Source organism: Astatotilapia calliptera, chromosome 7 (assembly GCF_900246225.1).
Source record: "Astatotilapia calliptera chromosome 7, fAstCal1.2, whole genome shotgun sequence".
Classification (NCBI taxonomy): Eukaryota; Metazoa; Chordata; class Actinopteri; order Cichliformes; family Cichlidae; genus Astatotilapia; species Astatotilapia calliptera.
This window is the reverse complement of record NC_039308.1, coordinates 24,970,049-25,114,227: the sequence shown is the minus strand read 5'-3', so window position 1 is coordinate 25,114,227 and position 144,179 is coordinate 24,970,049. Positions and strand designations below refer to the sequence as shown.

At 39.6% G+C, this 144,179-nt stretch overlaps 2 protein-coding genes and 1 long non-coding RNA gene across 4 annotated transcripts; 1 reads left to right on the top strand and 2 right to left on the bottom strand.

The window, feature by feature from the left end:
- Window positions 1–25,709: 25,709 nt before the first annotated feature.
- LOC113025849 (uncharacterized) lies at window positions 25,710–73,569 on the bottom strand. The gene is made up of 2 exons (XR_003272837.1): window positions 73,232–73,569; window positions 25,710–26,707 (listed from the first exon to the last, which is right to left on the bottom strand). It is a non-coding gene; the product is annotated as an uncharacterized LOC113025849 (long non-coding RNA).
- Window positions 73,570–74,475: 906 nt separating this feature from the next.
- sfswap (splicing factor SWAP) lies at window positions 74,476–125,741 on the top strand. 2 transcript variants are annotated; one of them, XM_026174044.1, is made up of 19 exons: window positions 74,476–74,862; window positions 76,341–76,504; window positions 85,123–85,254; window positions 87,736–87,812; window positions 90,673–90,898; window positions 91,085–91,185; window positions 92,008–92,146; window positions 95,203–95,455; window positions 95,765–95,917; window positions 96,090–96,183; window positions 101,213–101,279; window positions 102,097–102,200; window positions 102,325–102,454; window positions 105,407–105,603; window positions 110,891–111,306; window positions 112,181–112,312; window positions 113,307–113,447; window positions 115,139–115,211; window positions 125,056–125,741. In XM_026174044.1, the coding sequence occupies exons 1-19, from the start codon at window positions 74,669–74,671 to the stop codon at window positions 125,119–125,121; spliced, it is 2,859 nt and encodes a 952-aa protein (XP_026029829.1). In that variant the 5' UTR covers window positions 74,476–74,668; the 3' UTR covers window positions 125,122–125,741. The 2 variants fall into 2 exon arrangements, with proteins under 2 accessions (XP_026029829.1, XP_026029830.1); XM_026174045.1 differs by having other exon boundaries at window positions 74,477–74,862; window positions 95,206–95,455.
- A 330-nt stretch (window positions 125,742–126,071) lies between these two features.
- LOC113027322 (zinc finger BED domain-containing protein 1-like) lies at window positions 126,072–128,691 on the bottom strand. The gene is made up of 3 exons (XM_026176940.1): window positions 127,341–128,691; window positions 126,912–127,164; window positions 126,072–126,740 (listed from the first exon to the last, which is right to left on the bottom strand). Exons 1-3 carry the CDS (start codon window positions 128,456–128,458, stop codon window positions 126,324–126,326), a joined length of 1,788 nt encoding a protein of 595 aa, XP_026032725.1. The 5' UTR covers window positions 128,459–128,691; the 3' UTR covers window positions 126,072–126,323.
- Window positions 128,692–144,179: the final 15,488 nt, after the last annotated feature.

Sequence of the window (144,179 nt, the reverse complement as noted above, 5' to 3'; positions counted from 1 at the left end):
CTCCTTCCCCCTACCGCTGCCGACGGACTAGCAGCGAACTGTGGGCCGCAGCTCATTGCAGCTAATGGCTCTCCCATCAAAACGTTTGGGGAAAGGTTGGTGACTGTTTGTTTTCATGGCCGGGATTTCCAGTGGAACTTTGTTGTTGTCTGTACCTATTTTGGGAGCTGATTTCCTGTGTGCTAATGGACTGCTTGTCGATGTGGCTAACAGACGTTTAATCGATGCTGTTTCGTTTTCTTCGCTACCCTGTTTTACCCGGGCCGCCGAGCCCCTGATTCGAGCTAATGTAGTGACCTCCGGGGATGCTTTTCAGCGCTTGCTTTTACAGTTTCCATCGCTGTCTGTCCCTAATTTCTCTAACACGGTAACGAAGCATGGGGTTGAGCATTATATTCCCACGGTCGGGCCCCCGGTGTTCGCACGCGCGCGCCGCCTCGACCCCGCGAAACTGTCCGTCGCTCGGGAAGAGTTTGCAGCCATGGAGCGCCTTGGCATTGTACAGCGTTCGAACAGTGCATGGGCCTCTCCGCTTCACATGGTGCCCAAATCGGACGGTCGGTGGCGGCCATGCGGAGATTTCCGCCGTTTAAATAATGCCACGGACAATGACCGTTACCCCATCCCCCACATTCAGGATTTTTCTGCCAATCTCGCGGGAACATCGATTTTTTCTAAAATTGACTTGGTGCGGGGGTATCACCAGGTTCCCGTGCGCGCCGAAGACGTTCCTAAAACCGCTGTCATTACCCCCTTCGGTTTGTTCGAGTTTTTGCGCATGCGGTTTGGGCTGAAAGGTGCTGCCCAGACCTTTCAGCGGCTGATGGACTCCGTTTTGCGTGGGCTGCCGTTCGTTTTTGTTTATCTGGACGATATATTGGTGGCCAGCTGCTCAGCAAGCCAGCACGAGTCCCATCTGCGCCAGGTTTTCCAGCGTTTGGCAGCGCACGGCCTGATCATCAACCCTTCCAAGTGCCAGTTTGGGTTGCCTGTTCTGGATTTCCTCGGGCACCGCATTTCCGCTGAAGGTGTGGTTCCGTTGCCCGACAGGGTCCAGGCCGTTTCGGTTTTTCCGCGTCCCACGTCAGTTAAAGCGCTGCAGGAGTTCTTGGGGATGATAAATTTTTACAACCGCTTTCTCCCCAGAGCTGCCCACCTGCTACAGCCACTCTATGCTGCCTTAAAGGGTAAAACAGCCAAAGATCCGGTTGACTGGCTGCCAGAACGCGTCCGTGCGTTTTCCGCAGCTAAGTCTGCGCTGGCTGACGCCGCCCTGCTGGCCCACCCGCTTCCGTCGGCAGAGATCGCGTTGACCACCGACGCCTCTGACGTGGCAGTGGGTGGGGTGTTGGAACAGCGGGTTTCAGGTCTCTGGCAACCGCTCGCCTTTTTCAGTCGTACGCTCAGGGATGCTGAACGCAGGTACAGTGTTTTTGACAGGGAGTTGCTGGCCCTGCACCTCGCGACACGACATTTTCGTTTTTTCCTCGAGGGTCGCAACTTTACTGCGTACGTTGACCACAAACCTTTGACGTTTGCGATGTCCAAGGTCTCTGACCCATGGAGCGCACGCCAGCAACGCCAGTTGGCGGCCGTTTCAGAGTTTACTACAGACATTCAGCATGTGGCTGGTAAGTCCAATCACGTCGCTGACTGTCTCTCACGTGTGTTGGTTTCTCCGGTGTATGTTGGCATCGACTACGCTGCCATGGCCGCCGAGCAACGTGCTGACCCGGACGTCCTTGCCCTTCAGTCAACGAAAACGGGCCTCGTGCTGGAGGACACCCCGGTGTGGGACGGCGGTCCGCACCTTCTTTGCGACATTTCCACCGGCCGCCCCCGCCCGGTGGTTCCCCGTTCGTGGCGTCGTCGTGTTTTTGACTCGGTGCATGCCCTCTCTCATCCCGGCGTACGGGCCTCGGTCAAGCTGGTCAGCGCCAGGTTTGTTTGGCCGGGCCTTCGCAAGACGGTGAAAGAATGGGCGGCGGTTTGTATCCCATGCCAACGCTCGAAAATCCACCGGCACACACAGGCACCCCTCGAACCTTTCCGTGTCCCAGGTAGGCGTTTCGATCACGTTCATGTGGACTTGGTTGGTCCCTTGCCGCAGTCACAGGGTTTCACGCACCTTTTGACTGTGGTGGACCGCACAACCAGGTGGCCGGAGGCGGTACCCCTGGCGTCCACGACAGCGGCAACGGTGGCCAGGGCATTTTTGTCAACGTGGGTTTCACGTTTCGGCCCCCCTGCTGACATTACCTCGGACAGGGGCCCCCAGTTTGTTTCCGAGCTTTGGTCTGCTATGGCTGACGGCCTGGGAGTCAAGGTCCACCGCACCACAGCATACCACCCGCAAGCTAATGGGATGTGCGAACGGTTTCACCGGTCACTTAAGGCCGCGCTCCGGGCTTCCTTAACGAGTGGCGACTGGGTCGACCGTCTTCCGTGGGTTTTGCTGGGATTGCGTAGCGCGGTTAAAGAAGACCTCGGGGTTTCCCCGGCTGAACTGGTCCTCGGCCAGCCTCTCCGGGTCCCTGGGGAATTCTTACCTGAGAGCCCTCCCCCATGTTTCGATACCTCTTTGTTGCCTTTTCGCCCCCCAAGAGACTCATTTCCTGTTCCTGGTCCTGTGCACCACTGCCTGCCTGACACTTTTGTTCCGAGTTCGTTGGACTCTGCTCGTTTTGTTTTCGTCAGGCACGATGCCCATAGGACTCCGCTGCGTCCACCATATGACGGGCCATACAGGGTTCTTAAACCAGGCAACAAACATTTCATTTTGGACTTTGGCGGTCGGGAGGAAGTTGTCTCTGTTGACAGGCTTAAGCCTGCATATGTTATGCAAGAGGATCAGGTGGTCCCGGCCCAGGCCCCTCGCCGCGGCCGCCCACCTGCCACCGAGCTGATGGATTCTGTTTTTCCCCCCAGGAGCGACCCAAAATCAACGGAGTCGTCTGCAGCTTTTTCTGACCGCCAGTGCCAGCCTCGCTCCCGGGCTGGGTTGCCCTCTGTCGTTTCCCCACCCCCCCAGTTCAGCCGTTCCGGCCGTTTGCTTAAGCCCCGGATCCTGGACTAGTTCTGCTGGGTGTTCGGGGGGGGCATGTGTGGTGGACCACTAGAGGGCTCCACTCACACCCAGTGTAAAGGAAGTGTGTTCCGTGTTTTGTGGCGCGATATGCTCAGTTGTTGTTGAGAGACGAATAAAGAAGGAGTGAGGACTGAGAGCTCTGTGTCGTTAATGCTTACCTCCACAACACCACACTTCCAAATCTCATCCATTCCCTCTGTTGTTGAATATATACATTTTGATTATAGCAGTCTGTTAAAGGTCAGTCTGCGAGCTCAGTGTCAGTCCATCATACTGTATGTAGCCAGTAACAGGCTTAAAAGCTTTGCATGATGAACTCCGTCGACACTATCTTAGAGTGCTTTTCATTTAAACGCAGTGACATCTTTTTAAGCACTTGGGACCTTTATTAATCATGAGTGATTTTAAAGAATATGGCAGTCAGAACTCTGAATTTAAAATCCCAATTACTGAATGGCATTAACAATTACTGTCTTTCTTTACAAATGCTACGGTACTATGCCACTGAAAGCTCATTCAAACAAATGTATTTTGATGTTAACTGGGCTCATTTCTTGATGGAAGATGTTACATTTTCTAAATAAATATTTATGCAGATGTTATAGTCGACTCTATTTAATTAATATGTTTTAAATTTCATTCATTTAATGTATGATCTTCTTTATTATTACTTATATGAGCCAAAGTTTTAGACACAACATGTCAATGTGGAGAAACCAGTGTGATTTTCACTTTGGCATAGCTTATTTTTAGACATGCATTTAAATAAAAAAAATAAAAAAATAAGATTATAATACCCATTTCGGGAGCCATATGTTTGGTACCCCATCATGCTTAACCACTGCAATATGCTTTATGTCACTTTCTATTCATGCATATCTCCATGTAATCTATCTTGTAGAGGGAAGAATTGATCACCAAAGTTGCACGCAGTGAAGTTTAACTCTGAACATCCTGCTGCTCTGACAGCAGCATCGTGCTCTTTTCAAAGGCCAATATTAAACCATTACTGAACATATTGTAGCAGAACTAGATGGTGCCAGTCACCAGTGATGCACAAGCAGAACTTATAGAAATCTCATTTTTCAAAATTGTTCATCATATTCATCAGTCTAATCAGCTAAGACATAGTACAGGTATCTCTGCTTTGCTTTACTTAAAACAGCTGCAGCGGTTCCTCATGAAGTCTGCTTGGTGTTTTACACTTTACTTGGCCAAGAAAAAAGATGATCAGTAATGAAACCATGGTATTGATTAAAAAAAACTGTTCTGTGCATGGGTTCATTTGCACCCTTCTTTGTTTATTTTACAGCACAAACTCTCACCTTGGCTTTGTTGCTGTTTTGCACGTGTTAACAGTATATCAGCTCCTGATCTGCGTGATGTCCACAGAGGATCTAATAAACCCTGATTTCCCACTGATTCTAGTGTCAGGACGACCTTACTGGTCAGTAGCTTCGCTCCCCTTGAAGCTAGTTGCATTTGTTTCCCCAGTCAGAATTGCCATGCTGTGCCCACAGAGCACAGTGTGAGTTGTTTTTTTTAGTGCACAATTTGTGAAATAATAATAATACACCTGCAGTTCAAAAGTTTAATTTTTCAGTGAACAGATTTTTGATCTGTTCACAATAACAGCGAGGCGTCTTGAAAGGAGAATCAATCACAGGGACAAGCCGAACAGCAGCAATGGCTTGGCCTTTTTGGCAGATGTAGCCTGGTAGGTGTCCATAATTTCTAATCCAAAAGTGGAAGAATTTACTCGAATCGGTCAGCTGGCCACAGTGTCACCATCACCCATGGAGGGTTTTAGAGCCAACTATGCTTTGGCTCTAAATTATGTTTTGCCAAATACAAAGAGGTTTTGATCTTTATATGCATAAAAAAGCTGAACTGCATTCACTGAATTTGTTATTATATCTGTTAGGTAACAGAGAAATTGAACACTATCAAACATCACCTATCCTGTGAGGCATTTCTACAATACACAATAAATATGGAAATAATGTTTTAAGTTATTCATACTAAAAAAAAAAAGTTTAACACCAAATGCCTCCAAAAATATAATTTTGTCATCAAATATTATACCGTATTTCCCGGACTACAAAGCGCACCTGAATATTAGCCGCACAAGCTAAAATCAGGGGAAAATCCTGTTTTGTACATACATTAGCCGCACCTGACTAAAAGCCGCAGGTGTTTCAATGTTGACTTATCATATGTAAGAGAATATGCACAAAGCGAATTGTCAGGAAAGAGATGGCTGTTTGGAGACATCACTTTTATTAATATTTTGAAAAACAAGTTATGGGTACATATTTGCATAACTTTTTAGGTATATGTACAAGTAGCGGTAATTACAAGTAGGAAACATGTACTGTGCTTCATAAATGAGTAACAAATGTAGTACATAGCAATAACCTGCAGCACACCAGAAAAATAGATTCGGCCTACCTTTTAGGCTCAGGTGCAACGACACGGCTTTAACAAGAAGAAAAGTCAGTCATTCACCATCTTTCTCTTCTTCCTGCGCACTAAAACCACCAAAGTCCTCTTCTCCAGTGTCGGATACGAACAGGCTCAGGGTGGCTTCGTCATCCACTCTCCGCTTCTTTCCTTCGTTGTCACTTTCAAAACCAAACAAATCCTCGTTGTCAGTGTCAGAGTCGAACACCCTCAGAAGGGCCGTGGCAGCGTCCTCCTCTCCATCATGCAGCAGTCCAGCCCTTTGAAATCCGTTGGTGATCGTGGATGTTTTCACACTTTTCCACGCTGTCAGATTCCACTGGTGGAGTTGAGCATAACTTGCTTTTCGCAAGTTTACCGCCGCTCGTCATCCACGCCTCCAACTGAACACATAGCGCTACTTTGAAGTTTGTTTTTCGCGCTACTTCGTACGGCACTACGTTGCCTGACGGATGGACATGTGACCAACATACCACTCTTGAACCCCGATACTGTGTGTCTGATCACATGCCCTTCCGCCAGGCAACGTAGTGCCAAATATGAACTTATACCCAGGTAATATTTGATTTCTGTCCCTTCACAAAGATCCAGAATTCATAAATCCAGACTGACTTTGACCTGTAACATCATCAGTTTCTAGAAGCTTGTTTGTTTACCCTTTTCTTTCCCTTCTTGATGTACTTAAAGGCTTTTCATTTGTTGAGTTATTGAAGCTGACCGCTCACTGCTCAGACTATTGGATATCAATAAAAGTCACAGTCAGCAGAACGCTGAACTATGGCTTTTACTGTCTGTAACACTACACTTCACTGTGACATACACCTTTTTCTGATTCATAGAGATGTTAGTTTCTGGTGAATAATAATAGTGAAATAAATGTTAAATTCTTTAGGTATGGAACAAAAACCTGACCTAATTATATAATATCACATAAAATGGCAATTTTAAATAAGGCTGGTAGTGTTGGTGTTTATAACTTGACAATATATACAAACTTAACTTCACGTTTTCTGGGTTTTAACCCACAATGAGAACATCAGCTTACACAATACGCGTGTTTCGTTCTATGTTGGATTCAGTCCAGCTGTAGATGTCTGCCAAACATGTAGAAAATGCTTTTATGTGGTGCTGTTGCTTTGGCATAATGTTCAATCATAAACTCGCATCTGTCAGCTTCACTCTTGACAAGGCCCTCAATGGTATTTTGCATCTTCTTTTGCTGTGATCTACAACTAAAATGTCTCACGGAGCACCCCAGTCATTAGTAACTTCAGAGTTCTGTAGCTGAAATCAATAATGCATCATGTTTTGCTTTACCAACTCCTCCACAGCTCATTACAAAAAGACTTTAAGGGAAACCAGTTCAAGGGCGTACTGCGGTACCAGAGAAATGGAGTGATGAAAAGGGTAAAAACAAAGATGGAGAATAAAAAAAACACACATAAAGAGTTGTAATCTGAGTAGCTAGCCTGAGGAGACTAGTCTGATGGGAAAAAGCACAGCTTAGGTGGAGAATTACACAGGTTTCCCATCTTTATTTGTCCTGCCTGTCACTAAAACCAAATCCATTCTAGTAATCACTAAAACCTACAAAGCAGTTCCTTTATGTCTCCGACTAGCATTTTCTTCACTATCAGCACAACATTAAAGGACAGGTGTATTTTACAAGAGGACTTTGTGCTTCTGCCATAATTCCACAAACTGCAATTCACTAATATTTCACATGAGTGCAGGAAATTCGTTAAAACAATCAAAATCTGTCCAGCTTTATATTTCTTTTCCTAATACAATCATCCTTTTGTGCTCCAAACTTTGTTTATCATAGATGTTTTTAATTAATTACGGGTGTGTAGAACTAGCATTAAAAATAAGCAAATCTACTTTTTCTAACCCTAAACTTCTGGAAATGGGATAATAAATTCTGACAAAGCTACCATCACACCAAGCAGCAAATGTAGCTGAGCAGCAAGAGCTCCTGGATGTGTAACACCTCAGTCACACAGGCCTACACAGCAGTAGTCAGCTCTCTGTCAATCTCTGTTTGCTGTTTGCTATATTCCTCTATTGGTGTCGAGAGGTTGTTGGAGGCTGCTTGCAGCAGCTAAGTCAAACAGAGTGCATATGGTGCTGCCCCAAAGAACTCCTTGGGATTGTTTTGATCACTGGCAGTTTGCCACTGATGCCAACTTATCTCCAAACACTCTGCAACCACATACTGAGTGATAGTGAAACTGTGAAATATGAGTTTCACACCAGAGATAAAGACTACTGGCCTTAAAGTAAAAGTCGCATGTCACCACTTTGTTGGCGGCAACAGGGGTAACCATGAAGGTGAAGTTTATTTTGAAGGGGGGCATTCTCTTTTTTTTTCTTTTTTAATTATCCTGATAAATGGATTAGTATGAATAGTGACTATGGGAAAATACTTACATTCAGCTTACATGGAAAAAACTACATGAGCTCATAAGTCCTGGGGTTTTATTTCAAGAAGGGAAGAGAATAAATCTTTCACCCAACTGATCAGCAACTTGTCTGTAAGAAGAGTAAGGCCTTCATGACAAGAAAAACACCCCACTCTGTCCTGCTGTGGCAGTAGTGTTAGCCTTAAAAATAGATACGTTACTCTTAGGTAGCATTACATAAGGTATGAAAAACTTGCACTGAAGCAATACATTAGTAAAAGAGTAGACTTGATGTCATTGTCATCGCTATTCACTACAGAAACAGTAATCTATTCTATTCCTGGAAATCATGACAAGAAATGTCACTTGTTTATTAAAGTTCTTTCTTTCTTGTTCATAAAAGACACAGAGAAAATAAAGAGCATGAAGATGCCTGCAGGGTAGATCAGAGGAGCGAATGATGTGGAGGTGAATAAGAAAAGGAACAACTGTTGATGGTTAAGATAACAATGAAACAAGAGAAGTAAAGACAAAAAAAACAGAGCAATGTAAAAACGGTACATTATTGTTGAATACAATATTGTTGAATACAAAAACCAGTGTGTTGGTATATTTTGAATTGGAATGAAAAGAAAGGTGAGGTTGGGGAGATGGAGTGCTCCATGGCTCCAAGGTTTATGGGGAAATGTGTTATCTTTGTATTTATATGTGTTCAGAGTGCATTTAGTGAAAATCGAAATGTAGGACAACAAAGTTCAGTAAATGTTTTTCTCTAGAATATTGATTAGTGACTCACAATGTAAATCAATCAAATCCCTTTAGATTGGATTTATTTATAGAGCACTTTAAAAACAACACAATTGACGGAAGTGTGTTCCGGTTAAAGACAGTAATTATACAAGAACCATGTATTAAACAAAAAGGAAAGACACAAAAATAAATACAATAAATAACAGTAAAAAAAATAGCAGTAAAACATATAGACAATGAAATACGTAATAAAATAAAAAAAAGATTAAAAGTGACCAAAAACTAAATCCCAGGATTTTATACCACCAGTGCACCATCAGTGTTTCCTAACAAAAAAGAAAGTAAAGGGTAGGAAACTGATTGCTTCTCATGGCCTTGTGTGTCATGGAAATCACAGAGATGAAGAACTGTTCACTTTTGTTGCTAACTTTTGCGTTTCATGAATTATTAAATGTGGAGCAGCAGTCAGTCAGGAATCAGGAATAAGAAATCAGTGCTCAGGGTGGGGGGGGCAGCGGGAACCTCAAAAAAATAAATTGGAGTTCTGCTCGTAATGAAATGCTTGCTTAGAGACAGAATGAATGATGGGAGGTAGAAGTAGCTGAACAAAATTAAGAGTGTGGTGCAGTGTGAAGAAGGTGATGCATTGGATCCACTTTTCCATCACTCTCTTCTCCATCTTCTTCTGCTTGGGTGTAACATGCATGAAATTAACATATAGTCGTCTGTCGGGCAAAGGTCCAACACCAAATAGTGTGTTTAACAGCCAAAGATCCTCTTTGAAGATCACCCTTAGGGAAATGAAGAAGAAAAACGACTTCTTTATTCAATCTAAATCAAAGAAAAAGCCCAGACAGGAATATCTTTTTATTGCTGGTACTTATTCCTAAATTTAAACAAACCCTGACTCTTTCTTTCACATTAACATCTTTGTTGACATAATGAACTGTTAGATGTGCCTTGATAGTTCTGGGCTCACCTCTTTTTGCCTTCAGAACTGCCTTAATTCTTTGATTCAACAAGCTGCTGCAAACACTCCTCAGATATTTTGGACCATTTCGGACACAGCTGCAGATTTGTCGGCTGTGATTGGTTGATCATATATTTGCATTAATGCATTAATAAGCAAAGTTAACTACTATTTATTGATGACAAGGAATAAACCTGTATTCTATTTGGTGGTAAAGTAGCCCGGGAAATTAGTTGCCACACAGTGCACAATAACAGGGGCTTTTGCAGCGATTTAATTGCATGCAAAGAAGATACAAAAAGTAAAAAGCACAAAAACATACAATGAAAAATATGCACTAAAAATACAGCAGAGGCTCTGACTACACACAGAAACAAAGGAACAAATTAACTCAACCCAAAACCACCAAATCATAATAAAATGCCTGCAGCCACTTACAAAGCACGGCAGTTTCTCTAGCTTCACGTTTGCACACTCTGATGATTGCACACTCTGCATCCTCTAACACATATGAGGATATGTGGATCTATAGCCCACCTCCTGATTATACTATCACTAACACCAACAGCAAGTACTTTACAAAGCAGTTACACATCACTGTCCTCCATGTATCTCCAGTTTGGTGCATACCAAACATGACCCCAACATACAACAAACATGGCCACATCTGACAGAAGAAGAAAAAACATTCAAAAGAAACTGCCAAGGAACATGTTTACTGGCCTTTACTCTTAACCTCCCAAGACAAAACTTATTTAGTCCAGATTCAAAACTCCCTTAAGTTATAGGTTAAAACCTATAACACAAATATCGTGTCAGATCAGTTTTATTTTACTGTAACATTTGTTTTAACTTATTTATTCATTTTTTTTAATTAATTTAATTTACTTTTGAAAATGCTTTACAGGTGTATTTGAGTAATATACCTTAAGTAAACCTTGATTTTTAAATTATGAAATAGCTGCACTCTTTTGTTATTTGTATAGATAGTGTGTATTGTTTGGCAGGCTTAGCAGGTTTGTTATGTCTGTTTTGTTTATTGGGATGAAGCAGCTGTGGTATGCACTCTCAAAAAATGATTTTTGTTTTTTTTTTTAAATATGATTCTGAAAGTTGTTAAAAAAAAAACCTTAGTCAACAACACTTTTTGAGGAGCAGAAGGCCGACTACACACACCATATATTAAATTTTCTCTGCAATAACTGAAGGCTATGTGGAACCAATCTTACAGAGAAAGTTGCCCAAAGGCAGCTAATTTAAATCGACAGAATACATGTAAATACGTGTAAACGCTCTGATGCCACAACAGTCTGTGTTTGCTGTCCTAATCTCTAGAACAGTGATTTTTTTTTTCTAATCTAGAGATTTATCTACATTAAAAAGTTCGCCCGAGACAGTAATATCTGTCCACAGTGACGGTGAACATCTGGTGTCATTCGTACTCCAACTGTGACTTTCATTCATTACCAACTGTAGATGTTTCTGCCTGTATTGAGCCAGCTTGGTTTTAGAACTATGCTTTTTGTAATTACATTTGGTTAGAATACTGTAAAAACCTGTAGCAGTGTTTTAAAATAATGTTTTATATTTTTTAATATACCTTTAGTTGCATTAGTCTTTCTCTTATGTATTTTTATTACATTTATAAACTTTATTTGTTTAAATGGTCTGTTTCAGTGTGTTTACAGAATGCTGACTTAACATGTGGCACATTAATTTCGTTTTTTTTTTAATTTATGTCTATATTTTTGATTGTGAAATTACCATATTTGGTTTATTGTTGGCTTCAATTCTGATGTGCCCATCATCAGGTGGGCCAAAAATTAATTTCATCGAATTAAAACTGATCAAATGTTTAATTTGTGATTCATTTTCAGTAATATTTTTAAGTCTTGTTACAAATATTAAAACACAATATAATGGAAATATATGATGTTCAGAAACTACAGTACATATTTAAATTAAAATTACCTTTTGGATTATGATATTTTGGAATTTGTTAGATTTTCTGGTCCACTGTAATTTTTTATTTTATTTTTTTACACAGTGTTGTCAATGTGCAAACAATAAACAACCATATTGTTCACTAAATCATACACATTCATACATCAAGTGAATCATTTATTATGCTGTATGTAATACTTTCTTTTGAATATTTTTAAAGTAATTAATTTATCAAAAGTGGAGACTTGACAGAGAAAATGTTTTTTTCTGTCTAGAATTAAGATGTTGGTTCTGATTCGTATCATTCACAGCGTAATTTATCAAAACATTTAAAGGAGCTCTTTAATAATTTCAAATAATTTGATTTTATTTTTATTCTGACTGTTCTGCAGTGTATGCCACTAAAGGTTTTCAACTTCAATATTCAATTTGTTCAAATCTGATGAGTGATTTAAGTATTCCTGTTTTTGGTGGTGAATATTACAGATACTCAAATTTCACTTGTACCTTTAGGTCTGACTGTAATCATATAATCAATAACTGTAATATCACTAATATGAATGTCACACTCTAGTTACTGTAAAGCCAGAGAACCAAATATCTGCTTCATATCTGTTTTGCAGCTCATATTGTTATTTTTTCTTTTGCTATATATAATATGACCTGACTCTAGTCTGGAAGGTGGTACAGGCTGGATGATGAAGAAAGGCTGAGCCTGATCACGAATCAGTTTCCAAGCTTCCCCTTAAAGGTACAGACAGCAGCAAAACTGATCCTATTTCATTCTCATTTCTGGACTGCATTGCTTCACAGCTGACAAGCGCCTGAGACCACAAGCCAGTCAGACATTTTTTTCACCTCCAGGGGAGTGTTCTTATGAACTTTAAATAACCTTTAAACTGCTGTTTGATTGGAGGTCATGGGCCTCTGGGCAGGTACTCTCTAATTGGCTCATTTTCTCTCTTCCTCATTGTGACATTTTAGGTCGTCTCATGTCTGTCACACTGTCCCAATGCTCCCTGTAGCTGTCACTACCAAAGTACAGAGCAAAGCCCCCACTGAGAAAAAGGCATTTAGAGATTATAGTTAAGTCTTGTGTGTATTTATTTTTATTTTATTTTTGCAAATGATTAAATTATTTAAATTGCACTGGATTAGTTTCCTTGCCAGAAAAAGAGAAAAATCATTCTAATCACTTTTCCCCCACCCTCAGGTATCCCTGAGCAAGAATGGTAGATCAAAATAAAATTGGCAGATTCAACAGAGAAGGTTATATCACCTAACAGAAAAGTAGAAGCCTATACATAAGTGAAAATGGGTTTTGTCCTTGGATAAAAAAAAAAACAAAACAAGAATCCATCCATATCTGTCTGATAAATTCGGACTGTGATGGAAAGGAAGGATGATATGTTGAATGCAAACACTTACTGTGGGGATTTCTATAAGTTCTGCATTGCTATAGTGTTATTATTATCGCTAGTGAAATGAGAAGATGTATTCATTTTTTCTTACATTACCAGTTCTAGGAACTGAAAGCCACCCACCCTACAAAGCATGTGTTACAGACTACCATTTGTCAGTGGCCATGTGCCATCTCTTGTTGTCCAATTGTGTACCTGGCAGGCAGCAACAGGACTTGCTGTGCCAAGAGGAGGCGTTTGGCTTGAAGCATCCTTAACTGAGAGCAATAATGTGGCACATATGGTGATAGAAAGTATGGGCAGCACTAATGGCTGAAGAAGCCATCATACTTTGGTCTGGATGTATCACTTGGCTCTGATCAAACCAGATCTCTGTGCGTCCGTTTGTCAAAACCACAATCAGAGAGCAGAACAAAGCTAATTGGTTGGCCCAAAGCAATCTACCAAGGCAGAGTGAATGTGGAGGAAGCTTTTTCCCTCTTCAATCCTCTCCTATTGCAAAAGACTGTCACACATCGCAACCCGTATCTCATGCTCTTCTCTCCATTTCTCACTTTATATTTTTCTGTCATTGCTTTAAGTTTCATATATATTTCAGTTTGAGGGAAAATAACAGTACTGAGGCACAGGCTGTGCAAAGTTCTGACCAATTATCTGCTGGAACCAACACTACGTTTTGGTATATCGCCTCCCCAATTAGTGGCCAAGAACAAAGCAAAATGCAAAAGAAAAACAGGGTTCCAATAAGTAGTAATGAGTAGTGGCTGGCCGAGAGAAGCATATTTAAGATCATTAAAGCTCTTCTGTGTTTAATAGTTAGTAGTTAATTTGAATTATTTTAATTGCTTATGGCATTTATATTGGCACAGAAGAAGAGTGGTCATCTGATTTTTTCACTTGTACTGCTATTGCTTTTTTAAACGTGAAGCTAATATGTGGATAATAGGAACATCTTTTCAGACAAAGAGCTACATGTGGATTTTGATCCCCCAGCAAACCGTCCATTAAGAGTGCTTTTTGTAAAGCAGCACAGAAATGATTTTTCGGTGGTTGAAGTCACAGGGATCAGCTATTATGTAAGAACCTAACTGTTCATCTGATAAACAGAATGGTCAGCCCCTTCAGTTTTCTTGTTGCCACGTTGCTCCTCAAGTACTTTTTGATTAGTTTTGGTTTGGGGAAAGATTGTTTTGCTTTTATAAAGGTGTGACAGGTGTTTCCCAGCTTCAGACTGCAGCAAGAACTCTCAGGGGAAATTCTTATGCTGTAAATTTCCAGATCTGGCGTCTGGTTTATAAGCAAAAGTTCAGATCTTGTTGTTGAGCTCACCGGTAACCTTGTCAGACTTGATGAAATTCCTTTTAATTGATGGAACTGAAAACTCAAAACAAAGCAAAAACAATGGTAGAGACAGTTGTAGTCTCCTTCAGCCTTTAGATGCCACAAATAATTATGTGAACAAACTTTGCAAATTTTGAACTTTCAAAGCTAGAAAAAGTATTACATGTTCTGCTGGCAATTTTGAAAGTTGCATGGAAATAATAAAGAGAAGTAAAAAAAGGATTCAAATTATTGTTGATATACATCGAAGACAACTGCTAAGGATTACCGTTTAGTTCTTGCTGGTTTAATTGCCATGAAAGATCTGGCAATGTTACAATATGTGTATGTGTGTGATTTACAATTTAACTTATGTTTTGTTTCCAATTTTCTTCTGTATGTTTACTGCATATAAATATAATGGGAGGTTGTCCCAGGGATATACTGACAAACATCCACCTACTGTATGCTTCAATATGACCTGTTTTTAATAATTTAAAGTTGAAAGATATCCAAGTACTGGAATTTTCCAGCACAACCATCTCTGGGGTTTACAGAAAATGGTTCTCTGGGTAAAAATGTCTTATTAATGCCAGAGAGCAGAGTGCTTCAAGCTGACAAGGCAACAAAAGGTACACAGAAAAGCATCTCTGAACACCAAACACCTCAATCTTTGAAGCAGATGGGCTTCAGCATATCTGAGGAATATTTATTATATTAATATTAATCTGTGTCGTCAAAAACAATGCAAAGGGGGCCCAAGTCCATACTTGCAAAGTGTGCATAATGAAGTGACCTTTCAGTGTATTCATACAGAATATTTTAAACTAAACACAATTTTCACACTTTAACGAAATAAAAAATCACTTTAACAAAATATATTACATATACAGAATTACATATTTTTCCTCCTTATTTCCCCCTGTCTACACTAATGATCACAGAATTAAAAAAATCACTAACAATATGAGATGGATGAGCAGAAGATCAATGTTACTTGGGCCGAGCAAATATTTTAAACATGCAATCATGAAAAGTGTATGTCTTTGCCTTCTAACTACAGTTAGTGTGCATAACATAACCAGTCAAATGTGAAGTTACTGAATCTGGAAACACTTTGTGAACCTTTTGACTAAATGTCAGAAAATGGTGTTGGTGATCTCGTGTAAAACTGTAAAATTCAAGCGCAGACTCTCTTAAAATGTAACAGTAAATTTATTTACAGTGAATATAGTGCAACAACAGTTCAACACAAAGTACTTCACAGTGATGATAGCGGTTCTCAAGTGCTCATGAATCTCGCTCTTCCTCAACACTCCCATGGAAAGATTTTCTCCACAGGAACCCACACACAGAAGACACGGGTACATTTTCCACACAGTGGAAACTAAGCAAGCCAGTAAGCACCAAAGCCGTGTGCTTAACGACCACACAACAGTTTCACTAACTGTTAGCCATTCACTGATACACACACACACACACACACACACACACACACACACACACACATTAATGGGAACAGAGGAGAGGCAAGGAGAGGCAAAAAAAAGACAGAAATGGCAAAACAGCAAGAGAGGACAGGAGGACCATGACAAAGACAACTTAGGTTGTTGCAAAAGTGGTTGCTCACATGTTATCTGTGGAAAAATCACAGGAAGCTGAGAAAAGAGTAAATAATTGGTTTCCTTTGCACCCATTGCAAAGTCCCGTTAGAGTGAAACTGAAGATGAAATATCATCACTTTCTGTAGAGGACGTGTGAGAGCTTTATTTTATCCCTGGCATAATTCCTGTAGGATCAGGGGAGATCTGTCGTACTAAAATCTGACAGTAAAAGAGTCTTTCTCAGTCATATTTCTGTAGCATTAAAGACCTCTGTGCACCTCCCTTTCATACACTCTTGTCTGTCATCTCCACTTGCCTCTGGTGCTTTTATTTTCATTTTATGTCCTCTCTCTCCCTCGTGAATTTACTGGATCACACAGCCGATATCCTCCCAGCAGCCCCCTTATCAGGACATTTTCAATAGTGTGGCTGAAAATAGAAAGCAATGGCTGGCAGGTTGCTTCTCCGTTGTCACCTTTGGGTTACAGATAAAGAGACTCTTGCAGCAGCAGCTCATATGGTCATCACCATGAAAGTACAAGACTTTGAGAACTTACTCATGTTATTTCTGACTAAAGATAACTGTTCATTCTGATTTGGGTGAACATTTCACTGAGTGATCAACGCTCATACAAGATAAACCAGCTAAGAGCTTTCTGTGATGAGCAAGAGCACACATTGCCTTTTCAAATTTCTTGCATAATCACCTTTCTTCTGTTTGCGGGACTCTTGAAATGTCTTCTAATCAGTCAATGTGCTGTGAATTGTAATGAGGCTAATAAAACAGTTTTGTGCTTAATTAAAATGTACAATTTCCATACTTATAATCACTGCATGCCTATCCTCTAATACTGCGATAACACCAAAGCAGGTTGCTTAACTATTTCCTAAATAGCTCTACTAACCCTTATCTTATAGCTTCACTGGGCAATGCATCGGCAAGAATGGGCACTTCAAAATAGATCCCGGAGAACCGTCTGAGCAAAAAACGAAACCGTAAAGACTTCTGCGCTGTCTGAGAGGGACTCATGTTCAATGTTCCCTTTCTAAGAAATAATCTAATACCTCACAACTTTCACTCTACCATCTGAGCAGTTGTTCTCTAAAGTGCTGTCATTACTTTGGGACTTTTCGGATTCTGTGCAGATCCATTTTGAACCCTCACTCTAAATTAATTCACCAATTTGAAGAACAGAATGAGGGCAAATATGATCCAAAAAATTCCATTAATTCTGGGGGGTATGCACCACTGAATTTTAAGCACTGCGTTGAAGCAGCGTTTTAATAGCTATATCCTCACATACTTATTCTGTCTGCGCCTCGCTTTTAATAGAATTCTTTCGAACGTGTTGACATAATAATTCCATACATTGGCAAACGTAGAGAAAATGAAACATATTCACCACGGTACATGGGAGCAGAAGACCAGATAAGTGAATGTTAAGTCATGCAGTGCTTCTCCCATTTGAGCAGTTGAAATTGCTGAGCTGACATAATTAAGAAATTCAAAGTGAAACACTCTCTGTGGAGTGGGAAGTTCATTTCCACGTCTTCAGTTTTATGCAGTGGCAATATTAACACACCCTAGCCAGTCTGTGAGTGTCAGTACAGCGAATATTTATTGGTTGAGGAAAAAAATTATTAAAGAGCAGGTAAAGATTTTGTTCGTGCTCTCAAAGTGCCGGTCTTCTATTCCATTTTCTGTTTTGTGCAGTAAAAATGACTGAAGAGTGTTTATCTTTTTTCCCCTAGTGTCTTCAATTATACAAATGATGCAATCCTAAGCACATGGTTTGTAACCTAAATACGAATAGTATTACAAAAGAAATCTTCTTGCTTTATGTAACTGCCTAATTTAAAAGGTTTTTTTTTAACATTTCATTTTGTGTAATATTTTGGCAAAACTTCAGAAGGACTTAGGGATGAACCTAATTCATTTAGTTGTTAATGGAGAGCAAATAAAATGAGAAGGAAGGAGTTATAACGCACAGCATTTTTGTTTCCTGACTGAAGGTTTATTGTCAGTATTCAATAGCTTTAATGAAGTCATGTTTTCCCATCTGGAAGTGTTCTCAAAACCAACATTTAATCCAAAACAATGGGCTCTGCCTACACATAATTATTGTAACAGGTAAACGCACTGACCTAAAGATTTTTTTTTTCAAATACTTTGAGGCATAAAGAGAGAAAAATGTGAGAAATGATCATTTTATTTAGTTAATACTGACAAACTGAAAGTTTGAAGCCATTCATGGGTTGGACATCACGATCGACGGCATATTTAAGAAGAAAAAACAGAGGGGGTGGGAGAGGAAGGATACATAAAAAGAAAGGATATGTGTTCCAGGCCAGGAGACAACAGCCTGCCAAACTCCACTCGCTCTCTTCTTTTCTCGGGGGGGGTCAATTCAAAGCTTTCCCTTTAGGTTACAGACTATTTTTCTATTTATTTATTTATTTTTTGGTTCAGCTGTTACTGTCCACCTGCCACATCTAAAGAGACGTGCCCTGGAGTGTATGTTGACACTGTTCCCAGGTGTCTTGGCTGAGCAGCGAGCTTACTGCTGAGTGGAGCACCGTTTCACTCGCTATGCAAATTCATTTGCAGCTCACAGGTTATGGGGAGCTGGTTTTTCTAATCTGTCACCAACGGATCAGCACAGACTCAAATTATATTCTTTTATTCCACAAACAAATCATTCATAATCGATACCTATATCACTGCATTACAAAATATGTGCACATTTATTGCATGTCTTAAAAAATGAATTATCGTAGAATCAAGATCACAGATCAGATTCAAATTTTGATGTGACCACTTTCATGTTATATTCATGCATCTTTATTGGTATTGGTCCTGTGTACAGGCAGACGAGCTTTCCTGCGGCTCATCCCATCTCTGTCGGTGTCACACAGACTGACACATACAGGCATTTGAGGAATAGTCTTTAGAGGATATATCAGTGATATTTAAGTGCCTCAGTGCCAGATAATCTTAGCAGGGTTTTACTATTCTGAGACAGTCGGTCACTTGTTCACATTGTTTTGGCGTAATGCTCCACACTCTGATCACTGAATGAATAATTCAGCATCCTTGTATTATATTCATTTTAAGTACACAGACTGAAAAAGATCAGATGCATATTATAGCGATGCAGTCACATCTTTTGGATGGGTGTTGTAACCTTCTTGGATTAGTTTAAATTATTTAGAGAAGGCACTGGAATAAATATATTTCACACTAAATGATTTGTGCGTGTGTCTATCTATTGTTTTTAGTTAATTTTACACAAGCATCATCAATAACTTGGCTATTGTCTCCTCTGTTTAGTCAAAGTGAAAAGTTGTGGATTACAGAGGGGTATGTACTGCATTGTTTTATTGTTTTTTTTAGCTGGCCATGTCAACTTCCTGACATGTCTGGCATTGCACCAACACAGTGCATAATTAACAAAGAGATATGACACTGTCATTAATCACTGCATCTGCAGAACATCAAGAAAGTTAATAAGCATAAATTAAACATGAGAATATTTATAACTGCTGTGATTCTCACAGGAAAGAAGTGAAACTAGAACTAATAATAATTTTAGCATGTTGGTAAAATTTGAAGATTAGTGCTAAAACACAGCAGGTGGGATGCTGAAACTGGAAGACAAGGAGAAAACACATGTTATATATATTTAATGAATATTGTAGTGTAGTGATTGCTACAGCACCTATTAAACCCTTAAATAATTAATATTGACAGCCACATTGATGCAAATGCAAAGCAATGGATTTTGTATAGTGAGAAATCATCCGACTGATCCTCTGAGCATTGTCTTCCTGCATGAGGGATGAGCAGAGCTTGTTTAAATTCTATCTCCACTTACAATGATAAGTTGTTTTGATCTCAATCATCCATCTATTTTGTATTTTCAGACTAATCACAAAGATGCTGCACGTGCAGCTACTTGAGTCTCTGCCTTTTTGTTTAAAGCATAATCTCTGAGAAAATTAAAGAAAAATATAGCACGACTAATTTATTCACCAGTTTAATAATCATGTATATAATGGTTTAGGATGTAATAACTGCACCCTTGACACAAGTCCGAGATCCAAAACTTTAATTCTGTCACTTTGACTGACCATCCATGTATGACCTCCTTGTATGACAAACAGTTCAGATGTGCAGCAGGCAAAAAAACTAAAAAGCAGCATCAGGAAACACAAAACTGGGAATACTAGAGGAGCAAGAAATAGTGAAAGGCTGATTAATTTGAATAACATGTCAATCTGCCAAGTGACATTGGGCAAGAGGGGAGTATATGAGAGTGAATAACTGATTGGAGACAGGTGGTGCGGAAAATTAAAGGGAAACTAAACCAGAAGTAAAACTACCTGACATGCAAGAATGATTTTGTAATAAAACAGGATGTGACTAAACAGAAACCCCAAACCATGACATGTTAGCAACTTTGTCATTTTCTTTTCCATTTTTGTGTTTTTCCTCTGAGTCTAAGGGACATGTTTAAACATTTAAAAAGTTAAAAATGGTTCTTTTTTTTTCTTGTAAGTTTAAAAATGTGACCCAATTCAGCTCAGTGCACGCGGGTCAGGGCTTCTCCACTCTATTGTACACTAAGAGTGTAAATATACCATTATTGAGCCACTTTACTGATTTTATGACTGATGTAAAGAGGTGCTATGAATACACAAGCACTTTTCTTTAACACTACTCCATAGTTGGCAAAAATGTATTAAGGCTTTAATTATAACCAGGCAGGAGCCTTAACGTTGTCCATGTTTGTTATAAAAAACAAAAATAAATAAAACTCATTATAAATCATGCTGCAGAAACTTAATTGTTTTCAAGCTTAGTGTACCTTCAGGCATTCAGCTGATTTACACACATAGTGGTATCCACCTGAGGTATATCTCTAACTGTATATATAAAGAGACAGCTACAGTGTGGGCACATTACTTACTAGCTGCTAAAGTGAAGCATATGAAGTTAAACCATTGTAATATTAATTATCCTCATGATTGTTTGTTATGATGTGGGTTAAAAGTGCTAGTGGTGGTCCCAGTATTATATTTTAATGTGATTTGTTTGGCTTAGACTCTCTCGAGGAACTAAAAACAATTTCTCTGGAGAAACTCATTGCTTAGTTCTGCCTGTGAGCGTTCAAATACTTAGCTTTGACTGACTTCTGACAATGCAGTGGAAAATTAATTCACACTAAAAATAACTTTCGAAAATCCCCAAATATCAGCTTACTCCCCCTGCCTGCTTCCGTGTTGCTACTTACTCATACAGCACTTGTCTTGAAGCAGACTCTCATGTGGATCGACAGTTTAAAATATTGACATGAGGAATTTGCAGACTGTTTTTTCCCCATCTTTTCTACAGTCAAATCAGCTACAGTTACGGTTAATGCTCTTTTCAGATGTGCTGGGATGCTTTGCAAAGCTTTTGGCTGGGGATTAATGTGTTTCATGAGGTTTCAGTGGCTGACATTTTCTATGATTATCATGGGGTTGTCTTACAGGTCTTTCAGTCTTATTGCTCATCTGAAAGTGTTTATTTGCTGCAGTAGACCTTGTTCTGTGTACTTGTAAACTCAACGCCTCCTTCCTACTCCACGGCGGCCTCTTCCTTTTCCTCTTTCATCTTCATCACATCCTCCTCCCTCTTCCTCTCGAGGTGTCATTGATGATTTTCACAGCCCCTCCTCTTGTGTGACTCCTGCAGTCTCTGCTGCTGTCTACCAAAGTGAATTATTGAAAGATTTGGAAGGCTGGTTAGCATGGGAGTCAGGATTTGGGCTTGCTTAAAAACCCAGAGTACATAATTCATCAAAATTAACATCAGTTATAACTCTGCATCACTATAAACACTCATAAATTGTTTACACTTCTACTCACACACACATAGAGCCACACTTTGTCTCTTTTTCAATTCAGGAACAAATATGATATGATTTGAGGGAATTTCTTTTTAGAAAAAAAGGAAATATTTGATTTTTTTAAGTTATAGTCTGGCACTGACTTTATGAGAAAACTTTCCAGTGAAATGTCAGATAAGCAATGGACGTCTGGCAGCCTCATCAGTGTTTACCCACGAAAACTTGACGATTCCTGTATATTTTTATCATATATAGAGGGAAAAACTTCATATTTGATATTTGCTCAGCTCCGTGTGAGCTGTGAAGGTGAGAATCCACTCTAATTTGCATTGGGCATCGCTGCTATGTTATGGTTGAAGTATTATTTCTGGATCATAACTTTCTTTGCTGTTGGCCAGATATGTGAAGTTGATATAACGTTCAGCTCTGTCAATCTCCCCTCCTTCCTCACACTATTAAGATTTTTATTAGTCATGCGGATGATGTAAAGCCGGTCTGCCTGTCATGATGATATAACCTCTTCAGAGTCAATTTCCCAACATACACATCCCTCCATACACCTAAGAAAACAGAAACTTTCCCCTACTGCTGAAATATTCGTTTGTAAGACAGCACGTCGATCATCACAGGTGGTAACAAAATATAGAAGAAATATTTGATGTAAAGTTGTGTTTTTGATTTATATTTCCATTTAAATCTATGCTGTAAGATATGCCTTTTAAAATCTGCTCCTGCAAAACATTAATTTTGAAGCAGATGGTTCTTAAAAATTGGGGATAGCGGAAACCGTTATTCACTTTTACCCATGCTGTTGAAAGTCATCCGTTAGTCGGTGCACCGTTTGGGTACAGGCTGAAATATATCTGGATGGATTTAATGGATTGCTATGATTTTTGGTACACAGTCACTTCCCCATTAAAAATGAGCAACAATAACTTTGGTGAGCTTTTAATTTATAGTCTTACACCATCAGATCAAAATTCAGTGCTCAACCAAGTGGACTGGCATGTGCACGAGATGTGTTTGTTGTTTAGTTTAGTATCAAATACCAAAAGGTGAGCAAGTCAAAAACCTCAAATTTGATAGTGAAAATAGTAAAACGACTGCATTGCACATTTCTGTACGTTTATTAAACCTCTGTTAACATGCTTACAGCACTACTGTGACTACAAAGTGCATTGCGAAAAATGAAAAACATAAAAACGCAAACCAAAGCAAGACTTTTGCTTTCGAGTGTAATCGCAGCATTCTTTACAAAACTCTAGACTCTTCTTCCCCATCACCTGTGGGCTGCCTGCAGATAAATTAATTAAAGCCCATGTGATTATATAAATAAATAAAACACAAAGCAGGGTCAACAATTTAGCCACTAATACCCACATGACAAGGAAAATCAAAGCAGGAGGTTTGGTTGCGTTCCACCCTGGGCGAATTGCTAAATTGTCACTTCTGAGAATAAGCAAATCAAAATTAGAGACAATGAAATTAAGAAATAGTAATCATAGAACAAAAGTCTCCAGCAGATTACGTGATAACAGGCGGTGATGGAGTGAGTCCCCCTTACAGTGCTGACTGCTAACTTCAAATGATGAATGATTTCTTCCTAAATCCACATCAAAACCAACGAAGCAACAGAACTTTAAAATCAGCTTAACAATTTTTACACCCAGCTTGTTGCCACGTACCAGACGGTGTGCAAATGTGGTTTGATTTTAACACATCACCCTCCCTCCCCATGTTTTCTGTCACTCTTCACTGAACACAGCTGCTTTGAGGTGAACGCTAAAATGATGGTGATAACATGTCGACAATGGCAATTCACCATATTTATCATCAGCGTCTGGTACATGTTAACATGTAAATATTTGCAAATGAGCAGAAGCACTACGAGCAGCTTTGGTGAGTGTAAGTCAGCTGTGACAAAATGGCACGGAAAACACCCATCATAGAAGCAGGCTGCCTTAATTTTCCACCTTTTCTGTGTCATTTCACAGCTTTTAAGATCCCCTGCTCAAGTGCTGCTGTTCAAATATCATTTTATTATGTAGCTCTTGCTATCAAATGTATATCCAAAGTGGCCTGCACTGAGGGAAATTCTCTGAAAGGTAACAGCAGGATTTGCAGTCAAACACAGTTTAATCTCTGCGTACCTGTGAGAATTGAATGACCTTTATTCAATTACAGCTTGCCACGTAAGGAAAGGTCCCTCTGGCTAAAATACATCAGCTTATCAGCCGTTTAATCCTTAGCAGTGTGTAACAATAGGGTCCAACTGTAAGGCAGTCGGGGAGGGCACGGTGAGCTAAATTGTGGTACTAATTATTTGTTTTTGTGATCATTAGCAACATCAGTTGTCACAACAGTTCTGCATTCCTTATATCCTGAAACAAGTGGCAAAACTGATTTGTCTCATGTGGTATATCAGGAACATCAAAAGTAACAAGTCTGTTAAAAAAAAAACAAAAAAAAAAACAGATCCCATTTTTATAACCAGACAGCTGGTCACTTTTAGGCGTCATGAAGGCTGAGCACAGTATTGTTGTTTCGCGTTACATGAAAGATCACTGAGCTTTACCTTTTGAGACCTGTCAGTTTGATAAAAATAAACAAAAAACAGGCGGTTACTGGTAAGTTCTTTAGCTAAAATGCGATGATGGATACAGTAAGTAAAAAGTAGCAGTACAGAATTCTTCGCAGCGTCCAGGTAATCCATGAAGGCTCAGCACACTATTGTTGGTTCAACAAGCTTTGTCACCAAATTGAATTTATTAAAAGTTGAAGCAGGCTGCTCAATGACATTTACCGCACAACCAAAGTCGCCCTTCATTCGGGAAAAACATTTCACGTGAAATAGATGCTTGTGCGCCACCTTTTCGGCAATCTTTTCACTCTTACAGAGGTATTGATTGGATATCCAGAAGGACAATAAGGATTACGCCCCTGTTTTGATAACCACTTAAATATTGCTTTTAAGCAATTGCGCTTGTGAGGTCCTATTCTAATATTTGTTGGCTATGAAAAAAGGAAATTATTTTAACCAAGTTGTATCAGATTTTCAGTTGGCATCCTCTTCCCTGGGATAGAAGAAATCTACTGATGCCCACAGGCTGTGAATATGTTTCTTCATGTAGAAGAAAAAAGACTGGAAATTAGCAATTTACTGCATTCTGTAACAACTTTGCTAAGGTTGCTGACTACTGAAAAACCTGCAATCATCTTTTTAGTTTTGCCCAGAAAACACAAAAAGCTTTCAGAGGAAAAGGAGAGACGGAGGCAGAAGCAGGAGCAAAATGAATGTGTTTAATGATAGTTAAACTTTAAAAAGACAACCACTGAGTACAAAGAAACCTATTGTGTAACTTACGAGCTGTTGAAAAAATCGGGTTAAGTCGATTAAAAGAACACAGTACTTCACCTATGGGAGGAAACGGACACAACCAAAAGCCTTAAGCACTGCCTGGACAAAGGCACTCTGGCCCCGGCCATCTGCTTTTCCAAAGCTGAAGTATTCCCAGTGTGTTGATTACTGAGTGGAGTTAGTTGAGCACGACTCACTGCCTCAACAGGAAAAGGAAGGTGCTCGAGACAGTGGAGAGAGCAAGAAACAGCACACACAGACGCAACAATCCACAGTTGACTTAGGGATGAAGCAATCAGCAAACAGCAACACTCGAGGGCAACTAAAGCTATGCATATTAATTTCAAACTTCACCATATTCTGCACAGCAGCTGTCAAAATATGTTATTCAAAGTGTTCCTTTAAATCCAGATATAGCGATACACATGTTTATTTATAGTGTGAAGCAGGACACTCTACTACATGAAAAAAAGATTAGTTACACAACAGAACACCTGATTTTATTAAAGGTCAAAGTCATTTTTATTATCTCTGAGGAGCAACTTGGTGCACAGTTATCACCAACAGTCAACACAGAAACAAGTCACGCAAAACAAATAAAGCTGCATCACTTCATTTAAAAGGATACGAATAAGGGACAAATGAGTTCAAAACAACCTTAACTTATTTAACAAAGGGTAAGCAGGTGAGTGAGGACTGACTGGGCCTAATTAGAGACTCTGATCTTTTACAGCTGGAAGAGGTTGTTTAGGTTGTTTCTAGCAGTTAAAAAAAAAAACTTTTTACCTAAAGAAAATTACCTTTCTCTGAGTACCAACTCAATGCAACAAGGCTAAAGCATCTCATGCAATTTGAGTCAAGATCAAAACTTTTGGGCTTCGTAGTGCTTCTGATGAAAGTACAACAACAGATGGACCTTCCCACATAATTCACCGGTGTTTGGATCAAAAGCTGACATTGTTGCTGCCTGTCACACTTGTAAAGCCGTACAACTTCAACAGCCTGGAAACAAATAAAACAAAGATGAGCGATAGAGTTCTTCATGAAGTCTTCGTTTTTTGGCCAACTGATGTCCAAAAAGAAATCTTTACTCTAGTCACTTAATTCATCAAAGACCAGTTTGATTGTTCATCACTGAGCAGCAATGCATTGATGGGAGTCATCTGCTCTTCGTATGGAAAATAAAAAGAAAATTTGTGTCATATTTTGGGGATTTACGTATAAGACAAATGCACAAAAAATAGCATTACATAAAAGATTACAGAGCTTTACCTTTTGAGACCTGTCAGTTAAAAAAAACAAAAAACCCAAAACAAAACAAAGCAAAAACACAGGTGGTTACTGGTAAGTTCATCAGCTGAAATGTGATGATAGATAAAACTGAAAGCAGGGAGAAGTCAATAAAAAGTAGCCGTACAGAATTCTTCGCACCATCCAGGTAATCCAGGACCCTATTACGTGGAGTGCTCTTGGCATCCTCAACAACTCTGCCTGCCCTGGAAGAAAAGAAGTGAATCCAATTTTGTTTGAATTGCACAATATCTTCAAAGGTTTTCATGATGAGAGCGCCAAAGGCCTTTAGTCACTGAATGATTTTGATGGCTTTATTTTTAGGTACAGATAAAACCACTGAACACTTACTGTGACAAGGAACCTGATGGAGTTCAAATCACTTCATGAAAATAAAGGAAAACTTTTCTGCACATCTTAATGAAACATCGGTATTATCTTGACTGGGACATTAGTTTCCTTTCACTAACCTGTGGAGATTAAAAGTCTCCGCCATAGAAAAACACATCCAATTGTGCTCACCTGGACTAGGACGAACATTCAGTCTGCTTAAATCATCAGTATTAAAATTCCCACAAGTTGAGAGTCTATATCCCATGCTGGAGGTGAATTACTCAGTACTCAGCAGGTTTTTCACTGCGTCCATATAAATACGTTTGGTGAGCCTTTCTTAACTTACCTCTGCACCTTGTTCCTATGAATATCGCCCCTCTGATGAAATGCTTACCTGAATAATTGTGTTTTAAGAGATTGTGACCCAACCAGGGGTTAAAATGGGACATGGGAACTGGGGGACTCTAAGTGTCCAGTGTAGCTGTGCAGTGGTGAGAAATGATTCTCTTGGGAATAAATCACAAAATAATTTCTTTTGTGAACTCTGGTATATATTTTTTGCTACTGCGGGTTATTGCCCTTTGTAGTTTTAACCAATTTCATGAGCTATCGTAGTTCCTTTCCAGTCCCTAGCCTGTGTATTGTCAGTATAACAGTATAATTTGTCATTAGCTTAAATTCATATTGATGATACTACCTTTTGGAAACAACATAAATTAAAGGCCCCAAAAGGTCACACATTCCTAGAGATTGGTTGGCAAGTGGTTCCTGGAGGTTGCTGTCAGTCTCTAGCTGAATTTAGTGGCAAAGAGCGATAACGTACTGCTGTCACGTTTGCTGTGGCAGACGGTGGAGAATGGAGATTAAGTGTGGACCCAAATGCAGACAAAGGAGACAAAAGTGGAGTAAGAAAAAAGTGAGTCAGTGATTTTTACAAACAAAAGGCTGTCACAGTACTGGATTGTGTGACCCAGTGTTTGAGTTTTTATGTATCTTTTGTATTCATTTGTGTTCTAGTTTAGCTCATCTAGTTAATTTCTAGGTTGCTGTTTAGTCCTTTGTTTCTTAGTTGTTTCTGTCATCTCCCCCTGTACTCAGTGTCCCTGGTTCGTGTGGCTACCTGTCATGTTTCATGTCTGTGTGCTTATGTTAAGTTCATGTCATGTCTAATCTCCATGTTTCCTGTTTTACTTTGAAAGAGTCCAGTGTTCCTTGTTCAGCTTATGTAGTTTCACGTCCCCTGTCCTGTCATTAGGTTCATGTGTGTCAGCTGTTCTCCCTCATGTGTTTCCACTTCCCCTAATCATCCTTGTGGGTATTTAGTCTCTGTGTTTCATGCAGTCTGTGTCACGTCATCTGTGTACCTTCCCTCTGGTCAAGTGTTTTTCAGGATTCTGTGCAGTTCATGTTTGCCATTTGGTGTGTGCTGTGTTTCATGCACCCGCACGATGAGGTTCCGTGCAGGTCATGTTCACGTCAGTTTTGTCACGCCATTTGGTTCAGTTTCCATGCATCTGCACAGCATTCTGTTCACAGCGATCATAGTTATTCCTTTCAGTCATGTTAGTGTTTTTCCAGTTTAGGTTTTTGGTTAGTTGCGGTCTATGTCCCTGTTATGTTTTGTCTACTCCCCTCTGTATCAGCCCAAATAAAGGCTTGCTTTCAGTTTAAGTTCACTCCCGTCTCCTCACCTGTGTTCGCACCTGGGTCCACCACACTCTCCACGCGGTCAGCCCCCGCTGACCGTGACAAAGGCACAGATAAACAGTCAAAACTAAACAAGGAAAAGCTAAACACAAACACTAGGCATATAGAAAAAATACAGAAACTCGAGACAGGACAAGTCCGAGACTAGGAAACATGAGGACAGATTAGCAGAAGGTCCAACAACAGGCAGAAAAATACTGAGGGCTAAATACAGAAAGGATAACGAGGGCATGGGAAACAGGAGGGAAACACAGCTGGAACTAATCTGACACAACAAGACAAGGAGGAAGCCAAACCGGATACACTAAATACATAATGCATATGAATAAAAGGCTCATTGTATGTATTCAGTCATGTCTGTCTTAACAATAAGAATCCACTTAACTCTGAAAAGGCAGTGGAAACCCCTCTGGTGGTGGGGCAATTCTTTGTTTACGTTAAGAAAAAAGATTATGCCTCTAAAACACATATCATACAAACACGACATTTTCTGAGCAAAGATTTATTTATTTATTTGTGGTTCTTTTTTGAAAGGTGAAATCATCTAATTTCTCTGGAGACTCTTCCACCACCTTTGATTTCCCTCTGGCATCTTTACCTTTTTCCTGCCCATCAGTCAATCTCTCTGTCTGGTTCCTTCTCTATTTTGTATTCTCTCACTGTGGCAGGGAAGATCCCAGAGGCAGATTGCTGGAGTCGAGGAGCTCTTGTGCAGTAATAGCCCATTACATGTTATTTTTCTCACACAGTGTCACTCGTTCCCAGCTCGTTCTGTCACTCAGTCACCCTGTGAGTGAACCCACATCACTGACAGCAAACTGAGTCCCAGACAAGTATAACATGCACACCACTCAATCTTTTGATCGGTGTCATGGCCTTTTCAAGCCAATGAAGGAAACAGCTCAGTGTGATTAGTATGAGAGCTCTAATGATACAGAAGTTACAATCATAAAGTTTTCATCACTTTTCATGTGAGATCATATAAAATTAACTCTACTGGTCTTCAATTAGCACTCTAATACACCTCTACACCTTTGAAACTTTAGTTTTAATGAAATAGCTACAAAATCAGAAGGAATCTAAATGGAAAGCCCTGTGACATTTAGATTATTATTAATTATTTAGTTTTCCACTGTGCAGCTAATGGAAAAAGCAATATAATCAAATCTTACACATATGTTTTATTGAAACCTCTTCCCATATTTTTTTTTTTGAACTAATGCACTTTGTCTCTGTCTTCCCACCCACTCGGCCGCCCTCATATTTATTTGCTCATATTTATTCTCTTTATTTCCTCTCTCTCTCAGTGTACCCCCGCCCACCCTCCAATCCCACAATGCATTTTAGATGTAACTGAACTCTCATCAATAATGAGTTTAACTCACTTTTAATAAATAACTCACATATTTCTTGTGGGTGACATCTTATTTTGGTTTCAGCTATATCTCCACTGATTCTTTTCCTCTGGGACTAAAGGGGAAACCAAACAAAGCGTCTATTTAAAATGGTGTTTACATTTCAATAAATTAAGTCGGACCCCCTTATTAATGTATTCTGCGCAGCCTTCAGGCCTTCATAGCAGCAAACTCAGCTTGTTAAAGATTCACTAGTGCCAGAGCATAAAAGTATTTTAGATCAACAGCACAAAAAAGGCTTTTTAAATTAATGCTGCACCAAAACACTAACCTAACCCCAACAATTTGAAAATCTGAATTACACAATAAAACTTAACTCACCAGAGGTCACTGCATCATCAGAATTTAATTTCCTTCTCAGTCCTCTCTTTACCTGCCTTTATTCATATGATAGCTGTTATTAAATACACACTGGAGTGTATGTAAAATATGAATGAAGGTACATTTCTCTATATTCGATGCTAAAGTGCATTTCTTTTTCTATACAAATGAATTCTGCTGTACTGGAAAAATATTTATTTTTAAAGAACAATTATCTTCGATTGTAATGTCAGTTGAACTTATAACTGTGCCGATGATTATCAAAGTTGGCTCTCCACAGTACCTATTCCAGAAGTGGTCAGAATTTTGATATAGTGCACTGTTAAAATTATCTTTTCTGTCTGGAAATACGATTTTTCTCTACTTTGCTTTTATTCCATCCATAACAATTTACATACTATTAGTTCTGGTTATTTGGGATCTATGTTTTTTCATTATCTTTGTTCTTTTGAGTGACTATTCACTATGGGTTTTTTTGTTTGTTTTTTTAAAGGAGACATGATGACTCCTGTAGAAGAGTCAGTATTACTAAGGGAAAATGTGTGTTCCCTGACAGTTGGGCAATGGCTAAAGGTTGCTAGCAGTCGCTAGGTGAAGTTGGCTGCGAAGAGGTATGTGGTGCTGGACTGAAAATCAGTGCAATTGCTTTGGTCATTAGCGGGTTACCTGGGTTGTCTGCAGTTTGCATGAAAGATGCTGGCTTGTCTGGAAAACTCAACAACAGCAGCTAGTGTTTCAAAAGGCTTAACTTCAACTTTGAATATTAAGGTGTCTGTTTTGCTTTTTTCTGTTTCACTATAGCTCAGCGAGTGATTATAAACTAGCTGAAAACATTTTGCCATCTTTCATGCAAATTTTGGACAACAATGGCAATCTACTAATGACCAAAGCAATTACAAGGAGGTTTTTGCACCCTTGTTTCACCTAGTTTTGCCTAGTGTAAACTAGCAACCTCCAGCAACCATTTGTCAACTGGTTAGAGAATACACATTTTTTTCCCTTAGCATTGATGCCAGGGGGTCACCAACCAGTGCACACGTCATACTTTCTCAAAGTGGAAAGCGGCTACAGTGCCATGAAAAAGTAGAACATCAAACAAATTTTAATATTAGACAAACACAACCCAAGTAAATGCAAAACTCGGTTTTTAAATAACAATTTCATTTATAAAGGAAAAAGGCTTTCTAAACCCACTTGGACCTGTGTTAAAAAGTAATCGCACTTCTAAACCTAGTAACTAGTTGTGTCACCCTTAGTAGCATGAGCTGGCAATGAGTCTTTCACATCATTCTTCTTTGCATAATTCTTTAATTCAGCCACATCGGAGGGTTTCAAACATGAATGGTCTCTTTAAGGTCGTGCCATAACATCTCAATCGGATTTAAGTCCTGACTTTGACTAGTTCCCTTTAAAACTTTCATTTAGTTATAGCTATTCAGAGGTGGACTTGCTGGTGTGTTTTTGATCATCGTCCTGCTCCATAACTCAAGCGTGCTTTAGCTTCAGGGTATAAATGAAGGCCAGATATTCTCCTTTAAGATTCTTTGATAGAGAGCAGAAATTATGCTTACATCAATTACAGTCATCCGGAAGCAGCCCCAGACCATCACGCTACCATCATCATGTTTGACTGTTGGTATGATGTTCTTTTTATGAAAGGCTGTGTTAGTTTTATGCCAGACATAACAGGAACCCTCCAAAAAGTTCAGGTTTTGTTTCATCAGTCCACAGACTATTTTCCCAAGTCTTGGGCATCATCAAGATGTTTTGGGGAAATGTGAGATGAGCCTTTGTCATCAATCATGAACTCTGATCTTAACTGAGGCACGTGAGGCCTGAGGTTCTTTAGATGTTGTTCTGGGTTCTTCTATGACCCCTAGTTTTGACACAAGATCCTTTTTTATTATAATAAATTACATTTTTATTTAAAAACTTTCGTATTTACTCAGATTATCTTTGTCTGATATTACATTTTTCTTAATGATCTGAAACACATAAGTATTACAAATATGCAGAAAGAAAAATCGGAAAACTAAGAACTGTTTTGTTTTTTTGTTTTTTTCCACAGTACTGTAACAATGTATCTTCAAACCTTTTGATAATATGTGCAGTGTCATGTGGCCCTGTGAGGCAGGCAGAGTGTGGACCCAAAATGAAGGATATTGGAGACAGGACTAGAACTCAAACACAGATTTATGGATGTTAACCGCAGGAATTAAAAATCTCATACACAGAACAACGTAGGAACAAAACCTACTAGAAACTAGGACCGGAAGAACTAGGAGGAAAAACACAGCATAGAGGGACAGACAGAAACTAAGGGCTTAAATATACACAAGGTAATCAGGGAGATGGACTACACCAGGGAACACAGGTAAACTAAATCAGACTAACAAGACAGGGGAAGCAAAACTGAACACAATGCACACTGGACACAGACTATCAAAATTAGACAGGAAGCAAACAGAGACAGAGCTCCAGACTCCAGGCGTACTAGCCTGACTCAGGGAAGGAATAAACAAACACAGACACATGACTGACAGGAGACAAGACATGTTTGACACAACTAACCATAGAGACAGGGCACAGACAGTGGACATGTAGACATGACCAGAGCCACAGACAAAGATAACTAAATATTGCAATCTAGGGAAATAGATCAAAGTAAAAACTAATTACAGACTACAAACTAAAAATTAAACTAAACACAGAGACCAAACTGACTAAATACAGGGGACGCAAGCGAGAACACACAGAGGCGAGACCAAAACAGACATGAAAGGGAACTGACTAAATAAAACAGGGAACTGAGAACTAGAAATATAGAAAACAAAACTCAGGTACTAGATGAACTAAACTCAAGGCTAACACAAAGCTTAAACATCCATTATTTCATAACTCCAAGAAGTAATCAAGAGCCCATAACACAACTCAAAACACAGGGTCCAAACACACAGAAATTGGGCTGCATTTAACATTTTTATTGTGGTAGAGGCTTGATATACTCTATATTAGGACAGTTTTATCAGGAGAGTGACGAATTCATCCTCAGTTCTTCTCTCTGTTTTGCTGCTGACAGTTAACTATTTTGGGGGAGTGTTTTAGAATTCAGCATCACAACAGATAATTTCTGACATTTTCTCAGCTTTGCAGTGACAGTCATGAATTGGAAGGCTTTTCGTCTACTGCTTTTTTTTCCTAGCATGCCGGCATGTGAAATGTATTTTTTTTATTATTGTTAATATACCTACTTGACATTTCACAGTAGCCACATTGCTTTTGTGTGATTATAATCAAGTGTGACAAAAGGGCAGAAAGGTCAAACTGACTGGCGGAATGCTGAGAATGAAACAGCAATTTCTAAGTGCATCTCTTTTCTCAGCACGAACAGAAATCTAATTCCAACTCTTCTCTGCCCCATGATAGAGAAAAAAAAATACACTGCATGTTGAATGCAACACTCAGTCAGTCATTACATAAAGTGTTTTTTGGATGAAAAAGCACGGCTGTCTGCTAAGTACTATAATGTGGTTTTGTAAAAACCTGTAATGTTCTGTTTTCATTTACAATCCTGTTCTTTACTTGTACAACACCCACAAAAAGTTATGTTAGCTGGAATTTCCATGGTGGATGAGAAGACAAATGTTTTCCCATTCAAGCACTGCTATTGCATTCCATCAGAAATTTCTACAACGTTCATTCTGCTAAAAGAAAAAGCTGTGGAAAAAAATTAAAAAATCTGTATTTTGCATAAAATTGTTCCCAATTAAAAAGGACATTTGGGGCAAGATGCTGGAGGGAGGACAAAATTTGACAAAAACTGCTCAGTCCATCTACATGGCATACAGCAGGTTGTGACACAAACAACCTGCAGCTTAACACCGAGAAGACCAAGGAGCTCATCATGGACTACAGGAAGAATGCTGACCCACATCCACCCATCCACATTAAGGGGACGGCTGTGGAGCGTGTGAGCAGCTTCAAGTTCCTGGGAGTCCACATCTCCGAGGATCTCATCTGGACGACCAACTGCTCCAAGCTGGTCAAGAAGGCTCACCAGTGCCTCTTCTTCTTGAGGACTCTGAGGAAGAACCACCTGTCCTCAGACATCCTGGTGAACTTCTATCGTTGCACCATCGAGAGCATCCTGACCAACTGTATAACAGTCTGGTACGGGAACTGCTCTGCCTCGGACCGGAAGGCGTTGCAGAGGGTCGTGAAAACTGCCCAGCGCATCGCCGGAGCACCACTTCCTGCCATAAAAGACATCTACAGGAAGCGGTGTCTGAAAAGGGCTGGGAAAATCATCAAAGACCCCAGTCACCCATCACATGGACTCTTCACCCTCCTGCCCTCTGGGAGGCGCCACAGGAGCCTCCGGACTAAGACCACCAGGTACCGGAACAGCTTCTTCCCCACAGCTGTCAGACTCCTGAACTCTGCCTCCTGACATCTGACCCACGTTAAACTCATGGACTGAACATACACACAGACCCACAATGGACAACTGTACCCTCAAACACACAATAATAACATGGACTGAACCACCACTCACAACCACTAGCACTTTATATAGCCTCTGTAGAATTATCCACATATCTCACTTATCTTAACTGCACTACTGTATAGCTCTGTAATAATCATACGATAATCTTTAACCCTACAACTGTTTACAACTTGCATAGTTCCCATTTCTGTATAGCTGTATATCTCAGATTCTGTAAAGTTATTTATTTCATATTCTGTATAGTTTTTCATATTTATATCCTGTTCATAGCCTGTACATAGCTTGTACTCACTACAGCCTGTACATACTTATAGTTATAGAATATTCACAACATACTTCATACCGTGTACATTATAACATTCCATAGACCCATTTCTGTAATATACTCACATATCTATATTATTGCTAATATATATTGTAATATATCTATATCACTAAAGCACTTCTGGATGGATGCAAACTGCATTTCGTTGCCCTGTACCTGTGCATGTGCAATGACAATAAAGTTGAATTCTATTCTATTCTATTCAATTCTACAGTACATACACTACTGTTATTAATAAGACATTAATGGGGGTGTCCAAGAGTTTCCTTCGTGGTGATCATGGATGCATGATCCATTGCCCCAGTTTTCTGTTCCTAGTTAACTGGAGTGGCACCTGGTGTCTTCTGCCATTGTAGCCCACCGTCCAACATGTTGTACTTTCAGAAATGCTTTTCTGCATACCTTGGTGTTAACTGTTGCCTTCCTATCAGCTTGAAGTAGTTTAGCCATTAACTCTGACGCCAGACAGGGTACAGGGTTTTTTGTTCAGAGAACTGCTGCTCACTGGATATTTTGACTTTTTCAGACCATTCTCTGAAAACCCTATTGATGCTAGAGAGATGAAATCACAGCAGATCAGCATGCCGACAAGCACGCCACCTTTCTTCACCATCGTGATGCTCAGCTTCAGCTTCAGCATGTCGTGTTGATGGACAACAAGCATGTCTTTCTGTTTTATATTTTTTCAAGCACAGGCTAGCCGGTATCATAATTGCAGCTTTTGACAGCATTGTTTGTAAATTCTTGTTTTGATCTCTGCGACACCCTCCTGATGACTTCAGACAGTTCATGAAAGAAGACAAGCTATAATCATTCAATATGTGATCTGTCTAGTCATTTTATCTGACAGCCAGACAGAAAAATCTGTGTAGTCTGAACCTGGTATCAAACAACATGACTGAGTTGACAACATGGCTCAGTTGACATCAGTTGAGTGTGCACTTAAAACAGAAGATGGAGAAATTGTGTTGGAGAAATTGTGAAATGTTAGAGCTGCATTTGCTGCCGTGACCACTTTCAAACTTTCAGGGTCCACTTTTTGCTTTCATCTGTCTGTCTCTTCAGAGGGCTCTGCACTTTTGTGTACAACTCCCAATCTTTTCATCTGTTCTTCTTTACTGGTGGAACAATGTGTCCTGACAGTTGACAAAACTCTGTCCTCCCAGGGGCATAAACAGCTGGTACTGGTAACCTGATTAAGAGGTTCAAGATAGCATCTCGTGTGAGGATTGTAAGAGTGAGACAGGGATTGGAATGATAAAAAAGAAAAGATAACTAGAATGATAAATGTCCCGCAGTACTGCTATTTGGTTCCTAAGTCCTTAGGTACACACAATTGTACACATGTTGGTACTGATAACCACGCTGAAGGGCTGTACACAATGAAATAATAATGCTTGTGCAGTGGATTTTTCACAAGATGAGGTGAACAAAATTTAAGCTCATAGCATTGTGTTCCAGTTACTCTCCTTGTCTCATCTTCATCCCATATCTCTCTGCCGTCCCTTCATGCTCCAGATTAAGCATGATTGCTCTCGCCCTGCTTTTCATCCTTTTTATGTTGCAGACTTCACTGTGCTCTCAAGTGTTTATGGAAGCTTCAAAGGATAGAGATCTTGATAAAATAGGGTGTGTGTAGCACAGCTGACTTGTGATACACTGATTATTTTAAAAAAAACAAAAAAAACAAGAAAGATTTTTGTGGTGCGTGTGCAATAAATAACAAATTAAAGGAAAGAAAATCCCCTAATCCTACATTGAGGGAATTTGGTGATCAGCTTTGGTTATCTAGGGCATTTTGCTGGCCTTATAGATTCTGAAACAATCCAAACTATTTATGATTAGTTGGGCATGACGAGGTGATATGGGGACAATGTATTTATTGTACAGCATAACATAAAGATTTTTGTGATTTAGTCTTCATATGAGGACACAGGGTCCTAGGAGGTTAGGACAAGGCTAGCCTATAAAAATTTCCTACATTGGACATTAAAAACAAACTACTGCAGGCTCACTGAATGCAGGGAGGTGTTTCTAGAGCAGTGGTTCTTAACCTGGGTTCGGTCGAACCCTAGGGGTTCGGTGAATCTGTCTCAGGGGTTCGGCAGAGCCTCCGCCATGATATGCATGGCTCATTTTGTGCACCAGTAAAAAAAACATATGTCTTGAATTTGAAAAAAATCATATTTTATTTTTCACTAAAGAGGGGTTCAGTGAATACGCATATGAAACTGGTGGGGTTCAGTACCTCCAACAAGGTTAAGAACCACTGTTCTAGAGTTTAGGAGCTATAAGCCACAAGGGTATGGTCTCCTCTGGATTTAACATAAAAAAAAGAGAGATGGACATTTAAAAGGTCTTAACATTGATTAGACTGGAGAGGCTGACTCGTAAGAAGGTCTCAGAATCTCTGCTAAATAGATGGGCAAGGCCACGTAATTTCTGAATTCATTTGGAAGAAAATCAAATGGAGCCAACAGCAGGGGAGATATGGGATGGCTGGGAACATCAAGAAAGAAACTACCTCTGACAAAACTGTGACAATCATGGCATTCATGAGCTCATTCAGTATCCAAAACCATGTTTGGGCAACAAACTGGTTGGGTCCACACTGGTTGTACTATTGCAAAAAAGATGCATCCCCAACCATCTGTGGGGAAAATGTATCATTTAATATCTTTTGATAGTTTTTAATCAAGCTTTTTTACTTTCCTCCATGTGTGACACTTCTGAGTTGTAGGGAAAGATAATCTTCTCCTCCACATTTACAGTATACTGATGACACTCAGGTTTATCTTGAAGTCTGGCCATTTCTGAGTGTTGAACTCGCATAAGAATCATCCTGTAGAGGTCTTGCTGTCACCAAGCTTAAGACAGCTTAATAATTTAAAAACTCAGAACAATTTTCCGTCATCCTGTATGCCTCGCGAAGGCTGTACAAAATGATTCCCTGGGCAGACTTGCCAATTAATCAAATCCTTCTACTGAGGTCTGCTCATATTTTTGTTAAGAAATTATAAGACATGTCAGTCAGTCAAGGGAGTTATTCACGCTTCGATTCCCACTGGACAAGACTTCAAGCTGTCTACACTTCCCTCTAAGCAGCAGCTAAGACCAGCAACTGCTTCAAATCGTGGCTGACAAACTTCTACATTTTACAAGAAAATAAGATCACATTGATCTTGTGAAAATCATGGTTTGATTTCGTCATATTACTTTCCAATTTTTAAGTATGTGGGGTTTTTTTTATTGTTGCTCTGGTTTCTTCCACAATTTCTTTTTCTACTTAAATTAGTTTATCATACCTACTTCAGGGGGACTGGAGGAAAAATGATAGGAGGTAAACTGTTTCTTAATGGTTCCCACTGCAGTTGCTTGATTTCACAAATAGAACATACCTTGGGAATTAACTGTTGCTTCATGTCCTTCATTCAAAAATAACCAGTAAAGCTGTGCCAGATTTTTGCTGGCACAGAAAACCTCCATGAGTTATTCATTCCAAGATCGTTCCTCTGAAGCGGTGAATCATAATTTTACACTTCAGTGGTAGAAGGGATTTTAACAAACCATCATCTGCTTGATGGTAGGCCGATACTTACATGCCAGCCAAAGGTAATTTACAAATTAGCCTAAGCTAATTATCTCCCTGTGTTTGCAGGTGAGCTCCCTGGTGTGTTTATTCAAACCTATGTTTTTGGCCATTGTTTTGCTTCATCTTTGTTTTCTGTTTGACAGTTCAGCTCTGCCTTCGCCATATCCAGGTCTTCTTGTAAGCAACCAGATCCTATGATGGCATAATGAGACTGTGCTGGCCGTTGACTTAAAGTGAGTCTGGAAACAGTAAAAAACAACAGGGAGGGATTGGGGTACAAGGGTTTTGTGTCTCTGCGTGCCACCATGTTAGTTCCTTAGTGACCATGATTATTCACAGTTACAGTGTGGTAAAAAAGTAAAGTAAAAAAAACACCCACCTACCTGCCATACCACTTCTAGAATTATTTAAAAAATAAAATAAAATAACAAAAGCTGAACAAGAAATAAAGTGCTGTACACTCAGTGGAACCTTTTCTTAGGTCTACTTTGCTAGTAAAGGCTTTGACCTTCTGCCATATCTTCAACCAGAGTTCTGAAAACACTCTTCAGAGATTTTGGTCCATATTGACATGACAGCAAGACACATCCAGGTACATCCATGATGCAAATCCAACACACACCAAAGATGCCCTATTGGATTGAGACCTGGTGACTGTAGAGGTCATTTGAGTACAGAATACAGTAGTTATTGTCATGTTGAAGAAATCTGTTTTAGATTATTTCAGCTTTGAACACAGTGCTGGAAACAGCCATCAGATGATGTGTGTACTGTGGTCATAAAGAGATGGATTTGGTCAACAACAATAGTCAGGCAGGATGTGGCGTTGAAATTATGCTCAATTCATACCAAAGGCCCAAAGTGTGCCAAGAAAAATGCCCACACTCTTACACGTCACCTCCAGCCTGAACCATTGATACAAGGCAGGATGGATCCATGTTTTTATGTCGTTTATCCCAATTTCTGACCCTACCATCCGAATGTTGCTGCAGAAATCAAAAATCATCAGGCAACATTTTTTCCTATTCTCAACTGTCCAATTTGTTCAGCCTATTCAAACTGTAGCCTCAGTTTCCTGTTTTTAGCTGACAGAAGTGGCACCATGTGCGGCCTTCAGCTGCACATCTAGTTCAGTAGCACATGTCCTTCAGCAACGTGTTGTGCAGTCAGAGATGCTCTTCTGCATACATTGGTTGAGTTACTGTTGCCTTCCTATTATCTCCAAGCAGTCTAGCCATTCTCATCTGACCTTTGCCATCAAGAAGGCATTTTTTCAATCTGAGAACTGCTGCTCTTTTTAGACCAATATCCGTAGTTGTGGGAGAATCCCACTAGATCAGCAGAGTTTCTAAAATACACCTTTCTTTGCCATTCTGTTGTTTAGTAAACTTCAGCAGGCTGTGACATTGCCTACATGCATAAAAGGATTTAACTGCTGCTATACAAATGGCTGATTAGATATTTATATTAACAAGCAGTTTAACAGGTGTGCCTTATAAAGTGGCCAGGGAGTGTATATAGAGTATAGTGACGAAAGATGATGGAAGTAGCCCCCTTATCAGTAACAACTGAATGTTGTACTCACAAATCAAACCTGAACTGCCTTCTGTGTGCCATGTTCAGTATGTTCAGGATACCAGTCCAGTCAGCATGTCTTTTCTCACAGTCCTCATAATTCTGAGGTCCTAAGACATGGATTTTGAAATGTTTGTGCACCTCACATAGTCAGCATATAGTTAAATGTAGGAGATATAGTTGAATGTAGATGACCATGAGCATCCTAATATTGCATTCAGATACATCTGAGCTATCAATGTAAAAAAAATAAAAATAAAAAAAAAAACCCACAAAGAAAACCCCAAAAGTAGATCTGCAAATGAAGCTGGTACTTTTACGCAGCAGGGGTTGCAGAAAGAAACTGAATGCCATGCTCCTAATTGCTATTTGTACATTCCGGTATCCTGTCAGAACTTTAAAGATGAGAGAAGGAACTCTTGTTAGAGTTGCTCCTTGCCTCAGCTCTGGCAAAACAGCTATTTCTTGTCGACATAACACACAGTGTGTCAGCATGGGGATCCCCCTAGACAAGCAATTTGAAACTCCACTATGAGTTCAACCTGACGCTGAGAGCCTTAATCAGCATTGTTTCAAATCTTCTGGCTAAAGCTCGAACCTAACTTATGCCAGCTTTTCGAATATGTATCATCCTGGAATCAGGTTATATGGATCCCCACCCCCCACTGGCCAGCTACAAACTTATCTTGGAATATATAATATAAAACTCAATGTTTTAGAAAGAAATCAAAAGGACCATAATAAATGAATAAAACAACAAAGTACTGCGAAAAAACACAGTTGGGAAGACCTCGTTATTTATTTTGTAACCAGCAATTTAAGTTATTTAAGTTAAATTTAAGTCATTTTAAAAAAAAGGGGGGGGGGGGGGGGCTAATAATATAAGCAGAGTGCTCTGTCCCGGAGGGGTTTGAAATCTATAAACTTTTTTCTCACGTCCCTTGCCTTTATCATATGATGAATTACAATGTAGCCACTTGTCTGAAATAAATAATAAATAAAGTGGCTGAAAATCAATATCTGCCAGAAAAACACCACCATTTGAACAAGACTACAAACAGAAATGGTTTTTGAAGTCTCTGGATTCAGCTGGAGAACAAAGAGGCAGGTTGAAAAATAAAAACCAAATCCCAATTGGGCTGATTAAAAGGTCCAACAAAAAAGTTCACAATGTTATGAAATCCAACACTCCAAGAAACACCAAATCTATCCGGAAAGCAGAGGGAATACAAACATGGGAGCACAGAAGATTCAATGACAAATGGTGGGGTGAAATTGTCAAATTTGCTTAGGAAGGTTGCTAACTGAGTGAAGTGACCTGACAGTATCTATGTGGCAGCCACAATGACAACAGGTCAGCTTCTTAAAAAAATGTTACCTTGATTATCTGCTTCTGCATAGAAGGAATTCAGGCTGTCGCATAATTCGTAGGGTAATTTAAAAGAAACAATCAAGTTAACTCACAAGTGGCAGAACATGTAAAATGTTAATAAATATTTAGCTTTTGGCAATGATAGGTGAAGGGCTCGAGAGGCTAAACTGAAGATATTCTGTGAGTATGCATGTTCTCTAGTGTCTCGCGCGAGTCTCTCAAATGTGTTACATTTGTATTTTTTATTGTTTTGATTTGTGGTCTCTTTTCTTATTTTCAATTTCTATGCTTCATTGTGTACTGTGTTTTATTATTAAAGTTACAGTCTATGAAATCTCACCACTAGGTGTGGGTAGACTGCAGATTGGAGTCTGTTTTCTTATCCCTCCCAATTCAAGTGCATAATCCCTATAATGGCTGCTGTGGGACAAAAAACTCTGGCTGTTGTTCTTTGTAGTAAGTGTCAGCTGTCTGTCTGCTGTTTACTTCAGCTGTCAATATTGCCTCTTTTCCACTTGCCACCTTTTACCTGGAGATGTTTGAAGTGCTAAGGAAGAAGATGACATTTTTTCCAGAGGTTGATTATATTGTCTCTTTCCTCTGCATTTTCGCTTTTTTGAGGGAGGCTACCCCTTCTCAGATGATAAAACACTAGCATGATTCTTTTTATTTTGAGTCTAGAGGTGCAGACACAGACTAAAATTTGCCTCCAGATGCATACCAGTTCTCTTCTCCTTTGGTATGGCACGTATTTATAGCTTTCTCTAGCCACATGCCGTTAGGCAGAATGGGGATATCCAGCTCAATCACTGTATGTAAGATGACAGGGGAACATGACAGCTTTCACTGCTATTATGTATTTTTAATAGAATAATTTTAAGTTTATGAGAACACATCAACACACACAATAAGAAAACAGATAAATGTGATCATAGCGTTATTGCTTTTATTTTTTTCTTAAAGTTCTTATAGGGGTTGGGAAGCGCATCGGTAACTGGAAGGTCGCCGGTTCGATCCCCGGCTCTCTGTCCTGGTCGTTGTGTCCTTGGGCAAGACACTTCACCTACCGCCTACTGGTGTTGGCCAGAGGGGCCAATGGCGCGATATGGCAGCCTCGCTTCTGTCAGTCTGCCCCAGGGCAGCTGTGGCTACAACTGTAGCTGCCTCCACCAGTGTGTGAATGTGAGAGTGAATGAATAGTGGAATTGTAAAGCGCTTTGAGTGCCTTGAAAAGCGCTATATAAATCCAATCCATTATTATTATTATTATTATTATTATTGTTATTATTATTATAATAGATAGCTCAGTAATATTGTCAGTGAGAATTATTCTTACCAATATAGTTTTGAAGTGAAAATCTATGGAATCTTGTATCTGCCAGTGGGGACAAAAGGAAAAGAAAAAAGTTTCCTGATTAGCAGAGCCAACTCACAATTTTGAGTTATCTATAAATTTGTGTTGCAAGTGAATTATTCATTACAAAACATGTGATGTATTCCTGTTCCTTCATTACCGAGTAGAACCGCTGCTCCTGCACATTAAATTCCAGTCAAAGACACATTAACATTTTACCACCTACAAATCCTCAGTGTATTTTTTTTATTCAAAAACAGACCCTAATTGCTGCTCTGTGGGGCAGACTTCTTACTGTCTAAGCTATCTCACTCGAGGCTTCCACCAGCCCTTGGCACAGAGGGAGATCTGCTTTAAAACAGAACTATTAAATGAGATGCTTATTTTGTCTTCCGGCATCCTAGGGAGGCACGCCACCGCATGCTGCTCCCCAGCTGCGCAACTCAGTTATGCCTTTCTTTTGCAACACGAGGAGTAGCTGTTTACATTTTGACATCTAGTATAGATTGACACAAGTTATGGGATTTAAAAGTTGCACAGAGGGCGTTAAGAGGTTTAGCGGTAGTTGCTGGTATATATGAGGCTGGAAGTGACATGAATATTTAGAAATGTGTCTGTGAGCATCCATTTTGAAAAGGCATGGGTGGATGCATCCAGATCCTAATGAAGGATTTTTCTTGTGAAACAGAGCAAGACTGTGGCTTTGTGGAAATCAAGGACCTAGTTCCTAGAATGAACTGCTTGTTCAGCTAAGATATAAGAACGGAGGTAAATTTTTTAAAAGGTTGCTATCTTGGAAGACTGAAATACAAATTAGGAAATGTTAAGCTCACCCTCACATTTTGAAACTGTCTCATCTGGCTTTTAGCTGGGAATGTTGCATACCAGTTGAATTTCTTGTCTGTGCTAAGAGTCCTAATGTGTAACCCATTCTCTGACAAGATGAAAATATCTTGATAGTCACAGCATAAGGAAGTAGCTAACTCAATATTGATCAAAATTAGAAGCTGTGTAAGAATGTGACTAGACAGTGACTATGTGCAGCAAAGTTTAACATATGCTGATATTTCATTTAAAATCATACCCATCACCAAATGAGAACAATGAGGCTACATGCCAATCATGATGAACTCACTGTGTTATAACTGACACCACAGGCTCATTTTTATCTGCCAGTCTGACCCAGTTTTTGAACCATCTCTGGCACTCACTTATAAATGTTTGATTACGCCTGCAGAAAATTTACATTGTTCTTATACTGTCAGATATGTAAAGGCGTGTTTTGCACTGACAAGCTGAATGGGCTTGCAAGAAAGGCAGAAGAGATGCAAAACTACAAAACAACACATCATCACAGCTTAATACTTCGAGCAAACCAATTCTGCCTGCAAAGACAATAGACATCCCATGCTGCACACATTTCTCTGGGCCTCCATTGCTTTGTTTCTTTTGTTGTGCAGGTTATTGCATGCAAAATCAATAACTGCTTTCAGACACTGTTCATTAAACTGGGTTTCTTCACAGCTCAGTGAGAAACAAAGTCATCTTTTTATTTTGTATTCATTTGAGGGTGAGATATCACAGTGCCTCAATTGCCAAAAACCATCCTATATATTTTATTCATATAATTAAGTTTTAAAGCCAACTAAATCTCATATTGAAATAGTTGTAAGGTAATGTATTACAGACTGCTTGCTCCAAACCTGTCTTTTACAGAAGCTCATTAAATAGATGCAGTGGAAACATGTTTGGGGTTATTAGATAGGTAGTTGTTTTTGACAGTTTTGACAGTGCTGCTTTTTGATGTGCTGTTGATGTGCTTCTCCATCAGCAGGATGCCAGGAGAGTCATGAGTGTCTGTGTGTGTGGAAACTAGATGGAGTGCTCTGTACTGTAGCTCCTAGACCGAGCATTTCAAAGGCTGACAGCCATCATTTTGCTTAAACTGTGAGACAACTCAGTGCTCATGTGAGCACAAAGTTGAGTTACATGTATGCGATGAAGCAAGTTGTCCAAAGACTATAGCCAGTAGTTGTGGCTCTTGCATATGAGCCATCGATCCATAGTTTACAGTCACGTGACCAACTCACTACCTTGGCAGGTCGGTCACATGTTGTAGAGAATCGCTGACCTAATACTGCTGCCAGGAGGAAAGCTTTCAAAGTATGCATTGTGCTACCGGGCAGATTTCCTCCTGCCTCCAAGGTGCACCAGGGTTACAGTCTAATAGTCAAAAAATGACCTCCCCTTCCTATCACTTTTCTTTGACTTCCGTGGAAACATCACAACTTCAAGGGAGCATGAGTTTAAGGTAAATGTTCAGAAGTTTGTTTGTCTTTTTTTTGGGGGGGGGGGACAACTGTACCTCTGGCCTTGTGTCCTCTCCCTTGTTCCTGTTGTGGAACGGCTGTGTGCAGGCAGGAGAAGGACCCAAAGTGCAGACTCCGGAGACAGAAAGTAACTCAAAACAGCTTTAATGCTGAACTCAAAAAGTAACAAAACTGAGAATCCAAAATAAACTTACACGGACAGACAGAACACACATACAGCAAGATGAGGGTAGATCGCGACACTGACAAACTGAAACACAAGGCTTAAATACATAGAGGCAGCAATCAGGGAATGGGCAACAGGAGGGAGACACAGCCGGTAAGCTGAACACACTGAGATAAGACAGAGACCTTCAAAGTAAAACAGGAAACACATAACACAGACTGAACAAAAGACACAGACTCACATGCAGGCACTACAACAGAGGGAACAGAGACGTGGGACCAGGGCAGACACAGACACTGACTGGACACGGGGATATAGCGGACAGGGGAGACAGCAACTAAGGATTACACAGAGTCAAACCATAAGACATAACTCTAGCAAAGAAACCAAAGACTAGAAATGATAAATAATATAATAAACCCAAAAACCCTGGGTCAACGACCCAGGCATCCTAACAGTTCCCACTGGATCGTACACCGGCAATCCATCAACTAATCCCCTCCCCCCCTAGCAACATATAAAGACTGGTGTACTTTCTGTCAAGTTGTAAACTTCTACTATCCCATTCTAGTTCATGTATGTCTTTAATTTTGTCTTTGATTTGGAGCACTTACAGTGGTCTCTCTCCACAGCCAGCCACATTTTCTTCAAACAGTTCTCTCTGGGAACTAACTTCTGGGATTCTCACCTTCCTGCTGACTCACTATCGCTTCATGCCATTCATCCCCAGACTTCTTACTGGTCTAACCTGACTCTGTACAGTCTGTTGTTTTCTTTTTACAAAAACAAAAGAACAACAAACAAAACAACTTTGAGCCGTGTTTCCTGAATCTGTAGTCTTCATTATGCTTGAGGCCACAAGTTCTGGCAGAATTTGTCTTCACACAATAATAAGATACAGGTTCAATTTCAGGATCTCAGTTTAACTTTAAAAAGTATTTTGTATTTATCCGTCCTACAAAACAAAAACAGGGCCAATTATATGCATTTCTACAAATCTAAATGTAAAGAATTTTCACAATCACCAACAATTTTGGGTTAATAATGAACCAAAAAGACGGTGGCTGCAAGTAACCAGAGTCAAGATTTTTGTTTTTCTCTTATGCTACCATAATAAAGTCAAATTTAAAACAGACACTCATTTTGCAGAAAATAAATAAAGTACCGTGCTGGAGAAGTTTAAAAAAAAAAATGTATCTAGCTATGTTGCATGATGATGAAAGATGCTGAAATAGTTTATTGTGTATTGTGCTGCTATATATAAACAAGGTGCACTCATCTTTTCTAAGTTGGCAGGATTTAAATCCCATAAACTTCAGTGAGGCTGTTACTATGGAAACTGAATAACATGCACTTACACAAACATCTATGTGCACACAAGCTGACAGGTTTATTTGCTTTATGGGAACATAGCTCATGTTGTGATTTCAAGTAAGTCACAATGATTGATCATAAAGACAATGATTCACAACATTGCGAAGCTTAGAAGAAAATCCAAGTTTCATTTTCAGGTATAAATCCTTCATATGAATTAGGTAGTTGAACATCTATTACTCAGTATTAAATCTGTAGTTTGTTCATGGACCTTGTGAACACTTGTCAAGACCAACCTACTTATGACATTCAAAGCAACCATTCTTGCTTATGCAAGATATTACCATGTGCAGTTCACTGCTAAACCGAGCATAGATTACATTTCTCTTTGGAAATGTAAATATATTATGTAAATTAGGCTCCTGAAATCGCTCCAGCAGGTCTTATGATGATCTCTTAGTGGTGTGCCACCCACAAATACTAGTTGTGTTCACTCGGGCAAGCAGAAAACAGTATTGATTGGAATTTAACCAGCTGATGTCTTAAAATTGTTAGTTTGGGAATCCTCAGAGAGAGAGAGAGAAAAAAAACCACAGGAAAGAAAACGATTTTGGATAACATATATGGTAAATTGTATGCCTTGAGAAATTTGACAGTTGAAATTTTAAAATATTTTGGGTTGTTTTTTTGTTCTATTGGCTTCTTTTGTTGTTGTTGTTTGGAGGGGGTTAATGATGTACTGTTTCCAACAAGTTTAACACAACACGTATAACTGTTGGGGTGTACATCTTATACAATTTTAATGATGGCAAAGAATAATGAAGCATTTGTTAGAGTGGGTATCCGTTATGCTGTATGTGCTTCATAAATGTTTCATGATAACAGCAAAGCTTTGAGAAAGTAATAAACACAGCACTCATTTAAAAGTAAAATATTAATGTCTTTAGCTTTGCTATCTCTCATTACTTTTGTTTTTTTCCTACACACAAAAACAGATGGCAATCACATTTCCATAACACATGGCAATGTTGAGGTAATTTGAAGTCTTAATTACACCTTCAAAACAAATTAAGGTTCTCATCTGCATTGGCTATGCTCCGGATTGAGAGGTGAACATTAAAATAATATATATATAATTATTTAAAATGCAACTGCACTCTTCCCAGATCTTCACCTGTCTCCACCAATTCCTTTCTGAAGAATTGTAAAGTACTTCTATAGTTATCCATATTGGCTATTTGGTGATAATTCCTAAATTAAACAACAAAATAAATCATTCATTTAATAAATGTAACAACAAAACACTCACTACACCTAGAAATCGACTGAAAAAACTCTTGACAAGGATGAATGCAAACAGGTGAGAAGCTTTAAAACATAACCTGTTTGAGAAGAAAGAAGAGAGTTTTTTCATTTTGGTACATTTTAATTGATATTTACTTTTAGATTTCACTAGAAACTTGCCTTGCTTGCTCTGATGAAATGCCACTGCTATGTTTTGTGCATTTGTATACTTCTATAATTTGTACATTTCTTGCTTGTCGAGCATATTTTGAGAGTTCTCAGTGTAAGTACTAAACTTACATTCACCAATGTAGCAGAGGAAAATTAATCTTAGCATACATAACTTGAAGTGTTTTCTCAGCTGTCCTGATCTAAGATGTATTACTTGTCAAATATAGGGTGCATACTCATCACTACTTTATGCTAGGCTCCGGGTCTGCCAGCAGCCTCCCTGTAGGGACTTACCATATTTCCACTGTTTGGTCACTCATTCCATGTTGATACTTCAATATTTACACTGACATTTAAAAATGTAATACATTTGTGATTCTTATATCAGGAGACAATATCATTGTCACTGTAAGTGTCCTAACATATAATTCAGTGCTAATTGGAGAGTTGCTTTTGAAAGCATCCAAAAAATAGAACATGTATACACCTCATAATTCTTACTGTAGAAAATGCAGAATGCAAAAACATCTAGCTGCTCCCTTCATCTCTTGTAGCCCACAGCAGATGCTCCTCTGTTGCCTGTGGGTCCAGTGGGGACTTGGGAAGTAGGATCATTCAGCACCATTATTTTTTTCTTCTGCTGCTGTTTTTGCCTACTTTTCAACTTTCTTCAAACCCTTCACAGCTGAGGTAAAGTGTGGAATCATATCCTCATTATTGGCTTGTCTATATGGTACCTCACAGCATCCTGCACCAATCCACACAAGTGATAATTTCACACAAACTGCCAGGGATTTAAAAAAGAAAAAAACAAAACAAAACAAGACACAATTGTGAGATTGATTGGATGATTGGAGCTGGAGGTTTAATCCTTTTGAAACATCTGTTCCTATCAGAACTCCTCCAATAGAGGCAGAAAAATAAGTTGACTACATTTAATTAAAAATGCTTTAACTAAGTTTTTTGTATTTACTCATTTTCTTTAAATCAGGGGTCCCCAATCCCAGTCCACGAGGGCCGGTGTCCCTGCAGGTTTTAGATCTCACCCTGGGTGAACACACCTGAATCAAATGATTAGTTCATTACCAGGCTTCTGGAGAACTCCAAGACATGTTGGCTGTATCCCAATTCAGGGTCTGCAGCCTTAAAGGCCGCATTTTAAGGCCGATTATGTCACAGCGACGCGACGAAGGCTGTCCCAATTCGAAGGCTGCTCGAAATGCGGCCCTCAAATGTGTCCTTCATTTCCCTGAATTTTAAGGATGTGGCGGTGTAGACTTCGTGGCCCAACATATCCCAGAATGCATAGCGCGGCGGTGGGTTTGGATAATTTTACCGAAACAAAACGGTGGATGAGGGGCGCCCGAAGAGTAAACTTTAAGTACTGAATATTATGCCACTTGTTTATGTGCAAATGTTTAATAACGAAGAACATTAAAACATTACTGTTGGCCACATGTCGGCAAAGTTATGTGACATTAGTGACGTTTGTACTAACTTAAAGCCTTTACTTTAAAATATACGCCGTTCAATAGCTGACCTTAATCGTACAGAGAATGATCAAAGCTCATGTAGAAACAAACAAACAAATGAACAAAAGATTTTCTCCTTCATTTCTGTCAAACAGTGCTGTATGAAACGTTTCCAGCTGTTAGTATCATGGTTGCTAGGCAACCTGGGCAGCGCGACGGAGGCTAGACCGTCCCATTTCACAAGCCTCGCACTTCCAGCCTTAGTGGTCTTTGAGTACGCGGCCCTTGTGGACCGTTGAGGCTGCGTACTTTAAGGCTGCAGACCCTGAATTGGGATACAGCCATTGAGAAGGTAATTATCCATTTAAATCAGCTGTGATGGATCAAGGACACATCTAAAACCTGCAGGGACACCGGCCGTCGTGGACTGGGATTGGGGACCCCTGCTTTAAATGCACATTTAAACATATTCGTGAAACATTTAAAAGGCTTCTTTTATTTATTTTGACACACACACTTTGCGTTTATTTTCTTCTCCTTTTATTGGAAATACAAGTGCATGTACTTGCATATACTGGTAGAGTATTTAGATATTTGCAAATTTTAGTTCTTCCACAAATGATCAAATGCTCCACAGAGTACCTTTTAAAAGCACCCCGTGTGGTCACCAATGGTGACCCAGTACTGTTTACATGTTGTTATCACACTATTCCACTAAAGAGAGTAAATCACACCAATAGGGATCCTGCATATTTAAAACTTCAATTTTTTGATGAAGAGGGAAGTGTCACAGTCTGGCTGTGTTGTAGGCAGAGAATGGACTCAAACACAGGACTCCAGAGACAAAATGTAACTGACAAAGGCAGCTTTATTGCTGTATTCTCAAAATACAATATGCAATAACTCAATAAACTGGGAAACTCAGAGAAATAGATGGAACGCACACAGCATAATGGAAGGTATGACCACAATGTGTCAGAGAACAGAGAGAAACTGAGGACTTAAATACACACATGAGGCAAGGACAGAGTGGAGACACCTGGGGAACACAGCTGAACAGAATCTAACTAATGAGATGGCAGGAAGCAAAACCGAACACAATGCAGACAAGAGGAGGGACTATCAAAGTAAAACAGTCCGACAAAATAACACTGAGACAGAAACCGAGACTTAAGACGTACAAACTAGATACGGGAAAAAGGTAAACAAACACAGAGACATGACTAACTGCGGTGAGCAAGACTCACTTGACAGAACAGGGAGACCAGACAACCACAGAGACATGAAGGAGGAACAGTCAGGGACCACAAACGGTAACATACAAAACCTAGAAGACTAACTGAAATATAAGCTAACTACATATAGAATATAATAAATGTCAATGGAAACCCTAAAAACATGTTAATTTACAATAGAGCTGAACAAAACATAAGTGATTCTAAAAAATAAGAATCACCAAAACCCAAGAAGAACACAAAGCCCTGGTCCCAAGACCCAGGGACAGGAAGTACTCAGCATGTTTATCAAATCTAAAGAAAATTCATCATTTTGAGTAACACTTGAAATATAAAAATACAAGATTTTTTTAACACCTTTCATTTTAAACCATTTTATGTCCTTTGTACATACAATGTTATACAAATATCGACATCTTGCATAAAGTAAAGAGACGGCAACCTTTGTTACTCCATTGCAAGAACACACAGAGTGAAGGAAAATATGCTCACACTGGACACAAAGCAATTGCCATCCAATTGATTGGTTCTAAACAAGAACCTTATTACATCGGCAATATGATCAAGTTGCAAAAATGTACTGGAGTTATTCAGTAGTTTCTTTTTAGAATATTTCACCCTTGGGTACAAAACATGCTTTCAAGCCTGTCACAAGAAGATGAACCAAATTAATTCTTCAGCTAAATATTCCCTACAGCAGTGGCGGCAGCAGTGGTGCAGAGACACCATATGCTGACTTCTTTATACAAACAGTGTAATTGAGTGTAGATGCAAGACAATAAATCATTTTTCATGACACTTTCAACAGGTAGCTATCTGGAGTTGTTTAGGAGGAGGCTCTTTCTTTGTGTGTTCTCAGAGGAAGTAAGCCTGTAATGTTTATTTTATTGGCTCCAATTACTTCCAACTTATGCGGCTGTGGCTGTACACTGCTTCACTACATTAATAAGCTTTAGGTGTTAATAGGAATGGGGGAAAAGCCCTTTACTGGTGTTTTCCCCCATGTAATCCACAGATGGAGTAACTGTGTTGGTGGTAGTAATTGCACTGAAAATAGTTGCTTCTAAAGATGTCATTGTAAATCAGTAGCTGCATTTATTATACAATATCAGTACCCAGTTAAAATGACATTGGGATGAATAAATTACTTGCTACTGCTAACTGAAGAATAAAAAAGGACCTTCAAGAAAAATATCAGCAAAGATGAGCAAAGTGTCAAATGACACATGAAAAAGCTTAATGCAGGGGAAAAAAATTGTAGCTCAGAAATTCAGTGACAAGAAAAAAGTCACATTCAAAACTATATGCTTTTCAGTGTCAACACTGTGTGGGTGTATTTTGATCAGTTTTTACTGACAACATAATTTCCTTGGCATCACAACAGCTGTCATAAGTTTCTCATAGAGTGGATCTCTGGCTTGTTCCTCGAAATACTGGTCATCACCTTCACCCACCAAGGCCTTGCAAATTTTAACCTTATGAGAGTTCCACAGACAAAATACAAATACAGAAAATACTCTAAATGACTGTTCAGTTAATTCACCCTTGTATAATAGGCAGTATGGTAAATGGTAAATGGCCTGTATTTGTATAGCACCTTACTAGTCCCTATAAGACCCCAAAGTGCTTTACACAACCAGTCATCCACCCATCCACACACACATTCACACACAGTATCACGGTAACAGTTGTTATTGTTCCCATGTAGGACATGCAAAAATATAATTATTATGAATTTTCAAGCATTTTTTTTTTATTAAGATGCTAAATTACAGTTATTTACTTGTATTCCTCAACATTATTTTTAGTGCTCAAATGTTGTGCTTGATATTGTGCTTGTTTAAGGTGATTTTCACTCAGATTTGGACATAAAAACATGAATGATGTCATCTTTAGTTTTAAACTTTTAAACTTCATATTTGACAAACATGATTGTGTTCTCTTGCTTTTATGACAGCTGCTACAAAAAAACTTTTCAGCATTGTATTTTTTAGGAAAATGGGAAATATGTGCACCAATTTCTTAAAATGTGCAAAAAAAATGATTGAAATACAGTAAAAAAAAAAAGGCAAAAACAGGTTTTGTACGGTTCTAATGAGTTTGAGAGTCAATATTTTCATGTGATTTGTTTAAGTAGGCTTGTTGAATAGGTTTCAAGTCTTCCTGCAGGGCATTCAACCCAGCAATGTTAGGGTCTGGGATCTATGACTATTCCACTGTGTTTTTTTTCCATACAAGTTTTTCAAGTTGAAAAATGAAGCTGTTGCCAAACAGCTTTCCCGTATTGGTATTGCAAGGTGAATCAAAGTCTAATACTATTATTTTGTGTTCAAAATTCAATCATTTTTGACAAGATCCCCGACACTGTTGGCAGAAATGCAGCCCCAAACCATGACAAAGCCGGGATTCGTTCTTCCTCACTTGCTAACTTGCTCCATATAAAAACAACAATTTGAACCAAAAATTTCAAGTTTGGATTCATCGCGTCCTAAGACATGCCACTTAATTTCAGACCGATCCTTCTGTAATTTAGCATACCTCAGCCTTTTCTCACTCACTGTATTTCCCTTTCTTAAGAATTGCTTCTTGAAAGCCACTCTTCCACTGATGAAACTTCAGAACAACTAAAGGGTCAGATGTAGCTCTCAGATCCTGTTTCAGGTCTTTCCCTCTTTCTAAAATACTTGACTTTGACTTGACTTTTGATCTCTACTTGTCCAGTTTCCTCATATTTTTTTAAGGATACATTGCAATCTGAGGCCATGGTTCTCTGCCGGAAAAGGGTGGAGTGCCCACTCCGGGTCGGGGATGAGTTCCTGCCCCAAGTGGAAGAGTTCAAGTATCGCGGGGTCTTGTTTGCGAGCGATGGGAGCCGGAGATCGACAGACGGATTGGTGCTGCGGACGCTGCACCGGTCCGTCGTGGTGAAGAGAGAGCTGAGTGTAAAAGCGAAGCTCTCAATTTGCTAGTCGATCTACGTCCCTACCCTCACCTATGGCCACGAGCTGTGGGTAATGACCGAAAGAACGAGATCGCGGATACAAGCGGCGGAAATGAGCTTCCTCTGAAGGGTGGCTGGCCTCTCCCTTAGAGATAAGGTGAGAAGTTCAGTCATCCAAGAGGGGCTCAGAGTAAAGCTGCTGCTCCTCCACATCGAAAGGAGCCAACTGAGGTGGTTCGGGCGTCTGACAAGGATGCCTCCTGGGCGCCTCCTGGGTGAGGTGTTCCGGGCACGCTGACCCAGGACACGCTGGAGGGATTATATCTCTCGGCTGGCCTGGGAACGCATTGGTGTTCCCCCGGATAAGCAAGAGGGGGTGGCTGGGAAGAGGGAGGTCTGGGCTTCTCTGCTTAGGCTGCTGCCCCTGCGACCCAGCCCCAGATATAGTGGAAGAACATGGATGGATGGACATTGCACACCATGCCAAGATATTTGATACACAATTTTCTGCTAGTAGCTCAGTGGTGCACAAATACAATTTTTAATGTCTTTCAAACTAAGTCTTTGGCATTTTTAATGGATTCATCTGAAAATGGAGTTTAAAATTGGTTCTTTGCTAATCTGTCATGTGTAGACACAAAACGGATCCATCCTTAAGTTAGATGCCTTCAGAAAGCCTGAAGTGATATTACTCAAGAGCACTTTAAAACATTAAAAAGCATCTGTAACATAAAGAACAGACAGATGGCTCAAGTTTTCCAGCCAAATTTTGGGTTATTTAATGATTAGATGAGTTAAAGTGTAAACTATAGGTCGTTTTCAGTGTTCTGGTACCATCTGGACTATATTGGATTGGTGGTAAACTGTGGTGTCAAGAGTCAAGGGGATCAGTTTGATTTTAACCTAATGATGCTATTTATTTATATATTTGGTCATTAATTAAATTCCACCTGTAACACACGATACTTTACCACTACTGAATGTAGAGAAAGTTAGGATCTTAGGCTTATGGCCTCTAGGAATCGACTAAGGAGCGAATGACACACAGCTAAAAGAACAGTCAACATTTATTCAAAACAAAACCAAAAACAGTCATTCAACAGTTCACAACAGTTCCAATTGTCCATATTTGTCAGTCTGTGTATTCAGTTTTAGAGTTCAGAGTTCAGTGTTCAGAGTTCTTTTCAGTCTTTTCAGTTCAGGTGTGTGAGTGTGTGTGTGTATAGTGTTAATGTTAGTAGTACTACCCGGGTAGTGTATTGTTCTGAGATCTCATAAGCTTATCTGTCAAGAAGTAACGCAGTTGTCACTTCTAAGTAGGCTGGAAATCTTTCCTGCATCGCAGCTGGGGATCCGGAATCCTGGCTCGCAACTTTAGACTCCAACAAAAAAACCAACCTGCACAGGGCAGTGAACATATTTTACATGAATATCATATAACAACTTAATCAACACTAGTGACCAAATGTCTCTCACTCTTTGTATATAACGACTTAATGCAATCAATAATAAAATTAATCAAAGAACCTTAAAACAATTTCCACATCATACAAATTTAACTCAAATCTCATATTTTGTGAACAGCAGTCACATCAATCCAATGAATTGAGAGAATGTACATTACTGATGCACGAGGAAAGTGCAAAACGTGGTAGCAGTACTATTTAGCCAAAGACTGCTCATATTTATCATCTCATTACAATAAATAAAACTTACCTACTAGCTTCCAAAGAAATATTTCCGATTGGCTTAAAACATTCACAAGTGAAGAAATAAAAAGATAATACAGCACTTAAAAGGAACACATGAAATTTACATTATACTGAGCTAACGATTAGCTTGCTATGCTAGCGCAGTTAGTCAACTCACCGGAAATGAACAAAAAACACAAAAACAGAGGTACATCAGCATCAACAAAAAGTGTCCGCGTTTCCCAACAAGCGGAAAAGTAAAATCCAATTTGTGTCTTCACACACAATCCTTGTTCAAGAAAAAGGTTAAGGAAAAACTCTGTGAGTAGCTCCGACCAGCATACGTAGCCTTAGCGCTATTCTCCTTCTCTATAGTTCTCAACTCAAGTTCACAAGCACTAAACAACCTCATAGTGCCACCTACTGACATTCTTGGGGAACAGCAGTTCATTTTCATGAGGCAGATTTTAGGTGGGTTACATCCCTCCCCCCCTAAATGGGCATGCATCCCTGCATGACAGCAGTCACTTTAAATGGTTTTTACTCTACCAACACATGGGGAAGGGTTTGAGTCAAGGGCATGTGAAAAAACCTGATCAAGACTGTTTAAAAGAGAATGCATCACTAATGTTAAGGGATTTCCCAAGGTGTTGTAGGTTAGTCTGCTAGGTTCAGTCCTGTTCCTAGTTGACCGCCTGATTTCTCTTGTTTCTGGAGGTTTTTCATCTTTAGCAACTTCTGCCTCCAATCCATATCTATCACTCCCCTCTTTTCCATCCGACAACCCGGTTGTTTCAGTTTGGTACTGCTCCTGAGTTACGTCAATAACCTTTTCCAAAGGTTCAACATCATTTTCTGTAGCTGGATCTATATCAGCACATGAATCATGAACAGATGAATATTCCTCATTAACAATAACACCTGTTTCTTTCATTGGAGGGTCATTTCCAATGTCATTTCCACTAGAACCTTGAAGTGAACCATCGCCCTCATCCAGCTCCACGGGTGCAGAATGAAACTCCTTTACTGCAGGGTTTAGATCAGACTCGTCCCGGTCCACACTTTGTTCTGACACAGACTCAGTTGCTTTGGGGATTTCACTGACAGTAATGAAAGCCGGGTAATTGACTTCTTCGTAAACTACTGGAAAGTCATAATCCACAATGTCATTATCACCCAGATAATGATAGTCTCCTTCAACTTCAGAAAATGGATTCTCTTTGGAGGTGTCGCCTTTGGGTGTCTCTTTCTCTTGGCTTCCATGACTGGGTTCGATTGGCGCTGAGCATGACAGAAACCCACACGGTAACAGTAAGTCTCTATGCAGTGTCCTCTCAGGCCCATCTGACTTGAGTGGAGCAACAACATATACAGGAGAGTCATTGAGCTGTTTTACAACTTTGTAGACCGTCTGACTCCATCTGTCAGCTAGTTTGTGTTTCCCTCGTATTCCAACATTCTTGACAAGAACACGATCTCCAACCTCCAAGGTGGATTCTCTCACTTTTAGATCATATCTTGACTTATTGCGTAGGGCAGCTTTCTCGCTATGTTCCACAGCAAGTTTGTAACTTTCCTGTAGGCTTTCCCTGAGCTTCTTCACATATTCACTGTGAGTTACACTGTCCTGCCTACTCACATTAAGTCCAAAAGCCACATCAATTGGAAGATTTGGCTGTCTCCCAAACATGAGCTGATGGGGTGAATACCCAGTTGTGTCATTTTTTGTGCAATTGTAGGCGTGAGCCAATGGCTGCACATGATCACGCCATTTTAGTTTGTCGTCTTCTTGGAGTGTTCCAAGCATCCCTAGCAGTGTACGGTTAAACCGTTCTACTGGATTACCACGGGGATGATAGGGGGTTGTTCTTGATTTTTTTATGCCTAACATTTGGCATAAGTTTTTGATGACTGCAGATTCAAAATTACGGCCCTGATCACTATGCAACCGCTCTGGTATGCCATAGTGAATGATGAATTTGTCCCACAGGGCCTTGGCAACGGTCTTTTCCTTCTGGTCTGGAGTTGGCACTGCAACAGCAAACTTCGTAAAGTGATCCGTTATCACCAGAATATTCTTTGTTCCTCGGCTATCAGGTTCTAGAGACAAATAGTCCATGCACACCAACTCAAGTGGTCGACTGGTTTTAATATTTACCAGTGGGGCAGATTTCTCAGCTCTAGCCTTGCGGCGGATGCACCTTTCACATGTTCTGATTTTCATTTCAACATCTAGGAACATTCGGGGCCAAAAGAAACGTGTTCTCACAAGGTCAACAGTTCTTTCCAATCCCATGTGACCTACTGCATCATGAAGACTTTCAAGAGCTACTTCCCTGTACTCCTTCGGAAGCACTAGTTGAAAAAGAGTCTGGCCCTGGCTCACTCGTTTCCGGTACAAGACATTATCTATTAGGGACAACTGATCCTGTACTCTTAACATGAGTTGGACTTCCCTTTCCTCCTTTTGCCTAAGACGATAGGAAAGGCGTTTTCCTGTATGGACAAGGTCTATGACTCTGCTTATTATAGGGTCACGCCTTTGTTCTGCAGCCCAATCTTGTTGGGAGAGTTGAGGAAGAGTGCTAGTACCAGTCAGAATGTCGGCTTGAACAAACTCGTCAGGTATCGCACTTGCATCCACTGCCAAACACTCCACTGCAGCAGGTAAGTAGTGGCAGTAGTGGTAAGTAGTGTCAGGAGATATGTGTACTTGGTGCTTCTCGCATACAGCTTTTAGAGCATCCTTTGGAAATGTTGCACTATTTCCCTCTTCCGTAAACTTTGCAATGAATTGCTTTACTCTCTCATCCTCAGCAGTTGTACTGTCATCAGTTTCAACAGAAACATGCGGCCGTCTCGATAATCCATCCGCATCCTGATTTCTTTTTCCGGCTCTGTACTGTATGTTGAAATTGAAATTCGACAAAACAGCAAGCCATCGATGTCCAGTTGTATCAAGTTTAGCAGATGTTAACACGTAGGTCAGTGGGTTATTGTCAGTCATGACAGTGAAGTCAGCTCCATACAAATAATCAGCAAACTTGTCAGTAACTGCCCACTTCAACGCAAGAAATTCAAGTTTGTGAGTGGGGTACCTTCTTTCACAGTTAGACAGCCCTCTGCTAGCATAGGCAATGACTCTTAACAGACCATCTTCTTCCTGGTATAGGGCTGCACCAAGTCCATGTGAACTGGCATCGGTGTGTAAAACATAGGCTTTTCTGGGGTCAGCAAACCCAAGCACTGGTGCAGATGTCAACTTCTCAATGAGGGTCGTGAAAGCTTCCTCACATGAGGGAGTCCATTTCTCATTAAAAGGACTGCTCAAGTCGCCGTTTGACGGTGATTTGTGGTGTTTCAGCTTCCTGGCAGGGACATAACCAGCTGTCAAATCATTCAATGGCCTAGCAATTTTAGAATAGTCTTTGACAAACCTGCGATAATAGCCAGTGAAGCCTAAAAATGACTTCAGTTCTGACAGGTTTGTGGGTCTGGGCCATGTGGTGAGGGCAGATATTTTATCAGGATCAGTCTTCACTCCCTGTTCTGAGACAATGTGTCCTAAATACCTCACTGACTTTTGGAAAAAGTGACATTTCTCAGGTGAAAGTTTGAGACCAAATTCTTTTAGTCTGTTCAGAACTCGCAGGAGCCTTTCTTCATGTTCCTCCAAAGTATTGGAGAACACTATAAGATCATCAAGAAAGACCAGTACTTCCTTGAGGTTCATGGAGCCCATGCATTTCTCCATAACTCTTTGAAAAGTGCTTGGAGCATTAGTGACTCCTTGGGGCATCCTGTTGAATTCCCAAAACCCCATGGGTGTGACAAAAGCCGTCTTGTGTTTATCCTCTTCTTCCACCTCTACCTGGTAATATCCAGACTTTAAATCCATAACAGAAAACCATTTGGATCCTGACAGAGCTGTAAATGCCTCTTCTATATTGGGCAAGGCATAAGCGTCTTTGATCGTCTGGTTGTTCAACTTTCTGTAATCCACACAAAGGCGGATCTGCCCATTTTTCTTTTTCACAACTACAATTGGTGAAGCAAATGGACTCTCGGACTCTCTAATAATGTTGCTGTTGCACAGCTGCTCCAAATGAAGGCGGACAGCTTCATAATCAGAGGGATGAATGGGCCTTGGCCTTTGTTTAAAAGGCGTTGGATCAGAGAGCCGAATCTTATGTCTCACCACTGTGGTGTGACCATAATCAAGTTCACCCCTAGCAAAAACATCAGACACGGAATTCAGCTTCTCGGCGATCCTGTCTTTCCACTCGTTTGACAGGGGTGAGTCACCAAAATCGAACTGGATTTTGTCACTTGGTTGTACTTCGTGGGTGGTGTAACACTGAGCATGTTTCTGCTCTGAACTTCCAGTTCGATTCATACATTCAGACCTCACAGGAGAAACTGAAAGTGGGACAGATATCGCTGCCAAAGGACGGTGAGCTGGCAGAATGATATCATGCGTTGTCTCATTTTTTAGGAGAATGGGAACTTTGAAGGATGTCTGTCGTGGCTTTGACATTACATAGCTGGAAAATATCAAGCCACCTGGTAGGCTGGACTGGCTGTGGGGTTCGACTAGAAGAGTGGATCCAGGGCCTGCACAGACATTTCTGACACGACCATTTAAGGCTATTTTCTGACCAGCTGGAATTACTAAGTTGGTTTTACATTGTGACTTGACTGTCCCCACAAAACTATCAGTTTTTGTTTTACTTCTGTAGATAGCATGCAAATGTCTAATGAGAGGGGCGTAAGCACAATGCTCAGGAATGGTCATTTGCTCATTGAAGTCCTCATACAAGACGTCAAGGGCATTTGTGCCAATGAGGACTGGAATTTCCGAATTTGCTCTGTGATCTGGGACAATTAAAGCTAGAATAGTTACAACTTTGTCCTTCCCCGTGAAACTCTGTGGGAAAGTGATGTCAACTTCAATGTACCCAAGATAAGGGACAATTTGGCCTGCAGCACCTTCAACCTCTAACAGATCATTTAATGGCAAAAGAGGATGAGAAGGTAAGTGGGTCAACTGAAATGATTTTGAAATTGTGGTAACCTGAGACCCTGAATCAATGAGGCAACCATGTGATAGTTCCCCAATCTTAACCTCTGCAAGAGATCTTGATCCAACTAATCTATTTGGAAGGTGATTCGGAATGGATTCAGCATGTTGTTGTTTACTTTGACATCTCTGTTCTGACTTGGGACTATTGTGAATGTTCTTGGTTCCCGTATGTCCCCTTACCGGAACCTGCTCCAGTTTAAAGCTTGACCCTGCTGCTGGGCTTTCCATTCTTCCTGTCTGGCTTTTAGTTCTTTGTACTTTTGATCAACCACAGCCTTGTTTATAGCATTTTCACAGTTCCTGGCTATGTGGCCGTCTTCACCGCACCTAAAACAGAACCAAGCCTTGGGCTCAGCTCTCACTTGGGTTCGTGGTGGAATTTGGTGTACCAGAGTTTCAATTACAGGTATGGGTGGCTCTTGTGTTGTTTCCATTGCTTTAACTTGTCGCTTTCTTTGCTTTTTAGATGGTTTTGTCATCAGTTGCAATTGCAGTTCTGCAACCTGCTTCTTTAGACTCTCAGTTTCAGAGATATAGGCCTGCAATACACTTGCACTTGGGTCAGTGTGATGTGGGAAGTCAGGGACAGAATGCATGTGTGCAATTGGTTTTATCTTGGTAGGCCCAAAATGACGTTGCATCCGGTCCAGCTTAGAAGCCCTTCTGTCCTCTTCAGTCCTCAGCTCTAGCAGAAGCTCTGCAAACTCAGGCGTGGTCTCTTTCTTTAGTTCCAGTTGCAGGACCAAGTTATGGTCCCAGCAACCCCGTTTGAACTGCTTTAGCAAATGTCGACTTGCATCTGCTGGAATCACACCATTCCTGCTTACAGCAGTGTTAAGGAGAGCTTGCAGCCTCTGTAGGTAATCAGAAGCTTTCTCACCTGGATTTTGATTTGTGTTCAGGAACCTTGCAAATATCTCCTCACCATCCTCCACAAGACCATATGCAGAATCTAACAGCCTGACATATTCTCGTGGATGTGCTGAATAACCAAGTTGCTTCACAACATCTGATGCTGGGGGAAGAAGACTCTCTAGTATTTTCCTCCGCTGAATGTCAACTGGAGTGCCATCATTGAACATTAGTTCAACATGTAAACACCACGTTTCAAAATCCACTTCTCCGGGGGGTTTTGGCACACGGCCTGAGAATGAGCGTAACCATTTGGATTGGCCATGTGTAGCGACAGAGTCATTTCTGATTACATGTTCCACTACTATACGCTGTATCTCTGGTGGGTTTGTTACTTCATCTGTCACCACTGGAAGTCTGGTTGGAGTAGTCTTTGGTTTAACAACTCTACAAGTCTGAGATTTAGTTGAATGGGTGACTGGCTGGGATGTAAGGGGCCGTCTGTGGTTGTACTTTAACTTTGCTGTCTTTATCAAGGGTGTAGTACTGTGGTCAGAATAACTGTCAACACTTTCATCACTTGAGTCAGCCAAAACAGGGTCTGGAGTTTGATGGAGTGCTGGCATTTCAATGCGACTAGCCTGCCATTTTACATTCTTGTTGGTCACATTTTCAATCTCAAGGGGAAAATCTGACTCGTTATCCCCCATTGTAATCTCTGACTCAAACTCAGCAATAACAGTTTCCCCACAATCTGGTTGTGCATTTGGGACCCTCAGAATCCTTGTTACCACCCCATACTTCTCTAAGGAAGCAATAATATCAGCATCAGAATCGAAACTAGTAACTCCAGTAATACTGATGGACCGTTTAAAATCCACCCCGTAATTCTGTACCAAATCCATCTCTTTTCAATGTTGTCTTAGTTGAAAGCTTATCACAATAAATCACAATCTCAAAATTAACTATGCTATTGCAGAATGCTGTAATTTCAATATTAGCTGTGTCTTAATCGCTCCTGGCTGGCTCGCCACGAAAAGGTACTATGTAACACACGATACTTTACCACTACTGAATGTAGAGAAAGTTAGGATCTTAGGCTTATGGCCTCTAGGAATCGACTAAGGAGCGAATGACACACAGCTAAAAGAACAGTCAACATTTATTCAAAACAAAACCAAAAACAGTCATTCAACAGTTCACAACAGTTCCAATTGTCCATATCTGTCAGTCTGTGTATTCAGTTTTAGAGTTCAGAGTTCAGTGTTCAGAGTTCTTTTCAGTCTTTTCAGTTCAGGTGTGTGAGTGTGTGTGTGTATAGTGTTAATGTTAGTAGTACTACCCGGGTAGTGTATTGTTCTGAGATCTCATAAGCTTATCTGTCAAGAAGTAACGCAGTTGTCACTTCTAAGTAGGCTGGAAATCTTTCCTGCATCGCAGCTGGGGATCCGGAATCCTGGCTCGCAACTTTAGACTCCAACAAAAAAACCAACCTGCACAGGGCAGTGAACATATTTTACATGAATATCATATAACAACTTAATCAACACTAGTGACCAAATGTCTCTCACTCTTTGTATATAACGACTTAATGCAATCAATAATAAAATTAATCAAAGAACCTTAAAACAATTTCCACATCATACAAATTTAACTCAAATCTCATATTTTGTGAACAGCAGTCACATCAATCCAATGAATTGAGAGAATGTACATTACTGATGCACGAGGAAAGTGCAAAACGTGGTCGCAGTACTATTTAGCCAAAGACTGCTCATATTTATCATCTCATTACAATAAATAAAACTTACCTACTAGCTTCCAAAGAAATATTTCCGATTGGCTTAAAACATTCACAAGTGAAGAAATAAAAAGATAATACAGCACTTAAAAGGAACACATGAAATTTACATTATACTGAGCTAACGATTAGCTTGCTATGCTAGCGCAGTTAGTCAACTCACCGGAAATGAACAAAAAACACAAAAACAGAGGTACATCAGCATCAACAAAAAGTGTCCGCGTTTCCCAACAAGCGGAAAAGTAAAATCCAATTTGTGTCTTCACACACAATCCTTGTTCAAGAAAAAGGTTAAGGAAAAACTCTGTGAGTAGCTCCGACCAGCATACGTAGCCTTAGCGCTATTCTCCTTCTCTATAGTTCTCAACTCAAGTTCACAAGCACTAAACAACCTCATAGTGCCACCTACTGACATTCTTGGGGAACAGCAGTTCATTTTCATGAGGCAGATTTTAGGTGGGTTACACACCTTTATAATAAAAATTCTGCTGTTTAGTTATTGAAAGCAACCATGATAGCTCATGTCTCATCTGTTTATAGAATGCAGTTGGTTATAACCTCTACTCTACCGAATCTCACATTACAAATTATTTTGTGACTTATTTCTAAGCGAGTCAACGTCTGTCTCAAAATTGTATATATAATCAGGCAATGCAACACCTGAAAAAGCTATGATGTCATGCTACTTAGGCATGTTAATTAAGATGTAAATGGCATTAAATGATATTATACTCAATGATATCCAGTATTTGAAAAATGCCCCTTCTCTGCCCTTCAGTGCTCTCTCTGTCAAAGACTGTCAGGCTGCAGTTCCATTAGACTCCAACCAAGCCCAGAAGAAGAATGAGCTCTTTTGCTGTGCCCTGACCACAGCCCAGTCAGAGCCACTGAAGTGTCCTATTCATCATTTGCTCAGGGATAGACACACAGTTTTTTTGGAGATTTCCCCACAGAAATACTGGGTCACGTCTGAAAAGTGAATTTCACCAGTATCTGTCTGCTGCTTTGTTTGCCTCCAACCATTATTTGGTTTGTCCCAGTCTGGTGAGCACCTTTTGACACCCCCCAAGCCTCTCAGTTAGTTTGTTTTTGCTCTCCTTACTTTTCTGTCTGGGTCATTTATTGACATTTTCTATGAAATAGTCACGAAAATGCAGTGTATTTGTTTGTGTACAAATTGCGCTCTCTTTTGTCATTAGAATCAGAAAAACTCCAGAACTGACCTATTTTATTTTGAATAATGTTTTATGTTTACACCAGGTATGTTTTTCAGATTTATCTAAGGGGAGTGCCTATCCTGCTACCAATGAAAACCAAGTGGCAACAGCTGTTTTTGACCAAAACCATGACAATAAAATGTGGCATTTTCTATGAGGATTGACATTTTTTTAATGACACCATCAATACATGTATGTATCACACTTATGCAATTTATTACAACATCAGGGTGTTGCTAAAGTAAGTAAGCTTAATCCTTTGGGGACCTTGAATGTATGTGTGTACACGGTGTCACCAGAGGTGTTTTGGTCACTGGTACGTCCTATCATCAGGTGTCTTTGACCTGTTGCTCAATAAGCTAAATGCCTAGGCCTCGTGAGAGGATCTTTATGTCCAGAGACAGTGGCCAGGATAAAATGCACTTTACTCCTCACTAATTTAATCCTGCTGAGAGCTGTTGTCATGCAGCATTTCACTTACTCATGAGAAAAGGCCACGGGAGAAGGTCAATTTACGGAAGGGGAGGCTGCATTGATTTTTAAAATGTTACTTTTAAATAGTAATACATTTTGACCAGCCCCTAAATAAAACTTCAGAGTTCATGTCATGTTGTCTACTGTGTATTAGCAAAAGGCCAATCTACTCATGGATCATGTTGATGAGATCTGTAAATTTTAAGCTAGAGAGCAAAGTCCTACAACGTGGACACTCTCTGTTACTTCCCGTGGACTTTTGGGGGAACATAAAGAGCCTGTATCTCATTGTGGCGGCCGTTACTCAAGTGGATTGATCCCCAGCTCCTCTAGTCAATGTATCAATGTTTCCTTGAGCAAGATACCAAATCCTGAGTCGCCCCAGATCCATCCATTGGAGGGAATGTGCATATGAATGTTACGTAAAAAGGGAATAAGTATAGATAAAAGAGTTGTGATTGGGTGCATGACGATTGCAGTAGAAAGTGCTTTGAGTGCTCAAATTTAGTAGAAAAGTGCTCTGAAAGTACCGGTCCATTTATGAAAGAGTCTAAGACTAAAAGAAACATCAATCAATTTCTGATATACAACTTGAAGTCATAATCATTCTAATCAAATTCAGCACATGCAGACCTTTGATGGATCTTCTGTGCAATCTCATAATGTTCTTTTTTTTTAATCTCATTTTCTGTGGGTTTGTATCAGCACATTTGCTTAAACGCATGTGTTTATGCACATCCTGAATTACTTAAAGACAAATCATAAACACTTTGATGCCAGACCTTTGGTGTCTAATAAAAGCTAAAATCTGTCTTAGGTAAGACTTAATCACAGCATTAATCTGTCAGATAATGTGAACAAAGCAGGTAAACAGCCCTGAAGGTGCCAAACTCAAAATATCTCATTTTCATCATTTTCACACACAAAAAAATCCTGACTATCAGGGTCTCATTTTAGAGCGCTATAAATATTAAAAAAATAATTTCATACTTTGGTTAATCCCACCTGGAAGGGTTTGCTCTGTGTGAAATAATGGTAAGAGCCCAGGGGTCCCATTAGGCTTCTCACTAATCCAAATAAATCCACTTGCCACTGCAGCACAGTCCAACTTTACTTGTTTTGCCTCTAAATAACAGTGACAGCTTCACCACCAAGACATTTGTTCTTGATGCCTCATGCTTTGTTCAACCTGTCACCCATGAAGGTGATTAACTGGATTGATTGCACAATTTTTGACATGAAGAGTAAATGAGACGTGGCGTGTCTCCTCTCACTGAATGACAGTCCATGAAGCAGGTGATAAGAAGAGCCAAAGAGTCATTTCTAACAGTGCTGTCTTATATCTGACACCAGACTAGACACCTCGCAGCAGTTGGCTATAGTCACTATATCAGTCAAAACTATCCCAGCTTAGTCACAAAATGTTTTTTCTTCTGCAAGAATAAATTCAACAAAACCCTTTTTTTAATGCCAGGCTGTCAATGTTTTTTTTTTTTTTTTTTTGGTTTGTTTTTTGTCTCCAAGTGATTTTTGACATGCTGTGCCAAGCATAACAAGAACTAAACAAAGTGTCTAAATGCTTCAAGATTTGCATTTTTCATTCTTGCTGCTATACAATTCCTTGACGCAAGAGGTTATGGATTTCACTGTGGGGAATTAGGAGACTTACATTATTCTCCACAAATGCAAATCTTTATAATATGACAGTTTAATCTTCTCAGAGAACTATCCAACAAGATTAAAGACGAAACTTAGATCATTCAGCGTTTCTCTAGGTTGTTGCCCCTTAGTCATTCTTACAGCCAATTACTGAGGTATCTTCCCTGTTGTTAATAGTTACCCTATTTAGACATATTTTCTATCAGTATTAACTATTAAATGCTTTTATAATTCCACCAAGTTGTATTTAAACAAATCCATAAATTTGCATGGATATATAGTTATAAAGGCTCTGTAAGAACATGCACCTTAATAGAGCGAAGAGCTTGCTTTACTTGGCAAGTCATGAGAGTATGCTAGAATGTGCTTGTGAAACTTTTTTTTTTAGAAAGTTGTTCACATAGCATGTCCCCAACAGGGCCCCAAACATCATGGAGACAGTCTCAGATTACATTACATGTCACATAAGCAAGTGAGACGGACTTAATCCACAGAAGAACTGTAGCAACTTTTTCAACACTTAAAGATAATTGAGAATGTGTGCAAGTGTGCTTTAGAGAATTGATTTGATTGATTCTGTTCCTTGTTTTTGTTGCACTCTGTAATAATTTTTTAAACTGCTTTTACACTTTACTTTTAGTGCCTTTTGCTCTCTTTCATTGCTCCCCTGTTATTTTCTGAAATGCCATTTCTTCAGTTTTCAAGGAATAGCAGTAATAATAAAAATTACACTAATTCAAGCATGTAATACAGTCCTAAGTACAGACATATTAGAAATCAGTCGTTTGGTAACATAGTTTGAAAGTGTGGCAGATTTTCTGGTCTTTCTCTTTTAAAGCTGCACAAAATTGAACTCACTTTCATATTCCATACATATTAGAGGAGCGGACACATCACTTATTTAGAAATGACTAAATGATTAGCGGTCAGCACAAGATATCGATCACTCCTTAAGCCCCGAAAGCAATGAAGCAATGTGTTTCACTGCAGCTTGCTTACAATGGTCACTCAAATCTGCAGGTTAGAGTTTTCTTTTGCGTGATTTGCACATTTGCAAGAGAAGGCAGTAGCATGATATGTCAATTTTAAAATTGAGAAGTTTTTTATTTACAGTAGATGATAATTGTGTTGATACAACATTTCTATTCTTTTGCAGTACCATATAATGTTACTTGTAAACTTTTGCATTTTCAATCTATCACAACAGGAGCAGAAATAACAAAAAAAATAAGTTAGCATTCAAATCATTGTAAAAATCAGTAATAAGATGTACTAAACGTTCTGTTACTAAACTGCAATAGAAAATCTATCCAAATATAGCAGTGAGCAGAAATAAGGAGTCATATTTACACGGTAGCAGTAATTGAATCTACACATTTTTCAGCTACTATTGTTTTACCTCAGTTGAGTATTTGTGTTAAAGTTAGTTGTTTTAAATATTCATACCACTGACTTTGCTCTTACTTGCGTTTTTCCCTACTGGACAAGGTTCTATTGCCTGGGAAGATTCTTTCACTGTTACTTTTAAAGCCCCTGAGATTTACAACATCTAAAAAAAAAAATTTTATTTGATTATTGTGCTGAAATATGGTGACCTTAATTTATTTTATATTTTACTAATCTTTTTCTTTGCATGTCATTGCATCTTTACTTTAATGATAACTACTGTCATTAAAAATAAAATAATACAAAATTAAATGAATTCATTTGGAGCTTTCTTCCAGTTAAAATTACTTTTTTAAATGCCTGCCACATTGATTTGCTGTCAGTGAAGTGATGGGTGCTGCTGTTTTATAGGGTTGCTGATATTAGAGGCAGTTAGTGTAATTTGTCTTGCTCTCTATTCAAAATTACCCACCCTCATTATTTTGATATTGATGGTTTTGATCATGTTATTTATTGTTTCTTTACCAATTTTACACTTCTTTATACCCCTCTAAAATTTGGAACAATGTCTTAGATGTTTACAGTGATGTGTGTTTATTGCAGAATAATTATATCTTTATTTCTATTAATAACAGAATTTCATATTCACTCACTGAACACTATTGGGTACACTTTGCTACTACCATGTTGAACCGTGTCTTCTTCATGGCATCAATTCATCAAGGAAATGAAAATATTCCTTTGAGATTTTGGTCCATATTGACATTATAGCCTCACATTGTTGCTGCTGATTTATTAGCTGTATTAGGGAGATGCTCTGCTGGATTGAGATCTGGCACTGTAGAGGTCATTTAAGTAAACAATTGAACTCACTGTCAGGTTCAAGAAATGAGTTGGAGATGGTTTAAGCTTTATTTGATTTTTGGTGCATTATCCTGCTGGAAGCAGCCACCAGGATATGGGTACATTGTGATTTTAAAGGGATCAACATGGTCAGCAACAACATTCAGGTACACTGTGGTGTTTAAACAATGTCCAATTGGTTCCAAGGAACCCAAAGTGTGCTAAGAAAATATCCCACACCTTTACACCACTCTGTAAACCATTGAGATGTTTGTATGGGAAAATCCCAGTAAACTAGCAGCTCGTCTGGCACCAACAACATACCCTGCTCACGATCACTTAAGTCACCATTCTTCCTCATTCTGATGCTCACTTTGACCTTCAACAGGTATTTTGACCACATATACATGTTTAGCCAACCACAGCTGCATTAACAGGTAGTTAAATAGGTATACATCACAAAGTGACTAGTGGATCTATACTAAATGCATTACTTGTTCCATTTTGTACCTGATAATACAGCATAAAGGGAATCTCAAAAGCTGACCTCTTAGGAGGTTAAATCCATAAGAGTATAGGAACTTTGTTACCTAGCTTAACCTTAGCTTGTTCTCTGGCTGTTTTTGCATATAGTGTCCTGTGTGTATTACATTAAAGCCAAGTAATTAAGAGTGGATTAAATGGTAAATGGTCTGTATTTGTATAGCGCTTTACTTGGTCCTAAGGACCCCAAAGCGCTTTACACTATATACAATCATCCACCCATTCACACACTGGTGATGGCAAGCTACAGTGTAGCCACAGCCGCCCTGAGGCGCGCTGACAGAGGCGATTAATGGAGTATTTCCAAATGTGCACAGACCCCTGTGACTAAAATCTAATAAATAAATAAAAATGAAACTTCTCCAGATCAGTATATATAATATACACAAGTGTATCCACTGCAGCCCTCTGAACAATGCTCTCTGCCTTTTTTCTCTCTCTCTCTGTCCTACTTTTTTTTTAGCCTCTACATCCCTGAGAACCTATGGAGAAATGTTAAGAAAAACACACACAGAAGCTGTAAATAATAGAAAGGACCAATACAGTCTTTGTGGCAAGAGCTGCAAAGTAAATGCATCTCTATTGTCTTTGAATGCTGCAGTATAAAAGCTCAGAAGTGTACTTTGTTAAGCTTACTGGACTGCTTTGATTGTCTGTGATAAATCATCTGACTATAAACAAACTGTTCATCTTAAATAGTAAATGATGTATAATAGATGGACACAAATGAGTATGTCTCATCTTCATACTTCTCATCCAGGGGCAATTTTAGCCTATTTTTGGGGGTGCTTCAGCAAAATGGTTTGTTCCAGCCCACCTCTCCCCTACTCTGACTCTAGCGCCATTGCTGCCAGAGCGATGGTGGCTGAGACGCAGCGGAGCGGAGGTGGAAGTGCCTGGCTTAAAACAGGACATATTAGCTGCATTTAACCTTCAGTTACTCTTTATATAGTTAGGTAGGAGACAGACCATGTTTCTTTTTAGCTGAAAAACATTACACTCAGGTAACCTGCAGTGTTGAAAACTTGTTTTCCGACGATGTTTGCTACCCTACAATCTGTCCTACTCTGTAGTAAAATCAGCAACATTTGACCGTCCTGTTGCTCCCATTGAAATTTATACAGCCTATTTAAAATCTAAAACTTAACATTGTCCGTAGCCTACTGTTGTTACCACTGTCCTGTTTGAAATGTAATGAGAGAAACTGGTTACTTTGTCATATGTGCATGTGCTGATATTAAACCCAAGGTACTGACTAGCTAACTGACTGGATGCCCATTAACCTTATAACTCCTGGTGTGTGTGTGTGTGTGTGTGTGTGTGTGTGTGTGTGTGTGTGTGTGTGTGTGTGTGTGTGTGTGTGTGTGTGTGTGCAGAGAGACAGCCAGCTTCATAATGGATATGAGGATGTTTTTTCAAAAAAAGGAGAAACATTCAGGTAAAAGTGTAAGATCAAATGATCCGTCAATAAAGGATAATGTTGGATCAGTGTTTCAATATTTATATCCTTTATTAGATATACATGTGGTTTGGTTATTTGCCTTTTGGTTGAAAGTACACTGAGAGAGGACTTTTTTATTAGTGATCTTAATAGTATTTTTTTTTAATCTAATTGAATACAATCTATTTGTGTATGATTGTCAGTCCAAAGAGGGAGAGAGGAAAGAGGGGAACCTGAGGAGTACAAGATCAGGAAGAACCAGGTAAGAAAACAGACAGGGAGTACTAACAGGCATAACAGAAACTGTTAAACTGGCAAAGAAAAAACAAACAAACAACTAACTAATCTGAAAAACAAACTGGGTTGTCAGCCCTGGCACTGCATTAGTAATGCAGTTCAAAATGGTAATGCAGCATTACCATATTGAACTTCAGTCAGAGGAAGTCACGGTTGCCAAAAACTTTTTGAAGCTCAAGAGTGAGGCTGGTGCCATCCCAGATATGTTAACATTGTACAATCTTCAGGATAATCAGATCTTCCCCACACTGAAAACTGTTAATCTGGTTGCCCTAACAAACCCAGTTAGCAGCCGTAGCTGTGAAAGGTCTTTTAGTGTCTTGACTCAGCTCCATACCTGGCTGAGAAGGACCATGGGTCAAAGCAGACTCCAGCACCTGGCTGTGATGTCAGTTGAGAAAGAGATGCTTGAGAGACTTGACCACCAAAATGTGATAGACAGATTTGCCAACCTCAAGGTGAGGCGACATAGGTTAAAAGAAAAGCAAAGATCTGCAGAGCCATAGGAGTATCTGCAGTAAACATCTTTTCATACATTGTATACATTGTACCATAAGCCAGGGTGTCTCCATTTTTCTAATCTTTTAATAATAATTTGTACATTTCAAGGACTCTTCTATTTTTGGAGTGTATTTTTTTATGTATCTGTATTGTATTATACATACACATTAAAAGTGAATCTCTGTCCAAAAAATGCACTTAGTTTACTTTTTACTCACTATGAGCATCATTCATTATTCTCCTGCAGTAATTAAGGTTAGGATATGTTTTTTTTTAAAAAATTCCAATCCATTCTTCTTTAGCAGCATTTAAATAACCTTTATCAGATTTGATGGTTTTGTTACAGACTTAAAAAAAGTGTTTTGCTTTTCTTTCACAAATGTGGGGATTAAGTTGTGTTAAAATGTACAAAACAGTGATGTCAGTGGCGTGCACAGACATTTTGGGGGGCAAGTGCTCCAGGGGGAAAAAAGGGCACTTTTTGCATATGTGGAAAACCTTTTCTTTGTATAATAAAAAAATCGCACAGGTTAAATGCAATTTGACTTTTATTTTCTCCTTTCTCAGCCTCTCTTTCCTAGGCATTATGCTTGCTGAAATTAGTAAATAAATAGACCAAAATGTATGAGAACGAATAAGACTGACTGTGGTCATTACAAGAACAGGGCAGAATGGTCGTTTTCACAGGCAATTGGGAACTGCCTATTTTTCCTTTAGCAAATTAATGTGTTAATGTTGCCAATATGTTACACCAAAAAAAATTAACATGTCTAACCAGTGCTTCTCAAAACTTTTAACATGCACCACCCCCAACACCGTACCCTTCAAACTACCAATAACAACGTCACTGTTCTGTCACAATCAGGTCACAACACAGTGCGTAAATGTCTGCGAGCATCGCTGAGTCAGTAACAACCAGTTAGGCTAAAGACTGCATCTTTAGACAGTTGGACGGTGTTCTAACTTTCTCACAGGAGACACCTACTAAAGACAGTCAAAGACATTAATTTCAATCTTACCAAAGTAGGACAGTAGTTGACGTTAGTTATGGAAAGGCTAATCCACAAAAACGGAGAAACGTCCATAATTCTATTATTCATAATCATGTCAAGGTTTTAGGTTTATCTGCAGTTCCATCTCTAAAAAGTGTGATGTCTTCCCGTCACTGACTTCAGTTTGAAAACTTTGTATTTATTCACAGATTTCCGTGAGATCATCCTAAAATTTGTAACGAAAAATGGGCTCAAAAGAGCCCTCTGCCTAACGGCATGTAGCCTTAGCCTATAGCATAACGTGATATTTTCAATAGTGTATGCAAAAAGGTCGGAATTGATGGAGAGTGGGGTTGCCTAAATGGTTTAGGTTACATTTTAAATGTGTCGTTTTTTTGTTTATCCATATGGATAGATGGAGGGGTAAGCTGGCAAAGTTTGTCATGTGCAGTTTCTGACAGGCTACTTCACAACAAAACAATTGCAGGTTGGTCTTAGAGGGCAAACAGAATAATTTCACTCGATTCATGGGTTACCTGACTGGTTGGGAAGGGAAAGAGCTGCCGTGTTGTCCGCCGTGGCTCCCAGTCGCTATAGTTAGCCTACTATGCCTACTCCAAGTAGTCCTGTGTCATGCCGCTGCTACACGCCTCACAACAAATGAACTGCAAGCGTGTTCACGTGACACGGTGACAGTGAAAAAGCGACAGGGTTCGGGTGTCTTTGAAGAAGGGGCACAAATCAAGCCATTATTTTCACACCTTTTTAAATCGCGCAGCTTTAAAAAAAAAAAAAATCACGTCTTTCAAAAGGGCACTTTTTTGGACTGAGGGCAAAAGGGCAAGTGCTTCAGCACCACCTCGTCTCTATCTGTGCACGCCAGTGAGTGATGTCATGTTTTGTGACGAGGACCCAGGCACAGAGAGACTTGATGAATTTAAGAATTTTATGATATAATAAAGAAATTTGCAGACTTGCACAAAGAGGGTAAAATTATGATGACTGATAATGGAGATGAAGACAACAGACGATGAGGACAGGGAGGAACAGGGGTTTAAATGCACCAAGGAGACAGTCAGAGGGAACTCGGGACAACTGGAGACATTTAAGGATGCAGGGACTGACAGAGACAGGGAAGACGTCTCATCGTGACGAGTAAAGTTTACCTTGCCTGGATGGGCAGCTCTCTGGGTGCTCAGCACCCCCAAAGCTCTGATCCTAGAATTGTCCCTGTTCTCATCACAAAGTGCTTGACATCTCACTCATAATTCATATGTAAAAGATGTCTCTAGTAAATCCTTGAACTACTCAGCATCATGTGATTTAATCAGGTTATGCAAATCCAAATTCATTAAACACCAAAACACATGGCTTGCAACACAGTTTTCAAATTTTTTAATTAATATATTTTAATAGCTTTATCAAAAATAATTAACAGCCTGAATAATTACAAATCTTAAACATCCAGCTGTGCTGTCAAATCCACTTTAAGATTATGATAAAAATGTTTTGTTTCCATATATTTAAAGTAACTAACTGTTGAATTACCTTGAACACAGGAATTTATCTGTTGAACAAAAGCTTAATATAATAGGGTATTTCACAGCAGCACTTTCGATAATTTGGGAACCACAAAATGTGGTTTATATACAGAGTACTTTAAAGCAAAAAAGTACAACATAACAGTGGACATGTTTAGCTACACATTAGGACGTTTACTTACTGAACATTAGTGTAAACTTTAACTGTGCTCTCGTGAAATTGTCGTAAGTGCCGACCGGATACACAGATGCATTTACTCACTTTTCAACATGGCGGTTCTTGGCGTGTAGTGTTTTGTTTTGGTGCAAAATCCCACGGATTAATGTAACATTTGGAGGACCTGGTAGCCACCTGGTAAACAAAAAGCTATCACGATACCGTCATTGTTGTTACGTCCTTTAAGCTAATCTATTCCTTCGACTATCTGGGAGATGTATCGTCGCGGAGCGGCAAAGAAAGACAGCAAGCCGGTGAAGAAGGATGTGAGTGACAGTGATAAATACGCCGATCTGTTGGTTTTCGGCTATGCCTGCAAACTCTTCCGAGACGACGAAAGGGCTCTTTACCATGATCACGGAAAGCATCTTATCCCATGGATGGGGGACAAGAGCATCATGATTGATAGGTCGGTTGAACAAACTTAGACCGAAACATTATGCTAACAATCTCTCCTGTCCGCTAGCCTGTCTCAAAATTCAAGGGACCACGTTGGAGTTGTTGCTTGTTGAAGCTTGGAAACACCTGCAACTCGCGACGATTGTTTTATATCTTGCCTCCTAACGTGTCTTGTTGGATGTCCTGAACTAAAAAAGAAAGAAAATTGGGGGGAAAAGAAAAACACCTGGTATCTAAAGTTTCTTCGGTAACATGCTAACTTGCAAATGCCTGTCAGTCTTTGCTAATGTTAGCCATGACTGACCTATTTATGCTTTTTGCTGTCAAGTTATTATACACTCCAGCTTACATTATAAGAGAACATTGGACAAATGGATTGAATAAAGTTTATTTGAGACTGGTTTAAGACCACATAGGCCTGCATAGTTCGCGCTAAATGTACCTCTTAAATTGGCAATTGCAGTAAATATATAAAAATACTCAAGTTATCTGTGAAGTCGGCTTTGCATCTTGGCATGTTATGAGAATTTCCTCTAGAAGCTTTTTTCATGCTTTACACATGAATAATATGTCTAAGCTATAACATGTCTTTTTCCTGTTCTTTTCAAACGGACGTTTTCTAATATAAAGTGGTGAAGTCCCTACAAAACTTGGTATTTTACTATGCTTTTGTTTGCCAGAGCAAATTCTAGCAAAGACAAAAGTTACTGTCATTAAGGTGATTCAGTGTATCATTTTGACTAATTTTTTCCACCTTTTACATAGAAATTGTCCTTGTTGCAAAGTCATTGTAAACCTCCTTGAGTCTTGTATTTCTTTAAACATATTAAATCAATTGAATCACCTTAGTGTTCAGACCCAACTTATGTTTCATTTGTACAGCCTTTGTTTGTGTGTCTTTATTACATAACCCAGTTTTTCCACAGCAAGGTAGGCTAAGGGGTCCTTCCAAACCCCGAATGCCAACCTCAGCTCCAGATTTCTTTGTCTTCATGAAGAAACTGCAAGTGAGAGATGGCGTAGAGGGACGAACCTTGGAAAATGTCGTCCATTTGGGTTCTTACGGATAGGTATTTATGTGCTCGGGTTTGTGTGAATGTAACTTTCTTTGCAGATTTAGAAGTAATGATGAGTGTTACAGGGGATTATTGAACCCTGTAAGGTAAGAAGCGAGTTGCTTTGTTTGTCTTTTTTTTTCTTTTTCATTTCTAATGTTGTTGGCCTGTAAAAACAGGAAGAAAATACAGACAGAAAACTTGCTAGGTATATCAGAGCTCTATCCAAAATAATTCCCAAAGACTTAATTAGTATCATTATTGTGATGTATCCATTTTGAGAAAACATTCATGGAGGACTTACAGAGGTAGACCAGTTTTATATCTTTTATATTGTGGGTTTTAGGTTTTACAACCTTGGTAAGTAGGCCCATGTTCTGTATGAAAAGTTTTGTCTACTTCCTTTTCTCTAATCCTTTTTATCATCCAACAGATATGATGGACGTGGTCACTTACATGACCTTTCAGAGTATGACAGTGGGTCATGGAATACATCCTACCAGCTGTCAGAGGAAGAGGCCAGGATTGAGGCGCTCTGCGATGAGGAGAGGTACCTGGCACTGCACACTGACCTGCTGGAAGAGGAAGCTAGACAAGGTGAGCAGGATGCTCGTTTAAACATTTAGCAGTAATAGTTAAAAAAAAAAAAAAGAGTGATATTAAAGGCAAGGAAAAATAATTTCAAAACATCTTATATACCTTAAATCTGCTGGAGCTCTTAAATAGGATATCATGACCTTACTTTCGTAATCTGTTTTCAAAAGCTGATTTTGTGTCAGTAGCTCAAACTTGTTTTCCGTTTGTAGTCAGGCCTTTTTAATAAAGATGTAGTTGCATGGGCTCATATGTCAGGGGATGCTCACTTAACAGCATTTTTGCTGTCTTCATCTTTTGCTCCAGTAGAAATTTTAAGGTAATGTCTACTGCTTCTTAGGATTTCCCATTTGTGATGAACACACTGACATTTACTTATTGCTAATGCTGGGCAGACACTGTGCGATTTTTTTTTTCTCCAGTCGCACGATTCAGTTCCTGCTCAAACTCAAATTGGCCCATTTTGAGCCGATTTCTGAGTCCTACGACTGTTTTGGCGATCGGCCCGATTTTGGCCTTCATCGTGCGTCGTGCATCGTGTAGTATACGTGGGGTAACGAGAAGCGATTAACACCTCACGACCAGCTCCCGATCATCAATCGCTTGGTCGTGAGGATTTCAAACCTGTTTGAAATCCTCGCGACCGTCTTGAGGGTGTCACCACAGTTTCTCACACTGCGCACAGCAGTGCAGCATGTGATCTGGACACAAGCGATGGAGGCACAAATTGTAGAACTTTGGAAAGCTCATCCGAGCCTTTTCAATGTGGCCTCACAAAATTATCACGACCACAACAACCGTGAAAATAGTTGGATTTACACTGCTGCTCAATCACAGCTGCCTGATCAATGTTTTTCATTAGCAATTTAGCAAAGTTGATGGTGGTGGTGTGTCTGTGTGAGTGAAAGACAGAGAGGGAGAGCGAGCGACAGAATTTCTGTTATAACCTTCATTTTATGGACGCACAGTGTGAGCACTCAGGTCGCATCAGAGCATCGGACCGTATAGTGTGAGACCCTGCATCGTGACCTATGAACTTCTAACCCCTGCGAGTCAATCGTGCCGTTTGAGCAGGAGCTGAATCGCGCCACTGAAAAAATCGCACAGTGTCTGCCCAGCATTAGTTACAGCTTGTTGTCAATACGCTGGGGGCAGAAATTAAGTGATCCTCTGCTGAATTTGTAAATTTGTTTGCTTCCAAAAAAATGAACAGTCAGGTAAACGGGTAGCTCGATTTTAATGGAAATAAACATAATATCATCCAAAACTCCAGGGAAAAAAGTTATAAATTAAATTGCATATCACTGAGTGAAGTAAATATTTGATCCCGAAGCTAAATATGACTTGTTTGAAATACCTTGTTGGTAAGCACAACGGTAAGATGTTTTTTGTTTTTTTTTTGTAGTTATTCACCACATGTGCACACGTTTCAGGAGGGATTCTTTGTTGAAACGCTTAAGTCCTTTGGCTTTAGAGTTGGTGTTTGTCAACCCAAACCTTCAGCTCCCTCCACAGATTCTGTAGGACTCACGAATGGCTGGTCCTATCCATGACCTTAATGTGCTTCTTCTTCGGCCACTCCTTTTTTGCCTTGATCGGATGTTTATGGGTCATCGTCATGCTGGGAGATCTATCCATGACCCATCTTCAGTGTTCCGGCTAAAGAAAGGAAGTTCTCATCCAAGATCTTATCATACAGGGCCCCGCCCATTAGCCCCTCAATGTGGTGAAGTCGTCCTGTACCTTTAGTAGAAAAACAGCCCCAAAGCATAATGCTACCACCTCTGTGCTTGGCTGTGGGGATGGTGTTCTTTGGGTCATAATCAGCATTTCTCTTTCCCCAAACGCTGCACTTTGGGTTGACCACGGCACTTTCTCCCAAGCCTTGGAGATGTTCACTGGCAAGCTTAAGATGGACCATCGCACGTGCCTTCTTTAGCAGGGGGACTTTGTGGGCTTTGCAAGAATAATTGATGCTCATTTGATTTCTTTCGAGAGTTATCAACTTCTCATCAAACAGTTTGCTCATTCCAGCCTTATGCAGGTCTATGATCTTGTCCCTGGTGGAAAAGTAGGAATGAAACAAATTGAGTATCTTCTGTGTGCTACATGGACACAGTCTGTGGAAGCCAGAATTCTTGCTGGGAAGGAGTTTAAGTCTCTGGCTAGAACTGAACCAATGATCTTGATGTCCTTATTTCTACTGTGACACTTGGATGGTTGAATCAGAAATTGGTGTAAACATCATGAAAGCTTGGATCCATTACTTTTGTATCAGCAGTTCAGGCTGGCGGCACTGATGTATTGGTGTGATATATTTTCTCGCCACACTTTGGGTTCGTTGTTACCAACTTTAAACAGCAGAGCCGACCTGAGTGTTGTTGCTGACCATGTCCATCCTTTTATTACCCATCTTCTGATGGCTTTCCAGCATGATGACGCATGTGTGTCACAAAGCTCAGATCACCTAAATCTTATTTCATTAGCATGACAGTGAGTTCTTTGCACTCAAATAGCCTCCACACTCACCAGATGTCAATCCATTAGAGCACCTTAGGGATGTGGTGAAACGGAAGGTTTGCATTATGAAAAACTACTACAAACTTAGTAGGTTAATGTTTATTGCTGCTTCTGTCATGCCTGTCATATTACACTAATTCAATTTATCAGGTCCTCTTTTGAACTCGTGTCATGCCTGTCTTGCTTTTTCACAGTTTAGAAATCTTCACTCTCTTCAAAGGCAGTCTGTGACAGTGTTTTAATTACTATCCAGTGCGTTTTAATTTCAGGCATGCATCATCTTATGAGACTTCTTCTGCAGACTGCCACTGCACATAAAACTTGGATTTTATCCCAACAAAAATTGACAAGTCACATTTGCTAAAAAGTTTAATCTATGCTTCTTAACAAAATCCCTGGATTTTTTTTTCCCAGGCCAAATCTTCAGAGTAGAGTGACGCCCCCTTTCTAAGGCCTTTTCAGCTTTTAGACTCTTAAAAAGGGCTGGCTTTAACTCTTGAGTTGAAGAGCTGCAATTTCTATTGAAATCACATTTGACTCATCTAGGATACTTGCATCTCACTCATTTTACATAATATAATGAAGCTGGCTGTTTTGATGACAAAGCATCCTTCCAAAAGACAGACGTAATGACTGTAATTGAATTTAATAAGCCACAGTTTTAAGTGAAATATGGTCTCTTTTGCTCAAACTGACAGGTCAGAAGGAATCAGCTAATGGTTTGTGTAAAACACACACACACTGCAGAAGGTGGATCTTGCAGTCCGGTTTGCCCTTGAATTTGGAGATCTGACCCCATTTTGCTGAGGCGATTACCCATCTGTCCACTTAAGGGGCAGTGGGAAGCATAAGAAATATTTATAGAGTTCAATGAATTTCAGTAGAAAAGGGTTGGCTACAGGGTCCAACATGCATACTTCCTGTCCCCTTTTATATATTACATTGGTAGCATTATAACTATTTGTATATCATAATGATCATGAGTTATTTGAGATTAGAGCAGGGCGATATGGCCAAAAATATTTATCACGATATATATTTGAAAATTTGCGATAACGATATAACTGACGATATAATTGATGCGAGACAAAATACAACTCCACAACATTACTAGCGCAAAAAGACAACCTTTCATTTATTTTCACTTAAACAAGAAGCTGGTTTTTATGTACATTAAAGCTTTATAAAAATGTAACAGTGCAAATGCAAATTCCTTGCTGAAAGTTTAACCAAAAGGCATTTCCAGTAGAAATGGGCTGACATATCCTGAGCATAACCATGTATAATATCCACTGAAGTTAAAAAGAGGTGCTTTGCAACATTAAACTGCAGTGTGCAGTACGCATTTTTCGGACCATAAGGTGCACGGGATTATAAGGCACATTAAGCGAAACAAAGCAGTCAGATAAATCAAACTTTATTCAACTCATTCTTCTTGCTTCCTCCACTTCTGTACCATTGATTCATTAATGTTGAATTCTCTGGCAGCTGCTCTATTCCCATGTTGTTGCAGTATATTAATGACTAACCTCGTATTGTGGATGGATTATCTCAGTTGTTCTCCTGACTGAAGTTTGGTCCGTTTACAGCATCCTGCCATGCGACTGCATTTGTCTCTAACTATCAGGAACCTTAACGTTAACTTTTATAAGTGGAAAAGTGTTAGTGTTCGTCCTCCAGCTTCACTGTTTATGTTATGCTAACATAGCTGTGTCGCTAGCGATCACATAGCACATCATTATATACCAGCTAGCCCAACTTCAGTAACCTTACAAACGTCATTGCTGTTTAGTTTCCTGTCTTCATTTATGTTGGAAGTGATAGCAGAGCTGTACGTTTGATTTTTTTCAGAAATCTCTCAGTCAGAACATGCTATATCATGCTAAGGTAACTAGCAAAACTAGCGAGCTAACTTCCGCTAGCTTCCTGCTAACTTCTAACTCCGTTAAATGTAATAAATTTTGTTTTCATGGATGCCTGGAAGTTAAACTTCATAGTTACACCTGGTAAAGCAGCAATGCTGATCGTTTTATTAAAGATGAAAGAATTTAGACAGTTTTTAACTCTCAGTGATGCTGCAGTGTTGTTTGACCTGAACGATACGGAGTTTAGGACCCAGATTACTCCCAGATTTAAGAGCATCTTAGTCCGACAATAACGACGGCCGCTTGCATGTTCTGCAAAAAAATGTGCTTTGTCGTGTATCTGAAGGACAAACACCAAACCAGTTCCACATCACTGAAGTTGCACCATTTTTACAAACCAATTCTGGTTCATCTGTTTCACTCAACAATCAGCCATGTGCGTATGAAAACAAAGGCACTGCGCATGCGCGTTTTACTCATATTCTATCGCGATATTTCATTTTCCTATCGTTGCCTAACATTATACCGGTATTACCGTGAACGGTATAATATGGCCCAGCCCTATTTGAGATTTTATATATATATATATATATATATATATATATATATATATATATATATATATATAAAAATACAGAGGCTACTGAGACACACTTAAGTACAGTCCTTCAACAAGCCATTTGTGCACTGCTTGCCAGCTGTATGTATGTATAGGTTGTTGCTTTCATCTCGGAGTGGAGTAAACGTTCTTCAGTGGCTTTTAAAATGCAATTTAGTTCATATATTTATTTTCTGGGTGAAAAGCAACCAAACTAAGGGAAGATATGTTAAGTTTTCAAACCAGAATAAATAAACATTAGGCTTTAAAGGACAATTGTAAGAAGAATTTTGTGAGCCTGTTAAAGTTTTCTATATATCTGCACGAGTATGTCCTAAAAGTACACAAAAACAATTAACAACAGTATTGTACAACCTTACGAAAAATATTAGCTCGTTTTGAATTTGATGGCAGAAAGGCATCTCAAAAACGCTGGGAGAGAGGACACAAAAAGCTAGAGAGGACACAAAAAGCTGGAGAAGTAAGTGGTACTAAAAAAAAAACAGCTTGAGGAACATTTTGCAACTAATTAGGTTAACTGGTAACAGATCTGTAGCATCGTTGGTTAGAGAAAGAACATCTTAGAGAGGCAGGATTTCTCAGAAGTAAAGATGGACAGACATTCACCAATCGGCTGAAAAACTCTCTACAAATTGTGGAACAGTAATGTTGCAATGATGTCTCTGTATTTTTACTCAGTTGTATATAGCATTCGTATTCTATTTTTATCTTATTGTATATTTTTATTCTATTTTATTCTACTGTATATAGTATATTATTTTATTCTATTCTGTACAGCTGTGTACTGTATTTATTCTTATTGTATTCTAATTTTTGCATCATAACTTTTGCACTGTCCACTTCCTGCTGTGACAAAACAAATTTCCCACGTGTGGGACTAATAAAGGTTATCTTATCTTATCTTAACATAAAATCATAAAAGACTTTTAAAATCTTATTATATACGGTAGATAATATCATTATGAGAATCAGAAGAAATCTCTGTGCGCAAGGGACAATGCCAGATATAAATAATGGATGCCTGTGATCTTTGGACCCTCAGGTGCCCCTGCATTAAAAATAGACATGATGTTAACGTGATCCGGAAATGCTGCCATCTCCCCTGAGCCTAAACTCAGTTCAAATGGACTGCCAGCATTCAGTCCAAAAGCCTGTATCTCTGAAGGGGGCGGCTGAGTTGACATGTTGCACATCTGAAAGGCACCACCAGTCTTGGAAGTTATATACAGGTTTTAAAGCAAGATACGCTCCCATCCAGAAGATTTATATTTCACCAAGACATTCCTATAGCGCAGACTGCATCTATTACAATAGCATCGATTTGTAGTAGATGAGTCTAAGCGCTGAAATGCTCTGTTTGCAGTCCAGATGTTTCACCAACTGAAACATTTAACGTGTCATGAAATGGAAAAAATACAACAAAGATGATCCAGGACTGTTGAGTTTTTAGAATCCTCTATCAGACAGGAATGAGACAACATTCCTCTCAGAAGTCCGACGGTCTGCTCAGTTCCCAGTTGTTTACGGGCTGCGTTAAAAGAAGAGGGGATGCTGCACAGTGATAAACACAGCCTGACCCTAGCTTTTCTGATATACGTCATTTCCATCAAATTCAAAGTGACCTTGTTTTATTCTTAGGCAAGGCAAGGCAAGTTTATTTGTATAGCACAATTCAACAACAAGGTGATTCAAAGTGCTTTACAGAGACATTAGAAACAAGAACAAATAAAAAGCATGATTTAAAATTGAATAAAACAAGCAAATAAACTAACTAACTAATTAACAAACAAACAAACAAACAACAGTATATAAAATCAGAACAGTAGATAAAATCAGTAGTTAAATGTAAGTTTTGAAATTTAAGCTTAAAGTGTGGATTTGGTGCTTTATTCAAATGCAGCTGAGAACAGGTGAGTCTTCAACCTGGATTTAAATAAACTGAGTGTTTCAGCTGATCTGAGGCTTTCTGGGAGTTTGTTCCAGATATAAGGAGCATAAAAGCTGAATGCAGCTTCTCCGTGTCTGGTTCTGACTCTGGGAACTGATAAAAGACCGGATCCAGATGACCTGAGGGATCTGGATGGTTCATACTGGGTCAGGAGGTCATTGATGTATTTTGGTCCTAAACCATTCAGAGCTTTATAGGCCAGCATCAGAACTTTAAAGTCTATCCTCTGACGGACAGGCAGCCAGTGTAAGGACCTCAGAGCTGGACTGATGTGGTCCACTTTTTTGGTCTTAGTGAGGACTCGAGCAGCAGAGTTCTGAATGAGCTGTAGTTGTCTGACTGATTTTTTAGGTAGACCTGTAAAGATGCTGTTACAGTAATCAAGCCTACTAAAGATGAATGCATGGACTAGTTTTTCCAGGTCCTGTTGAGACATCAGATCTTTTATCCTTGATATATTCTTGAGGTGATAGTAAGCTGACTTTGTTATTGTCTTAATGTGTTTTTCTAAGTTTAGGTCTGCATCCATCACTACACCCAAATTTCTCGCCTGGTTTGTGGTTTTTAGATGTATAGATTGAATTTCTCTGGTGACCTGTAATCGTTTTTCTTTGGCGCCAAAGACTATTACCTCAGTTTTGTTTTTGTTTAGCTGGAGAAAATTGTGGCACAACCAGTCATTGATTTCCTCAATGCATTTACCAAGAGCCTGTACAGGGCCTCGGTCTCCTGGTGACATTGTGATATATATTTGTGTGTCATCTGCATAGCTGTGATAGTTTATTTTGTTGTTGTTTATAATCTGTGCCAGTGGGAGCATGTAGATGTTAAACAGAAGGGGTCCCAAGATGGAACCTTGGGGAGCTCCACATGTGATACTTGTCTGCTCAGATGTGAAGTTACCTATTGATACAAAGTAAAATGTAATATTTTCTCAGTTAAAACATCTGATACTTTTTTATATTCTATTATTAATGAAATATGTGTTTATGGAAATTACAAGCTATTGTGTTCTGTTTTTATTTATATTTTATATAACATCCCAATTTTGGAGGGCAGTTGGGGTTGTACTCACTCCAATTCATCTTTTACCTTTCTTTGTACAATTGATTTGTGTGCAAAAGGTACCTTTCTTTGTGCATGACCAACTCTCTCATGAGATTCAGCTCAGACAAGCATCCTGACATTTTCTTTTAGTGTTCCTTGGTGTTATTCAGAATTCCCTTTTCTTTTCTATTAATGATGGTCTGTTGTTTTGGCCCAAGCGTGACACACAAAGATCCATACGATGACACTTCTAACCCCCTCTGTGTTTCAAAGATGGGAAGCAGGAGGTTCTACCTTACCTTACTACCTATGCAGTAAATAATGCAAACGAATGCTTCTCATTTAAACCACAAAGTTTTATTTTGGTCTCATCAACACACAAGACAGGACTGCGTCATTGTTTTGTTTAATTTTTCATCCACTACACGTCTGTATGCTGTATATCTAATTAAAACTGACACAGTATCAACTTAAAAAGAGTAACATTCGTTATCTTCACAGATAGATGTCCTTCATCAAAATCAAAAGTCATCATCAGTTTGTGCAGACTGGTTTAAAGTGTTCTTCAACATTGCAGTCTCTTTTTTTTCCCTGATTATGTGTGTTTCCTAATCCTTCACAGAGGAGGAGTATAAACGTCTGAGTGAGGCTCTGGCTGATGAAGGCTCTTACAACGCCGTGGCTTTTAAATACAGCGCTGACTACTATGACCCCTCTCAGCCCACTGAGGAGGAGGATGCTAACAAGGAATCAGGTGAGAACTCGTCACAACTTCCCAGAGTAATGTAGTTACCGTGGGCTCTGTGTCACGTCTAGAATTGTAGTTGATTGTGTGTGCTGCAGTCAGCTGTGAAGAACACAGCAGCTCTTTCTGATATATAACATTTACAAAAACCAACTTTTTTTAATCCAAACAGCCATCTGCCCATTCATACACTTGAGGCGTTTGCTGAAGTTTATTTTTTGCCCAAAAAAAAGCTCATGACAAATGTGCAAAAAATTCAGTATTGCACTAGAATATCACCTCATGTAATCACCTCGCACCATCTGTGTTACTTTTAGTCCTCTATCTGTTTGTGACTTCTTGTTATGACTTATTTTGTGAGGAGCCTTCATGGATTCCCTGCTCCCTTGTGCAAACCTTAACCTCCTAAGACCCGAACTCTTCCACGGCATGCATTTTTGATTTCTCTTTGATATTTGGGCTGATTGGGACCCAATGAATGTAAAAACAAAGAATGACCAGATTTTTTTTTTTTTACCTGATTTTTGTTTCTAAGAAAAATGAGAGCCACATATGAGGATATTTGTTTAAAATTTTGATAGAAGAGTAGCAGCATAATGTCCTCGTAAGTGGATCTCAGGCCCTTGTAGAGCAAAATTGAGTATTTTGGTCTAAATAACCCAAAATGTGATGTCCACATATGTGGACGCCAGGTCCTAGGAGGTTAAACTAACAGTCTTTTTCCCAAATGTCATCTAAACAGACCCTTTGCCCTCCAACACACCCTTGTCATGTCTGGAATGACTTCCCAAACATCCTCATGCTCAAGAAAAAAAAAAAAAAAAGACTGCTTCCTAAAAGATAGACACTGACCCTGACACAGTTACTTCTGCTTTAAATATCTGATATACACACAGACTAGTTAAGCAGACTAGATGCCTCTCTGTGTCTCTGGTGAATTTGTAGAGCTGACCTCATGGTATTCAAACATCTGCTAAAGATTCAGATGCCTGCAGAGGGTGACTTCGTGGAAAAAGTCAGAAAGGTCTCACATTTGATCTAGTTTGAGTCGAGCTCTATTTAAACTCTGAAACATTAATAAAAAAGTGGTCAAGAACTTCCCTCTTACCAAAGAGAGCATTAGCGCTTAAGGAAATATATCACAGTAATATACCAAGTTCAGTCATTCAGGTAAGGAAATCCCAAACAGTTGATTGTGTTTGTGTTGATTGTGTTTCAATGTGAGAAACATTTCGTCACTCATCCAAGTGAGTTCTTCAGTCTCAGCTGACTGCAGGTTTCCCAACCTTATAAACCGTACAGTTCCATAATGACTGAAACCAGCCCACTGACAAACAATGGGCTGTGAGGTCAGTTTCATGACCATTGATTAACAGCCACCGATCAAAGACCATTGATCAATGACAAATGGCCATGATTACCACAAAGAGTTGGCTGATCAGTGGTTTCACCTGCAGTCAGCTGAGACTGAAGAAGTCTCTTGGATGAGTGACGAAACATTTCTCCTTCTGAAAACGCTACGTCCACATGAACAGAATCTATTTTTTGGATTTATATTTCAATTATTTGGTTCTGATTGATAGCCAAACCAGAAGGTTAAATTCAGTACAGTTTATTACGTGTTCTGTCAAAACATGATAAATGCGTCTTATTGTTAGCCTCTCTGTTAAACCCCACACCAATCATTAGCCAGTCATTTCACAATATACCAATTAGTTTAACATCCTGTCAAAATAAGGAAGCTAATTTGAATAAGCAGTATCTCTTTGCTGAGGTTATTTAAATAATTCACTCTGTCTTCACTGAGTAGCTACTCTGTAGTGTGGCTTTAAATAAAGACAATGCTGGACTTCCCATTAAAAATGATCCGTTTCAATGGTTTTTATTTTAATGTGTAATTACCAATGAGATTTACTTTATATAAGATTTAAGAACAAGCTATATTATAAAGTTGCAAGTAGTTTAACCCTGATAACAGTGCTATTATATAACTATATTGAACAGTATTGCTTTTTTATTGCTTTTACTGTATAGCCCTTTATAAGCCTGTCGATTACATATTGTTGCCATGGCACACCTTCCACATGCACCCAAGTGGAATCCATAAGCATTGCTTTTTTTTCTTTTTTAATTGCTTCAGAGATGCCTTTTGTTAATATAAAGGACCCCTTATTGGAGCAAACTCCCTACAGTACCTGGTTAAATATTTAAGCTCGTTTCCACCTGACCTGTATGTTGTCATCAAGATGAAGGTAAAGGCTAGAGTGCTGTTTTGCTTTGATGTATTTGTGTAGTGGGGAGGTTGGTAGAGGGCATGAGTTTCATCCATTTTTAAAATGTTTTAGGAGTTCAGAAATAATCTTAATGTTATTGCTGAACTGGGTAGATATAAAGTGGGGTTTGTTCGTTTTTTGTTGCCGATGATTGTCAAAAGTTAATCTGTTTATCGGTATATTTATTTTCCATTCTCATGTCCCTTCATTTGTGTAGAGGAGGCAGAGCCTGAAGAGAGTGAAGAACCATTCGTTGCTCCCGCAGGGCTTTCTATCCCTCCTGATGTGGAGTTGGTGAGTGTTAGATATTCTGCTTCGTTTCTTGAAACTCTGACTTTTTCTGTCTTTTTAGGTGGATCTTTAAATGAGTTCAGTTCATGCTTTTCTTTTTCTCATTCTCATTTTCTCACAGACCAAAAAACCATTTTCAAAATCCTATTATCACAATATTTAAAAAACAAAAATACTGTACACACTTAACAAATGCTCGCTACTTTCACAATAAGTAGTGAGCTCACAGATGATGGCGTGTCAGAGTGAAAACCAAGCTGGGGTTAGGTTACTTTGCTTTAGAAAACAAAACAAAATCAGAATACTAGCTAATGTGATGAGCTGGAAATGTAATTCATGTGCCGATTTGCAACCTTGTCAGACATGCTGATCATTCGCTTTTGTAGATGATCGAGTGGTGGTCACTTTGAATTGTATCTCCTTTTCCTTCATGAAGAATAGGCTGGTGCAGCCTGTGCTAAAGGTGCTAATAAAGAAAATACTGAAGCGCCTTTCTTTTGTATTCAGAGAATTCAGCTGCCTCTTATTATGGCTGCCACTTACTTACTAGTTGAAAACACTTCAAAATGAGAAGTGTGCCAAGCTTGTAGAATCATTCCCAAGAAGATTTAAGTCTGTCCAAAATCCTTTAACCAAGTAATATGGGAAGGATCCGAATACTTCATATAAAAACAAATTCAGGCATTTATTTTCAGTGAATAAACTAACTATGCAGAAAACTTAATGATCTGTAGACTTTCAAAATGAGCTGTATGTACAGTGTGCTCTATGTTTAAATGTGATGTCACGACATTCTACATGTGTCTTAACTATAGATTTATGTTGTGTTGTCTGCCTTTGTTTTTGAATCACAGATTCAAATAATTTCTATATAACACGCAAACCAAAGCAACAGAAATGACTCTGCAATAAGTTGAAAATCTGTGAGTTTCACAGGGGTTTGCTGAAAGGGGATTTTGTCCTAAAATTGTATGGCTGTCCAGCCTTACTCTGAGGCAGAATGCCACATAGTTTTTGTTTGTGAAAAAACACTTCTGTGCCAAAAGATAATGTTTCACATTGACATACCATCTAAAGAAGGAAACAGTTGAAGTAATAGAAAAATATAAGATTTTCTGTTGCTTTGTTGTGTCTGATATCCACGGCCAGAAGCCTGATGATTCCCTGTAGCCACTGTCCTATGCAAAGAGAGTCGGTCTCTCCTGCCGTTGTACACAGATGTTGAGAAGTGATCCATCCCACTTAGGAATTAGTGACAGTGTATAGGGAGAGTCTTTTTATGTGAAAGCAACGAATGCGTTTTTCCTGCTTTCCTTCTTTCAAAGATGAATATAAAAGAGTCATTCTCCCCTGTCAGGGATTAACACATGTCGGGAAGCATAACACCTCCCTAAGGAAATGCTACGGCAAATGTTGCATGTGAAAAAAGGCATGCTTTAATGCCAGTATTATACCATGGTGGGTATATGAGAATCAAAACAACCTTGTGTTTGCATATATACAAACACAGCATAGCTGCTGCTCTGTATGATTTGCATATATTATCAATCTCTACTCCTTGGTTTGTAGGGAATATCACCAGGAGAAGCCCTTGAATATTGGGCAAATTCACAACACAGCCTGATGGGATTCTAATATTTTCCTGAAGGATAGATAAATATGTCTGTGACACACTAAAATAAGAGCATGGCTCAGTTTGACGTGCCTTATTTCTCACAAGCTTCTTAATGAAACTATTCAAGGCTTGGTTCAAAATTATTAAGCTGGTAAAATTAAATTATTCATATGCTATGAAAAAGACATTTTTATTATAGCAGCTACCAGTCCATTAATTGGATTAGTTCTGTTTTAGTAGTCTTAAGGTGGACTTTTGCCACTTTCATTCGCCGTTATTAATTATTTTATGATTATTAGATTTGCCCTTGTTTTCACAAGTATAGCTTAATAATAGGTAACACTGAGAGAGAGCAGAGCAGTTTACCTCAAAAGGTCCTTGGCCAAGGATGTCTTTGAGCATTTTAGATAAGGTCAGGGTGTCACATTTTAGTACAGCTCTAGTAATAAGTACAGGTGCAAATTAATCTCTACTCACTAACCTTTGTTAACTGAGAGACAATATGGTTGGAAACATTACATATTACTTTCACATTGGCATTCCTAATGGCTATTCTTTGGGTAACAGTGTTGTAGAATAATAGGTGCGAGACACCATGCTCTTCTCTTTTTTTATGAGATAAAATAAGTACGTAAAAGTTCCAAACACCCTTTTCCCTTAATTGCTAAGTTCGTAAGTGGAAGTGAGAAGGGATTGTGTATGTCAGAAAGTCCTTGGCAGCTTAAAAGATAATAATGATCTGTTTTTGTTGGACGCCAGTCTTTTTTTGGCAGTGTTTTGAAAGGTGGTATTTATTATGACTTTCAACTTGATGGGATATGTGTATTCTTTGGAAGACTGCTGCACTTCTCTGTACTCTCTAGGTATTGGCAAAGATTAATCATTGAAAGCACACAAGGCGACCAATAATGAATGAATAATGGACCATTTCTTGTTCCACTGATTTCCACCCCATGTGTATTTTCAGAATTAATGTCATCACAATGAGCATAAGAGTGCTGGGCATGAAAATGTTTCTGTAACAAAATTGCCTCTGTTCTTGGTGTACTGTGTGTTGCATCTTAATGCCCCGTCTGTGGTGCTGATGCTTATTTGTCACAAATTTTTCACCACGTGTCTTAAAGGAGAAAAGTTTTCTCCTTTGCAAATTGAAAAAAAAAAATGTGTGTTTTTCAGAAACTGAAATATAATAATAGAAACTGTCTGCATTTTTAAATGCAATTTCTTAATTTCTTGACTCTTTTGTAGCCTGCAACCACCAAGACCCACAACATCATTGAGAAGACGGCCAACTTTGTCTGTCAGCAGGGGGCTCAGTTTGAGATAGTGTTGAAAGCGAAGCAGTCTGGTAACTCCCAGTTTGACTTCCTTCGTTTTGACCATTACCTGAACCCTTATTACAAATACATCCTGCGGTCCATGAAGGAAGGTCGATACAATGTTGCCTCTGACAGCAAGAAGGAGCAGTCGCAGGGTGAGTTACAGAAAGCATTCACTGGATCCACCACATTGCATATGCATGTGTCTCGTACGGTAACTAATGTGTAATTGTTAGATTGATCACAACGTATAAGTAGTCAAACAGTGCGGAATACACTAAAAACATTCATTATTGGCAATAATTTGTTTCATCTGTACATTGTTTTTTTTCGTTCTGCAGAATCTGATTCTGATGATTCAGATGATGATGGAGATGGGAGCTACCTCCATCCCAGCCTTTTTGCCCCTAAAAGGAGCTCTCGCCTGGAGGAGCTAATGAAGGTATTGTAAATTTTTTCTTTCTTTTTTTTCTTATAGTAGAAAGTTTTCCACAAACAGGCTTGTTACCACAGAATTCTTTTTAGGTCGACTGGAATATTAATAGGAGAAATTTCTCAGCCAAATATAATGCTGATATTTTTCTGAAAAGATACTCAAATGTTGAGCTGCATAATTTTATTTGTGAACATAAGTTAATGTTTTGGGTGGGGTTTTTGTGGGGTTGGGGGTGTTCTGTAAGACTGATCCGTTTCTAACCAGTAGCACCATCTGGCATCTAAAATTGATTTACATGCCTTTAATGCAACCCAAGTCTGTTACTGAGACTAATATCTTAGAGCTTTACTCTGTTTCCCGGTCTTCATGCTACTTCAGTTGTTAGTGCTTTCATGTGCCTTGTCATTAGAGCCATTAGTCTTTGTGCAGCAATAATGGGAGCATGCCTCTTTAAAGAAACATAATGAGCTTCTTTTAGTAGAAGCTGCCTAACAGTTGTCTCCCATCAAGAGGGATTCGTTATCAGATTTTCCCCTGTAATTTTCTACTGAAGACTCATATTTTAATGTTTAAGGTTTCATGGGGTTAAAGCTTAAATCTTGTAGACTTGTAATACCACAATAAGGACGATTAATGTGTATGATTTGAATAATGCAAGATATTTAAATACATGCCATTTTAGAGGGCTTTGAAGATATTTTAATGCATTAAATGCTCCTTTCTCATGTAATGCTTGCAGGAACTCAAATGTTTTAGTATCGCTTTGCAACAAACAACATAATGGTGTGAAATGTTATTTTCACCGGACTGGCCTTTTTTGTCTTGTAGCCTCTTAAGGTGTTGGACCCAGATCATCCCCTGGCAGCACTAATTCAAAAAGCCCAACAGGAAAGAAATGGGACAGCAGCAGTGGCAACAAACCAAGAGGAAGCTCCAGCTAGTCTACCAACACAATACAGCGCCGACCGTGAGTAGAGTCATTCTGATAGAAAACCGCATTTTGACATTTTTAGTTTTTCAATCATGGTCTTTACATGATGGGTCCCTCTGTACTATTTTGTTCAGCTTTTGTCTTATACACTGCCAGTTATTCATCAAAACTCCCTTCAACAAATACTGAGTGTAGTCTATCATTGAGGAAAATGGTTTCCAGTCTCTGCAGCGAAGAAATACTGAATTCAGTGGGGTTTTTTCCCATGGTAGGCCAAGCGTACTAAACGGTTAACCTGACCTGAGCCAGTATTCAGATCCAGAAAGACCTTTGGCTTGGGGTCATGACAGGCAAAGAGATCGAAGGCTTGATAACATGATAAACGTGTACTGCAGTGCTAATCTGGGTATCAGATGAGTGTTTGAATGAACTGTTTCACATGTGATTTTAAAGTGATTGCTCAGACTTCATGTATAAATAAACACAGGGAGATTATATTGTTCGATGAAATCCTTATCTTGCCAGATTCCATTAAAAAAATTTCTACTATAACAAAATAAAAATTCTAACAAGATAAAAATAAATAAAATGAGTATCCTAGAAATTTAAAGAATAGTTCAAGTAATGAATGTGCAAACAATGAAATGAGTTAAAGAGTTTTAAAAAAGCTCGAGTTGTATTTTTTTTTTTTAAATACATTCACTCTTTTTTAAGTTAATCTGATAACGTTTAAACATGGCTTCGTGCTTGAATGCCACCCTAGTTCACTTGACCGTCAGGTCAGAGCATAATGGGATTTTACTATAACTTTCAAGGTAGCACAAGACTTGAATGCATGCTGTGACTTAAACTGATGGTTTTCTCTTGATAACACACTCCAGTATCTTGAGTTTCAGTTCTGATTAAGATCCTTCTTTTAGATGATAGCAGTAATGTCAGGGTGAAAAAAATCTAATCAATTTCTAATGTTCGATGTTCAAGGTCTGAACATCAAGACTTTTCCATATTTCTGCGCAAAACATCAGACTACTGAGGATGTTATTACGCCTAGCTACGGGTATTCAAATATAATATTAAAAAGAGGGATATCTCTCTGAATTTAAGAGCGAACATCCTTTCATTGGGTGATGTTGTGCAACAAGTCTTTTGCATGTAAGGGTGAAAACCCCAGGCAATCTGTCAAAACGCCTAAAAACACTTTCAGTTTTCTTGATAGAGAAAATTGGATATGTCATTAAAGTCAACCAGCTTAGTGACTAACGTGTTAATATATCCCAGCCTCCACTTTGACACTGACCATTTATTTTGTCCTCGTCCCTTTATTGCACATTCTTCTTTCTTTTTCAATAACAGTCTTTGTGATATAAACCTGCTGATGACTGAGAAACTTTTCTTGGACAGGGGCCACACATTGACTTTTATAACCCAGTTGCCAAAATAGCTGGAAGTCTTTGTAAATTTGCCAGTGATTTCAATTCTGTATTTATTTAACAGTAGTACGATGATGCAGTACAGAATTTTGACAACACTCTGGGAACATGGAGACCAGTTGCTATAAATGCTTTCAGTTGATGACACTAAATGGGTGTCGTGGCTGCACAGCAGGCAGGCCAGTTTAGTGGCTGAACTATTTTTCTGCAGAGCCACCCTAACCTGAATATGTACCTGTGTAACCTGTAAACCTCTGTAAGTTGGGACTAGGTAAAACAGTTAGAGTTCTGTCTGCAGATGATTAGCAAAAAATGAATTAATTAATAAAACTGGCTAAAAAGTTTTATTGTTTTACATTTATTTTTGCAACAGATCTTTTGTGGAGTTATTTTTCTTGTTTTTAAGTTTTTAATTAAGGTCCTCTATAACATTTGCTCACTGTTCAGTTCAGTTCAAGCTAAGATGACTGAAACGGCTCACTAAAAAAAAAGTAAAACTTTGAGTTTTTTCGATAAACCTGATGCAGGATTATTAACTGCAGATGCCTTTGTATATGGATTGTTCGAGATCTCTCACATGGTCCAATCGAAATAACTGCATGTTGATTGTTTAGTGAACTTATAATGTTAAAAGAAGAGATTATTTGACTTTGACAGAAGTTCCTTAACACTGCGTTCTTTTTAAGACGATCAAGTTTTGGTACCTTTGCAAAAAGAGATTTCTGGTCCTGCAGAAGTCTGTGGAAAAACATGCATTTGTGATTACCTCTATAAACAATTTAAATTCATTTGAATTTCACATCAACAAATACATAAAATATATAGATACCTTTTATTTATATAAAAGGTGAAAAATGTTGGTTTAGAAACAATTTAAACTTGAAAAACACTCTTGCTGTGATCAGGAGGCTGTCTTTCTCCACCTCTCCCATTTTCCCTGCCTTGAAAATCTTGAAAATGTATCAGTTATTTAAAGGTTTACCGAACAAGCCTGGTGTGACAGTTTCCATATTCAGTTAGAGGTGACTTTTGTCTGACCTGTGGTTGTTATTTACCAAGGTTAAAATGAAAAGTTTGCACAATTGAGTCTGAAATGAAATACTTCATCATGTTAGAATCTATTATAATGCCCCATCAATTTATATAAAATCTCAACAGCTATTTCACAGTTCTTCACACTTTTCACTTTAGCTGCACATGAGGTGGACACAAAACAAGTGCTCCACACTCAAGGACAAGTTGGCTGAGTGGTTAAGTGTATCCTAACTAAAGCAGAATCTGGTTATCCTCCTAAAGTTATTATTTATTGGATAAGTGTGGAAATGGTTTGAATTAGGTCATGCAGTTTGGTCAACAGGTGGCAGCATTTTAGCAGTGAGTGTGTGAGGATGTTTTCAGACGTGTGCTGCTATTTAACTTTTAATAGTTTATATTTGCATACCAGCGAAGCTTTTCCTGGCTAAATAAATGTTCATATGACTGGCTACAGCATGTTTGGGTATAAATGTGAAAGTTGTTTCTTAACAAAGAGGCATCAACTTACAATATATGATATATTTAGTTCATTTTGGTGGGGGTGTTGTTTCTGTTTTATCACACACAGTTAAATAGTTTCTTGGAGGCATGTGTATTTGATCTAATTCCTGCCTCAATTGTTTTCAGCAGCAGTGTACTATGGATATTACATGCTGCCAGATGGATCGTTCTGCTTAGCTCCGCCTCCCCCAGGTATAGATGCCACCTCATACTATAATAATATGACCTCAGCTGTCATGGCACCACCTGCTTCTACCGAGGCCGTGGCTAATTTGGGCTCTGCACCCACCCCTGCTGAAACTGTCACAGTAGCAACAGCAGCTACAGCCCCCACTCAGGACTCCAGCTCTGTTCCTCCAGCAAGTGTACCAGAAATCAGGTGGGCTCTGACACTGCATGGAAACGCTTTTCACTTTTCTTTATGGTAGCCTTGACATCAGTTAGTTTAATTTTGCCTTAATCAGAAATGATTAAATGTGTTTTCTTTAAGAACCTTGATCAAGCATAATGATGACTGTTATTTACCCAAAAAGCTAAGTTAGTGTTTTGCTTAAATTGTCTGAAGTTACATTTTAAATTCAATTATTACATAGTGTATTTAAATACAAGAATGAAAATGATGCCATATTAAAAGTTGAAACTTTCAAAGATAAATTGTATTCACATCTTAAATTTCCCCTCCAAACAGTTCAAAAGCTGAACTTCCAGTTTCCACCCCATCAGCAGCAGCCATCATTCCCCCACCACCCGACATCCAGCCGGTCATAGACAAGCTGGCTGAGTACGTTGCAAGAAATGGTCTGAAGTTTGAGGCGAGCGTCCGTGCCAAGAATGATCCGCGGTAAGTTTTCTTACCAGAAATAAACCTGCTGTTCCAGTCAGGTCTCACTTTAGGAACTCCTGTTAGTAATTTTGCCATCAGATATGGCATAACCTCTTTATCATCCCCCGGCTCATTTTTCTGAGCGCTCGCCTCTCATCTTTGTATGTTTTCTTCTCTCTGTGCACTGTAGGTTTGAATTTCTGCAGTCCTGGCATCAATACAACACCTATTACGAATTTAAGAAGAAATACTTCATGCAAAAGGAAGGAAAAGGCTTGCCAGAGGTAATATAAGCATTGCGCTGTATACATTATGCTTCTGTGCGTATTAATCTAACTCTCTTTATCTTTCTTTGCCATTTAACATTAATGTAACAATGGTTCCTTCAATCAAAACTTTAATTACTTATTTTTTTAATACCCTGCAAGGTGTGTGGTTTGGTTAATGGTATATGTACATTTACAGACATGAAACTTCTAAGTATTAAATATTGTTCCTACATAATGAATAATAATGAATTATAACAGTTAATAATGACTGCACTGAAGCAGTTCTCTCATTTGCATCACTGCTACAGATCCATAAATGATCAAGATTACTGCATAAAGCCCTTAAGAGCTTAATAAAGCTGTGGCTCACAAGCAGCGGTGCTGTCATGGACACTGACTAGAAGCAGTTTTACAAAGACTGTGAAGAAATGTTTCTTACAGAAAGATCAGTGTGACTAATTTTTCAAAAATCACTAAACCAAACCAATGGAAAGTTTTTAAATTTCATCCAGAGCGACGACATTAAATGCACAATAGAAAGTACCAGAGTAGGGACAAATGCTGCACAAACAAAATAAGATTGATAATCAATTAATCAGACTTGACTTTAAGCGAAATCTCCTCAGTATGTGTATTATCATTTCCTTTTTCTTATTATTTCTTCCCCATGTATTGTTGATCTTAGAATTTTCAGCTGCGCTTGAAGGATGGGCTCCATATGTGATATTTTTAGTCTGTCTTGCCCTCAGTGTCTATAAAATCTGCCTGCAGATCTAAAGTTAGAGCTCTGGGGAGTCTCAGCTTGTGCTTCTTGATGTAGTTCATGGTTTTCAGGTATGCTTGGGATTATTGTCATCTTATTTGTAGTTTCTTTCTTAAATGAATGCTTTTGCAACTTTGAAATTAGTTCCTTTTGTTGCGTATCCACTACAGATATCTTTAACCAGAATTTGGAATTGATAAATGAGGATAACGCAGGGAACAAGGAAGAGATTAAATGACAAGAGGTGGATCCAGCCATCCTACTGAGAAGCAAAGTAATACACTAGCTCAGCAGCTTAACTTGTCTTTCAGTCTGTACCTTCAACATTTCTAAAGCTCAAAGTTTTGCTGCTGAGATAATCCCACCTGTTACCAGAAATGTCTCCCATGTTTTAGAAATTTGATTCACTTTGAGTTCATCTGGTACTTTACAGCAATCAAAAAATAAGATATTAAGTTGAGTTACTAAGAAATTGCTTAACATGCTCGGTGTCCCTCAGCTTGGGAGCTTTTCGAGTTTCCGAGCCGAGCATTGGTGTTCTCTCATCTGTTTGTAAGTCAGATCGCTACCAGTCCATTTTTTTTTTTGCTCCCGGGAGGTGCCTCTGTGATGTCAACAGTGAAATGGATGGATGGAGAGATCCTTCATACGTATGAATACATAAGCATATTTCATATACTATATATTCGCTTTATGTCAGAGCTAGAAAGAAATGGTAAGAAGTAAGTGAATTTTGTAAGGAGCGATTTGTTTTATGTCAAATCAAATTTATTAGCTTGTCAGAGTGCAAAGAAGTGTGGTCCATTATGACACAGCACAGGCTGTTTCAACAAGCAGTGCTTGGCTTTTTCTATCAGAAAATCTGTCTTGTGTTTATTTTTTGCTGGCTAATGGGATGAGGTTTGCTGCTCTCAGTCAGTGCTATTATTTGTAGTTTCATACTTGATGAAAAAAGTTAATGTTGCTTCATATAGTATCAATAAAATGTTTAATATTTGAAATTTTCTTCACTTTATTAGTGTATAAATATAATTATATTAAAAGGAGTTTTTTTTGTAAATAGTCCAAACCTTCCTCACACTTTTATGTTGATATTCTAGGTTGAATGTGAAACCTTCTGAAAGCCCAAGCTTTCAATATTTGAATGGATGCTTTCATTTTTGCATCAGTTATAGAAGCATCTTATAATTTTAAAAAATAAATACGTAATAAAACATTGGAGTATCTCAGTGACGGTCTAACTGGGATTAGAATTTGCACCATGAACAGATTATTTATTTTTTTTGAAATAAAACAAAACTGAAGTCAGATTTGTAAGGAAATTATATCAGGGTTACAAGCTGACAGGTTGAATTTACGCATAGCACTTGACACATACACATGTAAGGTCTACAGCACAGCTGTTTTCATTCCCTCTGATTTATATTAACCATGATTTAATCAATTTTGCGCCTCAAGTACAATGTTCTGTATTTGCTAGAAAACTATAATGTGAGATTAAATTCATTTAATTTTCAAAAACAAAATGTCACAATAGCTGTGCCTATTTTCCAATTTACTTTTATATTGAGTTGACAGTTTAATCTCAATAGGGGCTAAAGTGTTTTTTGGAACAAGTCAGAGAAATGAATGAAAGCAGGGACCTCAATCTATTTCGTTTGGCAAAGGGTCAATTGTAGGCTGTGGGAAAGTATGAAAATGTGTTGCTATAAAGCTCTATGAAATCCAACCAATTTCCTTGAGTAGCCCAAGTTTGGAGCGCTGCACCAGAAAAGGAAGGATTATTACCCTTTTAACTGTTCTGTGTTCAAGAGTTACCTGCAGATACGTTTACTTAAGGACGTAAAAGCTAAGTTAAAGGTGTAATTGTGAGAGCAATCAAATTCCTGCATTTTACAATTGAGGTTATTCCAGAATGTTTTAGTGTGCTTCTTCTGTAAGCTTTGACTTGAAAGTTGTTTTTTTCTCCTAAGATTTATTCTCTGGGCGTTTCACAGTGCTTTGACTGTTGAAAGCACTGTTCAATTACAGCTGAATAGTAGATAGTTGCCTTTGAAGCATTCTTCAAACATGATAAAATGTTTCTCCTGAGGGTTTTCCCTCCTGTGGCATTGGCTTCATCATCAATTTTCCATCTCATCCCATCAGTAGTTTAAATTTGGGATGGCAGCTAAGAGCACTTGGTCCACAGGTATTACTACAGAGGGTTTCTGTTGATCTGGTCTGTGCACACAAGCCTGTTAAAAAGGCTTTGTGAAGATACTCTGTTGATTTGAGTAACAGACCAAACAGAGGAATTTTAGAAGGCAACGTAAGGGTGTAATTTCGATTCTAATTAAGTACATGGGAGTGAAAACGGAGAACGAGAAGTGAAATTAAACTTGTAAAAATGATATTAATTGATCTTGAGTTATAAAAAGTTATCATTCAGAGAAATGAGTGCTCAATGAAATGCCTAACTACTTAAGGTGTATCAGTTAATATTCAAAAATCAGTTTTTAATTTTTTCCTGCTATAAAACAAAAAGAAAATGTTCGTTACAGTTTGCAGTGCAGAAGGTTATGCTGTGATGAATACAGCTTCGGAAGTTGATAGAAAAATTGAGGAAATTAAATTACTATTTATCTAATGAAATAAACTAAAAATAGTTAAAAGCGAATTCTTTGTTAAATCACAGGCTTTGTCTTCTAATTTATCTAATTTCTTACTATAATTTTTTTCCTAACAAAAGTATTTGAAGGATATGAGTCAACAGTGTCTTTCCCCCTCAAACCATATTCAAGGACCAATGATTTTCCAGTAAGTGCTGTGTTCTCTAGTTAGATACAAGAGGTGCTGATGTTGACATGAGTGCAGGAACAAACTCTCACTTATCTTAGGGGACTACTGCTGCACACAAGTTAATGATTTCCTTCTTCTTATGCACTTGCTCAGTGGGAAATAAAAGTTGACATCTCATCACATTCCCGAGCTATTGTCAGTGGTATCCTTGAGCTACCTCTCATTCTTTTATATTTTGCTTCCACGAAATCAGACTTTCTTATAATTGTTTAATGTGGTCTTGAGCAATAGTTCTGCAGGCTGTCTTTGAAAGCTTTTCTTCATGCACTGGCTACCCGACCATTTTCAAAGGAATGTTTTTTTGGTTTGTTAAGCCACTTAACACTGACCTATGAAGCATTCAAGCATTAAAAAAGGCACCTAACTCAAAGGATTAACGAGTTTTCTGTCTACATATAATAGACGACTTCAAAAAAGAGCCAAGTTTCAATAGTATTATAAAAGTAACAAGATGATTGTCATGAGAGGTCCTGCAGTGAGTATCTAAAGCCGTGTATAAACTGGTAGCTGCTCTGTCATGGTTTGGAGCTGCATTTTAGCCAGTGGTGTTGGGGATCTTGCCAAAAACTGAATCATCAACACAGAAAAATACCATCATACTTTGATCCACCGTGCAATACCATCTGGAGAGTGTCTAACTGGCAACAACAGCTTTATTTTTAATACTGACAATGATCCCAAACACTGGACAGAAAAACAGGCCAGTCATGGATCGGGCTCCCCAGAGCCTGGACCTCAACAGAGAACAGAACAAAAGACAGCCAACATCCAAAGAAGAGCTTTGAATGTCCTGCAAGAAGCCTGGAGAACTATTTCTAATAACTACTTAAATTATGTGGAGAAAACGTAATGTGCTCTTTCAGACTTGTCAAGTTGGTTTTACTTTATAATACCCTGAAAAAAAATAGTTAGCGCACTGTGAAAGTCCCTGCAGATGGATAATTACAATAATTATACACAAGAGTTATTGTTTCATTGGAAACCACAGGAATGACTCATTCAGTGATCCATGCATCATTGAATTTATACCTTGACTATAACATACACCAACACTAAAGGTTGGTTCTTTCAACCACCCAGCCAATTAAATATTGTTTACTTGTACCGACAGTGGATAGATGGTATATCTTTTAAAAACTTTCCCAGCACTAACTTTTTTTTTTTTGCATTGTGCTGCTTTACATCAAATCTACAGTATCTTTTATAAAAATGAAGGCATGCAAGTTCCCAAGAAATACCATTTACAACACCATCTGTCTCGTGTTCTACTGGTTTACCCATAACGTGGACTCATTGCTGAAAAATGCAACAAGGTTTAGACATACAGAATTTGTGAAGCCTCTGGAAAATGTTAATGGCTTAGCTTTTAACATTTTAAAGAAAAGCAGGATGATCCTTTTCTCATTTTCTCTCCTTATTCTCTCGTGCTTCATCATCTAGAGCGAAGAGGTAGAGGATTCTAAGCTTCAGTCAGACAAGGCAGCCAAGGAGTCCAAGTTGACAAAAGGTAGGACACAAACTCATGCAAAAATAAACTCATTCTCAGATTGCAGGGCTGCTTGCACTTTTTGTTTTTTGTTTTGTTTTGGGCGTTTTTTTTTTCTCCCTTTTTTTTAGTTTATTACTTCAGTGAATGGGATGCAAAGCCTTTGGGGAAATATGAGTATATTTGCTCTGGTGTGCATGTGGATGTTTGTATGTGTCATATGCTGTTGTCTCTGCATTGCCGCCTGTGAGTCTGTTGGTATTTATGCGGGCAATTTCATTTGGTAATATCAGGCCGGAAATGGCTATGCAAAGATGAAAGAGCCTGCTTACCACTACGCTGGCGGGAGCCGTAAACATGCACGCATATTCAAATTAAGGCCCGCATTCACAGACTCCTCAGACGCAGTATATCAGGGTGCACGCAAGGCAAAACTAATAACTAGTTGGATTAGTTGCACAAGTAAACTATCCAGCCCTCCACAATAAGAATCAGGATCTTGTATTAAGGTTATGTGGGGGAATGGGAAACAATAGATCTCTTTCATCTCCAGTAGACCACAGATATTTGATTATAAAATGCTACCTTTCATTGTGCATGTCAGTCTTTCTCATGTTCACCTGTCTTTCTGTGCTCTTATTGTCTGTCCCTTATTTTTCAAAAGTCTTTTCTCTCCTGAATGTTTTCCATGCTTCACTTTTCTTTTTAACTTGGATTTGTCAAGAAAAAAATCCAGTTGTGCAATGTTTTTTTTTTTTTTTTCTCCAATATCAACTCACCTGAATCCTTTTTGGTCTTTTCTCAAATCATTTTAACTCGTGTCTTTGTGCCATTACAGCCTCTTTTGCGCCCATCTCTTTTGCCATCAAGGCAAAGGAAAATGACATGCTGCCACTGGAGAAGAACAGAGTTCGACTGGACGATGACTCGGATGAGGACAAGGTCTAGCTCAGCTTTGTCTGTTTATTGCACTCACTTTAGATCTTGGGGTAGTTTTTGCACATTTAAAACTCATTTTTGTTTTAGTACCATTTTTAAGAATAAGTTCTGATGTGTTTGCTTGAAGTTGTTGGAAGAGGAGGGGCTGGAAGCTGTGATGGGTGGAGCTGAGATGATTGATAAGGAGCCTCCTCCAGTCAGCGTACCAGAAGAGAAGAAACCCACCCTCAGTTTGGAGGAGTTAGAAGCAAAGCAAGGTAAAGGTCTAAAAAAAAAAGATAATGCAATGACTGTATGAAAGCTCTGTAGCTCTTTAAATGCTAATTTTAGCCATGTCTGCAACAGAAAGCAGTATAAAATATATTTGGAGAATAATTTTGGACAAGTCATAAAATATTCTCGTGCTCTCAAACTGCCCCACTGCCTGTACAGTTGATAGGATATTGGAAAAATGGGATGATTTCCCCAGCTCGATGACGATTTAATGCAGGCCTGCTAAAAGTGAGGCTTTTGTAAATGAGCTCAGCTTCCAAGTGATTTCTCTCACACCTTCTGGCTTTTTGGGAGGGTTGGTAGAAAATAAATTTTAAAAAAGAAGTGAGAAGATGCATAAATCCACAAAAGTCTAAATTATGAATTCCCTTAACAGGGTGTACCCTAAGGTAAGAATCTAGCTATATAGTATAGTAAAGTGCATGATATACATCTCCCCCAAAGGCATAATGGAATTATAGATATAGAGTGTCATCATGCTGGCTCAGCAAAGTCTTCCAACAGAAAATATGTTGCCTAAAATATAGAAATACTGCATCCTAATGCATACACAGAAAATCCCCCCTTTGTTCTCCAAGAAGTTTACACTGTGTGGTTCGATCAGGGCTTTGATGATAGTTTTTACAGAATGTTCTTCAAAAACGATTGAAAGATTTTAAAAATCAAAAGAAAAGAATTTGCCCATTAAGTTTTCAGGGTTAGTCACATATTCAAAAACTTTTTATCCACTCGATTATTTATTTTATCTATTTTAAAGCTGTATCATTTATTTATGTATTTATGAATTGATTTTATTGGAATCTGAAAACAGATTGTACTTGAAGTTCTTTTGTTTTTTTGTTTTTTTTTAATCTTGTTATAATTTGCCAACTTCAGAAACCTGTAATCGGTGCCTAGCTTCAGCAAAACTGGACACCTTCCCCGATGACTTAAACCTGTGTTATTAAATGTCTATCTCCGTGCTTGTCAGAGAGATGTGATTGACATGCCGGCCTTTTGCCAGTTAATGCCCAACAGACATCTACGTCTGTAAGAATGCCGCATTGATGTCTGATGATAGAGAGCAAGAGTAATAATCTCTTAGCTGCAGAACGGAGCCTGAAACGATAGACGGACAGACAGTCAAAGACAAATGTGTCACTTTTCAGCATCAAGATAGTTGACCGGTGCCGTTTAGGTTCAGTGGAACACTCTTTGAGTGTGATGGCCTCTCCTGGAGCTGACAGACAAAAGAGAAAGACTAGAAGACCCTAATAAAAAGCTGACTGAATTGGTTTTGCTGTATGGCAAAGTGGCTGTCAGTCAGCAGGCCTAACTTGATCAGATAGGAGAAATGGTGGCAGGCTGCAAAACACTAATCTGTGTTGATGGCCTGGAACAGCGCCATCATGTCCGGTTTTTAGGGAGAGCTGCATAAATTGTTCAGACTGCCATCATTTTTGACTAAATGTGTGTGTTTTTAGTCTTTGTACAAACACAATTTTCATTTCATTATTTTATTTCATTCACATGGAATTGGTATTGACTAAAGATGGTGAGTGCACCCCAACACTCAAAAATGCAGCGTAACCCATTTTGTGCTTGATATGAATGCAGTAGTTGCTGCTAAGAACGGGCTCTGTGACGAACAAGAGCGTGTGGGGTAGAAGAAAGAGAATTTTTCTCCACTTGAGGTACTTTATTTGAAATGCCCGAGGAAGGTGTTTGGCAGAACATATCGATTGCCGAGACATTTCTTAATTTGTTGGAGGAAATAAAAGACGACCTGAAGCCTCCAGCTAGGAGAATTCAGGAAATGCCTGCTGCCTCACTTTTTGGGCTTCTGGCTCTTTGCAAGAAGTCAAGAAAGGCTTTAATAAACTTTTATTTTAACAGTCACAAGGCTTCATGTCAACATTTTAAGCGTTAAACCAAGAAAAACAGTTAAAGGTAGATCATGTTTGACGGTTTACCTGATACATGACTGAAACAACGACTTGACAGAGCTCCAAATGATGAAGTGGAAGTAAACGGAAGTAAGGAGTTTGGTTTAGTTTTATTGTTCTATTACATTAGTCAAATGTATCTATAAATACAGGAGTCAGATTGAGGCTAGGCAGGACTATGTCAGTGTCTAGGGTACCGATTCTGCTCCACTTGACTGTTGTTCATTGTACTCAAATATGATTTGCCTTAGCAGCTAGCCTATTTTTAACCCCAAAGAGATAACAGTAGACCCAGAGGTTGCATAACTTATACAACTTGTTTTCCGCAAGCAGTTGCTTTTATACTGTCTTGTCTTCCCTATTTTTTTTTTTTTTTTTTTTGCTCGCTCATGCCGTTGCTCCCTGTGCCCCATTACATTAGCTGTGCTCTTCTTACCTATGTATCCCCTACCCATCTGTGTCACTTCATCTCCTTTCCTCATCTCTCAAACCATGCATTTTGTTCCACTCCCATTGTCAGTTAGATGCCTGTCTTCTCTTCTCCACCCACGTTCCCTCCTACTCTGTACAAACCTTGAATTGCATGAAATTATGCATCATCGGGGATTTCGTCGGGCCTTATCTTTTAGAGTAGAAACTTTGTCAGTCTTCAGCACTTGGAAAGTCAGAAAAATGCCAGACATTACCTTAGTTAGGGCAGAAATGTACTCTTAAAGTCTTTGCTTGTTTTTCGCTTCACAAATGTGAATTTTTCCCCGCACTGTTTGTCTGTTCATGTTTCATTCCGTGTCTCTCTGCTCTCTCTTCTTTTTAATTCTTTTATTTCCACAGGGAATTTACTTGTGACCAGAACAAGCTTTCCTTTTCTCTCACTTTTCTCTCAGAGCAAGTCAATCCTTTGTTCCCGCCATTTAGTAGCTGCATATCTGGCAGTGAGAAAAACAAAAAAGGGACAATGCCTGCAATCCAACCATGTCTCCTGTGTTTACCCTCTCATCTCTCGTCACTTAGCTAAGCAGAAACTGGAGGATCGTCTAGCGGCGGCAGCCAGGGAGAAGCTGGCCCAGGCATCTAAGGAGTCTAAGGAGAAACAGCTACAGGCAGAGAGGAAGAGGAAGGCAGCACTCTTCCTACAGACTCTCCGCAGCCCATTCGCTGGAGAACCTGAGGCAAAGAGAGCTGAGCTAGATGCATGTGCTCAACTCGAGGTAGGTACATGGTTGCAACGGTTGCATAGTGTTCGTCACTGTGTGTTTCTATTTTTAACAAATGATAGTAAGTGTAATATGAATCATTATTCATGTTACACATGTCTACATTAACTCAAAAACTAAAATGGCATAAATATAGTGGGGCACATACCCACCATATGTAGTCACCACATTTTGCATGCATATTTACACAGCCACGAGTCCTAAACTAAGCTTTGTTATTCTTACTCAAAGTGTGGGAAATGCTACTTTCTTTGCATTTTGTTCTAGAGTCCTTGGTATAACTTTATAAATGACTGTGGTGAAATTGAATTTCTCCTCAGTGAGCCTTTCAAACCCAAGAACACTGTACCAGCTCTTAGGCGTGGTGGTGGTAGCATCATTCTCTGGGGTTGTTTTGCTGCCAGTGGTATTGATACATTGCACAAAGTGGATGGAGTAGTGAAGAGAGACGACTACCTCCAAATTCGTCAACTTCACCGATAAATGGTAGAAACACCAGTATCAGGTGTTCCACCATAACAATGATCCCAAATATACATCAAAACTGATTTTGGACTGTATAAAGCAGGCCTTTATTAAGCTATTGGGATGTCCTTCCCAAATCCACAACCTCAACCCTGTTGAAAATATGTGGATTGATCTTAAAAGCTGGGCCCGTGCTGAAAAACCAACACATTTCGATAAACTCTAGCATGTAAAGTGCTTTGAGGGGTCCCGAAAAGCGCTATATAAATGCAATCCATTATTATTATTATTATTTATGTCAAGACAAATAATTTAAAAATCCAAAATACACAATACAGTACAAAATGCACCCAGTTTGTTTTTTCCTAGTCATTAAAGCTGTCTGCTGTACACTCATTCCAGCCGGGGGGAAAACTGTTAAAAAAGAATTAAAAGCCCAAAATTAGGCTGACATACATGCCTGTGATGAATGTATGTAAATTTCTTAATGCAGCTGTAGTTACCTAAATTGTTGATTCCCTAAAATGTTTATAGACTCCAATGGAGAGGAGCAGAGCCTATCGGCATATCCCAGTGTCACTCTAAAGATACAAACTGAATTATAGAAAACTTCTTTTCTTCACTCCTTTGTTCTATTTCTCAAATCTCCATACCTCATGTAGGGTACGGAGATTCTGTTTTAAAATTCTCCTTTGTGAAGTACTACGAAGGTGTTGCAATAATGCAAATTTTTAAAGCCTTTTGTCTGTCACAAAAAGGCAGCAATACTTTATAGTGTAAATAAGTCTCTGATAGTGGTCATTTGATGTGTAGATTGCCTGTCTGTGTGATGGATGTTGCATGTCAGCTCCTCATGTTAGCCCAACTGATTTGTGGTGAACTGGAATATTGCCTGTTAGACCAGGTGGCAACGGACAGCCTGCTGTCACTACTGTGCCAGCTCTTTCTTTCTTTACCAGATGTTCTCCGTCTTCTGCAGTGGCTATCAGAGCGTAAATATCCTGAGGAAAGAGTCAGGCCAATAGCCTACTGTAAATTAGCTGTGTACTAGTTAAATATTTGAAAAAAAAAGGTTGAATTTTGTGTGTATTCAGTCTTCAAAGTATTTTGTTTCAGTGGTGGGAAAAAGTAGTAAAATCTACGTAATGCTGGTATGAGGTACACATTGAATAGGACATTGTAAAAAGTCACACATCCTCAAGGCAGACAGTAGTGCAGTGTAATTGTTCGAGTCAATAGGTTTTTCAGTTTCTATTAAAGCTTTTTGCAGATTAACCCCCTTTAAGTAAGACATGTTCACCAATTTATTAATTTGGAGAGTCACTTTGAAGAACAAATTTTACCTGAATTTGTTGCAAGTGTATGGAAATCGAAAGGGATTAATGTGATTAACACGAATTGTTGTGAATATCCTAGGGGCAGTAATTTGGAGGGTCACAAAGAAGGATCATCCACTAGTACAATTTGGTGGAACTCTTAGTAGCTTTGAGGACAGATGTGATTGCTGATGCGATGCAAAATGAGCTGACTTGGAACTGTTGATGTAAGCGCTCCATGTTTCCCATAGTACCCATCATGTTGATTATCCTGCAGCAGTGTAGTGGATAGTGTAAACTGACATGAGTAAACAGATCCCGCTGGCTAAGCGTTTCAGGCCCAGGCAATTTATCCTTTTCCAAGTGACACTTTCAGTGTTGTGATTTGCTGCCGTTTTAGCCATTTCTTATTACATTTTGGCTGAAATGGTGACGGTGGTGGATATGTAGCTTTGTGTTTCCTGCAGATTGATATACTCAGAGATTGGTGCAGATTCAGTCTGGCTTTGCTTGTGTCATTTATCTGTTCAGCTGATTTGGTGTGTTAATTCTGTACACTGTAGCTTGCTATCACCAGTGTGTGAATGGGTGGATGATTGTGTATAGTGTAAAGCGCTTTGGAGTACTTAGGACCAAGTAAAGCGCTATACAAATACAGACCATTTACCATTTTATTTCAATTCAGCTGCTCTTACAGCTTCATTCGAACATGTTAGTGCTAAAGATGGCACCTTTTGGTTCTGTTGGTAAGAGGAGTGAAATGGAGGGCAATAATGAAGCAGTGATATTGTTTTCGGTCCCCTAACTGGCTACCAACAGTAGCAGATAATGATTGCTCAGTAACTGACAGCTTAATATACGACCATTCTCTGTGTAAGAGCTCTTCTCTGTTGGTCACATGGTTTAGGTGATAAATGCTTTCTTTATTATTATATACGAGGTCATTTTTAGTATACGAGAAATCTCGAAGACTTGGAAAATGTAGTTTCCCTTTGCTTCTGTTCCTTTATGCTCCCAGGACAGTACTTTTCTTTCCCGCGCCTCTTACTGTCTGAACTTCTATATCTTGCTAGAACAGGTGTGAGAGGGCAGACGTTTTGTGTGCCTGGTGTTGGGATAAGCCTCCCATATGCCAATCCCAATTTGAAACCATCGTTTCTTCCTATCATTTCATTATCTTTCCCTCAAGCTAGACACCAGATTGGGTGTAAAAACTGCAGTGTAATAAATATCCTCCATTTCTCTGCTTCTGTCTGTTTTAAGACACTTCTTTTCTTCTGTCATGAGCACATTTTCTTTCTATTTTTTTGGCTTCTTCTCTCATGTTGTTTCATCATCATCATCTCTCACCCCATATTTCTCTTTGTCCCTTTCTCTCTGTTTTCTTACAAATTTTAGCAGATGGGTGAGGGGAATTAGATCCATGAGACAGCTCTGTTGATACTAAGCTGAAGTTGGAAAAATTTATTTGGATTGCTTTATTGCAGAGCTCATAATCTTTTTTTTATCTCACCACATAAAGGATGCCGTTTGATGTTCTTTTTCATCCAGATGCCCCTTTAGTACCAGGAATATACACAAATTTAAAATTGGCCGTCTCAGGAGCAATCTAAGACCTAACCCTGTTAGATAAAGTCTGTCCTTGGAAAATCTATTGCTATATTTAATCCGCTGATGGACTGAAGCCAGTTTTTCAGTGTGAATCCAGCAGCTGACCAATCTAAAATGAACAGACTGACTCACACTGGGGTAATTAGAGGCACTTTGCAGCTGACAGTTGTAACTCAGTGTGTAGCCAGAGGGCTGCACTGTGTTGTGTAACCACAGTTTTCCTTCTGTTTTAAAGGAGAGAATATGAGCAATAATTTCCCAGGAGAGTAAGAAACTTTCACTTTTCCTGAGCCAGCCTTGTTACAATCCCTTGTCCCTTTCAGTGTGCATATGACTATTTATAGTACCGTCTCTAAAGAGAGAAAAAAAAACCCTCAAGTACATTTTTCTTCTTCACCTTTTGTGATTTTAGACACTGTGCAGCTGTAGGCCTTAGAGCAGAAAATAAGTCAAGTTAGAAAATTAAGAAAACAATTAATCAAATTTATCTAAAGCATTTTTAACCACCATACGTGAATACAGACTAGGCATATTTTACCCTTATATTTCCCGTGGTAGCTCCGCTATCTATAGCATAATATAGTGTAATGCAACCACACCTCCAAAACGTTTGTGTGACTGTGTAAATGTGGATAAAAACAAAATACAATCATTACTTACAATATAAAACAGAGAATATATCAAATATTTCTAGGAGTATATGTCCTTTTTCTTTTTCTTGTTTTTTAAAAGGGCATATTAAAATTGATGGCAGCTACATGTGTCAAAAAACGTGGGACAAGGCCACTGTGTAGCAACCCCCCCCCCCTTTGAGAGAGGCCTATTGTCTCATTGTTGTCTGATAGTAGCCAACTGCTCAACAATTGTGGGACTTCTGGGATTGTAAATTTAGTGATACAACGAATGCTGTCAGCTGGTCCAAGGTGTGGACTGCAGGCAGCCATGCTGTTGGAATAGATGCACTATGCGGTTGAGCAATGTCTTGCTGTGAAAGGCCTCATCTAGATGTAAATATGGAATGATATGAAATATGCAACACCTTCCCTGAAAAAGTTGTTGTCTGAATTGGAGCATATGTTGCTCTAAAACCTGTATATACCTTTTGAGCTTTCATGGCACCTTTCCAGATATGCAAGCTACCATCAGAGATGCAGGCTTTTGAACTTTGCTTTGGAAAAAGCCACATCCTCCCTCTCCTCTTTAGTCTGGAGGACGGAGCATTCATGTTTTCCAAAAAGACATTTCACATTTAAATTAATTTGACCAACAGTTTTCCACTTTGCCTCAGTCCATTTTACATGAGCTTTAGCCCAGAGTGGCGTTTTTGGTTCATGTTTATCTGTGGCTTCTGTTCACGATAAATCTTTCACCTGCATTTGTGAATGTCACGGTGAGCTGTGTTCATGCAGTGATTTCCATAACAGAATTATGCCTGTTTTTAATGTAGTACCACTCAAGGCCCTGAAGATCACAAGCATCCAATACTGATTCCAGGAATCTTTTGATGTTATATATTCAAAGTCTTCAGAGTTGTACAGAGAAACATGGATTTTGAAATAGTTCCACAATTTGTAGACGTATGTGTTTTGCAGATTGGTGAATCTCTGCCTGTCTTTTAGAGAAACAATGGCTCTCTAAGATGCTCGTTTAATACCCGGTTATGTTACTGATCTGTCACCAGTTAACCTAATTACTTGCACAGTGTTCCCCCAGCTAGGGTAAACACATTCCAGCCAGGGTTGTCCATTGCCTTCATCTTTTTAAGTAGACAAGCTTGTTAATTGTCCACAATATCAGATATAGGAAGGTACTGTGCATGTGGGGGGAAATAAACAACAAAATAAAACTGACGTTTGTTTGCTCTCTGTCCTCATTTTGTCTTTCTTTAGCTGCAAGAAGCTTTTTCTGCTTTTGTGGATCCTGCACCTCCTCAAGTATCCCCTGCACCACCTGTTTATGCTCAGGATCAAAGATTGTCTGTGGAGAACCATAGAAGCCACCACAGCAGGGAGCCCCCATCCGTCTCGTCATCATCTTCCTCGTATATTACCTCCTCCAAAGGTCCAGAACGCGACAGAGATCGCGACAGAGATCGCGACAGAGATCGAGATCGAAACAGAGATCGAAACAGAGATCGAGACAGAGACAGGGACAGACAGAGAGACAGAGACAAGGATAGGAACAAAGGGAGAGACAAAGACAAAAAGAAGAAAAAACACAAGAGGAGGTCAAGATCCAGGTCAGCATCGAGATCAAAGAGCAAACACTCCCTTCCCAGTGCCTACAGGAGATCCCGCAGGTCCAGGTAAGACGCTCCCACTGAAAAGTCAGCCTTTTTTTATTTCTTTTAATCCACCACAAAAAAGTCAGAGTGAATGCAACAGTGATGCTGCTCACTCCAGCCACAGGCGGCTGAAAAGAAGCTTCTGTTATTTCTTTTTTGTCATTATGTTTTGCTTTGAGTTTATGCTGCCTTTCTACAGATTTGTGGGGTTTGGGGATTTTTTTTGTTTGTTTGTTTTGAGCAAGGTAACTGAACTGAGAGGTTCAACTATTAGAACATTGTGATAGGAAAGAGACGCACACACACAGGCTGTATTCTTAATCTTATCCTGGTTGTTTCATTTTCCAGCCTTGCTATGCTGTGTTTGTAAATGGCATGCATGTTCTGCATATTAGGCAGTGGGACAAAATAAATTTGACTGCCCTTTATGGAAAGAAATCTGACAAGGTTATTAATTTCTTAAAATATTTATGAATACTTAATGCTTTTCTGCCTAGTTAAGAATAAAAGTAGTATTTCCATTTTGTGAGTCCTTTTATATAACTTGTATTAAAGTAATGAACTGAATAATGATTTTTTTTCCTGTTCAGTTCCTCAGTATTTAAACAGTGTTTATCTGTAAATTGCACCACGTTCAGGTCTTCCAAAAGTTTACTGAAATAATTGAAAGTCTTATTCAAACCTATCTTTTCTTCATTTTCAGTTGTGCAAAGCCCTCATGTCGCCTTTTTTTTCTTTTTCACTTTAACGCCATTAGGCTTATCATTTTGTTTTTGCCTCACTCTTCTCCTCTTTTTCTTTATTTCCAATTCATTTGCTTCTCTCTCATATTCTGCCTTCTGATATTTAACGATTTCTTCCATCTTTCATTCTCTTTGTTCCGCTCTCTGTCCAGATCCCGTTCACACTCCCCAGGGAGAAAAGACAGAAGAGGTAACTCATCAGAAAGGAGACGCGAGGAGAAAGAGCGGGAACACCATCATCCCAGCAGCAGCTCCAACTTGCCCAGGGGGCTTTCAAGATCCAGGTAAATCTAACAGCAGGTGTCTTCACAAGTCATAGGTCCTCACATGCAGCTTTGTTTTCACACTAAAAACATTGATTTTTGCTGCCTTTAAAGCTGAGAAGGGGCACTAATGATGTGACTCTTGGGTGGTTAGTCCATATTTTCTTGATATTCTTCAGTTTTCTTTATTTTTACAAAAGCAGCGGGGGAACCGTTATCAGTGTTCAAGGTTTTCCATGTGTCATTAAGGCCAACTTCATGTAACTCGAAGACAGTTTGATTCCCCAAAAAGGGGAGGGCATGAGGAAGTTTTGGCAAATGCATTGCAGAGTTCATCCCAGTAAATATAGTTTTGTCTTTATAATTGTACAACAGTCGCTTGATACCGACAGATAAATAGGCATTGTTACAAAAAATAAAAGTACAGTCTTTTTAAAAAAAAAATATGCTCACTAGCGTTTCACTGCTTTAGGCACTGGGCAGCCTCCTGTCATTGATTCACCTGGGAAATCTGCAACATACCAAAGAGTCTCTAAAGATTTTTAAGGCATCCGTCCAAAAGAAAGAGCTGAACCAGAAACAGACCTCTCATCACGATAATGATGAAAGAATGAAGCCTTATGAAATGGACTAGTTGTTACCACAAGGCAATACTAATATTACAATATTATAAACAAACAACAGCACAAGCAAGAAAATCCTCAAAAATCTTGTAACTGAATGAAATTTGCAGGGAATTGTTCAAACCAGAGTAAGAGACTGGGAATAACTATGCAAAATGCCTCTTAAATAGAGTTTAATTGGCCTGTGAAGTTAAGGGTGTATATTACAGCAGTTCATATGCTCAGTTAAATTATAATTAAAGACGTTTATTTTGTACATTTTGTTTTGAGTACACCAATATTTCATGCAAGGCTTGGCAGATACAAACCACCACTGTTTATTGTGCAGTGTTAATATCTGATTGAGACGTTTTAGTTTTTAGCTCCTGCCGTGCTCTTCTTGCGTTTGTCAGGTCTCCTCCTGAACAGCAGAGGAGCTCCTTGGCATCCTCAGGACAGATGCAAATTGCGGCCTCCTCGTTCTCACCATACTCTTCACCCGGCAGAGTTTTGTCTCCATCAGCGAGCCCCGCCTCCAGCCTGGCTCACTCAAGGTAACCCCTCCAGACGCTTGTCAATAATCCAGCTTGCATCCAGCATGTAGATGTAAATGAAAGTCTCTTTACTGAAGGCTTAAATGTTTTGTTTTGGGGTTTTTTTGTTTTTGTTTTAGCTTCAAGTAAATGAGAAGATGTATTCTTGCATTTAAATCTCTCTTATTTGCAACAATAGATTGTTCCTTTAGGTCTGATAATCGAACACTCCAGCTGCTGCCGATTTAAGAACCTAACAGAGGTTATGCTGATGCACTCTTTTTCACTGACTAATGTTTAGAAATGTTTATTTTTATGTTGTTGTTGTTGTTTTTTTCTGTTTCTAAACTCCTTCTACTGAACAGTGTTTGCTCTCCTGATATCACAGCGCACAGCTTGGGTCTTTCAGCTTAAAGGTCACAAGGGCAAAAGCGCATTAATGATCTTGGCCACAGACTTGATAAGACTTGCAGTTGGTAGTCTGCCACTTTAGCAGCGTGTTGACTTTTCAATGCAAGAAGACTAAATGTTGGCCAGGCGCACTCTGTTCACTTCAATATCTTACTAAAAGAGAAGGACTCATTATGAACTTGTGGCTTGTTGGTAAATAGAGCCTGTTAATTACAAAATAACAATATTTTAAATTCCACCTCTTTTATTTCCAAAGTTTTATTGCAAAGTTTCCAGATTTTAAGCGTCATGCCTTCTAGCTGATACCAACCAGTGCGTTTGTGGATGTTCACTTGTTTTGTAGTTTAAAAGTTTAATTTTTCAGTCTTTAGTTTGTGTAACCCAGCATAACTTTTAAAATCTGCCGTCATTAAAAAACAGGCTTCTGGGAAAACAGGAAACAATGTAAATATTTTTGACTTCTGCAAAATTGGAAAAACACAACAGTTCCTTTTATGTTCAAACTGAAGTATTGCATGCACCATAATTTAATGTTTTTAAAAGCTCTGCTTAACCAGTATATCAGCCGTCTCATGTGCTTTGTTATGAAGGAGAATGCTTTTTCTTCCATAGATTTAGTAAATGCTCGTCTTTTCATGTGGGGCGCAATTATCCTGGCAGATGCAGGAGTCATTCCAATAGAAGACAGTCTTTTGTTGCCCTTTCTTCCTAAACTGTGGGTGAAAGCATGAAAGGTTTTGCTGTTTACTTTCTCCGGGGAAAGGAAACTAGATCATGATGCCATAATAACAGCGGGAGGGGCAGGTAGTACTTTATACTGAGTGCCGTGCACACACACAAACGTTTGAAATCTTCCATCTGCGTGAGAGGAAGAAAAGCTAAACTTTTTATCATGAGCAGCGGTCTTTTCTGCAGTTATGTTCACCTGTTGTGTTCAATCAACTTGTACATGATTTGTTCCTTTTTTTTAATCTCTTGATGAATTATGAAATGCTGGACTGTAGAGACATTTAAGCTTCGGAAGGAGCCGTGAAGCTGAACTTGAGGCCTGAAATTTGTCTGCATGATTAAATACTCTGTCTGTGTTTGGTCTTTTAACTCTAGATGGAAATTTCAGTGTTACAGGACACTTCTTTCACCTCTTTCCTTCCTTCCATCTTTTCTTTCTATCGCTCTCAATGCCTGTCGAACTTTGGGCATTTCAGAGAAACATCATAAATATTGAATATTCTCTCCTGTTTACATGATTGATTTTATGCTTTTTGACTCTTTTGTGTCCTTCTCCTCTGTTTTCTTTTCAGGGGTGGTTCTCTGGAGAAAGACAAGGCAGTGTCCTCATCCATAGTATCCTCTGTTCAGTCTAAAATAACTCAGGTATTGTTCTTTGCTCTTATCCCAGATGCATCCCCTGCTGAACTTTTCCATCCCATCCAATGAAAGTACTTAGTGGTGTTCTTTGTTTCCATCATGCAAAGAGGAAGGATGGAAAGTGCTGTTCTCTTTCATACACCAAAATATAGCTAGTTTTTAGAGCTTTTGACTTGAACTCATTTTATATTTATCCACTTCTCCCGGTACCTTCTGTGTGTTTTTACAGCACGTCGGTGTGCTATATTTGTTTGTTTGAACCATGGGGAGGCCGATGTCTTACATTTATATGTGGTGCAAATGTGATAAAGCTGCACTCTGTATTCAGTGGCAGTGTAATCCAATCTCATGCATCATACCTGGAGAAAAACTGCCGGTCTGATTTTGTTTCTTGACAGTTTGAAACTGTTGTTAAGAAAACTGTGCAGACTCCAGGTTCACTCGGTTTCAGCCATATTGAATGATCATCCGCAGCAAATTGAATTTGGTTCGTTGCCACCGAACGACCGATATTAAACCGTCATGATTTTGCTTGCCTCTGGGACTTGTCATCAATTTTGATTTGGATAAAAATGTAACTTAACATTTCTCTCATAACCTTGGAAGTAACACTTGTCAAAACAAAGCGGTGAGAACGGATTTGTAGATGGCCTCGATTTGTTAAAAGTGTCTGCTAAGTTTATAGTCGACTGATGGTTGACCGGTTGATGGCGCAGGTTTCTAATAGTGTTTTGTTGGATAACATTGTTGAACCGTGTTGCTGAGGTCTTGTTTACCACTGTTTGGGGTACATGTGCTCTTATTTTAATAAACAAACAGCACTTCTCATCGTGGCAGTGGATCTTGGCTCCAGATTGCTCTTCGGCCCTGCGCATCTCATCCTGGGAGCTTCGCCAAGAATTTAGGATAAGAGAGACTGAATATTAGTTGGCGCCGATGAAGCGAGAGGCAAAAACAGAAACCTCTGCAAACTTGCCGAAGTCTTTTGGGAGATGGATTTCACTTCACTGCAAAGGAAGGAGGCAGAAGCAGCACATGGTCTTGAAAATGTTTTCTCCAGTGGTACTTGTAAATTCAGACAAGAAGGACCATTACCATTACTGCTGAGAAACACAAGGTCAAGTTCAGCAAGTTGTCAGTTCAAGTTAAGAAAATGGCAGGTTTCAACATTCAGTATGGTTTTATACCCCATGTGTTTTTTTTCTTTTACATTTTATAACGCAACAGAGAAGCAGAGGTTGGCTTCACATAACTTTATAACTTGTTTTAGTTTATTACTTAGCTGTGTAAAAACTAAGTTTTGGAAGCTTGGGTTTAAGCCTAAAGCTGTAAAAGCTCGCCATACACTACCTGCTTGGCACTAAACGACACACGTGATGTGTAAATAAGCGAGTGTTTGCTAAGAAGTTGCCGCTTCAACTTAAAAGCTGAACCTTGTGTCAGTTTTGCTTCTCATCACTTCTCGTCGTGGCAGTGCATCTTGGCTCCAGATTGCTCTTCGGCCCAGCGCATCTCATCCTGGGAGCGCAGGATGAGAAGTCACATTCCCCAAATTGCTTAAAAAAATTAATTGTCAGGCTTTTCTTTTCTGTTTTAATAAAAAACACCCAAAGAAAACTTACTGAAAAGGTTTGATTGGATAGTTGCCACTGTCGTCATGCCCTAATGCAACCCATAGTCTCCTGTTGAGTGATGAGCACAGCATAGACACTTCCAGCTGTAAAATTACAGTAACTGCACATAGAGCTCTGCGTGTAGCCGCTTTCTGACAGTTGACTAAACCAAATGTTAAAATACTGTGTGTGTGTGTGTGTGTGTGTGTGTGTGTGTGTGTGTGTGTGTGTGTGTGTGCGCGCGCGCTTGAGAGAATTTTACATACTGCTTACATCAGTGCCATGCATTTAACAGTAATCCAACATTTGCATACAATTGTTTCTGATGCAGCCTGATAAGGTGGCACTGACATGGATTACAGCAGCTATCCTGTAGTTTTCTAGACGGGACAATGCCAGTTAGTCCACCCTTTCATTTTGTGGCTGACAAATAGGCTGCATGGCTGAAAACTCTGCGAACACACACAAAACAACACAACAGTAAAATTAGCGCTTGTGCAGCATCTCAGTCTTGTTTTATGCAACGGGGTATTTGTTCCTCAAGCTGCTGAAGCACAGAATGCCTCAAAATATAAAAGCACATCGTAGCATCAGGTTCTCCTTTGATTTTGACAGTGAGAGGCACCTCCAGACCAAAGGAGAACCAACGTGTTTATTGGTGTCACATAATTATTGCTGTATTGTTATAGTGCGTCTGGGTCATATTGGGCCTGTTTAATGTAGATAAGTGGCAGGCTGTGTTGGTGTTTTGTCTCATTTGGGTGCGAAAAATGAAAAACAGTTGCATCTGAGTAAGTGCTACACACCCGTAACTCACAGTGTAACCTCACACACGGCTCGCCAATAAATTCTGACCCCGGCAGGCACTGTCCTTGCCTGCATGTTTTTAAATTGCTATAGACAATTTATAGCCACTATTTTTGTTGCTTTCAGAAGTGCACCTCAGATTAAGTGCATTCACGCGTATCACTTCTACAGACGAAGCGTTATATAATCCACAGAGATCATTGATATTCTTAAACACTGTCTTTATTAATGTCTGTTTAATGATTCTCCTTAAAATTGTTGTAAAATCCACAAAACAAAAGTGCAAAAACACGAGCAGTTACTGTTGAGTCCTGTCAGTCCTCATTTGGACATTGTGCTCATTTAGATTCATATTTATTATGTAGCTTTTATCTCTTTCCTGAAGCTTCTTTGTTTTGCTCCTAATCTACTTGTATTTGACTGCTGTTGAAAACCTTAGGAGAACTTTGAGAAGCCTAAAAATGTCTGTACGTGCTTTGATTTTTAAGTCTACATCACCATAAACCTCTCTGATTAAATGTCAGTAATTTAATTTATACTTGCCTCTGCAATGCATTATTTTGATACACGGATTCTCCTCCAACTGAGCGAAATAAACCTAGCATGCAGGTAAACATAAAGTGTCAAACGTGGGAGTACAGCCCTGTGCAATATCACCTAAAAGACTGATTATTCAGAACTGTGTCACCTTACTGGGAATGTGTTTCTCTAAGCTGAGCAGAGCGTTTACTCGCATGTAAACTTGGATCTTTTATTTCTTCCGTACTTTGTTTGTCCACTGACTTTTCTTTTTCTTTTTTTAATCGTCTTTCGCATCGATTTTTATGTGGCGCCAAATCTGGAGAAGTGTTCTGCCATTATTCATAAACAGTCTGGAGGGTTTATGTTGCTCTGCCTTTCTTTAAAATCTTCCAAAGGTATATTGGATTGACATTAGGTGACGTACTTAACCACATCACAGTGTGTCTGCTGTGTGCTTTAGATTGTTATCATGCAGGAATATTCCTCTGTTGCCGCGCTTCTGGAGGCTGGAGGTCATCTCGTCTGACGGGAGTTTGTCATATCCTCAGGCATTCACGGTGACATCTGTGTCCTCTTCCAACACTTTTTGTGTCCGTGCAGCCCATCTCATCTTTATTTCCACCTCCATTCTTTACTCTTATGACTATGCATTCACTGTGGCAGTCTTGGGCAGGTTCATGTGTAGCCTGCTGGATTTCATCTAGGGCTGCCACGATTAGTCGACTAGTCACGATTACGTCGACTATCAAAATCGTCGACGACTGATTTAATAGTCGACGTGTCGTTTGAAGCTTTGTAAGATCACAAAAGACGCAGGAATAAGTAGCAGGATTTAAGAGTGAAATAACGGACTGAAACAGAAGATGGCAGCACTGCATGTACAAGGATGCCAGCTGCCGTTAAACCCCGAAGAAGAAGAAGTAGCTCTGTCCCAGAATTCATAGCGCAGCCCAGCTCAGTTTCCAACAATGGCAGCAGCTAGTTAGTTTTAATATTACTCTTATTATTCTTTCTGGGTCACAAAATAAATGTTTAACATATTTTCAGGCAAGAATGTAGCTGTGTAAACCTCAAATATCTGCTCAGTTTATCAGGACACCACATATTTTCAAAAGCGCTCCGACGTTTTTGGAGACGTCTGTTACCCACTAGCTCGAGTGTTAGCCGGGGGCAAGGCTCACTAGAGCCGGTGAGAACCCCGGACTCCCGACAGATCGTTTTCAAACCCACCGCTGTCTTTCGCTACTCAGGTTAAATATATATAAGTCACTTAGATAACTTAAAAATGTTATTGTTTGGCTTTTTTTAGTGTTTTATTTGTTCCTGAGTAAATCGGTTTGTCTGAGATTAAAGTTATAGTTTTTAGACAGCTGAATAAACGTCAAGCAGACAGCTGATTATCAGAAGTGTGAGATGGTAGAGAGTTTACTCCGGTGTCCTGTTATATTTTAGATAGCAAGGAGTTTATTAAACTTCACCGAAACAATCTGCAAATTTCATTAAAATTTAATAAACTACCATCTTGTCTTTATTTTTAGTTAGCACCTTAAAAGCTTAAAGCTGTAAGCTAATGATAGTTATATAAGAGCAGATTCATGCTGGTGCAATAAGCTGAACGCTGTACGTCCAATGGATGCATGATCTGATTAGTTGACTAATCGGTGACTAGTCGACTATCAAAATAATCGTTTGTGGCAGCCCTAATTTCATCTGAGGAAAATATCAAAAATATTCCCATTTGACTGAAGGAGGTGCTCCCAGTGTCAGTCAGGCTTCTTTTCTGGTACTTTAGCAAAGTGTAATCTTGCACCTTTATGTTGAAGAGCAAATGGTATTTAGGGGGGGGGGCACTGTCCATAGAAGCTGATGTTATGCTATTTTCTTCACACTGCCTGAGCCAACACAGAAGCTGTAATTTCCAGCGATAACCCCTGTGCCCAGGGTAAAGCACTTGTCCGTCTGTTTTCAAAGATGTGCAAGTAGTTCAGTGTGTTTGGCAGCGAACAGCCACTCTGATTCTGAGTGGGACCATGGCTTGTTCTCTACCTCCTGATTATTGCTTCAACTGTGTTTAATATTTGTTTTTCTAATGTATCATTAGTCTCCCTGAAGAACTGTTAGATCAGTGATGATTTTAGACAGATGCAGCCCATTCAGTGCTTTTTCTCTTTTGCATATAAGTCACACTTTAATAGCTCCTCTTGTTAAGGTCATGCCAAGCATGTCAGTTGGTCCAGACTCTCCAAAGCCCCTCTGTGTGTGTGTGTGTGTGTGTGTGTGTGCGTGTGCGTGCGTGCGTGTTGTGTCCTTTCTGTATGTTTTGGTCAGCAGAGTGTTTTTCGCTGTGAAACTCTCCCATGGATGCCATTTTTACCCAGGCTCTTTCTTGTTATGAATCGTGAACTCTGACCTTAACTGAGACAAGCGAGGCCTGTGACTCTTTAGATTTTGTTCTGGGCTCTTTTGTGACCTCCTGGATGAGTCCTCGATGGGAAATGAATTTTAGTAGGCCGGCCACTCCTGGGAAGGTTCACCACTGTTCCAGGTTTTCTCCATTTGTTGATAATGGCTCTCTCTGTGGTTCGCTGGAGTCCTAAAGCCTTAGAAATGTCTTTGTAACCTTTTCCAGACTGATAGATGTCAGTTCCAGCTGCTCCTTTAGATCATGGCATGATGAGTTGCTTTTAGGATCTTTTAGGCTTTACTTTGTCAGAAAGGTGCTGTTTAAGTGATTTCATTATTCAGTAAGTCTGACATTAATCAGTCCTGGGTGTGGTGAGGGAAATTGAACTCAACTTTGCATAAATGTGAGTAATCATTTAATTCATACTTTCACAAGAGGATAATTACTTTTTTACACATGGCCAGGTAGGTTCGGATTACTTTTTTCCCTTTAATAAATAAAGTCCTCATTTAAAGCTACATTTTGTATTTACTCAGATTATCTTTGCCAAATATTATAATTTGTTTGAGGATCTGAAACATTTTTAGCGTGACTAAAAGCTTTTTTTCACCTCACTGTAGGTGTAAAACTGGACACGATATAAAAAGATGAGCCTAGAGCAGAGTCAGGAGTGAATGGGCATGCAGTTTCACATCCAATTTTAAAATACTAAGACAGCGATGGTGAAAATGTTTATCTTAAGGATTCAAGGCGATCTTCACAAGTCAGCGGTTCACATCACGATATCCACGCCATTTAAAAGGCGAGATACTCTTTTTCCGGTTGTGACTAATGCATTAATTAAGCGGCGATACAGTTTTAAGTCATTTAATAAACACAGCGGTGCTCTCACATGTATTGAATACTGTACATACTAGACAGCATCTTACAGTGAGGCTGCAGTGTGCTGGATTTCTAGAGCTTCTGGGAGTTGATGTAATGCAGGTCGATACTGTTGCCTCTGCGTTCACACTAACTCTTCTATGAACACTGGAATAACTTCAACTGAAGTGAAACTAACTCGCTCACCTGGCCGTGTGTGTGTGTTCCACAATGAACATCTCTTGATTCTTCTGTCATCAGCAACAACAAAAAAAAAAAAGTCCTATTTCAGTTTCTTTTTCATTATCTCGTAGTCGCTTCTCCCACCTTCATCTCAACATAGCAACACAAGCTAGCTGGTGGAAACATGCTGCTGCAACATGCTCTGATTCAAAACTGCTAACTACTTATACCCCATCTGTGATGTTTTACAAACACATCTTGAATAATTCAGCACATCCTCATCTGCCTAATGGGCTCTGCTTCCCTCCGGGTGCCTAGTTGCTATTTGCTTCATTCCAGCTCTTATTTCTCTCGTGTTTGTCTGTATTCCTCTTTCTTCTTTCCCGTCTTCCCTGTTGCTGTACATTTGAAAGATACTTTGTTCACCTTTACAGTGAACTGCACTGGGACCGGGAGTGTTTTAAATTAGGAGTGTGGGTATCTCAAACACTGCATAGTTTCTTGGGGGGGGGGGGATCTAATGACAGAAAGGCTAGATATCAATACATGTGGCTGCTACATTGCTCCCTCAAGATTTTCCTAACAGTTTTTTTTGTTTGTTTAACGGTTGTTGCCGTTAAAAGCAAACATGTGACACCCTTATTTCTGTAATCTCACTTCCTAACTTGACCCACTGGTTATAGTTTTAAAACTGTCTTAAGGGCCCAGTGAGAGTTATAAATAGTGCTTCCATGTTAGTTTTTTCAGGCCTAGTGTTTGTAAAATTAGGTTTCAATCCTAAACAGGTAAATGTGGTTAACTGACAGCATACAAGGAAAATAGTTTGTCCTAATGAGGAAAAAAACCCAACATCCCAATTCAGTGAAAAAATAAAGCTGTCCTTGTAATGTGTGACATTTCCTTTTGTTTAATTTCATGACAGGATTCTGGCACAGCTTTATCAGACATACAACAGAAAGGCAGGCGTGATATCTGTTTGCTTCCAAACAGTCTCACATTGTTTTCTAAAGAAGCCGGTCAATAATAATCGCAGCCACAATCTGATTTCCACCCCACACACAACAGCAAAACCGTCTAAATAGAGGCCGTGTTCTTTAGCAGATGAAGGTGTGCACCTCGCACGATCTATTCCTTCAATTTCCCCACTATTACCAACATACAAATGTTACGATATCACAAATGTTCACATTTAATACTAAAGCTTCCTGTGGAAAAGTTTTTTACATTTTTGGTGTAATTTTGCAGTCAAATAAGGAAATACTGTGCTGTACTTCTCAGCTTAAAGCCAGACGGCATTTAAAAGCACAGACACACAATTAGAAAGTAGCTTTGTAGTTGCGTTGTGTAAAGCGACCAGTGTGTGTCTTCAGGCCTTCTTATAGAACAAAATGAGTGGGTGTGCGTCAGAAGTTAGTCAGGGTGGTCTCTTCCTCTGCTGGTACCCGTGTAAAAACCCAAAACTGTTCTAGTGGTTATCAAACTGTATCTTTATTGATGTATACTGAGGTGTCAAAACCGTCATTATGGGTGCGGGGAGGTCGTTAAATGTCGTCTATGTTGGTGTAAAGTGTATATGTGGTGGGGTTGTGGAGTAGCAGCTGCCCGTTGGTCTTTACTCCAGTGTAGATGAGACAAATATAATAAAATGATAAGGACTTAAATTATGCACAAGTGTGGAGAAAAAAAACATGCTTTTCTTACAGGTATCCCTGTTCATTATTACAGAGGTATAAGTACAGCTGGCAATTTAACTGTCACACTCAACTAAAACTCCAGCATCAAACAAAAAGTCGAATGTGAACTTTATGAAAAGTTTCAACATCAAACTCAGGTGTCTGTCTTTAATTAATTTAGTAATAGGAAAGCGTTCCAATTAGACGACTCCTGCTGGTTAAATTTAGCTTTAGATTTAGATTCCAGATTTAAACATGCCACTGCTGACTTACAGTGACGCGAGCAGAGTGCTGTGTCTCACTGATGCTGAGCAGCCTGCTGGTTTTTGGATGTTCTCAGATTTTATCTTTGTAATTTTTTTTTTCTTTACAGAACGTGGGGCAGTGCAGGGACTGTTTAGGTTAATACTGTATCGACTGTGTCTGGGATAGGCTCCAGCCCCTCTGCGACCCTGAACTGGATAAGTGGTTAAGAAAATGGATGAATGTATTGATTGTTTACTCATGAGCAAACTTTTTTTTTTTTTGGTCCCAGAAGTCATGCAACATGGTCTCATACATGACGACTGAAGTGCAGCACGCAAAGACCTCCAGAATTTAGCTGCACATTAGTTAGACGGGACACTTGTGGCTGTATTTAGAGCACACGTCCAGCCACTTGATGATAATTCTGAGCGTTGTCGTTGTGCGTGTCCGTTATCTGTGTATATCCGAGAACATCAGGGTTTTGAGAGAAACGGCCTTTAGAGCGATTTGATATGACAGCTTTCCCCCCTCTTGTGATTACAGCTGTTAATTCGTCTCATCTGTCAGGAGAGCTCGAGGGTGGATATTTGTCCATGCGTGCATGAATCGCTCGTGCACCGCGATGCAAATTAACACTTCCTATTCTGCAGCGTAAGCACTTGCCCCCGTGGTGTGCAAAGTTTACATTTCTACCTGAAGAGTGAAGGAGGAGAAAGTGGAAATGAAAAACTGCTGTTTGGCAGTTTCTTCCACTTTGTTTCTGTTTCCCTGCTGTGCACTCTCGTTGCAACTTCCTATTAATTATATTGTTTTAAGTAAATAACCTGTTTACAGTTGTCAGGGATATGTGTGGGTTGGCCGGGGAGTTCATATATGTGTTTTCTAATTGCCTTTAAGGGGATTCTGTTGTTAATCTTTTAAAATGTATAGCAGTGCAACAAAACTTTGAGGCTGGTGTAACATTTCAGTGACTATTTATACATTCCTGCATACTTGTTTTCTTCCTTCCTTCGCTTTTTATTTCTTCTATGAAATGAATGAAAGTGTTGCCTTCATTCATCCCACAAGCAACAACAAAAAAACAAATGGATGAACTTGTGTGTCTGTCAGCCGCATGGTTGATTCTCAGTGGGAACACCATTACTAGCAGCTCTTTCGTACTGCAGGGAATAGTTTGCTGAAGAATTACAGGAGAAACTATTCCTCTTTAAGGAGAAGTAAAACACTGTGACAAGAAAAGAAAAGCGTTGGCAGATCTACTTTTTCCATTTTGTAGTTCTTTCAAAATAAAGTGCTTTGTTTTGTCCCCTTCCAGTGCAGTGTGTTTGCTCCGCTCCTAAATTTTGATCGGTTCTGTTTGATTTAGTAGATCTGCTTAGATCAAACTAACTGACTACTAGTTGTATTGTTATTATACCCACCGAGGCATGGCATATCTCTTGCCATGCCAGTTGCAACATTGTACTGGGGGTCTTAGTGGGAAAGCTGTACATTAAAACTCATCTCATGTTTTGTTTTTCTCTCTCTTCTTCTTTGTGCAGGATCTGATGGCCAAAGTGCGAGCCATGCTTGCCACCTCCAAGACCTTCCAGCCTCCCAATTCTTAAAAAGGACGTTGCTTTCTTCTGGATGTGACAACTTTTGCCTGCAGGCGAGTGGTATTCTCCGATTTCCCGGAGATTTATCTGGCCCGCAGCTGTTTCAGAGCCCTCTGTTTATCCATGATTTATCAGTTCATCAAGAATTGAGCATCGACAGTTTCAGTTTGATTGTGTTACGTCTTGTGCCAAGTCGTAAGTGTGAAGTACGCTGAAGTGAAACCTGAGCACCTGGTTTCACGGCCGGTGTGAGAAAACCGCTCATAACACAGGAGATTAAGTCACAGCTATGTTTTTGGTGCACGGAGAATCAAATGTGAAATAATGTTTGCCTCCTGTTTTGAGATGCTTTTCTCCTACGAGTCACTCTTTGCAGCATCAGCTGCAGGAAATCTGGAAGCTCTCCTTCTATGAAGGCTTATGTTTTGATAATTTAATTTTCCCATCATTTTTCCTCATTTCCTTTTTCTCTTCAGCGCCTACTCTACTACCTGAGAAGTAATTTGTTTTTACTCTGTCCATCAGCTGCAATGTGCAGCCTTTGAATTTTGGTTCCTGGTTTGTACTGTAATGAGTAATGCAGAACAACTTTCTAATCCAAAATGAAATAAAAGTTCTTTTATGATTTACGTGTGGCCTTCAGTTGTTTTATTTTAACAAAAAATAAATAAACCGTCAGGAGAAGAAAATGGATACAATGCAGGTTGTTATAGTGCATTAGATTAGTGCTGTCAAGAGATTAAAAAAAAATAGAGATTAATTAATTATGATTTTTAATTAATTGATCTAATTAATCTCTTTTTTAATCTCACCTAAAAATAGCTGAGGAAAGCCCTCAACTTATTGTGGCAGACCAAAAGACTGATATAACAAAGAAAGTGACTTTATAAACTCATTTATTGTTTAACAAACGTTAAACAGATGCAACCATTTACATACTGTTGTATTCGTTTGTAAAATAAGTGGAAAAATAAATACAAATAAAATCAAATAAATTAAGTGCTGCAAGTTAGCACATCAGAGTTGCTCTTTTCTGAGCAATACAGCACTGAAATTCCTCTGCTTCAGATAATGAAAAATAAAACTGACATTGCAGTGCTGCAAGTTAGCACATCAAAGTATTCTTCCATCACAAAAAAAAGTGCTGAACATCAAGCAATCTATTCTAGTAGGCTACAAATGACACAGCAGCTATGCTGACCACATGTGTCTCATTTCTTCTTCCTCAGCCAGTCGCTAAGACACACCAGCCTGGTAACATTTTCTGGAAGCAAGGCTGCCCTTTTCTTTTGCACTATGTGGCCTGCAAGGCTAAAGAGTCTCTCACAGGGTACAGAGGTAGCTGGGGAGGCCAGGTACTTTTGTGCTAGGACTGACAGCTTTTCATAGACTCCTGAGTGAGCATACCACCACTGCAGGGGACAGTCATCAATACTGATGCTGGGTTCTGCTCTGTAGCGCTGCAGCTCTCCAGACTCAATTCCATCTTCTGAGTCAGAGTCAGACCCCAGAAGGAGTTCGCTCCTCCTCTTCTTCTGAGCTGGTCCATCATCCTCTGTGGAGGGCTGGAGAATATCTGCTCTTCTGGGCTCTGCTGCCTGGAGCATATTCTCCAGAATGGTCCACACCTGAATGAATGAATGAATGAATGAATGAATGAATGATTGTGATTAAAACTAAGTGCTTTTTTATTTTATTTTATTTAATCTTGTAAAGAACTTTGTGTTCCATATAATAAATAAAAGTTTGATTTGATAATGAATTGGACTCATTAGTCCAGCTTAACCTTATTGTCCTACCTGTTCCCTCTTTTCTCTTGGAAGACATTTCAAATCCTTAAACCGTGGATCCAATGCTGTGGCCACCTCGAACCATATCTCGTTGCCATTAGCTCGTCGTGCTGCCAGATCCTTCTGGAAGGCATTCTTGAACTTCACCACGTAGGCAGGATCATCATCAGTAATGTCCATGACACGGTACAGATGGCGAAAAGCAGGCAGCACTACAGAGCAAGAGACGTAGGCCTCACCACCCAGCAGCTCTGTCACATACCTGCAGAGGTGGAGAGGTTTGCTAAATAAACCTAGCTGGATTCATTTAAATCAAAGTGTAACTGGTTTCCAATTTAATTGTCCTTAAAAGTTCCTTGTTATGTTCATTAATTTTGATTTTACACATGTAACAGTAGTTTATATAATTAAAATGGGAAGGTGTTTATTTGAACTTACTTGCATGGTTCAAGCAGGAGCTCCAGCCTCTGCAGTTTCGCCCACTCAGCTTCGGTTGGCAAGACCAACCTGTGGTTGTGTTGGTCCAACGTAGCCTGGACAGCCTCTCGGTTACATAGGAGGCGTGAGACCATTGCGAGAGTCGAGTTCCACCTGGTGGGTACATCCTGTATAAGTTGATCGCTCTTCTTTCCGAGTGCTACTTGTTGTGGGTTAAGTTCTGTGGTACTCGCAGGGCTTTGTTTAAAATGACCAACAATCTTGCGGCACTTTGCCAGTACACCGACAAAACCACTGCTATCGAGACATACCGTGATGGTCCTCTGGAGAATGTGAGCATTGCAGGCGATGTGCTCATATGGAAGTGCTCTCATAGCAGCCAGCATGTTTGCTGCGCTGTCTGTGCCAATGGTGGATATCTTGTTTTCAATACCCCAGTCATTTGCTACCTTGAGGAACTGTTCGGCGCATTTATCAGCAAAGTGCCTGGTTTCTGTTCTCATGACGGTCAGTGCAAATGAGTTGAGGTTCCACTCACTATCAATAAAGTGTCCAGTCACCCCAAAATAGCTGTGGTTGCCAGCTGAGGTCCAGTGATCTCCGGTTATAGCAACACAGTTGGGAGAATCCTCCGCCAAAATCTCAAGTTTGTTTTTCTTTTCGCCGTCGTACATTTTGCTGATTTTGGTCGTTACTGTAGTCCTGCACGGCGGCTTGTATGACGGGTCATTGGACGCAATTTGCAACACCTCTGTCAATCCTTCGTCCTCTACTATATTTATCGGCCTACAGTTCATCGCTATCCACTTGGCAATAACATTAGTCAGCCTGTCGGTCGCAGACTTGCTCATACGAGGGGTATTCTCTAGTTTTGTTTGGCGAAAAGCTTTGCTCTGGCTTGCTATATTGCTAACGTCTTCACTGCTAGCTGTTGCTGCACTCGCGGCTGGGTGCTTTGCGTTGAGGTGATAGGCCAAACTTGAGCTGCTTCGGTGGTAAGCAAACTCCTTCTTACACTCTAGGCAGACCACTTTACCTTTGTCAATGGTGCCGTCGGGGCGTTTATGAAATACAAATTTCCCGTTCATTGGGCCAACAACTCTCAGATGCGCCTCCATATCCACACTGTAAGCTAATCACCACTTCTCACCTTGACCTCACGACGTGACTCCACCCCCAACAAGTCAAGCACAAGGAGCCCAGCACATAAAAACGGATTTTATAACATAGCAACTCTCATACAAAATCAATGACGTCAAGAGATTAAAAATTAGATTAACGAGATTAAAAAACATAACGCGCTAAATAGCATTGTAATTAATTAATCGCAATTAACGCGATAATTTGACACCCCTACATTAGATATTGGAAAAATTGTACTTGTGGCTAAAAAAAAAAAGATTATATAATTGGAACATGAATATTCAAATATAAAATGATTAGAAACTAATGATGCATTCTCAATCATCCAGGAAAGTAAATCTCCAAAAGTTGATTCTGTTCATCTGGACGTAGCGTTTTGTGGGAGAAACGTTTCGTCACTCAACACAGAGCGAATACCATCCCCACTGACACAGCAGCCAGGGAGGCAGAAGAACAGCACATCAAGAAGGCCCTGAGTAAATGTGGTTATCCCAGTATCTAAAGGAAGCTCCAGCCAATCCAAGAGAGAAGGACAACCGCTGCCCCAGCAAAAACCTGTAGTGATCCTGTATGTGTCCGGAGTATCCGAGCAGTTGAGACGCATTTTTTCTAAACACCGTGTCTCTGTGGCTTTTAAACCCCAAAACACACTGTGCCAAAAATTGGTCCACCCCAAGAATCGGGTCCCCCGACACAAACAGAGTAATATAGTGTACGCTGTTAAGTGCCAGGAGGGTTGCCAGGATTTATACATCGGGGAAATCAAACAACCTCTGGCTAAGCGGATGGCACAACACAGAAGGGCTACCTCGTCAGGCCAGGGGCCCGTTCTTCGTACGTCGCTTACTACATCCAAGATCAAATGACACATCCAAGATCAAATCATCGCGCTAACCGTGAGCTCGCTAATCCGGTTCCCTGAACACACTTGCTGTTGACGATTACTACAGCTGGACGCAGGAATGTGACATCACTGGGCGTCGTAAAAGGGGCTACGCATCGATAGTAGAAACATTGATCGGCAACCCGCTGATTGGTCGGCGAAAATGTCGAAGGGGCGTGCTCGGTATTTTCCGGCAGCAGAGCAAGAACTCTTGAGTGAGGGATTTCAGGAGTTTCAGAGTTTAATTAAAACGCAAGAGAACACTGCAAAGGCTGCAAAAGCAAGGAGAGAGGGCTGGCAGAAAGTTGCTGACAAATCAAACTCGTAGGTAATTTAATAATAATAATAATAATGGATTGGATTTATATAGCGCTTTCCAAGGCACCCAAAGCGCTTTACGATACCACTATTCATTCACTCCCACATTCACACACTGGTGGAGGCAGCTACGGTTGTAGCCAGGCTGCCATATCGCGCCATCGGCCCCTCTGGCCAACACCAGTAGGCGGTAGGGTAGATCTATCATATGACACTATATTGTCCAATATCATATGGCATTATATTATATTATAATATGTTATATTATATCCCCTTTCACATTAGAGCCACAACAGGACCCACAAGAACATGGGAACAAGTAAAAGTGGAATACAGGAGTATTCTACAGAATGGTAATATTTATCTCTTAGATTGCTTTGCGTCTCTTGGCAAGGTAATACTGGCCTGTAATACTCTGTTAGTTTGTTCATAACAGCAACCAAGAAAAGGGCAGAGGAAAAAAAGACAGGTGGTGGTCCTGCACCCCCTCGTCAACAAGTTGGTTAAGTAAATAATACCCTCACGGGAAAATCGATATCTCTCTATGAGCACACTGTCGCGCTGAGCTAAAGGATCCTGTCTATCCCGCAATATACGCTGAATTCTGAGGACTCTCCTTATCAATCTTGCACCTTCCGCAATGGGCTGCTCGCGTATACGGACAGGACATGGCTGCGACAGACTTCCCAAATCCACCTTAGCTTTTATAGCCGTGGTCTCTCATCTTGATTACACGACGTAATTTACAATTACTACTCTGAAATATGAATTACATCTGTAATAATCACATACATGTAATAGAATGTTAATAGTACATTTCCCTTTTTTAGGAAATGACCTGTATGTATCTGTGTGAAATCAATAAATGGATCAGGTGCTGCATTGTCTTTAGTTACATTGATAATATTTATTTATGGTGAAACAGTGGTGGAATATCGCTGTTGCTTTCGTATAAATGAAGCGGACATACCTGCGTGGCCGCGATCTAATCCTGTTTACATAAAGTGAACCTGCTCCCGAGCAGGTTTACGCTTACGGCTCTGTTGCTATGACAGCAAGTCCCGGATGAGCTTCGGGGAACCGACTGATCCAGGATCACGCGAAATCGTCAACAATCTAATCCGGCTAACCTACTTAGCGAGGTACGAAGAACGGGCCCCAGGACTCTGCAATCTATTTACACCTACAGGCCAGTGGACACTCTTTCAAGGATGAGGATCCTGAACACATCCTGGACAGGGAGGAACGCTGGTTTGAGCGGGAAGTCAAGGAAGCCATTTACGTGAAAAGGGAAAAACCATCTCTGAATCGACGAGGGGGCCTAAGGGTACATCACCATCTTACAATGCTGTGATTGCAGCCGTTCCCCAACTCTCTCTGAATGGTACTCATGGCCATTGATCAGTGGTCTTTGATCAGTGGTTGTTGATCAATGGTCATGACAATTTGCATAATTAAGATTAAGGAACTGACCTCCCAGCCCATTGTTCCTTCAGTGGGCTGGGGCCCGTTCTTCGTACGTCGCTTACTACATCCAAGATCAAATGACACATCCAAGATCAAATCATCGCGCTAACCGTGAGCTCGCTAATCCGGTTCCCCGAACACACTTGCTGTTGACGATTACTACAGCTGGACGCAGGAATGTGACATCACTGGGCGTCGTAAAAGGGGCTACGCATCGATAGTAGAAACATTGATCGGCAACCCACTGATTGGTCGGCGAAAATGTCGAAGGGGCGTGCTCGGTATTTTCCGGCAGCAGAGCAAGAGTTTAATTAAAACGCAAGAGAACACTGCAAAGGCTGCAAAAGCAAGGAGAGAGGGCTGGCAGAAAGTTGCTGACAAATCAAACTCGTAGGTAATTTAATAATAATAATAATAATGGATTGGATTTATATAGCGCTTTCCAAGGCACCCAAAGCGCTTTACGATACCACTATTCATTCACTCCCACATTCACACACTGGTGGAGGCAGCTACGGTTGTAGCCAGGCTGCCATATCGCGCCATCGGCCCCTCTGGCCAACACCAGTAGGCGGTAGGGTAGATCTATCATATGACACTATATTGTCCAATATCATATGGCATTATATTATATTATAATACGTTATATTATATCCCCTTTCACATTAGAGCCACAACAGGACCCACAAGAACATGGGAACAAGTAAAAGTGGAATACAGGAGTATTCTACAGAATGGTAATATTTATCTCTTAGATTGCTTTGCGTCTCTTGGCAAGGTAATACTGGCCTGTAATACTCTGTTAGTTTGTTCATAACAGCAACCAAGAAAAGGGCAGAGGAAAAAAAGACAGGTGGTGGTCCTGCACCCCCTCGTCAACAAGTTGGTTAAGTAAATAATACCCTCACGGGAAAATCGATATCTCTCTATGAGCACACTGTCGCGCTGAGCTAAAGGATCCTGTCTATCCCACAATATACGCTGAATTCTGAGGACTCTCCTTATCAATCTTGCACCTTCCGCAATGGGCTGCTCGCGTATACGGACAGGACATGGCTGCGACAGACTTCCCAAATCCACCTTCGCTTTTATAGCCGTGGTCTCTCATCTTGATTACACGAAGTAATTTACAATTACTACTCTGAAATATGAATTACATCTGTAATAATCACATACATGTAATAGAATGTTAATAGTACATTTCCCTTTTTTAGGAAATGACCTGTATGTATCTGTGTGAAATCAATAAATGGATCAGGTGCTGCATTGTCTTTAGTTACATTGATAATATTTATTTATGGTGAAACAGTGGTGGAATATCGCTGTTGCTTTCGTATAAATGAAGCGGACATACCTGCGTGGCCGCGATCTAATCCTGTTTACATAAAGTAAACCTGCTCGGGAGCAGGTTTACGCTTACGGCTCTGTTGCTATGACAGCAAGTCCCGGATGAGCTTCGGGGAACCGACTGATCCAGGATCACGCGAAATCGTCAACAATCTAATCCGGCTAACCTACTTAGCGAGGTACGAAGAACGGGCCCCTGGTTTCAGTCATTCTGCAAATGTACTGTTTATAAGATTGGAGAAACAGTCAGCTGAGACTGAAGAAGTCACTTGGATGAGTGACGAAACGTTCCTCCCACAAAACGCTACGTCCAGATGAACAGAATCAACTTTTGCAGATTGCAAACTAAGTAGAAGTGTCATAATTTATTCTTAGGATGCTTTCCCTCTTCACCAGCTGGGATAATGCCCTTGGTATTTGTTTCAAAAACACTTAAAATGTGTTTCACAGAATTAACAAAGGGAAAAAAGACAAAAGATCCATAGTGACATGACATGTATTATTAAAAAACAAAGCCAGTCTATTTCTATAGAAGTAAATTAATATATATAGAGGGAGGGGAAAAAATCAAACTGGAGCTTATCCCACAGCAAACCCTCAGCACAAGTATAACTCCCCCTTTGATTTAAGCACTCTGCACTCTGGAACCTCTGATGGTAACTGATTCTCTGATCTGAGGGGTCTGAGTTCAAAATAAGGTGGTTGATCAAAGTCTGAGTGTCGAGATATAAAATGGAGTCGTACTATGTAGTGATCAAAAGTGATCAATAAAATTTGAAACTGGATTCTCTGTGAATGGGAAGACACTTCTAATCGCCACAAACGTGGATTAGACGTGGTATTTGTGTGTGTCTGTGAATAGATTCTGTCTGTATGTTGGAGCAACACAACCTCCTGTGCACGTGTATCATACACTGAACAAAAATATAAACGCAACACTTTTGTTTTTGCTCCCATTCCCCATGGGATGGACGTAGAGACCTAAAATTCATTCCAGATACACAATATAACCATCCCTCCCAAACAGTGGTCACAAATCAGTCCAAATGTGTGGTAGTGGGCACATCTGCTATATTGAGATAATCCATCCCACCTCACAGGTGTGCCACATCAGGATGCTGATCTGACATCATGAGTAGTGCACAGGTGTACCTCAGACTGCCCACAACAAAAGGCCACCCTGGAATGTGCAGTTTTTTGCACTATTGGGGGTCTGGGGACCCAGAACCGGTCAGTATCTGGTGTGACCACCATTTGCCTCATGCAGTGCAACACATCGTCGCATGGAGTCTATCAGATTGTCAATTGTGGCCTGTGGAATGTTGGTCCACTCCACTTCAATGGCTGTGCGAGGTTGTTGGATATTCGTGGGAACTGGTACACGCTGTCGTATACGCCGGTCAAGCACATCCCGAACATGCTCAATGGGTGACATGTCCGGTGAGTATGCTGGCCATGCAAGAACTGGGACATTCTCAGCTGCCATCTGCCCTGAACAATGTGAACCATGATTCATCCGTGAAGCGCACACCTCTCCAACGTGCCAGACGCCATCGAATGTGAGCATTTGCCCACACAAGTCTGTTACGGCGACGAGCTGGAGTCAGGTCAAGACCCCGATGAGGACGACGGGCATGCAGTTGAGCGTCCCTGAGACGGTTTCTGACAGTTTGTGCAGAAATTGTTTGGTTGTGCAAACCAATTGTTCCAGCAGCTGTCTGGGTGGCTGGTCTCAGACGATCTTGGAGGTGAACCTGCTGGATGTGGAGGTCCTGGGCTGGTGTGGTTACACGAGGTCTGCGGTTGTGAGGCCGGTTGGATGTGCTGCCATATTCTCTGAAACGCCTGTGGAGACGGCTTATGGTTGAGAAATGAACATTCAATGCACGGGTGACAGATCTGGTTGACATTCCTGCTGTCAGCATGCCAATTGCACGCTCCCTCATTGCTTGTGGCATCTGTGGCATTTTGCTGTGAGACAAAACTGCACATTCCAGGGTGGCCTTTTGTTGTGGGCAGTCTGAGGTACACCTGTGCACTACTCATGATGTCAGATCAGCATCCTGATGTGGCACACCTGTGAGGTGGGATGGATTATCTCAATATAGCAGATGTGCCCACTACCACACATTTGGACTGATTTGTGACCACTGTTTGGGAGGGATGGTTATATTGTGTATCTGGAATGAATTTTAGGTCTCTACGTCCATCCCATGAGGAATGGGAGCAAAAACAAAAGTGTTGCGTTTATATTTTTGTTCAGTGTATATGTAGCAATGTAATAATTTCCCCACGAGTCAAATGTAACCTCAAGGGACGAATGAGTGCTCTGTCTACATATAACAGGGAACAAAGAACCAATTTTAAATTGTATTTTTACAAACCAATATCTTTTGTTACAGCAGCCTGTCACAAAAACACATAATCTGCCACCATTTCTTTAGTAAAATCTTTGAAAAATGTCAAAGCTAACACAGTTCGACAGGGATAAAATAGTGGTTTTGCAACAATAAGGTGATTACACAGAGCCATTACCCAAAAACTCAGCATATTTTAGCTTGCTGTGTATTGCAGAGGTGGGACCAAGTCATTGTTTTGCAAGTCTCAAGTAAGTCTCAAGTCTTTATCCTCAAGTCTCAAGTCAAGTCTCAAGTAATGTCAGGCAAGTCAGAGTCGAGTCTCAAGTCACTGGTGTAAAAGTCCGAGTCAAGTCACAAGTCTGAAACTTTGAATTTCAAGTCCTTTCGAGTCTTTAAAAAAAACAAAACGAAAAAATAATGTTGCAGTTATGCTAAATGTAAATATTAGACCATGTAATTTTAAAATCTGTGTTTTTCTCAACACATGACAAAATAGTGAACTTAGAAAATATACACAAATTGTGAAATTGCACCTCTTTAAAATGCAGCTCAATTAAACCTAGCTCCAAGAATAATTTTCACCTACAGTTCTGAGATAAGCTGCATGTTATTCTTGGATGCGGTTGTAGGACCAGCTTTAAAATCGCATGACAAAAATATCATACACATTAAAAAGAACTGCATCACCAACGTAGCCTGGAAAACATTTGCTAGTTGGATGAAGTCAGCTATCTCATCGTAGCATATTTATATGCATATTTATAATCATACGGTTCTTGGAGTGAGTGCATACACTCGTGAAGTTTAGTAACTTCAGGTCACTGCAACAAGTCCGGGTACAGTTTACCGACGGATGGGTACAGGACCTTGAAATGCACCGTGTAGAACGAAAGACCATCGTACGTATCATAAGTTTACCAGTCTCACAAATTGTCGTCATAAATACACAATCGTTAACCGTTTATTAATAGGACCTTTGAGCTCAACGGTAATTAATTAGTAGTGGAAATAATTTCTGGTAGCATCACAGAAATGTAGCAGTGACAACAATATTGTATGCTGTAATCGTACTGGGCAATTAGTGATACAAAAAACCTGTTTTATCCTGTGAATAAAAGTATATGTTTTTGTCAATGTACCATAATAACAGAAGCGAAACGCAATATTGTGTCAGGACAATTCACTATTTATGCACAATAAATAAAGGAGCATAGCGCGACAATTTCTGTTCTTGCTTGTAACCTATATCACTAATTATGTTATGAAAATGACGCATTAACTACAACAGCAGACTGACCTTCGTGTAAATGCTTGGAGCAGACTAACCTGTGAGCTGGAGTGTTCTGGGACGTTATATTTGGTCTTTGAATGGCTGCAATCCAGGCCATCCGTCGCGTCTTTGTTACTTCGGAAACATGGCTTGAACAATTTCTCTTCAACGACGTAATCCGATAACAACCGATCTCTTTACCCGTCGGCTTCCCGTGGCTGTCATGCGACCGGCTATTGCAGTTAATAATACAACGGCTTCTTGACATTTTTGTGTTTCTTTTTATCGCTGTGTGACTGATTTCAATTGAAAGCCTGCGTGCGCTACTACCGCTTGCCACGAGTTCCCAGAATCCTTTGCGGTTCTACCCGTGAATGACGTCACATTTTCAATCTCTATATAATATGCATGTTAAATTTTATTTTTGGTAAATATTCAAGTCTTTTCAATAAAAACCGGTTCAAGTCATTCATAGTCCAAAGTCATTGTGTAAAAGTCCAAAGTCAAGTCAGTTTAGAACATTTTCAAGGAAGTCTACAGTCATAAAGATAATGACGAGTCTGACTCGAGTCCAAGTCATGTGACTCGAGTCCACACCTCTGGTGTATTGTGTACTTAAGATACTTGTCCTCCACTTGTCCGCCTGGAAAAGTGGAGGACAGAAGAAGTGTCAGGCCTGAAAAAAGTTGTCATTGTCCAAATATATGTGAACCCAAGTTCTTTTTGTTTTTTGTTTTTTACCTGTTCACTGAAACATATTTCAGTTATAGTCATATAATGGACATGGTTATAATGTGTAGACTCTCGGCTTTCATATGAGAATATCCACATTCAAATTGGATGAAGGGTTTAGGCGTTTCGGCCCCTTAACATGTGCCACGCTCTTTTTAAAGGGACCATAAGTAATTGGACAATTGACTCAAAGGATATTTCATGGGGCAGTTCCTTCATTATGTCATTATCAATTGAGCAGAAAAAAGGGCTTGAGTTGATTTGAGGTGTGGTGCTTGCATTTGGAAGATTTTACTGTGAACAGACAACATGTCAAAGTGGCAAAAACTGCAGTTTGGTACAGCTTGAGAAAACAAGAAAGACAGGAAGCACTGGTGAACTCAATAACACAAAAAGACCTGGATGTCCATGGAAGACAACAGTGGCGGATGATCTCAGAATCATTTCTATGGTGAAGAGGAATGCTTTCACAACAGCAAACCAAGTGAACAACACTCTCTTGGTGGTAGGCGTATCGATATCCAAGTCATAAAGAGATTACTGCATGAAAGTAAATACAGAGGATTCACTGCAAGGTGCAAGCCACTCATAAGTCTCAGGAATAGAAAGGAAAATTGGATTTGGAACAGCTCATGATCCTAAGCACATCACATCATCTGTAAAACACGGCGGAGGCAGTGTGATGGCATGCATGGCTGCCAGTGGCACTGGGACATTAGTGTTTAGAGTGTTTAGTGATGACGTCTCACAGGACAGAAGCAGCCGAATGAATTCTGAGGTGTTCAGAGACATACTGTCTGCTCAAATCCAGCTAAATGCAGTCAAATTGATTGAGCAGCGTTCCATAATACAGATGGACAGAGTTTAAGACTTCGGTCTCATTGTAAGCAAAGGGTTTTCAGCCAAGTATTAGAAATTGTCATTTTTATTTTCAGTTATTTAATTTGTCCAATTACTTAAGAGCCCCTGAAATGAAGGGAGTGTATTCAAAAATACTTTAGTTCCTCACATTTTTATGTAATCTTTTTGTTCAGCCCCCTGAATTAAAACTGACAGTCGGGAGTTCAGCTGTATCTGAGTTTCATTTAAAATGGTCATTGGGGCCGCAGCCAGTGGTGTTGGAGATCTTGTCAAAGTTGAATTAAACGAAGGTCGAAAAGTATCATCAGATTTGAAGTTGCAAAACCAGCTGCAAAGAAAAAAGCACAAACACTGGAACAGTACCAGTCATGGATTGGACTTCAACATTACTGAAGCAGTGTAGGATCATCTTGACAGAGAACAGAACGAAAGGAAGCCGACATCCAAAGAAGAGCTTTGAATGTCTTCATGAAGCCTGGAGAACTATCCCTGAAGACTTCTTGAAGAAACTACAAAAGAGCTTCACTAAGAGAGTTCGGGCTGTGTAGAAGAATAAAGGTGATCAAACCAAATATGGACTTTCAATCTTGTTAGAATTGTAAAAATATTTTTTGCCTTGTACACTTTGCATTTTTCTAGAAAAATACAAAGACATTTGGGGTGGCACAAGACTTTTGCACAGCACTGTATGAGCAGCAACTACCAACAATCAATTTCAGCTAAGAAAAAGAGCCACGGTGGTGTTCTTGTCTCTATATTGATTGAAACAAACCACTGAACGGCGTGGCTGGTTAGTATGTCACTTACTGCATGAGTGGAATTAGTGAAACAAGTCTGAAAGTTTGTTAGAGCTGCCTTAGCTTACTGAAAACACATCTTCAGTTTGATCTGAATTATCTGATATCAATCAAAAAGGAAAGGTCCCACCACTAAGTACTACAAAGTAATTTCAGAGATTTAAAGTATTTATTTGTCGACATTTATAACAAAGGAATGAAATGCTGTAATTGTCTGTGTGTTATTGGGGATTAGGTGACATTGTTAAACTAATTAAAGCAGAGAAACAAGTAATTCTAAAGGGGTTTTGTTGTGACTCCCTCTCCATTAAGACAGACAGGTGTGCAAAGCTCAACAGCACATTTACCCCCTATCTAAGTCTTTCTCTTCTTCTCTTTATTTGGGGTGCCCAGCTTATAAGGAAAATAAAAAAGATTTCCTGCCCCCAAGCAATAACCTCTATTGACTGCATAAAGTTTACTGTCACAGCAGCATTGCAGCATAAACCTTGAAGACTGTTGATTGCCTCATACCCTCCAGGCAGCTGCTGCGATGGCCCTTGCGACCCAGTGCTCACTTAAACCAGGATGCAGAAATTGTTGGTAAACTCCAGCTCGAATTACTGGGGTGCGAGCGCTGGCTCACCGGTGATTAAATGTTCTGAACCATAATCCATTTAAAGCCATGTCTTTAATCACTAAAATGTAAAACCTATTTTCAAACAGGCAACTAATTACAAAATCACTGATGCTTCTGTTTGTTCTGCTCACATTTAAAGTTTTGCTCCAGCAGCCTGAGCAGAGCGCTGCAGAGCCCTGCAACGCTGTGGCAAGGTGATAATAATCCATTACATTAACTGTGAGTTACAGCTGTGTGCCAGCATGGCAGTGTTTTCAAGTTAGGCACACTTGAGGGATATTTAGCGCAATAACTCAGATGACCTGACGCGATAGCATCTGGAGGACAAAACTTCTTCAGTCGGAGAAACAAAGTGCTCTGCCATCCAAAGTCAGCATGTTCCTGTGCTCTATATGCACCATCACACACATCCTTAGTGCTCCTGCTGATGCAAAATCTCTACAGAGAGCAGTTCAAAACCTCCTCTGACTGCATTAATACTCAGTTCTGCCCCCGTGCCACCAGGGAAACTCTACAGAAACATAACGAGAATAAAGGAAGAGCTGCTTCAAGCCTCCGGCCGTGAAAATGTTTCCTCCCTTCAGAAAAACATGAACAGATGACACCGACACACTTTGCTTTTGATGGTTTGTTTGTTTTTTTCCCTTCTATAGTAATCCCCTCTTATGAGCTTACCTGTTGTCATTTCCCTATTTGGTATTAACTCTGCTTCCTGCTGTAATGCTTAGATTATTAAAGAAGACATGTTACCACTTCACCAGTGTCAAACTATTACAGTAAGCATTGATACTACTGACTGCATTATCTCTTAACTTGTATCCCTGCTCCCTTTATGAAGTCTTAAAATGTATTTCAGAGAAAAATCTACAGCAAGCACTTTTAAGGGGGTAGCTGTAGCTGAGGAGGAAGAGTAGGTCATCTACTAATCCACCAACTAAAGGTTGGTGGTTCAGTTCCTGGCCGCTTTATTCTCCAATGGGTTTATTGGAGCAATAGCAATATTTTCTAAAAACTTGTCCCTTTAGTTCAAGCCCAAAAATGCTGGAAAGATTTTGCATGTGTTCAATCTAACTTTAGCACTCTGCTGTCCAAAGAGGGCTCGGGGGTGTTGTTACGTTTGGTCTACTCAACTGGAACTACTTTGTCCAAGTTAGTTGTCCAATTCAGTTCAGTTCAGTTCAAGTCAACTCTATTTATATAGTGCCAAATCACAACAACAGTTGCCCCAAGGCGCTGCATAAGGTAAGGACCCTGCAATAATACAAAGAAAACAGATATACCCAACAATCAGATGACACCTCCGACCCCAATCTCAATACTTACTATTTAGCATATAGACAATTCATATACATATTTTTTCATTGAAATAATAAATGTAAAAATGTAAATACATCTGCCAGAGTAATATGACTCAAAACTTTTTCCTTCCAGCCTCTGCTTCTATCTGGTCGATAGAGGTTTTTAATCACATTTGCATTGCATAATGGAAACAGCAACAATTGTCTCCTAATGAAGTTAAAAAGCTCTTAAATCTTTCTCTGCAAATGAGACTCTTAAAAAAAGGCAAAAATAATCTGTCGATAATCAACTAAATTTAATTAAAATCACGAGTGTCTATTGAACACAAAGTCTTGCAACCCAAATGTTTATGGGTAGAAATAGATTGGAAGGAAATTGCTTCTCTAATAACACCATGTATCCAATTATGTTGCAGACTTTTTTTTATCTAATCATATAAAATCTGTAAGGAGTGGGGTTGGAGGGGGGAGAGTCTCACACAGTTAAGGCAGGAAATGTTTTACAGCAAAAACAGCAATATAAGAAGAGTTCACATAATTTACAGCAAAGTTAATTAAATCCATTCACTGATGAAGTTGATAATATATTTAGCATATTGCAATAGCTAGCAATATATCCATCGATCACTACAGTTAACATTCACAGAGGCTGTGCCATGCTGCAGGGAGTGAAAGTGGAAGGAGACATTTGTTTCTGCCATCAGGCAACAATGAGCTGCAGCATCTCAAGACTGGTGGGGTCATGTGGTACAGACTGACATCACGCTGACATGCTCTGGTAAGAAACAAACCTGAACCCACACTCCACTTTTCTTCTTTTTCTTCTTCTTTTTTTGCTTTAAGGAACTGAAGCCAAACATTTGATGGAAAAAGTCAAAGGAGAACAGCAGTAGGTACTGAAAACTAGCCTTTTTTTTTTCCAAACTCAAAGGTTCTTTATTGATTTGAAACTAAACCTTTAGCTGAGTGCAGAAACGTTCAAGTCAGGTTCAAAAAGAGATAGTGGAACAGGTCCAAATGACGGACTGCAGTATGTCAGTGAAGTGTGAGCCTTAAGTCAAGTTACAAGTTCTTCAGTCAAGTCTGAAGTCAAGTGCAACCCCCTTTGTGCAGACATGAACGGTTGCAGGTGAAAAGACATCAACACCACACTTGTTATAAAACATATCGCTAAAATACAAAAGGCAGCTTAACTGCTCTGTCTTCTACACTATTTGGGGAGTCGTGATTTGTGATCACATTCTTTTATACCGGATCTAATCAAATAAAGATTTAATTAAATAATATTTACCTGAAGGTGCTCTCACATAATAATATGTGGAAGTGGGAAATAAGTGGGAACATATATCATTTTAAGAAAAATATTTTGAATTTGATGGCAGCAGCAACTCTTGAAAAAACATTGGACTGGGGAAACAAAAGGGTGGAAAGTAGAAAAGTGAAAAACTTCTCTGGCCAAACAATTTTTTTAAATTCTTCTTTTGGGACATTCCTCTCCCAAATGTCCAGCTGCTGGTCCCTTTGGTTCTCAGATGTTTATGGACTTTTGTTAAGAAGAGAGGATCCCAGTGGTGACAGTGGTAAACCTTTAGGCATGTCCCAACAGGTGTAGGCCCCATGACGGACTGGAGACATGACATCTTCCAACTGGCTTGGAGAACACCTTGCTGTCCTCCAAATTTACCTTGTCTCAATTTCTGCTGCTTCATCTAGATGGGAGAGTCAGAATTTGATGTAAACAACATGAAAACATAGATCCATCCTGCCTTGTATCAACAGTTCAGACTGCTGCTGGTGGTGGTGATGTGTAGGGGATATTTTCTTGGCGCACCACAGCCTGCCTGAGCATTGCTGCCAGTCATGTCCACCCCTTTAGACTGCTTTCACCAGTTTCATCTGTACAGTTTATAGAAGACAGACAACAATCAAGGCAGAACCATAGATTTGGCCCATTTCTCAGATGAATAATGAGACTGTTTGTTACACGGTTGAATGATCTAGAACTGTTTTCCGTGTAAATAAACTACCATGTAAAAATAAATGCATTGGGGTATGACTGAACTAAAGTCAGTAATAACTGATAAATAATTTAAACTCAATTTTTGGCATTCTATTATTTCTATCAGCAAGTGTCTCGCCTTGATATTGTACAACACACAGGTCAGAATTTCAGCAAGAAGTTCATCTGGCCAATCCAGTGTGTGTGAAAAGACACTTATTTTATTATTTTGGTTCTTTATCTGTCTGCACAGCTGCGCTGCCTTTGATAAGGAAGGCGAGTGATGCCTTATGCAGCATTTTTCAAGGGGTAATTGTACGCTACCACTGAGGAATAGATAAGTATGAGTCAAACAGAGTCTAGTGAGGAAGATTTATGTGAGGGATGAGCCTGTATCCCTTTATTACTAAAGCAGATAGTCTTATAGTACTTCTAAGCACGTATAAAGTTTTGGTAACTCTCAGCTCTTTTGGCCTATATTACAGATGTCAAAAAGAGACAAGAAACAAGTTGCTGATACTATAGACTATTTCCCCCTCATCTTATGCCCTTATTTACTTTATATATTAGCATCTTACTTTCCAAACAAAGAGGTATTGGTTATTCTGTAGCAACAGTCACATTAAATCACAGCAGAGACCAAGTAGAGTTAACCTGTAGTTAACTCTCATTCTGTTAAAAGGCTGCAAAAATCATGAGGACTGGGATGCCAAAGGTCTTCTGGACCTTCATTCTTCTCCTTGGTGTCACATTTAGCACTTTTTAACTTGGAAAATTAAAGTGTGGACTGTAAGGCGTGATAAATAGCTGGAATAAAGTGGCAATACGTGTGTCTTGTATGTGGATGTGTCAGGTTTTCTTTTTTTTTTTTTTGTTTGTTTGTTTTTTTAAAACAAATAATATGATTGCAAGTAAGTGATAAATTCTGCTTAACCAATAAGACAATCATGAGTCAACAGGGGTTTGTGAACTGCAGAGTGTCTCCACAGCGGAAACGTACTGCTGGTACATCAGAGGAACAGCTCAGTATGAGCAGCTTGGAGACAGATTTAGAGCGGAGAGGCTGAGAAGGTGTGGGCATGTGCAGAGGAGGGCTCGTGGATACATCGGGTAAAGGATATTGAAGACGGAGGAAAAAAGGACCTCCACAGAGAAGACTCATGGGTGTGCTGAAGGAGGACGTGTGGCTCGCCGGTGTGACACAAGAGGATGCTAGGGATAGAGTGAGATGGAGCTAAATCCCTAAAGGGATCAGACAAAAGAAAAAGAACTGCAAGTGCCCATGACTTTATGTAAATAATACACCACAACTGCCATACATGTGAGCCAGTGTTGTGTTCGCTGACTTCTGATCTGCTTTAAATGGTCAAAAATTCATCTTGAAATTCAAATGCAGTATTTTTGATATTTTTATTTCTTTACTTAGTGGTTATAATCTAACCTTGTATAGCCGGAACTGTTTGATAATTGACAGAAAATTAACATTGTTGGAAACTGGAGTGTTCATTGAACCATCCATCCATTCATTCACTTCCGCTTCTCAGGGTCGCGGGGGGCGCTGGAGCCTATCCCAGCTGTCATAGGGCGAGGGGCAGGGTACACCCTGGACAGGTCACCAGTCTGTCGCAGGGCCAACACACAGGGACAAACAACCGTTCGCACTCACATTCACACCTAGTGACAATTTGGGTTATCCAATTAACCTATCCCCACAAGCTGCATGTCTTTGGACGGTGGGAGGAAGC

Bases quoted from the DNA above. Each gene is read 5' to 3' on its own strand.
- LOC113027322 (XM_026176940.1), bottom strand. From the start codon at position 128,458: ATGGAGGCGCATCTGAGAGTTGTTGGCCCAATGAACGGGAAATTTGTA. The intron at 127,165-127,340 runs GTAAGTTCAAAT...CCACCTCTGCAG, and splicing joins CTCCTGCTTGAACCATGCAA to GTATGTGACAGAGCTGCTGG. The intron at 126,741-126,911 runs GTAGGACAATAA...TCATTCATTCAG, and splicing joins CAAGAGAAAAGAGGGAACAG to GTGTGGACCATTCTGGAGAA.
- sfswap (XM_026174044.1), top strand. From the start codon at position 74,669: ATGTATCGTCGCGGAGCGGCAAAGAAAGACAGCAAGCCGGTGAAGAAG. The intron at 91,186-92,007 runs GTATTGTAAATT...TTTGTCTTGTAG, and splicing joins GCCTGGAGGAGCTAATGAAG to CCTCTTAAGGTGTTGGACCC. The intron at 101,280-102,096 runs GTAGGACACAAA...GTGCCATTACAG, and splicing joins GGAGTCCAAGTTGACAAAAG to CCTCTTTTGCGCCCATCTCT.